Consider the following 144179-nt stretch of genomic DNA (forward strand, 5'->3'; position numbering starts at 1 on the left):
GGAACCTCCCCCTTGGAGGAAGTTCCTTGAATTCTAGAAGATAACCCTGAGAGACTATTCTAGTGTCCAGGGATCCAGAACATCTCTTGCCCAAGCCTGAGCAAAGAGAGAGAGAGTCTGCCCCCTACTAGATCCGGTCCCGGATCGGGGGCTACCCCTTCATGCTGTCTTGGTAGCAGCAGCAGGCTTTTTGGCCTGTTTACCCTTGTTCCAACCTTGCAATGGTTTCCATGCTGGTTTAGGTTGGGAAGTGTTGCCTTCTTGTCTGGAGGCCGCAGAGTTATGATTTGGTCCGTTCCTGAAATTGCGAAAGGAACGAAAATTAGATTTGTTCTTAGCCTTAAAAGGCCTATCTTGTGGGAGGGCATGTCCCTTTCCACCAGTAATGTCTGCAATAATCTCTTTCAATTCCGGCCCAAATAGGGTCTTACCCTTGAAAGGAATATTAAGCAATTATTCTTGGACGACACATCCGCCGACCAGGATTTTAGCCAAAACGCTCTGTGCGCCACTATAGCAAACCCTGAATCTTTCGCCGCTAACTTAGCAATTGAAAAGCGGCATCCAAAATAAATGAATTAGCCAACTTAAGTGCGTGAATTCTGTCCATGACTTCATCATATGGAGTCTCCCTTTGAAGCAAATTTTCCAGTTCCTCGAACCAAAATACGCTGCGGTAGTGACAGGAATAATGCACGAGATTGGTTGAAGAAGGAAACCCTGCTGAATAAATTCTTTTTTAACAGTCCTTCTAATTTTCTATCCATAGGATCTTTGAAAATGCAACTGTCCTCAATAGGAATAGTTGTGCGCTTAGCTAACATTGAAACCGCCCCCTCAACCTTAGGAACCGTTTGCCATGTGTCCTTTCTGGGGTCGACAATGGGGAACATTTTCTTGAATATAGGAGGTGGAACAAAAGGTATACCTGGCTTTTCCCACTCCTTAGTCACTATGTCCGTCACCCGCTTGGGTATCGGAAAGGCATCAGCGTGCACTGGAACCTCTAAGAATTTGTCCATCTTGCACAATTTCTCTGGAATTACCAGAGAATCACAATCATCTAGAGTAGTTAGGACCTCCTTAAGCAGGGCGCGGAGGTGTTCTAACTTAAATTTAAAAGTCACGATATCAGTGTCTGCCTGCTGAGAAACGTTTCCTGAATCAGAAACTTCCCCTTCAGACAGGCCCTCCCTCACTGCTATACTCAGATTGATGTGAGGGAACAACTGATAAATTGTCCTCAGCGCTAACCTGCTCATCTTCTGTATTTAAAACTGAGCAATCACACTTTCTAGAATAGGATGGCAGTTTGGATAATAGATTTGCTATAGAATTATCCATCACTGCAGTTAATTGCTGCATAGTAACCAGCATTGGCGCGCTAGATGTACTAGGTATCGCCTGCGCGGGCAAAACTGGTGTTGACACAGAAGGAGAGGATGATGAACTATCCCCACTACCTTCACATGAAGAATCATCCTGGGCAATCTTATTAAATGTGACAGTACTGTCCTTACTTTGTTTGGACGCTATGACACAATTTGCACAAAACATTAATAGGGGGAACCACCTTGGCTTCCATACATACAGAACATAAGCTATCTGAAGGTACAGACATGTTAGACAGAATATGGCAGGCTAATAATGCAATAAAAACGTTTTTAAAGAAAAGCGTTACTGTCTCTTTAAATAATAAACAAGCACACTTTATTTCTGAAAGTTTGAAAAACTATGAAGGCAATGTCCGATTTTTACAAAATTTGCACCCCAGAGTCCTAATGCCTTGAAAGTATTGCACACCAAGTTTCAAGACTTTAACCCTTAAAATGAGCAAAACGGAGCTATTTGTTCAAATAAACAATTTTATCACACAACAATCACTGCCACAGCCTTGCTGCGGCTTTTTACCTTCCCTTAAAGTAATTCAGCACTGAAATAAACCTTCCTGAGTCCATTTTCTTTACCCACAGGACCCTCAAATGCAGCTGCATGCACTGCCAAGGAAATAAACTGCGCAATTGAGGCGCGAAAACGAAGCCTCCTTCATCTGCATTACCAGAGTGGAGGGGCCTTTCTGACTGAAGTAGTAGTCTAACTAGATGCCAGGCGAAAAAAACGTTCCCAAAAGTGCTTTTATAACACAAAAAACACTCTAAATGTCCAATAAATCTGATATAAACCAATCGATTTTGCCCACAATAGTGTCAACCAGTATAGAGCCCATTTATAAGCCTTAATCTGTTATGAATCTAAGAAAATGGCTTACCGATCCCCTAAGGGAAAAACTGACAGTCTTCTAGCATTAACATGTCTTGTTAGAAGTATGACTGATCGTACCTGAAGCAGATAAGTCTGCAAACTGTTCCCCCCAACTGAAGTTCTCTGGGCTCAACAGTCCTGTGTGGGAACAGCAATTGATTTTAGTTACTGCTGCTAAAATCATACTCCTCTTTTAACAGAAATCTTGTTCATTTTCTGTTGTAGAGTAAAAAGTACAAACCGGCACTATTTTAAAATAACAAACTCTTGATAGAAGAAATAAAAAACTACAACTAACACCACAAAACTCCTCACCATCCCGTGGAGATGCTACTTGTACAGAGCGGCAAGGAGAATGACTGGGGGGCAGAGCCAGAGGGGGGGCTATATGGACAGCTCTTGCTGTGTGCTCTCCTTGCCATTTCTTGTAGGGGAGGAGAATATCCCACAAGTAATGGATGACGCCGTGGACCGGACACACCAATGTTGGAGAAATAAGTTTTTGGGGGTTCATATCCCTTTAAGAATGCCAAAAAATAGCCAGGTGAAAATCAATACTATTGAAATAGAAACACATACAAATTATGGGAAACACGCTACTGCTGAATTCTGAGTTATAGGAGTTTGCACAGTGATGAGTCACATGAACACCAGTGCAACACTTTACAAAATTGCATGTGACAATTGGTGCAAAGAACACAGGAGACTTCTGAAGAGTTTTCAGTTGCAGATTGTCTTATAAACCCTATGAGAAAGTAAAATGAATTAATCATTGACTGCTGCTCTAATGTAAGGCTCAGCTGTGTTAGATCTGCATCTGTGTACAGTATATCTCTCAGTTAAATGAGTCAGCTGAGGTTAGCAAAGACCTTTGTTGAAATCCCTAAGTGTTTTCTATCATTATGAATTTCTGTGCTGACTCTGAAATGATTTAGTATTATTTAATCTACGAAAAATATTTACTTTAAATAATAAAAAGAAGCTTTGACTATGTGAACCATTTGACAGTATCCAATGGGAACTCAAAGACATAACTATGTTAATAGCATTTTAAATATGTATTCATTTTTGACCAATTGATGCTGTAATATATAAACCTAGTAGCAATAATCAAAAGGCTAGAAAAAATATATTTACTTTAAAGAATAAAAAGAAGCTTTGACTATGTGAACCATCTGACAGTATCCAATGGGAACTCAAAGACATAACTATGTTAATAGCATTTTAAATATGTATTCATTTTTGACCAATTGATGCTGTAATATATAAACCTAGTAGCTATAATCAAAAGGTCAGAAAAAATATATTTAAAGAAAGTGCTATTGTTAGAAGATTAATAATTATATTGGTTTAGATTAGCACTGTCAAGGATACCTGTAATTCAACCTATTTTTATATTAATACTGTAATTACCGTAGATTAATAATGTCAAGAAAATCTGAATAAAACCCCCCACAGTATAATAAAAATAAAAGCTGTTCATAAAACATCAAACTATACTGAACACATCTTTATTATCATAAAAATAATTTGTACTATATATCAGACATTGTTTAAGAAAATATGTTTCCCAATTAACCTACATGAAGAATTACTAATCATTTTTATACAGCCCCAAGGCTGGATGTGAATCATTGGTGAAATGAAATTAAGGTTTTTTTGTAAAAGAAAATCTGGTTATAAAGCATGGTAAGGTTTATTTTACCAGTAATACACTTTTATACACCAACAAAAACTTGAAAACTTTACATACTTTGTCATATAATTAACCTGCATTGTAACTCCAATGAGATGCAGTTTTGTACTGGTTAGTTCTTAATTATGTCACAGCTCAGTAGAGAGTAAATATTTACTGCTGCTGAACTACTGTATTTGTGACATTATTTCAATATCTTAATTAGATTACAGTCTTGGTATTTGGTTTAAGATTAAGACTATTTATGTGTGAATATGATAATTAGACCACTGACATAAGATTAGGCCACTGACTCTGTTACACTATTTCAGCCATATAACCACATTACATAAGGTGTGTAATTCATCTGTTAGATACATAAGCACATCAGATTAGACATCTGGCCCAGTAATCTGTCACTTACCTACATCAGATCAGACTAATCCCTCTATCAGCCACATACCCACATCATACCCCTGGCCCTGTAACCCTCTGCCAGCCATATACACTTATCATACCCCTAACCCTGCAACAATCTGCCAGCCATATACACTTATCATACCCCTGAACCTGTAACCCTCTGCCAGCCCTAGAAGTGTCAATTACATTCCAAAATCAACCACTGACCCTCAAGCTATTCTGCAAGCCACATACAAACACCAGACCCCTTTTTTCTGCAACAGTCTTAAAGACATATTCCCTTATCATCATACCCTGTCCCTGTAAACCTCTGCTAGCCATATAACCCTTAGCATGCCCTGTCAATATAACCCTCTGCCATCCATATACTCTCCTTATACCCTGTCCATGTAACCCTCCGCAATCCATATACCCTCATCATACCCAGTTCCTTTAATCTTCTGCTAGCCATATAACCCAAGCATGCTCTGACCTTGTAATCCTTTGCCAACCTTATACACTCACCATACCCTGTTCCTGTAAACTTCTGCCATCAATATACCCTCATTATACCCTGTCCCTGTAACCTTGTGCCTTCCATTAACAATCACCATAACCTGTTAATTTAATCCTCTGCTAACCATATAACCCCAGCATGCCCTGACCCTTTAATCCTTTGCCAGCCTAAACACTCCCCATACCCTTTTCCTGTAACCTTCTGCCACCCATATACCCTCCTCATACCCTGTCCCCTTAACCCTCTGCCAGCCATATAACCTCATCCTATCCTTTCCCTGTATCCCTCTGCCAGCCACATTTCGACTTATGACCTTGCACGGCTCTATTAGTAACATGTCCACATAAGACCCCTGATCCCACAGCTACTCCGTCAGCTACATACCCAGAATAGACCCCATTTTCTACAACCCTCTGCAAGCCATATACACCCCTTATTCACTATTACAGTAACCTTCAGACAACGGATTGCAAGGCCAGGGCCCTGATGTGTGTTGCAGTCACATATTAGACCCTTTCCACATAATCCTCTGCTAGCCATGTAGCCCCACTCTGTCCTGTCCCTATAACCCTTTGTCAGCCCCATACTCACATCATACTCCATGCAGCTCCTTTAACTTGACATTTCTTGCATTCTACTTCACTGCAAGTGGGGACCTTTCAGCAGGGGAAAAAGAGATAGCGGAGACCACTGGGTGTAGCTGCCACACCAAAGTGAACCCAAGCCACCAAGTCACACTCCTCCAAAGACCCGGAAACAGTTCAAACTTAGACTTTGGTTTACTGGAATTTCTTTTATTTGCCTTGCCAAATTATAGCAGAAGAAAGTCATTCAAGATCCTATGCTATTATTATTATTATTATTATTATTAATAACAGGTATTTGTAGAGCACCAACAGATTCTGCAGCGCTATAAACATAGTTGGTATACAGGATAACATTTATAGGGATCAAATGGGTAGAGGACCCTGCTGAGAGTTGCACTTTTGTAGTCGGCTCTCATAAAGGCGATCTACAAACAGCTAGGCTCATAGGTTTACATTCTAAGGGGTTAAAGGGGAAAGCGATGGAGTTAGGAAAGGTTAGTGTTGGTTGTATGCATCCCTGAATAGTAGAGTCTTTAGGTAGAGCTTGAAGCGGTTAAAACTAGGGGAGAGTCTTGTGGAGCGAGGCAGGGAGTTCCACAGGATGGGGGCCAGTCTGGATAAATCCTGTAAACGGGAATGTGAGGAAGTAACAAGAGAGGAGGAGAGTAGGAGATTGTGAGCAGAGCGAAGGGGATGGGAGGGAGAGTATCTGGAGACAAGGTCTGAAATGTAGTGGGGAGCAGTGCAGTTGAGGGCTTTATATGTCAGTGCAGCAGATGAAGAGCGACGTGTAAGGAAGATGAGCCTGGCAGAGGCATTCATTATGGATGGTAAAGGAGTTAGGCGGCAGCTAGATAGACCAGAGAGGACAGAGTTGCAGTAGTCGAGACGGGAAAGGATGAGAGAGTGAATTGAAATCTATGCTAAAAATGTTACTTGTCAGAAACAAGCAATACGAATGTTCCAGTATATATCAATAACTTCTATCTAAAGCTCTGGACTTAATGACTTGAGTAATGGCAGAATTAGAATCGTGGTACTGTATATAGACATGAATTAGGCATTAGCCTTTGGACAAATCTGTATTTATTTATTTGTCAGCATCCCAAATATCTCACTGATAATAATGAAACACATGAACAATTAGTCTTGCTTGTTTTATTCATTCATTAGGCCCCAAAAAGGGCAGGGAAATAAGAAAACGAGGAAGGAGCTGATATAGTTTGGTTAATTAGCTCATTCATTTGCATCAATGTACTGGGAGTCTGACTATTCATATGTCCAACGTCCCCTCTCCAATCCTGCCAGAGTATTGCTAATGATTGATGTTAGGGACAACCAGTCAGGCATGAACCATCCAGTTTTTACCTAGCACAAGCTTGACTTGACCTTTTGGAAAGTACAGATGTGTGCCTCTGTGAGCTATTTATCATTGCCTTAAATAGTATAATACAATCAATGGAAGCTATTGTATTTGTTGTTGCTCTGGTGCCAGTGCTAGCGCTTAAGATAGGAGAAACAGGCCTCTAGTTATCAAGCCATCAACCTCAAATACGCTGGAATTCCGCAGCGTATTTGTGGCGAGGCTGATTCGCCTAAGTTATCAAGCCCTGCTGCCTGGCAAAAGTAGAATATAGTGACGTAAGCTTCGATCCGCCGGACTCAGTCAGACACAGATCGATTCTTACGTCACTCCAGATGTTCCGAACGCAAGTTTGGCACAATCTGACTACTTTTGGGAGTTATCAAATGACTACCAGGTACGCTCGGCACTTTTCCGGCCCAGCGTACCTGGTTTTCAATCCGCCGCGTCCCATAGGAATCAATGGGAGTCTGACCATAGCGAAAGTTCATGTTCGCTGCTGCCCGACATCCCATTGATTTCTATGGGAAATGTCTGCACCTAACACCCTATTATTATTATTATTATTATCGGTTATTTGTAGAGCGCCAACAGATTCCGCAGCGCTAACCCTAACATGTACCCCGAGTCTAAACACCCCTAATCTGCCCTCCTACACCGCCACCACCTATATTAAACATGGTAACCCCTAAACCGCCGCTCCCGGAGCCCATCGCTACTCTAATAAACTTATTAACCCTTAAACCACCGCTCCCAGACCCCGCCACAACTATAATAATTATATTAACCCCTAAACCGCCGCTCCCGGGCCCCGCCGCCACCTACATAATACCTATTAACCCCTAATCTGCCCCCCTATACCGCCGCCACCTATAATAAATTTATTAACCCCTATCCTGCCGATCCCGTACCCCGCCGCAACTAAATAAATTGTTTAACCCCTAAACCGCCGCTCCCGGACCCTGCCGCCACCTATATTAAACTTATTAACCCCTAATCTGCCCCCCCCACACCGTCGCCACATATAATAAATTTATTAACCCCTATCCTGCCCCCCTATACCGCCGCCATCTATATTAAACTAATTAACCCCTAAACCTAAGTCTAACCCTAACACCCCCCTAACTTAAATATTATTTTAATAAATCTAAATAAAATTACTATTATTAACTAAATTAATCCTATTTAAAACTAAATATTTACCTATAAAATAAACCCTAAGATAGCTACAATATAACTAATAATTATATTGTAGCTATTTTAGGATTTATTTTTATTTTACAGGCAAATTTCAATTTATTTTAACTAGGCACAATAGCTATTAAATAGTTATTAGCTATTTAATAGCTACCTAGTTAAAATAAAGACAGATTTACCTGTAAAATAAAAACTAACCTAAGTTACAATTACACCTAACACTACACTATAATTAAATAAATTACTCCTATTTAAAACTAAATTCTTACCTGTAAAATAAACCCTAAGATAGCTACAATGTAATTAATAATTACATTGTAGCTATCTTAGGATTTATATTTATTTTACAGGTAACTTTGTATTTATTTTAACTAGGTAGAATAGTTATTAAATAGTTATTAACTATTTAATAACTACCTAGCTAAAAGAAATACAAAATGACCTGTAAAATAAATCCTAACCTAAGTTACAATTAAACCTAACACTACACTATCATTAAATAAATTAAATTAATTAACTACAAATACCTACAATTAAATACAATTAAATAAACTAACTAAAGTACAAAAAATAAAAAAAGCTGTTACAAAAAATAAAAAAATATTACAATATTTTTAAGCTAATTACACCTATTCTAAGCCCCCTAATAAAATAACAAAGCCCCCCAAAATAAAAAATGCCCTACCCTATTCTAAATTACGAAAGTTAACAGCTCTATTACCTTACCAGCCCTTAAAAGGGCCTTTTGCGGGGCATGCCCCAAAGTATTCAGCTCTTTTGCATGTTAAAAAAATACAACCCCCCAACATTAAAACCCACCACCCACATACCCCTACTCTAACCCACCCAAACCCCCCTTAAAAAAACCTAACACTAACCCCCTGAAGATCATCCTACCTTTAGCCGTCTTCAGCCAGCCGACCACCGATGGAACAGAAGAGGACATCCGCAGCAGCTGAAGTCATCATCCAAGGGGCGCTGAAAAGGTCTTCCATCCGATAGAAGTCTTCATCCATGAGGCGTCTTCAATCTTCATCCATCCGGAGCAGAGCGGAGCCATCTTCAAAGCTTTAAGTGACGCGGAGCCATCTTCCACCGACGCCTACTCGCCGAATGAATATTCCTTTAAGTGACGTCATCCAAGATGGCGTCCCTCGAATTCTGATTGGCTGATAGGATTCTATCAGCCAATCGGAATTAAGGTAGGAAAAATCTGATTGTCTGATCCAATGAGCCAATCAGATTGAGCTCGCATTCTATTGGCTGATCGGAACAGCCAATAGAATGCGAGCTCAGTCTGATTGGCTGATTGGATCAGCCAATCGGATTGAACTTGAATCTGATTGGCTGATTGGATCAGCCAATCAGATTTTTCCTACCTTAATTCCGATTGGCTGATGACGTCACTTAAAGGAACCTTCATTCATCGGGTAGGCGTCGTTGGAAGAGGATGGCTCAGCGTCACTTAAAGCTCGTTTGAAGAAGGCTCCACTCCGGATGGATGAAGATTGAAGACGCCGCATGGATGAAGACTTCTATCGGATGGAAGACCTCTTCAGCGCCCCTTGGATGATGACTTTGGCTGCTGCGGATGTCCTCTTCTGTTCCATCGGTGGTCGGCTGGCTGAAGACGGCTAAAGGTAGGATGATCTTCAGGGGGTTAGTGTTTGGTTTTTTTAAGGGGGATTGGGTGGGTTAGAGTAGGGGTATGTGGGTGGTGGATTTTAATGTTGGGGGGTTGTATTTTTTTTAACATGCAAAAGAGCTGAATACTTTGGGGCATGCCCCGCAAAAGGCCCTTTTAAGGGCTGGTAAGGTAAAAGAGCTGTTAACGTTCATAATTTAGAATAGGGTAGGGCATTTTTTTATTTTGGGGGGCTTTGTTATTTTATTAGGGGCTTAGATTAGATGTAATTAGCTTAAAAATCTTGTAATATTTTTTTATTTTTTGTAACTTAGTTTTTTTAATTTTTTGTACTTTAGTTAGTTTATTTAATTGTAAGTATTTGTAGATAATTAATTTAATTTATTTAATGATAGTGTAGTGTTAGGTTTAATTGTAATTTAGGTTAGAATTTATTTTACAGGTAATTTTGTATTTCTTTTAGCTAGGTAGTTATTAAATAGTTAATAACTATTTAATAACTATTCTACCTAGTTAAAATAAATACAAAGTTACCTGTAAAATAAATATAAATCCTAAAATAGCTACAATGCAATTATTAATTACATTGTAGCTATCTTAGGGTTTATTTTACAGGTAAGTATTTAGTTTTAAATAGGAATAATTTAGTTAATGATAGTTTAGTGTTAGGTGTAATTGAAACTTAGGTTAGTTTTTATTTTACAGGTAAATTTGTCTTTATTTTAACTAGGTAGCTATTAAATAGTTAATAACTATTTAATAGCTATTGTGCCTAGTTAAAATAAATTGAAATTTGCCTGTAAAATAAAAATAAATCCTAAAATAGCTACTATATAATTATTAGTAATATTGTAGCTATATTAGGGTTTATTTTATAGGTAAGTATTTAGTTTTAAATAGGAATAACTAATTTAATAAGAGTAATATTTATTTAGATTTATTTAATTAATATTTAAGTTAGGGGGGTGTTAGGGTTAGACTTAGGTTTAGGGGTTAATAATTTTATTATAGGTTGCGGCGGTATAGGGGGGGCAGGATAGGGGTTAATAAATTTATTATAGGTGGCGACGGTGTAGGGGGGGCAGATTAGGGGTTAATAAGTTTAATATAGGCTGCGGCGGGGTCCGGGAGCGGCGGTTTAGGGGGTTAAACAATTTATTTAGTTGCTGCGGGGTACGGGATTGGCAGGATAGGGGTTAATAAATTTATTATAGGGGGGCAGGATAGGGGTTTAATAGGTATTGTTTAGGTGGCGGCGGGGTCCGGGAGCGGCGGTTTAGGGGTCAATCAGTTTATTAGAGTGGCGGTGGGCTCCGGGAGCGGCGGTTTAGGGGTTAATACATTTATTATAGTTGCGGCGGGGTCTAGGAGCGGCGGTTTAGGGGTTAATAACTTTATTTAGTTGCAGGGGGCTCCGGGGGCGCCGGTATAGGGGGTAGAACAGTGTAGTTTAGTGTGGGTGCTTAGTGACAGGGGTATCAATAAAGCTGGGAAAAAGCCGAAGAGCAGCGAGTTCGGATGAGTGATAACTATCACAGTCCGCTGCTCATAGCCCCGTACTTGGTGCGTGGCTTTTTGACAGCTTTTTTGATAACTTTGGCAAGCGTATTCAGGTCCGCGGCGATGTGAGGCGAGCTTAGGCAAGCGTATTGGGGCTGGCGATGGCAGGTAAGTACAGGCCAATGTGTTTGGTACTTCTGAATCTGATCTGATTCAGCACACACAGAATGCAGCAGACTGCAGAAGAAAAAAAGTTTTTTTTTCCCCAATAAAAAAGCATCAATTTTTCTTGCAGTACACTGCACAGAGGGGGCGTTTACTGTTAAGGCTTTGGACTGAAACTTTTTGCTCTATGTCATTTAGCAGCATACTTTTGAAATATATATTTTTTAAGTATGTATTTTGTTAATGGCTTATTGCACAATTCTTTTAAAGGTTAATATTTTTTTAGTGACTTATTGCACATAGTGCAAAATATTGTTATAATTGAAGTATATTTTTATTGCAGTGGGGCACTTAGTGGGCTCTTGCCTTTGCTCTATAGGCTTAGACTTGGTTATATAATATAGAATAGGCTTTGTCATCTAGCTTAGCAAACCATTACATTTTTTAAAAATAATAATAATTTTTTAGTGGCTTATTACACACAGTCCATAGTACTCATCATAACAGACACTTAGCTAGGAGAGTGATTTCTGTTCCTGCTTCAGTGAGGTAAACTGTACCTTTAAGGAGTCATAGACGATCAATTAGGCCCTGGTTTCAGTAGTCTTTATAATCTCTCTGTGTTCAGCCTGTGGTTGCGTGCATATTAAGTTAATTACTCTTACTATGGCAATTACTCTTTGGAAATATTTGTTTGACTTCTGCCTTCCCTGACTATGCTTCTGTTTAACTCTTTGTTTGGACTGACTTGGTTTATGATTTTAGCTTGTTTGTGAATTCTGCATTTGTTTAAGGATTTGTGCTAGTTTTCCCTGTGAGGCCTTGACCCTGAATTATTCTGCTATCAGGAGATCTGCATTTATGTAACTTATGCATGTTTATATTTGTCTGATAACGAGACAAACCTTTACAAAGGTACATGTTTCTTTGATATTTGAATTTATTTACTTTCTAGTATTTAATTGTTGTTTGTTTTGTAGGAACTGATTAAAGTACAAGAGATAGTTCAGCTACTAAATTTAATCTCATTGCTCTCTTACTCCTGGCATTTGTTTGAACACTGCATATATGTGCAATGCTCTAATAAGGGCTTGTGGTGAGCTGGGCCTCTTAGCCATTGATTCCATCTTGTTTTTTTCTGAAACAACACCACACAAAAGTCTGACACTGAGAAGATGAGTGCTCGGACAGTAAAGTGGTTTGCTGTTTGTTACAATACTGCTATTATTCAAGTAATTTTTTTATTACAGTATTGTACTAGTACTGCAAGTTCCACCACTGTCCTGATAGTGTCCATATTTTATAGTAGCAGATGGATATGGAAGAATCTGAAAGGGTGTCTCAACAGCAGGACAGCCGCTGCAGGATTAGTAGATGATTGCATTGTAGATGATTGCATTGTGCCAAACAGTTAGGGAGAAGAGGGCATTATTGAGCAGGTTTCCCCAGTTTATGGTTTGGCCAATGAAGATAATATTGCCACTCAAAGCATGTCCCCTACAGCCTTTATCTGGATCAGGAGGAACTTGATTACATGCCTGAGGAGCATTAGAGGAGATTTTACATGCATCAGCTCAAGTTGCTCCCCCGTTTTAAGCCTGCAGTCTCCATTTACATTTTCTTCATCATCACTATCATATCCAGTTGTAAAGCAGACAGTTATTACCACAGTGTCACCCACTAGCCATGTTGCCACCTCCACTACTAATGTAATCAATGTTAGTAGTAGCGGCAATAGCAGTTCCACTGCGGCTACCATCACCACTAGCAATTCCCACTGTTGTAGTGGATTTTTTTTCCAGTAAGGGCTGAGACAGATAATGGTGCCACATATAAGACGACTAAAGAGACCTTTGCAGCAGTAGAAGGGCAGGTAGAAGTCGTGACTGTGCTATATTGTGGGACCATTTTGTCAGCATTGGAAATGGATGCTTTGCAAAGTGCAAATTGTGTGGTAAAGAAGTTAGCTGTGGGAGAGTGTTGGGTCATCTCTCCATCTCTGCAAGCACAACAAGGCTGTGTTATTGAGGGAAGAAAGTGGGGCAGTAGTCAGGACAGGGGACACATAGATGATGGCTGTCAGCAGAGGCAGGAACCACCTTCAACCCAGGTTTTCAGTCCACCTTAGAGCATTTGGGGATTTTATATTAGAGGGATGTCAAAGCAGCAGTCAAGGAAAAAAGGGAGCCTTGCTAACAGTTGATGGAGGCCCTTGCTATAAAATACTTCTTTCCTTTGTGCAGGAGTTCATGATGACAATATCAGGCTGGAGGCAAGCCTGGAAGTGAGATAAGATACTCTGCAACTAAGTGAAATACACACAAGAAATAGAAGTGCACAAGACTGTGGTCACTGCAGTACTGATGTACTTTATAGTGATCTACATTATTGTTCATTTTTCAGAAGATGTCTCCCTTCTGTTTAAGTTGGGCTTCTGAGAGATAATGTCCTTGCTCTGTTGAAGGAATTTCACAATGTCTTTCTAAACAGATCTCTAAATGGAGTCTTACGCGTTAAATTCAATTTATTTTATTTTTTATAATTTTTATTGAAACTTTACAATGATTCATTAATAGCACCATACAATGACATGCTGATGAAAAAGAAAAAAAGAAACAAGAAGAAGCTAATTCGGAGAAGAAAAAAAAACAAAACATAAGAAAAATTTTTCATTATAGTCAACTTGTCCATTCCAAACAAGAAAGAAAAAAAAAAAAAAAAGACAAAAGGGAAGAGAAAGAGAGAGACAAAAAACAATAAGATTTACTAATTCCTAAAGAAAAAAAATGCCAGACATAAAATATTAATGAAATAAAAATATGCAACAACATAATACTATAATAAAACAGCAAACCACTTTCCTGTCCGAGCACTCATCTTCTCAGTGTCAGACTGAGTGGTGTTGTTTCAGAAAAAAACAAGATGGAATCAATGGCTAAGAGGCCCAGCTCACCACAAGCCCTTATTAGAGCATTGCACATATATGCAGTGTTCAAACAAATTCCAGGAGTAAGAGAGCAATGAGATTAAATTTAGTTGCTGAACTCTCTCTTGTACTTTAATCAGTTCCTACAAAACAGACAACAATTAAATACTAGAAAGTAAATAAATTCAAATATCAAAGAAACATGTACCTTTGTAAAGGTTTGTCTCGCTATCAGACAAATATAAACTTGCATAAGTTACATAGGTTATCCATTGAAGGGAATTAGTGATGCCAGATCATGAGAGAAAACACAGGTTAATAAATACATTCAGTATAATTTAAGTTATAGGGGTCAAATTATCAAGCTCCAAATGGAGCTTGATGCCCCGTTTCCGCGCGAGCCTTCTGGCTTCATAACTGGTCCCTCTGAGGCTGCAGTCTGCAATCCACCAGATCCTATACAATCGGGCTGACACCCCCTGCTAGCTGCTGATTGGCCGCGGATCTGCAGGGGGCGGCATAGCACAAGCAGTTCTGGTGAACTGCTTGTGCAATGTTAAATGCCGACAGTGTATGCTGTCGGCATTCAGCGATGTCTGTCGGACATGATACGCTACAGCATATCATGTCGGACAGACATTGATAAAATGGCCCCATAGAATTGAGGATAATTTCCTAAAACAAAAAATTAAAACCAATAACATAAAATAGCTTACGTATAATGCCCTACCAAAATATAGGGCAAGATAAAAAAAAAAGCTAGAAGAAAACGGAGATGGCCTCATCTTTTGATACTTAAACACGATAGGTAATATCCTCTAACACAAAATAATACTTAAATTTTGTATATGATAGGCTCTATTAAACTTCTAGAATAAATATGACACAAGAGGCAAAGAGAAGAAATTAACTGAAAGGTCCGTATAGGGGAGTTAATAAGATTCTACATGCGCTGGGCTGGATTATACGGGAGAGGTAGAAGAGGGAGAGAGGAAAAAAGGGGGGTTTAGTTCCCTCTGTGCCAAGCTCCTGGGAAAAAACACTTGGGTTTGAGCCTCTATAGGTAGAGACTGGATCAGTTTCTCCCATTTCTGGAAAAAGCAATATATCTCTTTTCATTATAGATTCACAAACCGAATTGTTCTAAAGTAATTTGGTTCTGCATCATTTATAAAAACTCTGAGAATTTTAGTCCGGTATTTTTCCAATTCTTTAAAATCAGGTTACGTACTATCAAAATGGCTGTATTTGCAAATCTATAAGACGGATAGAGGGGTGAGTATCTGAAAAGGAAAAAAAATGGTATAGGTCATATTTTAATTCCCAGTAACCTATTTAGCCAATAAGTGACTTTGCTCCAGAATTGCCTAATTTTAGGGCATTTCCAAAAACAATGCAAAATGTCTGCATCTTTAGCCTTGCATCTAGAGTAGATCCCTTCATTATCTGACCAGTTTGTGAGTCTCGAAGGCATAATATTCATTAATTTGAAATGAGATTCACATTTTTTCAACTAATTGAATGCTTTGGGGGATGTTTTCTATTAATAATTCCAGGAGGAGTTTATTCCATTTTGAGTACAAAACTTCAAAATGACTCTCACCCAGAATATTGTTTAGGATATCATATACATTGGAAATGAAAAAGTTTCCTGCTAAATATAGTTAAATTATCCTATCTATATCTTCAAGAGACAGATCATCTCCAGTTTCAAGTCTTAGAGGCCTATTTATCAAATGTCTGTCAGACCTGATCCGACAGTGCGGATCAGGTCCAACATACATCGCTGAATGCGGAGAGCAATACGCTCTCTGTATTCAGCATTGCACCAGCAGCTCACAAGAGCTGCTGATGCAATGCCACCCCCTGCAGACTCGTGGCCAATTGGCCGACAGCAGGGAGGTGTCAATCAACCCGATCGTACTCAATCGGGTTGAATTGTGGCGATTCCTGTCCACCTGCTCAGAGCAGCATAACTGCTGTTTCTGAGTCTGAAGACTCACCAGAAACACAGGCCCACAAGCTCCATACAGAGTTTATTCCAAGTATTTAACTTTGTCTCAATGTCATCGAAACATTTAGGAAAGTTCAATTTATACCAGCTAGCAGGGTTGTTACTGAGAATAATACCTAGATATTTGAATTGATTTACCACCTTAAATGGGTGAAGAACATCACAGGCAGGTTTATTGATCCATAATAGTTCAGATTTCCTAAGGATTATTTAATATCCCGAGAATGAGTTATAAAGCTCAATCATTTGTAATAATCGCAGGATGGTTTGTCCTGTATTACTTAAAAAGATTAAAATATCATCTGCATAAAGTGATAGGACTAAATCTTCTCCCCCCAGTCTTATTCCTTTCAGTTCTTCCCTCAGGAGAATCGCAAATGGTTCAAGAGAAAGATTAAATAAAAGAGGGGATAGCGGACACCCTTGTCGTGTACCTCTCTTAAGAGTGATTTTTTTTTAGAAATGTCGCCATTAACAATAATGTAAGAGATTGGGGCTTTATATATAAGTCGTACAAAATGTAAAAATTGACCTAGAAATCCAAACCCTTCAAGGGCTGAAAATAAGTGATCTCATAGAATAGAATCAAATGCTTTTTCTGCGTCGACTGTGATTAATGTCAAATCCATTTTAAAATGGGAATTCTCACTCATGGATTTATTAGGAAAATAATCTAACGCTAGCATAGCTTTTTGAAGATTCTTGACCTGGTCATAAAGCCGTTCTGTTCTAAATGAATGAGTGTAAGCAATTTTTTATGTCTGTTAGAGATAATAGATGTCAAAATTTTATAATCTTGATTTAATAGGGATATATCGATCGGTAAATCGCAGGGCATTCTGGATCTTTCTCTTTTTTCTGAATTAAAATGATGTTAGAAGCAGTAAAGTATGCAGAATTAATCTTGTTTTCAATATAGTATCTATTGAATAAAGATAACAGCGTTGGGGCAACTTGATCTGTTAGTAGTTTATAAAACTCTGCGGGCAGAGCATCAGGGCCTGTGGCTTTGATAGATTTCAGGTTTTTAATGGCTTTCAATATTTCTGCTATTGAAATTGGTTCGTTCAGCTTTCAAAGCTCTAAGTTGGAAATATGGGATAACTCCAGATGATGCAAAAACTCTGATTTACATTTACATTAATTGAACCTGCTGAATAAATTCCCTGAAAATATTCTGTAAAAGCTTGCTTGATATAATTGGTATTTGTCACTTGTGCCTTCTTATACTTAATTGCAGCAATAAAATTCCGCTGGCTTCTGTTCCGCGAGATCTTGGCTAAATATTTTGCCGACTTCCCGAACTGACCGCTAAAAAGCGCCTTTTGTTTTTGCTCATTAATAATCATATTTTGCTTTAGGAATAGATCTCTCTCTAGTCTGGCACTAATATATTTATTACATGTTAATTGAGATGGATTGCTAATATGTTCTCTATATATGTTCTTAACTTGGTTAGAGAGCTGTTCATCCCACATCTTACTCTTCTTTTTTCCATTTGCATAAATAAGCTTTAATTTTCCCTCTTAATACAGTTTTTAATGTTTCCCAAAAGATTTCTGGCCTGTCAGCATAGTCTGAGTTGTGATGATAATATTCTTCCCATTTAGATTTCAGCCAATTTTTAAACTGGATGTTATGTAATAGATAATATAGGGAAAAAAATGAGATCTATTCTGAAACTGAGACTTTTTAGTATTGATTTCTAAGGAAATAATAGCATGGTCTGAAATAGTTATTTCCTTTACATCTGCCCTGCAATCTAGACACCCTAACACATTTAGTTATCCATTTGGGAACTTCTTGTGTTTTAGGGTGGGTCTCGTGGGGGAGTGCTATACCGGGTCTATGTTTCCAAAGTCGGTTTTTGACTAACTTCCTCAATATTCCACAATATAATTTTTAACTTATCCATAATAACTTTAAGTTTTAAAAACAGATAGGAATTCACACAAGGAGAAAAAAAAATCCAGGCCCATCTCTCTCTTCCCTCTTTCCATACAAATGTAGATACTTATAGTCATCTTTAACCCCAATAAAACATGAAAACACAACCCACAATGGATATAGTCCATCCATCTGTACCATTGTGCTTGACTTAAAAAACACATAAAAAGAAAAGGTTTACTCTATTTGATTGCTACAGAAAAAGTCCTGAGCATCTGCAACATTGTTCAGAGTGATAGAGTCACCATTCTTTTCCAGGATAATTTTAGCCGGATTCAACAGTCTTGCATTTAAATTAGCTTTCATTAGTTTGGAACATAAGGGTGGCATTTACCTTCTCTTGCTTAATGTCTCTGCTGAGAAGTCTTGAAATAATAGAACTTTGACTTGATCAATCCTAATATGTTCGATTTGTCCTGAAAATGTAAAAATTTAATAAGAACTGATCTTGCTTTGAATGTGCCATCTGCATTCCTACGTGGTGGGTCAACCCTGTGTGCCTGTTCTATAGCTAATGGAATATTCTCTGTCTGGATCCCAACAAGTTGGGGAAATTTGGAGGAAGCAAATGTCAGAAGAGCTTGATAGTATAATGTTTTGGGTAAACCGATAATCCTAAGATTATTACAATGCATTCTATCTTCTAATTCTTCTATATTAGATTGAAGTGTATTTATTTGGTTGTCTTGTATTGTGATGGAATGGTCCTGAATATTAACTCGGTCCTCAACATCTTACACCCTAGCTTCTACCTCAGCCATCCTGGCAGAGAATTCCATCACAATATTTGTTATTTCCTGTTTAATTGAGTCAAATTGTGGTGTAAATAAGTCAGAAAATTGGTGTAAGAGTAGTGTAGAATTTAAATTAGTTGGAGTAGATTTGGTACAAGTCACTGAGCTAGTGTCAGTCAATTTAGTTCTCCTATCTTTCTGTTTAGGCGGCATAGCGGGTGAATTACTTTTAGTTTGTGATATAAATTTTTCCATGTGAGGTAGAGAACCTCACATAAAGTGAGCAAGTGTAAATATATAGACTAAAGTACAGTTATGTGAATACAACCTTACTTCTTATCCTGTGATCGGTAATAACATTTTCGAAAACTTTGCACTCTGTATGTTAGCAGTAAAAATCTAACATGGTTCTAAAAGTAGCATGAGTGACAGAGCAAAGCAAGGTGCAGTGGCTGCAAATCTGCAGGGGGCGGCATTGCACAAGCAGTTCACCAAAACTGCTTGGGCAATGATAAATGCAGACAGTGGGGCCAAATTATCAAGCTCCTTCAGGCTCGCCGGGAACAGTAGTTATGAAGCAGGAGTCTAAAGACTACATTACTTGTCCGCCTGCTCTGAGGCTGCGGACATCAATCCACCCAATCCTATATGATCAGGCTGATTGACACCCCCTGCTAATGGCCACAAATCTGCAGGGGGCGGCATTGCACTAGCAGTTCACAAGAACTGCTTGTGCAATGATAAATGTCAACAGTGTATGCTGTCGACATTTATCAATGTGCGGCGGACATGATACACTACATCGTATCATGTCCGCACGCACTTTGGTAAATTGGTCCAGTGTGTGTATATATATATATATATATATATATATATATATATATATATATATATATATATATATATATGTGTGTGTGTGTACATATGTATTTATATGTGTATATATGTATTTAGAGACATGTATACACATATAAACACATAAAAACATATGTACACACATTATATATATATATATATATATATATATATATATATATATATATATATATACATAGAAATGATTGCATAGGCAATTAGCACATCTGCTTGCCTTCACCAAAAAAAACTCCATATACTGCTGTGCTTCAAATACTGTGTAATTCCCCTAATGGGGTAAGTGCAGCAAATACATAAACAATACTGGACAGACGTTTCGTTCTTATTTGAACTCATCAGCAGTAGATAGATTTTTATTTGCTGCTAGGTAAAGCTCATTCCAGGGCAAAATCTTCACAGATGTTTCGTTCTTATTTGAACTCATCTAGGCAAGTATCCCCACTTGCCTTCACCCATAACTCAATATCCTTCCAAAATACAGATGTTAGCAATGATAGTAATTAGGGTTCTATTCCATTCAGGTTTACGAGAGCCAGGTACCTGCTATTGCTCACGTGTAAGGGGAGGTCACACTAAGATGTTTTTTCTGATTTTTCTTCAGTTTTTTAATACTGCATACAAATATCCTGTATTTTCTGATTGTATTCTAATAAAGAGACTGATAAATAATTATATATGTTACGTCTTTTGTACAGTACTGTATACTGTATGAAAAAATCAAATATATATATATATATATATATCCTATATAATAAATGGCCAAGTATGTTTGTCAGATGCAGTCATGCGCAGTAGAGACTGCACGTGACAAACATACCTGGCCGTTTGGATCCTGACACTCAGCACTCAGCACAGAGCGTTGTGATGGGGGCGTGACCGGGCACCGCGAGGGGCGTGGCCGGGCGGCACAAGGGGTGTGGTGGGGTGCGACGAGGGGCATGGTCGGGCGGGTGTCGCCACAATGGGCGTGACCGGACGGGGTGTCACGATGGGGGCGTGGCCAGAGAAGCAAAAGCTTTCACTTAAGACAGAGCCAGAGAGGGAGGGGGGGGGGGAGAAGGGCCAAAGGGGGGGGGGGGGAGAGAGCCAAAGGGGGAGGGGAGAGAGCCAAAGGGGGGGAGAGAGCCAAAGAGGGGGGGAGAGAGCCAAAGGGGGGGGGGGGGAGAGCCAAAGAGGGGGGAGAGAGAGAGCCAAAGAGGAAAGAGAGCCAAAGAGGAGAGAGAGACAAAGAGGAGAGAGAGAGCACAAGAGGAGAGAGAGGGCACAAGAGGGGATAGAGAGGGGGGAGAGAGAGCCAAAGAGGGGGGAGAGAGAGCCAAAGAGGGGGGGGGGGAGAGAGCAAAGAGGGGGAGAGAGAGCCAAAGGGGAGGAGAGCCAAAGAGGGGGGAGAGAGAGAGAGCCAAAGAGGAAAAAGAGCCAAAGAGGAGAGAGAGCCAAAGAGGAGAGAGAGCCAAAGAGGGGAGAGAGAGAGCCAAAGAGGGGGGGAGAGAGCCAAAGAGGGGAGGGAGAGAGCCAAAGAGGGGGGGGAGAGAGCCAAAGAGGGGGGGGGGAGAGCCAAAGAGGGGGGAGAGAACAAAAGAGGGGGGAGAGAGAGCAAAAGAAAGGGGGGAGAGAGCCAAAGAGGGGAGAGAGAGAGCAAAAGAGGGGAGAAGAAACACAAAGGAGAGGGGGGAGAGAAAGCAAAAGAGAGGGGGGAGAGAAAGCAAAAGAGAGGGGGGGAAGAGAGAGCAAAAGAGAGGGGGAAGAGAGCAAGGGGTTGGACCACTGTACTGCAAAAAATGGCCCGTGTACATGGGCTTTAGTACTAGTATATATATATATATATATATATATATATATATATATATATATATATATATATATATATATATATATATATAATGTAAGCAGATGAGATCCAGCACTCACTTTATGCATTGCAGCTGCTGGGTGCACTTCAAAACATAACATACAGTCAAATAAGACCCGGAAGTCACTCACAAACACTTTAATCAAAATGGTGAGTGCCTTCCGGATCTTATTTGACTATATATATATATAAATATATATATATATATATATATATATATATATACACACAGGTATATAGTCCAAAAAAGAGCACTCTCACCTTGCAATCAGTTGCCAACGGTTAGATGCATAGGATATAAGGAGGCACTCTCTGGTCTTTTAACAAGTGAAATTTATTGGAACAAGCGTGACATTTCGGGGACACACTCCCCTTCCGAAACGTCACACTTGTCCCATTATATATATATATATTTATGAATAAATAGAACATAATCCTATGGGGGATATTTATTAAAGGTCTGTCGGACCTGATCTGACAGTGCGGATCAGGTCCGACATATCTCGCTGATTGCGGAGAGCAATACGCTCTCCGTATTCAGCATTGCCCCCTGCAAACTCACAGCCAATCGGCCACCAGCAGGGGGGTGTCAATCAACCCAATCGTACTCAATCGGGTTGAATTCCGGCGATCTCTGAATTCCGTCAATCTCTCCCCAGAAACACGGGCCCTCAAGTTCCATCCGGAGCTTAATAAATGGGCCTCTATATGTGAAGAACATTGGAATGGGAAATATTCATATTTTTAAGTTGGGTTTGCGCACATGAGACTATGGGATCCAGTTTGTGCGCAAGACGGGTGTTAGTTCACCCCCTCTTTTTTTGCTTCATTGGCTTCTATAGAAGAATATGTATGTGCACATGAAGTTCTGAGTTCGACTTTTTGCACTTGTCGTGTTAGTTAACACCAGTGCAACCCGACAAGCGCAACAAGTCAAACTTCTAGCACAGTTAACGCTTGAAGAGGAACGTTAATAAGCACTCCACTTGTACTCTGGCCCTATTTCTTTAAAATATTTTTGTTTCAACAAGCAGTAAGTGTAATCTTGGCACTAGGAGTTTTGTATTTACATGACACTGTACCTTTCTTAAAACAGGTCAATGTTTATTTCACACCATGTATGATAGAGAAACAAGATAATGTTTGTAATAAAACATTTCAGAGCATAAGGCTATGTGCTGCACCAAGATTAATGAGTGAACTACTCTATACCCTGCTTTACAGCTTTATTGTGTTGAAATATAAAATTGTTTTGAAGAAGCTCTGTTTAAATCAGATTATGATTTTTTTTTCTGTTTCTTTTTTTTTAGTTTAATTTTGTTGTCTATCTTTATTATTTTGTTTATATAAGATATAAAAATGAGGAGCTAGGTTAACTTTATAAGTGGAAGTTGTACCCTTATCAGCTTTTCGTGGTACATTGAGAGCTGAATGCTTTCCCTTCAGCAAGTTCACTTGGATATCCTGCTTTATGTCCAACCACAACGAACATGTATTCGTTTTATATGTGACTGAAATCTTATAGACAGTTAAAGTTGTATGATTGAAGCTTTCTTTTTCATCTCTTTACTGGGAAAAAAACAGAATTGATACTTACTGATAAATGTCTTTTTTCGGGTTGATGAGAATCCATAAGTGTCCATAACATGTGGGATATATTTCCCACCACCAGACGGAGGTCCAGAACCTAAAGCTCTTGATTTGGGGATGGCTGCTAAAATGTCTGTTATAGTGCCTTAAAGATGTGTTTTAAACTCTGGAGAAAAATCAGTGGAATTCCCTTGATCCACATAAATTGGCATAGGCACTAAATGTCTGACAGGTGCCATACTGACAGGATTATGGGCTGTGAACTGGAGATGTAGGACACAGTTAGTATACATTTGGTTTAATTTGGTCCACTGGATCAGTTTTGCAGAGTAAACAGGGATAATGTACTGCAGTATGTTTCTGGGCTGCAGTATGTTCCCTAGTGGTCACTTACAATAGGTCAGTAATATTAGATGTACAGACATGACTCCAAAATATTAAGCAAATTTGAGGGTAGGTGGAATAAAGATGTATTCCAGAAAACTTAAATAGCATGTGTATTCAACTATAACACACCAAACAACCTATATATACATCTCAGAGCCCAAGAGGAAAATTGCAGGTCAGAAAAACCCAAATGTTTCACCCTCAGGCACAAGGCAGTTAGTGGTTTTCTTAAAAAGACAGTGTTGCATTTGGTTTCCTAAGTAAAATAAAGAATCCCAAGCAAAAAAAGTAAAGTGAGCTGAATTCCTGAAATTCTGATGTTAAACACATAGGTCGAGCATTATGTATAAAGGTTGCGAATCCCCAACTAGGGATAGTTCCTGGGCTGTGTAGTGTCTGATTCACTTGCCTGGACTGCAGAACCCCTCCACTGTGTCTTGCCAGCTTGCTGAGGCCTTTCTCCCTCACAGAAGTCTGATCCAGTAAACAGCCAATCCAGTGCAAGTAAATATACTGCAGAGGATACTTGCAGATATACCTGCTACCCCTAAGGTGGAGGACGGGGTCCCCGCAAAATGCCTGAAATCAATTATGACAGAGAGATCTACTTGTGAGGGTACTGACATGCCTTAACTGAGGTATTCCTTTAATCCTGCTTCACTCAGAATCTTGGAGAAATTATCCTGAAGTCTTCCGTGAGTTAAGATGCAAGAGGGGTACTGGGTCTCAAGTCAGGTCTTAGCTCCCAATAAGTGATTGGATAGAAAATAATAAAATGTTGCTTGCAGGGCACTTCTCTCAATCTCTCCTCGGAGGCCAAGAACAAACTGAGTGGGGAGAGGAGGTGGGAGGGATTAAACATTCTTGTGAAGGTTCTCGTCCTGTTGGCGCGGAAGTATATCCCACATGTTATGGACTCCTATAGACTCTCTTATGAAGGAAATACTAGAAAATAGTGTCAATATATCTGTTGCATACTTCATCCTGTATGTTGTATACTTATTGTATGCCTCCTCAATAAAAATAAATCCTTATTCATGTAACTTTACTTCAAAAAAATGTATAGAAAATAAATTAACACTGAGTTGCTTCCTGTTGGTTCTGTGTGTAATTTTATGGTCAGAGTTTTCCTGATGCTACATATATAAGCTGACCATGGTTCCAAACAGCCAACAATTTTATCTGAAGTAAACTTTAAACATCTGGAGTTTTATCACTGCCAGCATCTAAACCCTTTTATTAGCCTAAAAGTTGACCTTCATAATATCTTATGCAAAATTGTCAGTGGTTAGAAAAGCATTTGCAACATAACAATGATACATTCACAAGGCTAAATCAGTTCTTGATTGCATCTTTGTTTTCATCTGTCTTGATGGTTTCAGTGAGTGGTGCACAGAGTTCAGCAGCTGTTGGTTTGCTTAGTGGATATATATTAAAATGAGCAAATCAGCTTACTTTTACATAAAGTAAAAAACACAGAAATCATCAGAAATACTTCATTCTTATTAAAAATCTGAAACACTAAAAACCTTTTTTTCATAACATATTTCTATTTTTTTATTATTTGCATTAATTTACCAAGAAAATACAACTTTAACAATAAGTTAACACATAGGGCTAGATTTCAAGGGGAGCAGTATTTAAAGGTCCTGCTTGAGCGCTAACTCTGCTAGCAGTACATTTTTTGCACGTATTACAAGTCCAGAATAAAAAAACTAAGTCAATGCGCGTAAATAACTGTATTTTGAATATTAATTATTGGATACTTGTATAGCGCACAACCTCAAAATCGACTCATGGCACTTATAACAGATATTATTATTACCCAACTTAATGGTACTCATTTTATCGACATCGGAAGGATGAAAGGCTGAGTGGACATTGCCGGGATCAAAGCTGCAACCCTTGGGTTATCACAAATCTCTGAAACAATGCATTAGCATGATGATCTATATGCCCAGCTTAATATTGTGTGCTCTATAATGTATCCCCCCATAGCAGTCAATGGAGCAAAAAAAAAAGTGATAAAAACCAAACACCCTACTCGTGAGCAAACCTGATCACATATTATATAAACCAATATTAAAATATTAATATTTTGCATTCTAATGTTCTTTATATGTTCTAATGTTCTATTTATTCATAAATACATATTTCTACATATATCGGATGGTATTTTGGTACCATATATATATATATATAATAAGGAACAAAAAAAATAAAAATAAAGTTTTATATATATATATATATATATATATATATATATATATATATATATATATATATATATATATATATATATATATATATATATACACACACACATACACATACACACATACACACATATACAGGGCCGCCACTGAGCAATCTTAGCTTGAGAGTATAACATTTTTTGCAGATGTAAAAATATTAGATAAAATGCCTCCTGGCATATGGAAATACTTGCATAAAGGGGCAGTAAACTGGAATGTAATTAAAAAATATATATAAATTTTAAAAAAATCATATCTGCCAAAGGGCACCTATCATTTGTGTATTGAGGAGGAAACATTTCTGCATGGTTTCAAATATAGAATTTCTACAGCATTGTCAAATAATCATAAATACACTGCTGCATATTGCTATAAAATGTCTTTTTATGGACCCCTGGCCCCACCATACAACTACCACACTGAAATTACAATCCGAAATTGCACAAAGGAATAAAAAACATTTACTAAGCCCTACTTCCTCTATAAATGAAAGTGATCTGCAGTCTAACTCAGGCACACACTCTACAAACTGAAGAGCCAAGTCTGTCTCACACTGTACATAGTGGTTAAGTGCACACTCAGAAATCCTCTCAAATGCTAATGCTTTACTCCTTGTAATGACATTTCCCTTGTTCAATAGCACTCTGCAATCAGCCAATAGAATGCGAGCTCAATCTGATTGGCTGATTGGATCAGCCAATCGGATTGAACTTGAATCTGATTGGCTGATTCCATCAGCCAATCAGATTTTTCCTACCTTAATTCTGATTGGCTGATAGAATCCTATCAGCCAATTGGAATTGAAGGGACGCCATCTTGGATGACGTCCCTTAAAGGAGCCTTCATTCGTCGGTAGTTCGTCGGGAAAGGAGGATGTTCCGCGTCGGCGGGATGAAGATTCAAGACCCGGCTTCGACGATGACCTCGCCCGGATAGAAGACTTCTTCAGCGCCTCTTGGAAGATGACCTCGCCCGGATGGAAGATTTCTTCAGCGCCGCTTGGAGGATCACTTCATCGGATGGAAGATTTCTTCAACGCCCCTTGGAGGATAACTTCTGCCGGTCCGGATGTCCTCTTCAGTTCCATCGGTGGCTCGGCTGAGTGAAGACAACTAAAGGTAGGATGATCTTCAGGGGATTAGTGTTAGGTTTTTAAGGGGGGTTTGGGTTAGATTAGGGGTATGTGGGTGGTGGGTTTTAATGTTGGGGGGTTGTATTTTTCTTTTACAGGCAAAAGAGCTGAACTTTGGGGCATTTTTTTATTTTGGGGGGTTTGTTATTTTATTAGGGGGCTTATATTAGGTGTAAGTAGCTTAAAATTGTTGTAATATGTTTTTAAATGTTTGTAACTTTTTTTTTTTTTTGTAACAGCTTTTTTTATTTTTGTACTTTAGTTAGTTTATGTAATAATATTTAATTATAGTTATTTGTAGGTAGTTTAATTAATTAATTTAATGATAGTGTAGTGTTAGGTTTAATTGTAACTTAGGTTAGGATTTATTTTACAGGTAATTTTGTATTTCTTTTAGCTAGGTAGTTATTAAATAGTTAATAACTATTTAATAACTATTCTAACTAGCTAAAATAAATACAAAGTTACCTGTAAAATAAATATAAATCCTAAAATAGCTACAATGTAATTATGAATTACATTGTAGCTATCTTAGGGTTTATTTTACAGGTAAGTATTTAGTTTTAAATAGGAATAATTTATTAAAGTATAGTGTAGTGTTAGGTGTAATTGTAACTTAGGTTAGTTTTTATTTTACAGGTAAATTTCTCTTTTTTTTTAGCTAGGTAAGCTATTAAATACAGGGAGTGCAGAATTATTAGGCAAATGAGTATTTTGACCACATCATCTTTTTTATGCATGTTGTCTTACTCCAAGCTGTATAGGCTCGAAAGCCTACTACCAATTAAGCATATTAGGTGATGTGTATCTCTGTAATGAGAAAGGGTGTGGTCTAATGACATCAACACCCTATATCAGGTGTGCATAATTATTAGGCAACTTCCTTTCCTTTGGCAAAATGGGTCAAAAGAAGGACTTGACAGGCTCAGAAAAGTCAAAAATAGTGAGATATCTTGCAGAGGGATGCAGCACTCTTAAAATTGCAAAGCTTCTGAAGCGTGATCATCGAACAATCAAGCGTTTCATTCAAAATAGTCAACAGGGTCGCAAGAAGCATGTGGAAAAACCAAGGCGCAAAATAACTGCCCATGAACTGAGAAAAGTCAAGCTTGCAGCTGCCAAGATGCCACTTGCCACCAGTTTGGCCATATTTCAGAGCTGCAACATCACTGGAGTGCCCAAAAGCACAAGGTGTGCAATACTCAGAGACATGGCCAAGGTAAGAAAGGCTGAAAGACGACCACCACTGAACAAGACACACAAGCTGAAACGTCAAGACTGGGCCAAAAAATATCTCAAGACTGATTTTTCTAAGGTTTTATGGACTGATGAAATGAGAGTGAGTCTTGATGGGCCAGATGGATGGGCCCGTGGCTAGATTGGTAAAGGGCAGAGAGCTCCAGTCCGACTCAGACGCCAGCAAGGTGGAGGTGGAGTACTGGTTTGGCCTGGTATCATCAAAGATGAGCTTGTGGGGCCTTTTCGGGTTGAGGATGGAGTCAAGCTCAACTCCCAGTCCTACTGCCAGTTTCTGGAAGACACCTTCTTCAAGCAGTGGTACAGGAAGAAGTCTGCATCCTTCAAGAAAAACATGATTTTCATGCAGGACAATGCTCCATCGCACGCGTCCAAGTACTCCACAGCGTGGCTGGCAAGAAAGGATATAAAAGAAGAAAATCTAATGACATGGCCTCCTTGTTCACCTGATCTGAACCCTATTGAGAACCTGTGGTCCATCATCAAATGTGAGATTTACAAGGAGGGAAAACAGTACACCTCTCTGAACAGTGTCTGGGAGGCTGTGGTTGCTGCTGCACGCAATGTTGATGGTGAACAGATCAAAACACTGACAGAATCCATGGATGGCAGGCTTTTGAGTGTCCTTGCAAAGAAAGGTGGCTATATTGGTCACTGATTTGTTTTTGTTTTGTTTTTGAATGTCAGAAATGTATATTTGTGAATGTTGAGATGTTATATTGGTTTCACTGGTAAAAATAAATAATTGAAATGGGTATATATTTGTTTTTTGTTAAGTTGCCTAATAATTATGCACAGTAATAGTCACCTGCACACACAGATATCCCCCTAAAATAGCTATAACTAAAAACAAACTAAAAACTACTTCCAAAACTATTCAGCTTTGATATTAATGAGTTTTTTGGGTTCATTGAGAACATGGTTGTTGTTCAATAATAAAATTAATCCTCAAAAATACAACTTGCCTAATAATTCTGCACTCCCTGTAGTTAATAACTATTTAATAGCTATTGTACCTAGTTAAAATAAATTGAAAGGTACCTGTAAAATAAAAATAAATCCTAAGATAGCTACAATATAATTATTATTTATATTGTAGCTATATTAGGGTTTATTTTATAGGTAAGTATTTAGTTTTAAATATGATTAACTTAGTTAATAATATAAATATGATTTAGATTTATTTAATTAATATTTAAGTTAGGGGGTTTTAGGGTTAGTGTTAGACTTAGGTTTATGGGTTAATAAATTTATTACAGTGGCGGCGGTGTAGTGGGGGGCAGGATAGGGGTTAATAAATTTATTATTGGTGGCGAGGGTGTAGGGGGGCAGGATAGGGGTTAATAAATTTAAGATGGTTGCGGCAGGTTCAGGGAGCGGCGGTTTAGGGGTTAAACTATTTATTTGCGGCGAGGTGCGGGATCGGCAGGATAGGGGTTAATAACTTTATTACAGAGGGCGGCGGTATAGGGGGGGCAGGATAGGGGTTACTAGGTATAATGTAGGTGGCGGTGGGCTCTGGGAGCGGCGGTTTAGGGGTTAAGACATTTATTATAGTTGCGGTGGGCTCCAGGAGCGGCGGTTTAGGGGTTAATAGGGATAGAGTAGCTTGTGGTGGGCTCCGGGAGCGGCGGTTTAGGAGGTAATAACTTTATTTAGTTGCGGCGGTGTAGGGGGGCAGATTAGTGGTGTTTAGACTCGGGGTACGTGTTAGGGTGTTAGGTGTAGACAGCTCCCATAGAAATCAATGGGATGTCTGTCAGCAGCGAACTTGTACTTTCGCTATGGTCAGACTCCCATTGATTCCTATGGGATCCGCCGCCTCCAGGCTGGCGGTTTGAAAACCAGGTACGCTGGGCCGGAAAAGTGCAGAGCGTACCTGCTAGTTTTTTGATAACTAGCAAAAGTAGTCAGATTGTGCCGCACTTGTGTACGGAACATCTGGAGTGACGTAAGAATCGATCTGTGTCGGACGGAGTCCGGCGGATCGAAGTTTACTTCACAAAATTCTACTTTTGCCGGTCTGAAGCCTTTGATAACTAAGGCGAATCAGCCTCGCCACAAATACGCTGCGGAATTCCAGCGTATTTGAGGTTGACGGCTTGATAACTAGGCCCCTATATGTGTGTGCATGGCCATGTGTAAATGTATGGTAGTATGCTTTATATAGGCTTTTTTTTATAGATGTACAATTAAATGGATATGAAACCCCAAATTTTTCTTTCATGATTTAGATTTGCTTCTATTATCTACTTTGCTTTGTTTTCTTGTTATCCTTTGTTGTAAAGATTAGTTAGGCAGGTTCAGGAGCAGCAAAGTACTACTGGAAGATAGCTGCTGATTGGTCGCTGCCCATATATATTGGCCTCTTGTCATTGGTTTACATGATGGGGCCGATTTACCAACCCCCGTATCGGCCCCAATGTAACTGTTTACTGTTTAAGACCACAGCTCCTTAACTCGTCCGCTGCCTCTGAGGCTGCAGACATCAATCCACCCAATCGAATACGTATTCTGTTGGCATTTAGCGATGCAGAGCGGACATGATTTGTTATAGCGAATCTTGTCCGCCCGGGGTATGATAAATCTACCCTGAGGTGTTTAAGTAGCTCCCAGTAGTGCATTGCTGCTTCTTCAAAAAAGAATGCCAAGAGAAAGAAGCAAATTTGATAATAAAAATACATTGTATAGTTTTTTTAAATGTTATTCTCTATCTGATTCATAAAAGAAACATGTTGGGTTTCATGTCCCTTCAACATCAGTTCAGCTTTTCTTTCTTTTTTGCTTTAACATCCACACAAATGTTTTGTGGATTTTCACCACAAGAGAGCATTAAAGTTATACTGAACTTTTTGGGATGAAGCTGAACCCACACTTACTTAAAGGGCCACTGTAAGTAAATATTTTCTATGCCTGTTACTAACTAACTACCCCAAATACGCTTTTTATCAATAGCATTTCATTAACATATCTCTACCGTATATCAGAAATCTTGTCTGCAAATTTAATTGTTTTCCAAACCCACTCCGTGGGTATCCTTTGCTCTGTACCAATCCGTTTACAATACCTAGGTTTCAAAATGGCGCTTTAAACACAAAGTTATTGGTTTAAGTATTTTGAACACTCAGTGCTGAAAATAGTGGGCAGGATAACGTGACATCATCGGCAAATAAAAGATATAACTTTTAGAACGTTATGAAACTTCGTTTTGGAGAAAATATAGGTCAGTAGGTTTTAATTAATGTTTATTAACTTTAATATGTTAGTTGTTTAGCTTAAAAATTATAACAGAAAGTAATCCTTTAATGATACAAAAACTGCTTATCTAATGATTTTACTCTAAATCTTTTCTACACAAATCTTTTGTTGGTAGAGATCGCTTGAAATTGTAATTAGAAAAATGTGTGAAAAATGCTATTGGCTTTGAATATAATGTAGGCAAAAATTATTATTAGATATGAGCAATAAAGATCATTTTGCATCTTGTATTAAAAAACAAAGCAATATTATAAACAAACTAAATACCTCTCTATTAGAAAAATGAATATCCAAAAGAATGCACAAATGAAATTTAAAGAAAACTAAAAAAAACCGTAATTAATGCTTACCTAATAAATTAATTTCTGTTATGGTGGTGAGAGTCCACAATCCATTACTCCTGGGAATTTCTCTTCCCTGCCACTAGGAGGAGGCAAATATTTCTAAACCCCAAGAACTCTATAAAACCCCTCCCATATAACTGGTAAATCAGTCTGACCTATAGCCAAGCAAAAAGAGGTAGGGAAAAGTAATTAGATAGGAAAAAAGATGTAACCAAAATATATTAAGACCAAAAAACAGGGTGGGGTCTCTTGGACTTTTACCAACATGAAAGAAATTAATTTATCCTCTAAGAATAAATTATGTTTACTTTCATACAGGTGGTGAGAGTCCACAACCCATTACTCCTGGGAACTAATGCCCAAGCTGTGGAATCCACAAGTAATGAGGGCGGGATAAAAAGAACATCTTTTTCATAGTGTAACAACATCCACAACCCAAATAAACAGGGAAATATGCAATTAAAATGACTAACAAGCGAAATAAAAAATGATCCTGAGGCAACAGTCTGAAAAACTTCCTACCATAAGCTACCTAGAAGAAGCAAAAAAAATCAACATTTTAGAATTTAGAAAAAGTGTACAAAAAAGACCAAGAAGCTACACTGCAAGACTGGCCAACAGATGCCTCATTCTAAAATAACCAATAAGTGGAAACTAATCTAGAAGAAAGAGCAGTAAATCATCTAGGTGGAGGCTGACCCACCTCCAAGCCTTATTGAACAAAAGTTTCAAACAAGAAGCTTTCTGCCCCTTCTTGGAAATAGAAAAGAAAATAGACAAACTAGACAAACTGAAAGACTTATAATACTTCAAGGCCCTTTCAACATCCAAGTTATGAAGAAGCCTCTCTGAAGAATTCTAGGATTAAGTCATAAAGAAGGGACAACAATTTCCCGATTTACATATCCAAAGACAAAACCTTAGGAAAAAGACAAAAATGACTAATTTTGAAGATAAGGAGAATCACATGAAAAAGCAAACAACTCAAAGACTCTTCAAGTGGAATAGATAGCCAATAGCAAACAAAATTCAGATAGAGCATGTAATTTTAAGCAACTTTCTAATTTACTCCTATTATCAATTTTTCTTAGTTCTCTTGATATCTTTATTTTAAAAATAAGGTACTGTATCTAAACTTTGTTTGGTTCAGAACTCTGGACAGCACCTTTTTATTGGTGGATGAATTTATCCACCAATCAGGAAGAACAACCGAGGTTGTTCAACAAAAATGGGCCGACATCTAAACTTACATTCTTGCATTTCAAATAAAGATACCAAGAGAATGAAGAAAATTTGATAATAGGAGTAAATTAGAAAGTTGCTTAAAATTTGATGCTCTATCTGAATCACAAAAGAAAAAATTTGGGTTCAGTGTCCCTTTAAATAGGGAATGTAATTTTAAACAACTTTCCAATTTACTTTTATCACCAATTCTGCTTTGTTCACTTCATATTCTTAGTTGAAAGCTAATTTCTTTCATGTAATTGGCAAGAGTCCATGAGCTAGTGACATAGGGGATATACAATCCTACCAGGAGGGGCAAAGTTTCCCAAACCTCAAAATGCCTATAAATACACCCCTCACCACACTCACAATTCAGTTTTACAAACTTTGGCCTAGATTTGGAGTTCGGCGGTAGCCGTCAAAACCAGCGTTAGAGGCTCCTAATGCTGGTTTTGGCCGCCCGCTGGTATTTGGAGTCAGTGATTAAAGGGTCTAACGCTCACTTTTCAGCCGCGACTTTTCCATACCGCAGATCCCCCTACGCCATTTGCGTAGCCTATCTTTTCAATGGGATCTTTCTAACGCTGGTATTTAGAGTCGTTTCTGAAGTGAGCGTTAGAGATCTAACGACAAGATTCCAGCCGCCTGAAAATAGCAGGAGTTAAGAGCTTTCTGGCTAACGCCGGTTCATAAAGCTCTTAACTACTGTACCCTAAAGTACACTAACACCCATAAACTACCTATGTACCCCTAAACCGAGGCCCCCCCACATCGCCGACACTCGATTAAAATTTTTAACCCCTAATCTGCCGACCGCCACCTACGTTATATTTATGTACCCCTAATCTGCTGCCCCTAACACCGCCGACCCCTGTATTATATTTATTAACCCCTAACCTGCCCCCCACAACGTCGCCGCCAGCTACCTACAATAATTAACCCCTAATCTTCCGACCGCAAAGCGCCGCCACCTACGTTATCCCTATGTACCCCTAATCTGCTACCCCTAACACCGCCGACCCCTATATTATATTTATTAACCCCTAATCTGCCCCCCACAACGTCGCCGACACCTGCCTACACTTATTAACTCCTAATCTGCCGAGCGGACCTGAGCGCTACTATAATAAAGTTATTAACCCCTAATCCGCCTCACTAACCCTATCATAAATAGTATTAACCCCTAATCTGCCCTCCCTAACATCGCCGACACCTAACTTCAATTATTAACCCCTAATCTTCCGATCGGAGCTCACCGCTATTCTAACAAATGGATTAACCCCTAAAGCTAAGTCTAACCCTAACACTAAAACCCCCCTAAGTTAAATATAATTTACATCTAACGAAATAAATTAACTCTTATTAAATAAATGATTCCTATTTAAAGCTAAATACTTACCTGTAAAATAAATCCTAATATAGCTACAATATAAATTATAATTATATTATAGCTATTTTAGGATTAATATTTATTTTACAGGCAACTTTGTAATTATTTTAACCAGGTACAATAGCTATTAAATAGTTAAGAACTATTTAATAGTTACCTAGTTAAAATAATAACAAATTTACCTGTAAAATAAATCCTAACCTAAGATATAATTAAACCTAACACTACCCTATCAATAAAATAATTAAATAAACTACCTACAATTACCTACAATTAACCTAACACTACACTATCAATAAATAAATTAAACACAATTCCTACAAATAAATACAATTAAATAAACTAGCTAAAGTACAAAAAATAAAAAAGAACTAAGTTACAGAAAATAAAAAAATATTTACAAACATAAGAAAAATATTACAACAATTTTAAACTAATTACACCTACTCTAAGCCCCCAAATAAAATAACAAAGCCCCCCAAAATAAAAAATTCCCTACCCTATTCTAAATTAAAAAAGTTACAAGCTCTTTTACCTTACCAGCCCTGAACAGGGCCCTTTGCGGGGCATGCCCCAAGAAGTTCAGCTCTTTTGCCTGTAAAAAAAAAACATACAATACCCCCCCCCCAACATTACAACCCACCACCCACATACCCCTAATCTAACCCAAACCCCCCTTAAATAAACCTAACACTAATCCCCTGAAGATCTTCCTACCTTGTCTTCACCATCCAGGTATCACCGATCCGTCCTGGCTCCAAGATCTTCATCCAACCCAAGCGGGGGTTGGCGATCCATAATCCGGTGCTGAAGAGGTCCAGAAGAGGCTCCAAAGTCTTCCTCCTATCCGGCAAGAAGAGGACATCCGGACCGGCAAACATCTTCTCCAAGCGGCATCTTCGATCTTCTTCCATCCGGAGCGAAGCGGCAGGATCCTGAAGACCTCCAGTGCGGAACATCCATCCGGACCGACGACTGAACGACGAATGACTGTTCCTTTAAGGGACGTCATCCAAGATGGCGTCCCTCGAATTCCGATTGGCTGATAGGATTCTATCAGCCAATCGGAATTAAGGTAGGAATTTTCTGATTGGCTGATGGAATCAGCCAATCAGAATCTAGTTCAATCCGATTGGCCGATCCAATCAGCCAATCAGATTGAGCTCGCATTCTATTGGCTGATCGGAACAGCCAATAGAATGCGAGCTCAATCTGATTGGCTGATTGGATCAGCCAATCGGATTGAACTTGATTCTGATTGGCTGATTCCATCAGCCAATCAGAAAATTCCTACCTTAATTCCGATTGGCTGATAGAATCCTATCAGCCAATCGGAATTCGAGGGACGCCATCTTGGATGACGTCCCTTAAAGGAACAGTCATTCGTCGTTCAGTCGTCGGTCCGGATGGATGTTCCGCGCTGGAGGTCTTCAGGATCCTGCCGCTTCGCTCCGGATGGAAGAAGATCGAAGATGCCGCTTGGAGAAGATGTTTGCCGGTCCGGATGTCCTCTTCTTGCCGGATAGGAGGAAGACTTTGGAGCCTCTTCTGGACCTCTTCAGCACCGGATTATGGATCGCCAACCCCCGCTTGGGTTGGATGAAGATGTTGGAGCCAGGACGGATCGGTGATACCTGGATGGTGAAGACAAGGTAGGAAGATCTTCAGGGGCTTAGTGTTAGGTTTATTTAAGGGGGGTTTGGGTTAGATTAGGGGTATGTGGGTGGTGGGTTGTAATGTTGGGGGGGGGGTATTGTATGTTTTTTTTTTACAGGCAAAAGAGCTGAACTTCTTGGGGCATGCCCCGCAAAGGGCCCTGTTCAGGGCTGGTAAGGTAAAAGAGCTTGTAACTTTTTTAATTTAGAATAGGGTAGGGAATTTTTTATTTTGGGGGGCTTTGTTATTTTATTTGGGGGCTTAGAGTAGGTGTAATTAGTTTAAAATTGTTGTAATATTTTTCTTATGTTTGTAAATATTTTTTTATTTTCTGTAACTTAGTTCTTTTTTATTTTTTGTACTTTAGCTAGTTTATTTAATTGTATTTATTTGTAGGAATTGTGTTTAATTTATTTATTGATAGTGTAGTGTTAGGTTAATTGTAGGTAATTGTAGGTAGTTTATTTAATTTATTTATTGATAGTGTAGTGTTAGGTTTAATTATATCTTAGGTTAGGATTTATTTTACAGGTAAATTTGTTATTATTTTAACTAGGTAACTATTAAATAGTTCTTAACTATTTAATAGCTATTGTACCTGGTTAAAATAATTACCAAGTTGCCTGTAAAATAAATATTAATCCTAAAATAGCTATAATATAATTATAATTTATATTGTAGCTATATTAGGGTTTATTTTACAGGTAAGTATTTAGCTTTAAATAGGAATCATTTATTTAATAAGAGTTAATTTATTTCGTTAGATAAAAATTATATTTAACTTAGGGGGGTGTTAGTGTTAGGGTTTGACTTAGCTTTAGGGGTTAATCCATTTATTAGAATAGCGGTGAGCTCCGATCGGAAGATTAGGGGTTAATAATTGAAGGTAGGTGTCGGCGATGTTAGGGAGGGCAGATTAGGGGTTAATACTATTTATGATAGGGTTAGTGAGGCGGATTAGGGGTTAATAACTTTATTATAGTAGCGCTCAGGTCCGCTCGGCAGATTAGGGGTTAATAAGTGTAGGCAGGTGTCGGCGACGTTGAGGGGGGCAGATTAGGGGTTAATAAATATAATATAGGGGTCGGCGATGTTAGGGCAGCAGATTAGGGGTACATAGGGATAACGTAGGTTGCGGCGGTTTACGGAGCGGCAGATTAGGGGTTAAAAAAAATATGCAGGGGTCAGCGATAGCGGGGGCGGCAGATTAGGGGTTAATAAGTGTAAGGTTAGGGGTGTTTAGACTCGGGGTACATGTTAGGGTGTTAGGTGCAGACGTAGGAAGTGTTTCCCCATAGGAAACAATGGGGCTGCGTTAGGAGCTGAACGCTGCTTTTTTGCAGGTGTTAGGTTTTTTTTCAGCTCAAACAGCCCCATTGTTTCCTATGGGAGAATCGTGCACGAGCACGTTTTTGAGGCCGGCCGCGTCCGTAAGCAACTCTGGTATCGAGAGTTGCATTTGCGGTAAAAACGCTCTACGCTCCTTTTTTGGAGCCTAACGCAGCATTTGATTAAACTCTCGATACCAGAGTTAAATTTATGGTGCGGCCAGAAAAAAGCCCGCGGAGCGTTAACAGCCCTTTTACCGCCGAACTCCAAATCTAGGCCTTTGCCTCCTATGGAGGTGGTGAAGTAAGTTTGTGCTAAGATTTCTACGTTGATATGCGCTTCTCAGCATTGTTGAAGCCTGATTCCTCTCAGAGTACAGCGAATGTCAGAGGGACGTGAAGGGAGTATCACTTATTTGAATACAATGATTTCCCTAACGGGGGTCTATTTCATAGGTTCTCTGTTATCGGTCGTAGAGATTCATCTCCTACCTCCCTTTTCAGATCGACGATATACTCTCAATATACCATTACCTCTACTAATAACTGTTTTAGTACTGGTTTGGCTATCTGCTATATGTGGATGGGTGTCTTTTGGTAAGTATGTTTTCATTACTTAAGACACTCTCAGCTATGGTTTGGCACTTTATGCATTTATATAAAGTTCAAAATATATGTTTTTGTACTTATATTTGCCATGAGTCAGGTTCATGTATTTCCTTCTGCAGACTGTCAGTTTCATATTTGGGAATGTAAACATTTTTAAGAAATGTATTTCTTACCTGGGGTTTTAGTCTTTTTTCAATTGATTACTTCTTTTAATTGCGGGTTTTTGCCGCGAAAAGATACGTTTATGACGCAACTTCGTCATTTCCGGCGTCATACGTGACGCCGAGAACTTTCACACGGCGGCGTCATTAGTGACGCAAGTGTGTCATTTCCGGTCATTTTTGGCGCCAAAAAAAACTTTACGTTACATTGTACGTCATACTTGGCGCCAAATTTTTTTCATTATTTCAATACCCCTTGTTTGTTTGTCTCTTGCTTTTTGCTTTCAGAGGCCTATGCTATTGCATTTTTTCCCATTCCTGAAACTGTCATATAAGGAAATAGATAATTTTGCTTTATATGTTGTTATTTCTCTTACATTGTGCAAGATGTCTGATCCTGCCTCAGAAGTTTCTGCTGGAACATTGCTGCCTGACATCGGTTCTACCAAAGCTAAGTGCGTTTGTTGTAAAGTTGTAGATATTATTCCACCGAATGTCATTTGTAATAGTTGTCATGATAAACTTTTACATGCAGATAGTGTTTCCATCAGTAATAGTACATTGCCAGTTGCAGTTCCTTCAACTTCTAATGTGCATGATATACCTGTAAATTTTAAAGAATTTGTTTCTGATTCTATTATGAAGGCTTTGTCTGCATTTCCACCTTCTAATAAACGTAAAAGGTCTTTTAAAACTTCTCATTTAGCTGATGAAATTTCAAATGACCAACAACATAATAATTCATCCTCTTCTGATGAGGATCTATCTGAAACAGAAGATCCTTCCTCAGACATTGACACTGACAAATCTACTTATTTATTTAAAATAGAGTATATGCGTTCTTTATTAAAAGAAGTGTTAATTACTTCGGATATTGAGGTAACCAGTCCTATTGACATTCAGTCTAATAAAAGTTTAAATGCTTTTTTTAAACCTCCTGTGGTTTCCCCAGGGGTCTTTCCCATTCCTGAGGTTATTTCTGATATGATTTCTAGGGAATGGAATAAGCCAGGTACTTCTTTTATTCCTTCTTCAAGGTTTAAAAAATTGTATCCTTTACCAGCAAAATCTATAGAGTTTTGGGAAAAAATCCCCAAAGTTGATGGGGCTATTTCTACTCTTGCTAAATGTACCACTATTCCTATGGAAGATAGCACTTCCTTTAAGGATCCTTTAGATAGGAAGCTTGAATCTTATCTAAGGAAGGCCTATTTATATTCAGGTCATCTTCTCAGACCTGCTATTTCTTTGGCTGATGTTGCGGCTGCATCAACTTTCTGCTTGGAAAATTTAGCGCAACACAAATTGGATTCTGACATATCTAGCGTTGTTCGCTTACTGCAACATGCTAATCATTTTATTTGTGAGTAGTAGTATCTGTAGCGAAGGAAAGAAGGCGCCAAATAGGGTGATATCGCTACAAACAAATATAATGGCAAAGTGATAAAGAATATTACTCACAAGCCAAGCGGCACTATATTGTGCCTACACAAGCGGAACGGGACCTCAGCGTCGCCCGGAAGACCAACCAAGGCAAAATCCAATCGATGGTCAGGAACACGCTACCGACAACCAATCAGGGCCCGAAGCGGCAACACACCTTCCTTTCAAAACCTACGGGTCTCTACACTCCCAGCTGGGAATAGATGATACACAACAGGTGCCGGGAAATTACTCCAATTCCTCGGTAGTGGTAAAGGAAATAGAATAGTGGATAAAGGGGAGAACAAACTCCAGCAGGATATATAAAAACAAGTTTATTAAAATGTTTTTAAAAAGCAACGCGTTTCTCGGCTACACAGAGCCGTTTCATCAGGCTATAATACATTTTCTAAACAGCCTGCTGCTTATAAACCTCCTCTATCCAATTGAAACAGTCCTGGTACACACACCCAATTAATGGATTCTCTGTAACTTAATACTGTTGTTAACCCTTGAGTGCTTAGAAATAATAAAGTGCTATTGTATTTAAAAACAAAACATATATAAACAAATGCATTTCATACAAATAAAATGTAACAATCAATTTCGCCTAATATACAAAAATTCTACTAAATGTTATGAAATGGATAAAAAATAAAAAATAATTACTTACACACTAGTATATAAAGTTATTAAAATTACCTTAAAGTACAGACTTCCACCCATATCAATTCATATACCATCTATTTATATGTCATTTACAGCACTTGGTGGATCTGACCAATACTTACATTATCATTATATTATACAGTGAAACTGGCACCTTATATACCCATGTGCTAATGTAACCTAAAACTGATAAACAAAATACCGTTTATATATAAGATTCTTGTTTTTTAGTTGATTATAATATTTTAATTTAAACATTTTAACAACTCGATATATGATGGTTATTTTGGACTCCCTAAAACCGACCCATATACATACAGTTGTTTAATGTGCCAACCATTCCCATATCAATACAAGGTATAATCTATTCTATTTTCCTTATTGCTACAAATTATATACTTGTGTATTTGTGTATAATAAGTAAAAGTATTACTTGACAAATGGGGGCAATTAGGTATCTAGGTCGATATTCCCTAGAACTTTAGCTCTATATACAGAGGTCATTATAGACCAGTGTTATTAAATAAACCCCACTGTTATTAGAATGTGCTTAAGGGCTACCAAATTTTAGTCTTGAAATGCAGCAAGATCAATATTCATGTTTAGGCCTGAGGGGTACAACGTTTGAAGTCTATAGATCCAAAACGTCTCCCTCTGTCTTAGCCTAAAAAAGCGATTGTAAAAATCAGATCTAGGGATATGTTCTATAGGTGTAATTTTCATACAATGCAAATTCCCACTGTGTTTTAGATTACAATGTCTGGACATACTATGTTGCTTAAAATTAGCCTTAATGTTTCTAAAATGTTCAGACCATCTCAAACTCAGACGCCTGCAGGTGCGCCCCACATACTGGCACCCACAAATACAAGACAAAAGATAGACTACGTAATTAGATGCACAAGTCATCCGGCTCCTCATTATATATGTTCTGGATGTTACAGTGGAATGAAAAGTGTTCACATTATGTGTTATATACTTGCACATTTTACATTTCTTATTTTGGCATTTATAACTACCCTTTCTTTGTATCCCGCAAGTTGTATTATTTCCTCTAACGTTTACTACATTAGATAAGTTATCTCTATCTGTATTTTTATTTTTCACTATTTTACTAGGTGCCAGAATTCTTTTTAAATTGGGTGCTCTTTTGTAGACAATCGTAGGTGTAGGGTCTAACATTGGCCCCAATATAGGGTCTTTTAATAGAATTTTCCAGTGCTTGTTAATACTCTTCTTGATCACATCATAGTTACTATTATATTCTGTGATAAAGAGTGGCTGGTTCCTATTCTTATCCTGATACTGTATATTCACTTGCTTTTTTTCGAAGTATTTATTTCTATCATCCTTCTTTGCTCTTTCATAGGCACTATTAACAATTCCTTCTGGGTAACTTTTTTCTTTAAATCTATCCTTTAAGATTTTACTCTGTATTTCATAATCTTGTGGACTACTACAATTTCTCCGAACCCGTTTGAACTGACCATATGGTACGTTCCTTTTCCAGGGGAGATAATGGTTGCTTCTATAATCTAAGTAGCTATTACAATCTACTTGTTTAAAATGGGTCCTAGTAATAATCTTATCCTCAAAGGATAGATTGAGATCCAGAAAAACAACCATTTTTGTGTCAATTGTACAAGTGAATTTAAGACCCTTATTGTTGTTATTGAGATGTCTCACAAACTCCTCAGCTGATGACCTATCGCCCCTCCATACTACTACCAAATCATCTATATACCGGCCATAGTATACCAGGCTCGCCCCAAATCTGGAGTCATATATATATTCCTGTTCGAATGACCCCATAAAAAGATTAGCATAACTTGGGGCGAACCTGGTACCCATGGCCGTCCCCTTAACCTGGAGAAAATACTCATCCTGGAAAATAAAATAATTATGAGGTAAAATGAATGATATTAATGAAATAATAAATTGTTTCTGGGAGTCTGGCAGGTATAGATCTGTTTCAAGAAATCCATATACGGCCTTTATTCCTAAGTCATGTATAATGTTGGAGTATAAAGCTTGGACATCACACGTGATCCAAATCAGGTCACGTGTGATGTGAATCTGTTCAAGTTTGCTGATCAGATCTGATGAATCTCGTATATACGAGTTAAGGCCAACAACATATTTCTGTAAAAAGAAATCAACATAAATTAAACTACCAATTCCCGATATTATCGGGCAGCCAGGGGGACATCTAGGGTCCTTGTGCAATTTTGGCAAGTGATAGTAGAATGCACGATTAGGTTCTGTGGGAACAAGGTATTCTTTTTCTTTCTTATTCACAATACCTTCCTTAAAAGCGCATTCGACTATATCTCGCAAAGCTGCCAAATATTTCAAGGTGGGGTCAGATTTTAATTTGATGTAGTAGGTTTTGTCATTCAGGATCTTCCCGGCCTCTGCTAAGTAGTCAGTCAGATCCTGAATGACAACTCCTCTGCCTTTATCGGCCTGTCTGATGACAATAGATTTGTCATTCCTTAAGGTTTCCAATGCTTGTTTCTCATTCTTATACAGGTTACCCCTTTTGTTCTTATCTATACCTTTGGGGATCCGGTCTAATTCGTCACTCACAAGTTGTCTAAATATTTCTATATGGGAATTGTTCACTGGTTTTGGAGCATAGTTAGATTTGTTCCTGAATGATGTGTGAATAAAACCTTCACATAATTGGTCCACTAAAGATTCAGGTTCAAAAACAGGGAGAATTTGATTATTGAGCCTAGGGTCCATATTATCTGTTAGAATTGGTATACTAGATTCCTCTTTTAATCTTTTCTCTGCAAAATATTTTTGCATAGAAAGCTTCTGGGTGAACCTGTTCAAATCCACAAAAAGGGAAAATACATTGTGCGAATTAGACGGGCTAAAAGACAATCCCTTCCCTAAAACCCTCACCTCATCATTGGTTAGGTGATGGGAAGACAAATTAAAGATTCCACTGCTCAGAGCCCGTAATCGTGCCTTTTTGAGGGCTGTATTTTGTCCTCTACATCCTCGTTTATGTGAGGCCTTTTTCCTTTTAGTGTAGATGTAAGGTTGACGACAGGCTCTAAGTAGCTGGCAATCTTTTTTTGTTTCCATATTGGCTCTCTGGGGCGCTGATCTAAAAAATGATGTGAAGTTGTTACTTGTTGGTCATTCCTAATCCCCGTGCAATCAGATGGTCTACCATCATATTCTTGTGAGTCAATATTGTTCAAAACATTGAACCTATTTGATGTGCTCATCTCAGGAAAAAAGAGCTCTCTTCTATCTTGTGGGGAATCCAGATTACTGGCCCCTATAGGCGTTCTTAAATGAGAAGATTGATCCCTAGGAACTGATTTAGTATTGTGCCATTGTTCATTCACATGGGGTCTACGATAGTTGTATTGCTCATGGGAATTCCTTCCTCTATAATTCTGGTCATAATGACTCCTTACACGGTTTTGGTGATAATACTCTCTTTCATTTCTACCCTGCCCATAATTATTATGGGCAGAAGGTCCATTAAATGACTCACTTCGATTAATCACCTGATGCTGATTATCAAAGAATCTTTGTTGGCTATATTGATTTTGCCTATAGTCCCTATCTTGATATCTAAAATTGCTATTCCCGGTCCAATGATTATTTTTGTTTTTGCTTTTATTCTTATTTTTATTTTTGTGATGGTTGACTACCAACCATCTACCCTCATCCTGGTTGGGATATGTAGGTGTATCTAATGTCATCCTCTGTTCCTCATCTATGTGGTCCTTATTATTTGTATTTTCAATCTGTGTTTTCTTTTTGTTATAAGTATACACTTCACCCTTCAGATAATCTTCATTATCCCTAGCTAATTTACGATTTTTTGTTTCCATCAATTCTTTCTGATAAATATCAGTTTTCTGTAAGACCAACTCGTTTAGTTCCCCATATTGTTTAGTGTTTTTAAATTTATCAAGACCCAGTTGAACAATTTCTATTTCTTTTGATATTTGATCAACTAGTGTCTTGCGATACGCAATCAAAATTTTCATTAAGGTTACTGAACAAGTGGTAAGAGTTTCTTCCCATTTAACATTCAAAGACTGGTCATCTTTAAATGAACAGCTTTTGAAAATCCTAAGTCCTCTAGGAACTTGGTTGGCATCAACATATTTTTGGAGCATCTCAGCATCCAACCAGTGCCTGCATTCGTCATTAATTAAATTCTCTAATTTAGAGAATAACGTATGAATGGACATGTTGTCAATGGGACCATCCTCACCAGGGGCCACCTGTGCCAATCCTACATGGGATACTAATAATAACCTCTTATTTTGTCTTTCATTAACAGATAACATAGTTAATTTCTTATAAAGTATTGAATTATTAAACTCTATATATTTAATAGAAGATGTAATCCCAATAATTACTATTGTTCTATCTTTACTTATCTAACACTTACTAATATATAAAGTGCAATTGGTTATCCTTATCAATATTAAAACTATTCTAATAACGTGATCCTAAAAAAGTTATCTATTGGATTATACCAAATTATTCTATATACCCAAAATAGTGATTAATAGTATTTGTCACTTACTGCAAATTCAGTGTATAATTGTGATATGCGCCAAACATTCATAGGCTATTACATTTTTCCAAAATGGTAGTGTCTAAAATGATAATAATTCTTTAAATCTTATGTGATAAAAAATCTATAAATTCTAACTAAAATTGCAAAAACTAATGCCTATTGATATTCAAATCCTACCAACCAGGCCTTAAAATGGAATCTTAGCTAAATTCAGACAACCATACGTGTATATTATAATACAAATAATATCCCAATCTGCCTCACCAGTGATTGATATTACTGTGAGTACCTAAGTGTAATATATAACATATATCAAATACGTATTCGTGATAAAAATATTAAAACTAAAAAATCTCCGAGGGGCGGAGCCGGCCAGCGTCTATGATGGCCCCATAATTTTTTGCTCCGTGTGAAGGAGCACTTTCCATGGCAGTTATCTAAGGACGATTAAGCCGCAGTTAGACAGAACATATGTCGGATCGTCTCTAACCAACTGGGAGCATAGTTTGAATGCCAATGCAAGTCACGGGAAGAATATTCTCCATACTACACCAGCGGATCAACAGGCCGCAAGCCTCAGCACGCATCGCATGAAATACTGACAACGCAGCACAAGCGACACAGATATGAAGCTGGGAGCGTGACATACTGAGATAACACTCAGACCGGGTAGGCATGTAAAAGACCTAGCATGAACATTACCCCTGTTATTGCTCAGATAGACCCCTAGACCGGAACGTAATCTGGCCCATGTGGACCTAGCAGCCATAGATCCTGAGCAGCAATCAGCTTATAATGGTCACTCACATTAATAAAGACACAGGCTGCACACTTTAAAGCAACGGTATAGGGGTCTCATGTAATTACACAGCAGGCACTCTTTAAGCTAAATGAAGACCACGCGGTTGTGAAAGAGACTGCAGCCCACATAGCTTAAAAGATACGATCACTTCAAGCTCACAACAATGTTAAACTTGCCTACTGATAAATGATAAATGGACATTTAAGGAAAACCTTTACAGCACAAAATAACTAGCAAGATAGTGTTGAATTGAAGCACCACCAGCAATATAACGCTTAAAGCCTTTTACTATCTTTATAACACTTGTGAGTGCACCAGTCCATTAAAAGATCTATACGGCTAACTGAGAAACCCTCGCCAATCTACTACACAGAGGCGCCAAAATGGCGTCGAGACGCACTCCTAGGCCTGATAAAGCCAACAAAAGCCTAGTACCTACCACCTCAAAAATGGACAATTTTTTTAAAGTGTTGGAAACTTCTATGTCAAGCACAAATGAGATAGCGGAAACTGAAAAAGATACACCTAGCACAGATACATCTGCCAGCCTCACAGATACACCTGCCCTCCTCACAAAAGCTGATATCCAAAATTTGCCTACCAAAGCAGATTTCGCCTCTTTCTTTACTCAAGTGGGCAAACTTATTAAAGAGGGACTGACTGAAGTTAAAAGAGATCTCTCTGACTTGGGCGATAGGGTATTACAGATAGAAGAAGATATGGAGCAATGCAGCAATGATACAGATATTCAAAACCGTACCCTGCAGGTACACGATGATATGCTACATCAACTACAGAACCAAGTTGAGGACTTAGATAACAGAGGGAGGCGGCAGAACCTCAGGGTCAGAGGTATCTCCGAAAAAGTAGTGCCTGCTCAACTCCAGCAACACCTCCAACTTTTATTTAAACACCTCTTGCAAGAAGAAACGCCAGCCATCCCGCTAGACAGAGCTCACCGAGCCCTACGCCCAAAACCAACGGAAGACAAGCCACCCAGAGACATAATTATCCGATTCCAAAGTTTCAGAGATAAGGAGAGAATTATGCTGGCCTCACGGAAAACACGCCAAATCCTGTTTGAGGGAGATACAGTTCAGATTTTTGCTGACCTAAGCACCATCACGTTGTCCAAACGGCGAGAGGCAAGGTACCTTACCACTCACCTACAAGATCTGAAGATACCCTACAGATGGGGTTTCCCATTCTGTCTTAAGGTACTACACAACTCTCAAGTAATCACATACAGCACGACAGATGACCTTGAACAATTCTGCAAAAGCTTAAATATTCCAGCTCCATCTGCACTCCTAACAAGGCCTTCTTCGCCATCCAGTGCCAATATAACAGCACAGACTCCAAGACAGCAAAGACCTCCCTGGATGAAAGTGTCTAGGAAACCAAGCACACAACACCAAAAAGCAGCCTCTCCAAGAGATGAACTAACCTGACTTCTTCACCTCTGATGTTTGGGTTTCTGAGTATTTGTTACTTGGTGCAGTGCACCACCTTAATTATATTTAAGTACCCGTAAAGTCAGGAAAAATGTATTATGCCCCTAGTACTATATAGTCCCCTAGCAGTATCTAGCAAAATCCGCACTTCTCTCCTAGTCCTAAACTCATATTAATATATAAACCCACCCACAGTGGGAATTTGCTCCACCATAGTAACCTTCTCTAGTTACTATGACTCCCCCCAATAGATTGAATAACTTGTTGTATTCCTGTTTGATCTTGTTTTACTTGTTGTTCTGTTATGGTTGTTGTTTATTTGTTATTTACCTTTACTCTTCCTTTTTGATACTACAGAGCCTATCTCCAGGAGACTCTACTCCTCCTACTACCTCTCCTCTACCCCCCCCCCCTCTCATATTGATGCTAGAGGCAAAGCTGGAATTCCTCACGGATGTGCCCTGGATCTCAGGTATGGTCATACACAAACAAAGTTCTCTAAGGCCTACACCCTAATATCAAAGCGTACATCGATAGAAATAGTTGACACTGCGCTAAAGCCCCTAACGGCAGACCACATATATCGCATTCAGGTTGGCCTAAATACCTTATCCCACACTACACATGGCAGTACCTGAACTATTACTCATTTCCCAGAATGTTAAGGGCCTTAATTCCCCAACAAAAAGGTCAATTGCACTAAATTGGTTCCATAAACACAAAGGAGAAATCATTTTCTTGCAAGAGACCCATTTTTGCGCACAGGCGGAACCAAAATGCTCCTCCAAACACTTCCCAGTGGGATTCTTTAATTCAGCCCCCAATAAACGAAATGGCGTAGGCATACTGTTCAGAAATAACATCCCTTTCCAACTCACCAGCAAATATACAGATAATGAGGGACGATATCTAATACTAATAGGCACCCTGTATAATCACCAGGTCACGCTAGTAAACATCTATGCCCCAAACACTGGCCAGGCCCGATTCTTCAAAAAAGTAATTGGAGTCCTTTTGGGGGTAGTACAGGGATCAGTGATACTCGCAGGCGATAGTAATGTAGCTTTGGAACCAGTCTTAGACTGTTCTACCAAAAAGAGCTCGATACCCAGAAGCTCTCTGGGAGCAATTATAAGAGTATTACGTGAGGCTACACTGCTTGATACTTGGAGAATCCAACACCCGTCACAAAAAACATACACGTTTTACTCCAACCCCCAAAGGTCCTACTCGAGAATAGACCACATATTTATTGACCAGAGGAGTATGATGAGGTCCTCGGATATTCTTCCGACCCCATGGTCAGACCACTCGATGATGACACTATCCCTGGCTTTACCAGACAAACCCTTAACTGACCCACATTGGCGTCTTGATGAAACCCTCCTTTTACAGCCCCTAATAAGGGACAAAATCACACGTACACTTAAAGACTATTTCCTTCACAACGCAACCCCCAACACATCCCCCACCCTGATATGGGAAGCACATAAAGTGGTAATACGAGGCGAATTTATGAAGCAGAAAGCGATACTCTTAAAAAATTATAATGCAAAATACAAGCAACTGCTCCAACAACTTCGACAGATAGAAACATTACACATGCAAGCACCAAACAATTTACAGTATATAGCACAACTATATAAAACAAGACAGGAGTTGAATGCCCTGCTTAACAAAGAGGCGCAAAGGAAGGCAATCTATTTAAAAAAACTCTACTTCACAGAAGGCAATAAGGCAGGCCCCCTACTGGCAAGAGCCCTCAAGGCTCGATCGAATAATAATTTCATCCATAAACTAGCGCTTCCTAACACACCAGGAGACTACACCCATGACAGTAAGTCGATAGCAAACATCTTCAGCGATTACTACAAAAACCTATATAACATCCCAATAACACCCCACTCCTCAGACCATGAGGCAATAGACTCCTACATCCAAGACTCAAATATTCCAACATTACCCGACCAAATAGCCAAGCAGATGGAGGACCCCATAACTTTGCAGGAAGTTATTACAGCCATAAACAGTTCACCCCTTCGTAAAAGCCCTGGTCCAGACGGGTTCACAGCGTCATACTACAAGCAATTCCAAGCACTACTAGCTCCACATTTAACCAATCTTTTCACCTCCTTAGACAAAGATGGAATGCTCTCCCCCAACCTCTTAGAAGCACATATCTCAGTCATCCCTAAGCCTAATAAAGCCCCCACAGAACCAGGTAATTACCGCCCTATCTCCCTATTAAATGGGGACATCAAAATTTATGCTAAGATCCTTGCAAGCCGCATTAGTAAGGTACTTTCAACGCTTATACACGTAGACCAAGCTGGCTTCGTTCCGCTCAGGGAGGCCAGGGACAATACGATCCGGGTTCTCCACTTGTTGGAATTCGCCAAAACGCAGCAAACCCCGGCTGTCCTGGTCTCCACTGATGCGGGGAAAGCCTTTGACAGGTTAAATTGGCCCTTCCTACGCAGCACACTAAAACATTTTGGCTTCAGGGAACTAATGATCAAGCGCATTTTCCAATTATATAATGGCCCCTCTGCTAAAGTCCGCACTAATGGAGTCCTCTCACAAAGCTTTAACATACACAACGGGACAAGGCAGGGCTGCCCTCTCTCCCCCATCTTATTCGTCCTCACAATGGAGGTCCTGGCTTGCCATGTCAGGCAAAACCCAAACATTCATGGGATTACCATTGGTCCAGATACTCACAAACTAGCCATGTTTGCCGATGATGTCCTACTCACCCTCACTTCCCCAGCACTCTCCCTACCCAGTCTAACCACAGAATTTGACAAATTCAGTAGTTACTCACATTTCCTCATCAACTACACTAAATCAGAGCTTTTAAACATTACCATGACCCCCAAGAACTTTGCAAATTTCATTAAAACTTGCCCATTTAAAATTCAAAACTCACACTTGAAGTACTTAGGCATAGTATTAACCTCTAACCCATCCAGCTGGTTTGCCCTCAACTACCAACTGCTCCTACACTCTATCCAGCACTCATTATCTACCTGGAAAGACAAATCACTATCGTGGTGGGGTAGAATACAATCAATTAAAATGACTATACTCCCCAAAATCCTATATATACTACAAGCTATGCCCATCACAGTCCCGAAAGCTTTTATACAACAATTGCAAAAAGCCATTAACAGCTTTGTGTGGGGAAGACTCTGCCCGAGAATACCGAGAGGAACTATGTATAGATCCCTACAGAGTGGGGGGCTGGGTCTTCCAGACCTACGTCTATACTACCAAGCGGTTACCCTACAAAGAATTCTTGACTGGCATTGTAGAAGAGACTCTAAGGCCTGGGTGGCAGTTGACTCACAGCTGCTTAAATCACCTAACCCCGGCCCCTTGTGCTGGCTCCCTAGGTCCAGACGCACCCCCCTATGCGCGACGTCCCCACTCTACAGGCACATCTTTAACACATGGGACCAATTACTTAAGACAACCCCAGCTCTGTCCACCCCAACATCTCCACTTACCCCGATCTTTCCCAACATAGAACTAATGGGAGGGTACGAACCTAGGAAAAAAGACACTATAGTCCACGAACTGTTAGATTCCATCCCCATCACCCGACTACTCACTCAAGGTAAACTTAAGACTAGAGAAGAGCTTACACAAATATTCCGGGGATTCTTTGCTCCATGGCTTAAATTTGCACAATTACAACATTTTATTCAGACAACTCACAATAAGCAAGACCTCCTCAGAACCCCAACCCCATTTGAACAAATCTGCCTAACTGAGAAAATTGCTAAGGGCTCACTGTCACTAGCCAAAGTACTACTACAAAAAGCACAGACCCCTCCACTACCTCCATATACAGCCCGATGGCAGCAGGAACTGGGCACGACCCTAGATACCACACAATGGTTACAAATCTTCCAGAATACGCGCACCTCCTCCACATCCCCCAAAATCATAGAGCTTAACTATAAAGTATTACTACGATGGTACTTAACGCCATCCAGGCTGAATAACATTTATCCTACCGCTACGTCATTCTGTTGGAGGGGATGTGGTGGACAGGGCACCATGTTGCACATGTGGTGGTCTTGTCCAAGATTGGGCCCCCTTTGGCATGGTGTAGAGTATACCTTTAAAAAATTAGTTGAGACAGACTTTTCCCTAAGCCCTAGGCTAGTCCTCTTAAATGAAACCCCGCCAATCAAATGCACAATTAGACAGACACTGATACGCATAGGCCTTAACTGTGCGAAATCCCTCATTGCCCTACACTGGTCACCCTCAATTCCAACACCAGAACAGTGGATTAAAAAAACAGACGAGATGCTCTCATGCGAGGAATATGGCTACTACAAAAGAAACAAGTCTGCATTCTATGCAGATCTCAGGTTTTACTGGGACTCCATCACCCCTAAATAGAATCCCCCCCCACCTATATTGCAAGACCCAATTGTTATACTGGAGGGCAAAGCTACCCAGTAGATCTACAGCTGCCCAAAACTTAATAGATGCAGACGTAGAAGTAGAGGTCAACTAGCCAATACCATACACCAACTCCAGGGTTGTCTCTGCATCAATCCCCTTCCCTATCCCCTTCCCTCTTCTTTTCCCCTTTTCCATTCTTTTGTCTCTCTTCTCCTCTCCTTCTTCTCTGTTTATTACTTTCTGTTATATTACATTCTGGTTCCACAATGTTAGAAGGTTTTTATTTGTGAAATTGCAGTGCGCAGAGACTGTACACCAGATATTGTGAAAATGGACATTTTTTTTTTTCCTTCCTTGGAGACACTCCAGCGGAGGTATAGTTCTCTGTCAAGGGGCTCAGTGACCTCCGGAAGGTGAGAATTCTTGAACTGACCCATAACCAGATCCGCCTACGGAGGTCCACCCACTCAGTCACACAAATTGTTGGTCCTATCCTAGTTTATATGTTGATTGGGAAGATCCCTTATCTCTTTGTTAATTTACGTACTGATCGTGAAATTTCACCTATGTAATAATTTACTGTATTTTTTTCTATTGCAAAACCAATAAAAACTATTGTTAAAAAAAAAAAAAAAAAGAAAAAAAATCTCCATCAATATAAATAAACAATAGTAATCACATTCAATCATCAGATCATCTATCTATCAAACGTGTATACTTAGCACAAAAAGTCCTTAGAGGTAGTGAAAGTCCGGCAGCAACCTTAGGCCGAAAAAATCGGCAAATGATACAAACGGTTCAGGATGTCGTCCTCCTATGTAGGTGCGCTCAGGGAACAAACAAAGATGGTAGTCGACGGCTTCCAAAATCGTAGAAACCAGGCTGCTCTTCCGATATAGACAGGGTAAGTAGTAGTATCTGTAGCGAAGGAAAGAAGGCGCCAAATAGGGTGATATCGCTACAAACAAATATAATGGCAAAGTGATAAAGAATATTACTCACAAGCCAAGCGGCACTGGATTGTGCCTACACAAGCGGACCGGGACCTCAGCGTCGCCCGGAAGACCAACCAAGGCAAAATCCAATCGATGGTCAGGAACACGCTACCGACAGCCAATCAGGGCCCGAAGCGGCAACACACCTTCCTTTCAAAACATACGGGTCTCTACACTCCCAGCTGGGAATAGATGATACACCACAGGTGCCGGGAAATTACTCCAATTCCTCGGTAGTGGTAAAGGAAATAGAATAGTGGATAAAGGGGAGAACAAACTCCAGCAGGATATATAAAAACAAGTTTATTAAAATGTTTTTAAAAAGCAACGCGTTTCTCGGCTACACAGAGCCGTTTCATCAGGCTATAATACATCTTCTAAACAGCCTGCTGCTTATAAACCTCCTCTATCCAATTGAAACAGTCCTGGTACACACACCCAATTAATGGATTCTCTGTAACTTAATACTGTTGTTAACCCTTGAGTGCTTAGAAATAATAAAGTGCTATTGTATTTAAAAACAAAACATATATAAACAAATGCATTTCATACAAATAAAATGTAACAATCAATTTCGCCTAATATACAAAAATTCTACTAAATGTTATGAAATGGATAAAAAATAAAAAATAATTACTTACACACTAGTATATAAAGTTATTAAAATTACCTTAAAGCACAGACTTCCACCCATATCAATTCATATACCATCTATTTATATGTCATTTACAGCACTTGGTGGATCTGACCAATACTTACATTATCATTATATTATACAGTGAAACTGGCACCTTATATACCCATGTGCTAATGTAACCTAAAACTGATAAACAAAATACCGTTTATATATAAGATTCTTGTTTTTTAGTTGATTATAATATTTTAATTTAAACATTTTAACAACTCGATATATGATGGTTATTTTGGACTCCCTAAAACCGACCCATATACATACAGTTGTTTAATGTGCCAACCATTCCCATATCAATACAAGGTATAATCTATTCTATTTTCCTTATTGCTACAAATTATATACTTGTGTATTTGTGTATAATAAGTAAAAGTATTACTTGACAAATGGGGGCAATTAGGTATCTCACCTGATAGGTGCTGGTCGATATTCCCTAGAACTTTAGCTCTATATACAGAGGTCATTATAGACCAGTGTTATTAAATAAACCCCACTGTTATTAGAATGTGCTTAAGGGCTACCAAATTTTAGTCTTTAAATGCAGCAAGATCAATATTCATGTTTAGGCCTGAGGGGTACAACGTTTGAAGTCTATAGATCCAAAACGTCTCCCTCTATCTTAGCCTAAAAAAGCGATTGTAAAAAATCAGATCTAGGGATATATTCTATAGGTGTAATTTTCATACAATGCAAATTCCCACTGTGTTTTAGATTACAATGTCTGGACACACTATGTAGCTTAAAATTAGCCTTAATGTTTCTAAAATGTTCAGACCATCTCAAACTCAGACGCCTGCAGGTGCGCCCCACATACTGGCACCCACAAATACAAGACAAAAGATAGACTACGTAATTAGATGCACAAGTCATCCGGCTCCTCATTTTATATGTTCTGGATGTTACAGTGGACTGAAAAGTGTTCACATTATGTGTTATATATTTGCACATTTTACATTTCTTATTTTGGCATTTATAACTACCCTTTCTTTGTATCCCGCAAGTTGTATTATTTCCTCTAACGTTTACTACATTAGATAAGTTATTTCTATCTGTATTTTTATTTTTCACTATTTTACTAGGTGCCAGAATTCTTTTTAAATTGGGTGCTCTTTTGTAGACAATCGTAGGTGTAGGGTCTAATATTGGGCCCAATATAGGGTCTTTTAATAGAATTTTCCAGTGCTTGTTAATACTCTTCTTGGTCACATCATAGTTACTATTATATTCTGTAATAAAGAGTGGCTGGTTCCTATTCTTATCCTGATACTGTATATTCACTTGCTTTTTTTCGAAGTATTTATTTCTATAATCCTTCTTTGCTCTTTCATAGGCACTATTAACAATTCCTTCTGGGTAACTTTTTTCTTTAAATCTATCCTTTAAGATTTTACTCTGTATTTCATAATCTTGTGGACTACTACAATTTCTCCGAACCCGTTTGAACTGACCATATGGTACGTTCCTTTTCCAGGGGAGATAATGGTTGCTTCTATAATCTAAGTAGCTATTACAATCTACTTGTTTAAAATGGGTCCTAGTAATAATCTTATCCTCATCAAAGGATAGATTGAGATCCAGAAAAACAACCATTTTTGTGTCAATTGTACAAGTGAATTTAAGACCCTTATTGTTGTTATTGAGATGTCTCACAAACTCCTCAGCTGATGACCTATCGCCCCTCCATACTACTACCAAATCATCTATATACCGGCCATAGTATACCAGGCTCGCCCCAAATCTGGAGTCATATATATATTGCTGTTCGAATGACCCCATAAAAAGATTAGCATAACTTGGGGCGAACCTGGTACCCATGGCCGTCCCCTTAACCTGGAGAAAAAACTCATCCTGGAAAATAAAATAATTATGATGTAAAATGAATGATATTAATGAAATAATAAAATGTTTCTGGGAGTCTGGCAGGTATAGATCTGTTTCAAGAAATCCATATACGGCCTTTATTCCTAAGTCATGTATAATGTTGGAGTATAAAGCTTGGACATCACACGTGATCCAAATCAGGTCACGTGTGATGTGAATCTGTTCAAGTTTGCTGATCAGATCTGATGAATCTTGTATATACGAGTCAAGGCCAACAACATATTTCTGTAAAAAGAAATCAACGTATGAGGAAGCATTGTCTGTTAAACTGCCAATTCACGATATTATCGGGCGGCCAGGGGGACATCTAGGGTCCTTGTGCAATTTTGGCAAGTGATAGTAGAATGCACGATTAGGTTCTGTGGGAACAAGGTATTCTTTTTCTTTCTTATTCACAATACCTTCCTTAAAAGCGCATTCGACTATATCTCGCAAAGCTGCCAAATATTTCAAGGTGGGGTCAGATTTTAATTTGATGTAGTAGGTTTTGTCATTCAGGATCTTCCCGGCCTCCGCTAAGTAGTCAGTCAGATCCTGAATGACAACTCCTCCGCCTTTATCGGCCTGTCTGATGACAATAGATTTGTCATTCCTTAAGGTTTCCAATGCTTGTTTCTCATTCTTATACAGGTTACCCCTTTTGTTCTTATCTATACCTTTGGGGATCCGGTCTAATTCGTCACTCACAAGTTGTCTAAATATTTCTATATGGGAATTGTTCACTGGTTTTGGAGCATAGTTAGATTTGTTCCTGAATGATGTGTGAATAAAACCTTCACATAATTGGTCCACTAAAGATTCAGGTTCAAAAACAGGGAGAATTTGATTATTGAGCCTAGGGTCCATATTATCTGTTAGAATTGGTATACTAGATTCCTCTTTTAATCTTTTCTCTGCAAAATATTTTTGCATAGAAAGCTTCTGGGTGAACCTGTTCAAATCCACAAAAAGGGAAAATACATTGTGCGAATTAGACGGGCTAAAAGACAATCCCTTCCCTAAAACCCTCACCTCATCATTGGTTAGGTGATGGGAAGACAAATTAAAGATTCCACTGCTCAGAGCCCGTAATCGCGCCTTTTTGAGGGCTGTATTTTGTCCTCTACATCCTCGTTTATGTGAGGCCTTTTTCCTTTTAGTGTAGATGTAAGGCTGACGACAGGCTCTAAGTAGCTGGCAATCTTTTTTTGTTTCCATATTGGCTGTCTGGGGCGCTGATCTAAAAAATGATGTGAAGTTGTTACTTGTTGGTCATTCCTAATCCCCGTGCAATCAGATGGTCTACCATCATATTCTTGTGAGTCAATATTGTTCAAAACATTGAACCTATTTGATGTGCTCATCTCAGGAAAAAAGAGCTCTCTTCTATCTTGTGGGGAATCCAGATTACTGGCCCCTATAGGCGTTCTTAAATGAGAAGATTGATCCCTAGGAACTGATTTAGTATTGTGCCATTGTTCATTCACATGGGGTCTACGATAGTTGTATTGCTCATGGGAATTCCTTCCTCTATAATTCTGGTCATAATGACTCCTTTCACGGTTTTGGTGATAATACTCTCTTTCATTTCTACCCTGCCCATAATTATTATGGGCAGAAGGTCCATTAAATTACTCACTTCGATTAATCACCTGATGCTGATTATCAAAGAATCTTTGTTGGCTATATTGATTTTGCCTATAGTCCCTATCTTGATATCTAAAATTGCTATTCCCAGTCCAATTATTATTTTTGTTTTTGCTTTTATTCTTATTTTTATTTTTGTGATGGTTGACTACCAACCATCTACCCTCATCCTGGTTGGGATATGTAGGTGTATCTAATGTCATCCTCTGTTCTTCATCTATGTGGTCCTTATTATTTGTATTTTCAATCTGTGTTTTCTTTTTGTTATAAGTATACACTTCAACCTTCAGATAATCTTCATTATCCCTAGCTAATTTACGATTTTTTGTTTCCATCAATTCTTTCTCATAAATATCAGTTTTCTGTAAGACCAACTCGTTTAGTTCCCCATATTGTTTAGTGTTTTTAAATTTATCAAGACCCAGTTGAACAATTTCTATTTCTTTTGATATTTGATCAACAAGTGTCTTGCGATACGCAATCAAAATTTTCATTAAGGTTACTGAACAAGTGGTAAGAGTTTCTTCCTATTTAACATTCAAAGATTGGTCATCTTTAAATGAACAGCTTTTGAAAATCCTATGTCCTCTAGGAACTTGGTTGGCATCAACATATTTTTGGAGCATCTCAGCATCCAACCAGTGCCTGCATTTGTCATTAATTAAATTCTCTAATTTAGAGAATAACGTATGAATGGACATGTTGTCAATGGGACCATCCTCACCAGGGGCCACCTGTGCCAATCCTACATGGGATACTAATAATAACCTCTTATTTTGTCTTTCATTAACAGATAAAATAGTTAATTTCTTATAAAGTATTGAATTATTAAAATCTATAAATTTAATAGAAGATGTAATCCCAATAATTACTATTGTTCTACCTTTACTTATCTAACACTTACTAATATATAAAGTACAATTGGTTATCCTTATCAATATTAAAACAATTCTAATAATGTGATCATAAAAAAGTTATCTATTGGATTATAACAAATTATTCTATATACCCAAAATAGTGATTAATAGTATTTGTCACTTACTGCAAATTCAGTGTATAATTGTGATATGCGCCAAACATTCGTAGGCTATTAAATTTTTCCAAAATGGTAGTGTCTAAAATGATAATAATTCTTTAAATCTTATGTGATAAAAAATCTATAAATTCTAACTAAAATTGCAAAAACGAATGCCTATTGATATTCAAATCCTACCAACCAGGCCTTAAAATGGAATCTTAGCTAAATTCAGACAACCATACGTGTATATTATAATACAAATAATATCCCAATCTGCCTCACCAGTGATTGATATTACTGTGAGTACCTAAGTGTAATATATAACATATATCAAATATGTATTCGTGATAAAAATATTAAAACTAAAAAATCTCCATCAATATAAATAAACAATAGTAATCACATTCAATCATCAGATCATCTATCTATCAAACGTGTATACTTAGCACAAAAAGTCCTTAGAGGTAATGAATGTCCGGCAGCAACCTTAGGCCGAAAAAATCGGCAAATGATACAAACAGTTCAGGGTGTCGTCCTCCTATGTAGGAGCGCTCAGGGAACAAACAAAGATGGTAGTCGACGGCTTCCAAAATTGTAGAAACCAGGCTGCTCTTCCGATATAGACAGGGTAAGTAGTAGTATCTGTAGTGAAGGAAAGAAGGCGCCAAATAGGGTGATATCGCTACAAAAAATATAATGGCAAAGTGATAAAGAATATTACTCACAAGCCAAGCGGCACTGGATTGTGCCTACACAAGCGGACCGGGACCTCAGCGTCGCCCGGAAGACCAACCAAGGCAAAATCCAATCGATGGTCAGGAACACGCTACCGACAGCCAATCAGGGCCCGAAGCTGCAACACACCTTCCTTTCAAAACCTACGGGTCTCTACACTCCCAGCTGGGAATAGATGATACACCACAGGTGCCGGGAAATTACTCCAATTACTCGGTAGTGGTAAAGGAAATAGAATAGTGAATAAAGGGGAGAACAAACTCCAGCAGGATATATAAAAACAAGTTTATTAAAATGTTTTTAAAAAGCAATGCGTTTCTCGGCTACACAGAGCCGTTTCATCAGGCTATAATACATCTTCTAAACAGCCTGCTGCTTATAAACCTCCTCTATCCAATTGAAACAGTCCTGGTACACACACCCAATTAATGGATTCTCTGTAACTTAATACTGTTGTTAACCCTTGAGTGCTTAGAAATAATAAAGTGCTACTGTATTTAAAAACAAAACATATATAAACAAATGCATTTCATACAAATAAAATGTAACAATCAATTTCGCCTAATATACAAAAATTCTACTAAATGTTATGAAATGGATAAAAAATAAAAAATAATTACTTACACACTAGTATATAAAGTTATTAAAATTACCTTAAAGCACAGACTTCCACCATATCAATTCATATACCATCTATTTATATGTCATTTACAGCACTTGGTGGATCTGACCTATACTTACATTATCATTATATTATACAGTGAAACGGGCACCTTATATACCCATGTGCTAATGTAACCTAAAACTGATAAACAAAATACCGTTTATATATAAGATTCTTGTTTTTTAGTTGATTATAATATTTTAATTTAAACATTTTAACAACTCGATATATGATGGTTATTTTGGACTCCCTAAAACCGACCCATATACATACAGTTGTTTAATGTGCCAACCATTCCCATATCAATACAAGGTATAATCTATTCTATTTTCCTTATTGCTACAAATTATATACTTGTGTATTTGTGTATAATAAGTAAAAGTATTACTTGACAAATGGGGGCAATTAGGTATCTCACCTGATAGGTGCTGGTCGATATTCCCTAGAACTTTAGCTCTATATACAGAGGTCATTATAGACCAGTGTTATTAAATAAACCCCACTGTTATTAGAATGTGCTTAAGGGCTACCAAATTTTAGTCTTGAAATGCAGCAAGATCAATATTCATGTTTAGGCCTGAGGGGTACAACGTTTGAAGTCTATAGATCCAAAACGTCTCCCTCTGTCTTAGCCTGAAAAAGAAATTGTAAAAATCAGATCTAGGGATATGTTCTATAGGTGTAATTTTCATACAATGCAAATTCCCACTGTGTTTTAGATTACAATGTCTGGACACACTATGTAGCTTAAAATTAGCCTTAATGTTTCTAAAATGTTCCGACCATCTCAAACTCAGACGCATGCCCCACATAATTTTAAGCTACATAGTGTGTCCAGACATTGTAATCTAAAACACAGTGGGAATTTGCATTGTATGAAAATTACACCTATAGAACATATCCCTGGATCTGATTTTTACAATCGCTTTTTTAGGCTAAGACAGAGGGAGACGTTTTGGATCTATAGACTTCAAACGTTGTACCCCTCAGGCCTAAACATGAATATTGATCTTGCTGCATTTCAAGACTAAAATTTGGTAGCCCTTAAGCACATTCTAATAACAGTGGGGTTTATTTAATAACACTGGTCTATAATGACCTCTGTATATAGAGCTAAAGTTCTAGGGAATATCGACCTAGATACCTAATTGCCCCCATTTGTCAAGTAATACTTTTACTTATTATACACAAATACACAAGTATATAATTTGTAGCAATAAGGAAAATAGAATAGATTATACCTTGTATTGATATGGGAATGGTTGGCACATTAAACAACTGTATGTATATGGGTCGGTTTTAGGGAGTCCAAAATAACCATCATATATCGAGTTGTTAAAATGTTTAAATTAAAATATTATAATCAACTAAAAAACAAGAATCTTATATATAAACGGTATTTTGTTTATCAGTTTTAGGTTACATTAGCACATGGGTATATAAGGTGCCAGTTTCACTGTATAATATAATGATAATGTAAGTATTGGTCAGATCCACCAAGTGCTGTAAATGACATATAAATAGATGGTATATGAATTGATATGGGTGGAAGTCTGTACTTTAAGGTAATTTTAATAACTTTATATACTAGTGTGTAAGTAATTATTTTTTATTTTTTATCCATTTCATAACATTTAGTAGAATTTTTGTATATTAGGCGTAATTGATTGTTACATTTTATTTGTATGAAATGCATTTGTTTATATATGTTTTGTTTTTAAATACAATAGCACTTTATTATTTCTAAGCACTCAAGGGTTAACAACAGTATTAAGTTACAGAGAATCCATTAATTGGGTGTGTGTACCAGGACTGTTTCAATTGGATAGAGGAGGTTTATAAGCAGCAGGCTGTTTAGAAGATGTATTATAGCCTGATGAAACGACTCTGTGTTTCATCAGGCTATAATACGCGTTGCTTTTTAAAAACATTTTAATAAACTTGTTTTTATATATCCTGCTGGAGTTTGTTCTCCCCTTTATCCACTATTCTATTTCCTTTACCACTACCGAGGAATTGGAGTAATTTCCCGGCACCTGTGGTGTATCATCTATTCCCAGCTGGGAGTGTAGAGACCCGTAGGTTTTGAAAGGAAGGTGTGTTACCGCTTCGGGCCCTGATTGGCTGTGGGTAGCGTGTTCCTGACCATCGATTGGATTTTTCCTTGGTTGGTCTTCCGGGCGACGCTGAGGTCCTGGTCCGCTTGTGTAGGCACAATCCAGTGCCGCTTAGCTTGTGAGTAATATTCTTTATCACTTTGCCATTATATTTGTTTGTAGCGATATCACCCTATTTGGCGCCTTCTTTCCTTCGCTACAGATACTACTACTTACCCTGTCTATATCGGAAGAGCAGCCTGGTTTCTACGATTTTGGAAGCCGTCGACTACCATCTTTGTTTGTTCCCTGAGCGCACCTACATAGGAGGACAACACCCTGAACCGTTTTATTTGTGATGCCATTTTTGATATTATCAAAACTGATGTTAGATCCATGTCTTTAGCTGTTTTAGCTAGAAGATCTTTGTGGCTTAAATCTTGGACTGCTGATATGACATCTAAATCTAGATTACTATCTCTTTCTTTCCAAGGTAATAATTTATTTGGTTCTCAGTTGGATTCTATTATTTCAACTATCACTGGGGGAAAAGGAGTTTTTTTGCCTCAGGATAAAAAAACCTAAGGCTAAATCTAAGGCTGCTAACCGTTTTCGTTCCTTTCATCAGAATAAAGAACAAAAACTCAATCCTTCCCCCAAGGAATCTGCTTCCAATTGGAAGCCTTCCTCAAATTGGAATAAATCCAAGCCATTTAGGAAACAAAAGTCAGCCCCTAAATCCGCATGAAGGTGCGGCCCTCATGCCAGCTCAGCTGGTCGGGGGCAGATTAAGTTTTTTTCAAGGATTTTTGGATTCAGAGCATTGTCTCTCAAGGGTATCGAATAGAATTCAAAGTAAGACCTCCTGTGAGAAGATTTTTTCTCACGCATCCCTGTAAATCCAGTAAAAGCTCAGGCTTTTCTGAAGTGTGTTTCAGATCTGGAGTCTTCAGGGGTAATCGTGCCAGTTCCGCCTCAGGAACAAGGTTTGTGGTTTTATTCAAACCTATTCATTGTACAGAAGAAAGAAAATTTATTCAGACCAGTTCTGGATCTAAAAATTTTGAAAAGTTATGTAAGAGTACCAACTTTCAAGATGGTGACTATAAGGACTATTCTGCCTTTTGTTCAGCGAGGACATTATATGTCCACAATAGACTTGCAGGATGCATACCTTCATATTTCGATTCATCCAGAACATTTTCAGTTTCTGAGATTCTGTTTTCTAGACAAGCATTACCAATTTGTTGCTCTTCCATTTGCCCTAGCAACAGCTCCAAGAATCTTTTCAAAGGTTCTGGGTGCCCTACTATCTGTAATCAGAGAACAGGGTATTGCAGTGTTTCCTTATTTGGACAATATATTGGTACTAGCTCAGTCTTTACATACTGCAGAATCTCACATGAATCAACTAGAGTTGTTTCTTCGGAAACATGGTTGGAGGATCAATTTACCAAAAAGTTTCTTGATTCCTCAGACAAGGGTCACCTTTTTAGGCTTCCAGATATATTCAGTGTCCATGACTCTGTCTCTAACAGACAAGAGATGTTTAAAATTGATCGCAGCATGCCGGCTCCTTCAGTCTCAGTCATTCCCTTCAGTGGCTCTGTGCATGGAAGTTTTAGGTCTCATGACTGCAGCATCGGACGCAATCCCCTTTGCTCATTTCCACATGAGACCTCTACAGCTTTGTATGCTGAATCAATGGTGCAGGGATTATACAAAGATATCACAATTAATATCCTTGAATCCCAATGTACGACACTCTCTGACATGGTGGATAGATCACCATGGTTTGGTTCAAGGGGCTTCTTTTGTTCGCCCAACCTGGACTGTGATCACAACAGATGCAAGTCTTTCAGGTTGGGGAGCTGTTTGGGGATCTCTGACAGCACAAGGGGCGAGATTACCAATAAATATTTTAGAACTCCGTGCAATTCTAAGGGCTCTTCAGTTCTGGCCTCTGCTAAAGAGAGAACCGTTCATTTGTTTTCAGACAGAAAATATCACAACTGTGGCTTATGTCAATCATCAGGGTGGGACTCACAGTCCCCAAGCTATGAAAGAAGTATCTTGGATACTTGCCTGGGTGGAATCCAGCTCCTGTCTAATCTCTGCGGTGCATATCCCAGGCGTAGACAATTGGGAGGCGGAATATCTCAGCCTCCAGACTTTACATCCAGGGGAGTGGTCTCTACATCCAGATGTGTTTTCTCAGATTGTTTAGATGTGGGGGCTTCCAGAGATAGATCTCATGGCCTCTCATCTAAACAAGAAACTTCCCAGATACCTGTCCAGGTCCATGGATGTTCAGGCGGAAGCAGTGGATGCGCTGACACTTCCTTGGTGTTATCAACCTGCTTACATCTTCCCACCTCTAGTTCTCCTTCCAAGAGTGATCTCCAAAATCATCATGGAACAGTCTTTTGTGTTGCTGGTGGCTCCAGCATGGCCACACAGGTTTTGGTATGCGGATCTGGTTCGGATGTCCAGTTGCCCGCCTTGGCCACTTCCATTACGGCCGGACCTACTATCTCAAGGTCCGTTTTTCCATCAGGATCTCAAATCATTAAATTTGAAGCTATGGAAATTGAACACTTAGTTCTAAGTCATAGAGGTTTCTCTGACTCAGTGATTAATACTATGTTACAAGCTCGTAAATCTGTCTCTAGGAAGATTTATTATATAGTTTGGAAGACTTACATTTCATGGTGTTCTTCTCATAAATTCTCCTGGCATTCTTTTAGAATTCCTCGAATTTTACAGTTCCTTCAGGATGGTTTGGATAAGGGTTTGTCTGCAAGTTCCTTGAAAGGTCAAATCTCCACTCTTTCTGTTTTATTTCACAGAAAGATTGCTATACCTCCTGATATTCACTGTTTTGTACAGGCTTTAGTTCGTATTAAGCCTGTCATTAAATCAATTTCTCCTCCTTGGAGTCTTAATTTGGTTCTGAAGGCCTTAAAGGCTCCTCCATTTGAGCCTATGCATTCTTTGGACATTAAACTACTTTCCTGGAAAGTGTTGTTCCTTTTGGCTATTTTTCCTGCTAGAAGAGCTTCTGAGCTATCTGCTCTTTCTTGTGAGTCTCCTTTTCTGATTTTTCATCAGGATAAGGCAGTTTTGCGGACTTCTTTTCAATTTTTACCTAAGGTTGTGAATTCTAACAACATTAGTAGAGAAATTGTTTTCCCTTCCTTGTGTCCTAATCCTAAGAATTCTTTGGAGAGATCCTTACATTCTTTGGATGTGATAAGAGCTTTGAAATATTATGTGCAAGCTACTAAAGATTTCAGGAAGACTTCCAGTCTATTTGTTTTATTTTCTGGTCCTATGAAAGGTCAGAAGGCTTCTGCTATTTCCTTGGCTTCTTGGTTGAAATTTTTGATTCATCAAGCTTATTTGGAGTCGGGTCAGGCCCCGCCTCAGAGAATTACAGCTCATTCTACTAGATCAGTCTCCACTTTGTGGGCTTTTAAGAATGAAGCTTCAGTTGATCAGATTTGCAAAGCGGCGACTTGGTCCTCTTTGCATACATTTACTAAATTCTACCGTTTTGATGTATTTGCTTCTTTGGAAGCAGTTTTTGGTAGAAAAGTTCTTCAGGCAGCTGTTTCAGTTTGATTCTTCTGCTTTTTGATTTAAGTTTTTTTCTTTCAAAAATGAAAATAAACTTATTTTTTGGGTTGTGGATTAATTTTTTCAGCGAAATATGGCTGTTTTTATTTTTATTCCCTCCCTCTCTAGTGACTCTTGAGTGGAAGACTCCACATCTTGGGTATTGATATCCCATATGTCACTAGCTCATGGACTCTTGCCAATTACATGAAAGAAAACATAATTTATGTTAGAACTTACCTGATAAATTCATTTCTTTCATATTGGCAAGAGTCCATGAGGCCCACCCTTTTTTATGGTGGTTATGATTTTTTGTATAAAGCACAATTATTCCCAAATTTCCTTTGTTGATGCTTTCTACTCTTTTCTTTATCACCCCACTGCTTGGCTATTCGTTAAACTGAATTGTGGGTGTGGTGAGGGGTGTATTAATAGGCATTTTGAGGTTTGGGAAACTTTGCCCCTCCTGGTAGGATTGTATATCCCCTATGTCACTAGCTCATGGACTCTTGCCAATATGAAAGAAATTAATTTATCAGGTAAGTTCTTACATAAATTATGTTTTTAGGAGGTTCATATGCAAATTTCATAGACTTTGAAGACTGTCTCTAATCTGAATGCATTTTGACCACTAGAGGGCATTAGTTCATGTGTTTCATATAGATAACATTGAGCTCATGCACTTGAAGTTACCCTGGAGTGAGCACTGATTGGCTAAAATGCAAGTCTGTCAAAATAACTGAAATAAGGGGGCAGTTTGCAGAGGCTTAGATACAAGGCAATCACAGAGGTAAAAAGAGTATTTCTATAACAGTGTTGGTTATGCAAAACTGGGGAAAGGGTAATAAAGGCATTATCTTTCTTTTTAAATAACAAAAATTCTGAGGGTGACTTGTCCCTTTAAGAACAGGTAACATTCTAACCAAAGCTAGAACAAAACTATGAATAACAGAAGGTATAACAGTTTTCTAATGGGACAAAAGTAAAAAAGAGCAGAAATCTGACCATTGAAAAGCAGGCAGATAGACCATAAACCAACCAGATAATAAAAGGCCTTCCAGGCCCAATGACAAATAATCTTAATCATAGGTTTGTTGACCTGTATCCAGATCTCCACAACAGAATCACAAAAGCCTCTCTTCCTGAGAACTAACCATACAATCGCCATACCATTAAAGGGACACTGAACCCAGAATTTTTCTTTTGTGATTTAGATAGAGCATGAAATTTTAAGCAACTTTCTAATTTACGCCTATTATCAAATTTTCTTCATTCTCTTGGTATCTTTATTTGAAATGCAAGAATGTAAGTTTAGATGCCGGCCCATTTTTGCTGAACAACCTGGGTTGTTCTTGCTGATTGGTGGATACATTTATCCACCAATTAAAAAGCGCTGTCCAGAGTTCTGAACCAAATAAAAAGCTTAGATGCCTTCTTTTTCAAATAAAGATAGCAAGAGAACAAAGAAAAAGTGATAATAGGAGTAAATTAGAAAGTTGCTTAAAATTACATGCTCTATTTGAATCACAAAAGAAAAAAATTGGGTTCAGTGTCCCTTTAAGCTTAGAGAATCAAGATTCTGATGGAAAAAACATACCTTGAGACAAAAGTTCCAAACGCAAAGGAAAAAACCTAGGAGGACAACTCGATATCTGAAACAGATCTGAATACCAGTCTGATCTAATTAATCCCTCTGGACAGTATTAGAGGAGGAAAAACACAAGCCAGACAAAACCACCATGAAGATACCAAAGTTACCACAAACTCCTCTGAGGGTCCCTAGACCTCACATCAATTCTGATAGTTTTATTCTTCAGTCAAAAAACACATCAGATCTATCTCTGGGAGATCCCAAAGATCCAATATCTGATAGAAAACATCTAGATAAAGAGACCACTCCCCTGGATGCAGTGACTGACATGAAAAAAACTGCTTCCCAGTTGTTCACCCATGGAACATGAACTGCAGAAATCAGGCAACAGTTAGCTTCTGCCCAGGAAATAATTTGAGACACGTCATTCATAGTTAGGGAACCATGAATCCCCCCCTGAAGATTAATATAGGACACTGCTGTGACATTGTCTGACTCCCTTTTGAACTGAGGCCAGGTCTGAAGGACAGAACGCTACAAAAACATTAATTGGCAACCTTGTCTCCCAAGGAAACCAAACCCCTTGTAACCTCAGAGACCCCCAGATGGCCCAACCAATGTGAAAGAATTGCATCAGAAGAGCTCACAAAACAAAAAGGATTAGCAATAAAATCCCCCTGCATAATAAATTGATAATATAGCCACCCAGACAGGGACTACCTTGTCCTGTAATCTAGATAAATCTTTAAAAACATATGAGTATGATCTCTACACCATTGCTGAAGCATACAAAGCTTTAAAAGGCCTAAAATAAAACGGAACAAACAGAAAAGCATCTAATGCCTCCATACAAAAACAGCAACTGTCAGAAAAGAAAGACTGAAGTTTTAGACAAGCTAACACCAACACTAACTTTTTTAAAAATTAATTTCCCAACCAAATTGTTAATGAAACAGCAACAGTCTGAAAGTGAGAGAAATACAGCAGAACCAAAATATTGGCCAGGTAAGAAAACACTGCAATACCTTGAATTCTGATTACAGACAAAAGGGTTCCCAGACATTTAATAAATATTCTGGTAAAGTAACAAACTGAAAGTGCTTGTCTAGAAAGGCAAACCTTCAAACATAATGAAATATGTTTAAAGTTTAAAATTAGTTTAAAAACTAATATGGACAGAAACTGACCTAAACTGAAAGCAGAATGGTCCAAATTACACATGTGCACAGTGGAAAAATTAGTTTTCGTTCATTTAGGACCGATTAAGATTTTTTCGAATTTAGTTTCGGATTGATTCAAATTCGTATACATTCAAATGTATTTGTTTCGGATTCAAATAAATTCGGATGTATTCGTTTCGGATTTAATTTGTAAATTCGGAAGTTTGGTATGTGTTATGTTGATTCAGATGGTTCCAAGTTACACAAACGGCATAATTTCACTGTTCTATCTCACTAAATCTCACTAAATTTAATTTTTATATTGTGATTAGTCCATGGCCATTCGAATGTAACAAATAAATCCGAACTAATTCGGATTTATTTGTTACAAATGCATTCGGATTAGTTTAGTTTCTTAGGGTAATTCGGAAATTCGAATCTCCAAATTTGGCAAATTCGCCCGAAATTTGATTCGGAACAAAACGAAACGCACATGTTTAGTCAAAATAGTTTCCATTTTAAAGAACCAAAAAACTGGTCTGAAAGTGTCTTCCCTCTTAGGAAGAATAAAGAGATTTGAATAAAATACCATACTTCTATGCTAACAAAGGAGCAGGAACAATCACTCACATTCTAGATCCAAAGAAAACTGCGCATTCACAGGGTTTATGAACATAGGTAAGAATATCCTTCATATGAGAGGCCTAATTCTAACCCTAGCTAATAACCCTGAGAAACAATACTACAAACCCAGGGATCCTGAACAGACTGAAAACTAAGCCTCCAGAAAAAGTCGCAACTTGCCACCTACCAAAACTTCTGGATAAGGGGCCATACCTTTATGCAGAGTTGGAAAAGGGAGTATATTTTTTGAAATGCTTAAACTTGATCCAGATCGAACTAACTTCCAGGCAGAGCCAAGGAAACCTTATTTTTAAGAGGATAAAACAGACTTCTGTTGTTTGTTCTGACAACAAAGGGTGAAAACAAAAGCTACAGACTAGCCTTTGGACTCCCGAGGAAACAAAACTTTCTAGCCTCCAGTAGAGATAATAAAATTCAAACAACATCTTTACCTGAAAAGAGAGAGATAAACCTGGATTTAAAAACCATATCAGCAGACTAAGGGGCCGATTTAACAATCTGTCAATCAGCACCAATGCAGCTGTTTCTGTGCGAGCCTTCAGACCACTGCTCCTTAACTCGTACGTCTCCTCTGAGGCTGTGGACATCAATCTGCCCGATCGTATACGATCGGGTTGATTGGCACCACCTGCTAGCGGCCGTTTGGCTGCGAATCTGCAGGGGGCGGCATTGCACAAGCAGTTCACCTCCCTTAGGAATGATGTCTGAGATATTGACAACAAGTGCCTTATCTCCCCAGATCTCTAACATTAAATGACTAGTTCACTCAAGGGTGTAAGTTATGTAGCACCAGTAGCACAGTGTAACCAAGTAAAATGGGAAAATAAACATAAATATTCTAATAATAAAACTTTTATTTTTTTTACCTAATTTCTTTTATTCCTAACTGTTGAGAGCGATGATCTTGGAACACCCAGAAAAAAGTGCTTGGTTAACCAGCTCTATTATCCCGCTCCACATCCAGTTAGCATTCACAGTTTGATTATATGCAAACATCCCACCTATTTGCAATGCGCATGCGCAATAGGTCTTAAGCATGTGTGTTACCCATCATTAGTGTGCACGTGATCTTGTGGAGGTGAGTTTATGTAGTGCTAGCGTTTGTATGAGAATTCTGTGGAGCATCTTAGCATCAACGAATCGGGCCCAAGGTACAACTAGTGTTGTACCTTGGGCCCGATTCGTTGATGCTCCAAAATGAGTGTCTTTATTACTCACAATCAAATATAATATTACTTCAAGTTAACACCACATCAATAAAGAGTGTTTGCAAAAGTAAATAAGTTCCGAGGGAGATTTTCCAGCTCCCCTCTTTTCTGCGAAGGCAGCATCCTCTACCCCTTTCATGACTGAAGTGCCCGGTGGTTCTCCCTTCCCCTCCACCCTACCTGACAGGGGCCTGGCTGAAGTGGCTGGGCTCCTTCATCTGCGAGGGCTAATGTCACTCCTAGTAGCAACCCGTCAGGTACTCCCAATTTATTGTCTCTTGCAGGAGGCACTGGCGGGAACGCAGGCTCTTCCAGGAGGTGAATTTGTGTCGGGGATGTTGTATGTTGGTGGCCCAGTGGACAGTTTGCAGGGAGGAATAGGGCCTGCAAGTGGTGGTTCTTCTCAGCAAGCAGTGGCTGAGAGAAGCAGGGTGGTTAATAAAGGCATCTTAATTTGGGTGAAACTTTTTTAGTACGCCCTATACTTTCAATGGATTGCACCGGTAACGCTACTAGCTTGTTCATTGCACTCTTATTAAGTGAGTTAGGTATTGTGCTTCAGCACAATCCAAAATACAGTTATAAATAGCATAGCACAGAACTACACAAAGAACTCCAATGCTTGCGCACCTTCTGTTTACCGCACCCTAGGCTGAGTACTTGAGTGATATCCGACATGAATTTTACTGTGTGCATCCATAGAAGTCTACTGTGAAGGATTTAGCACACTAGCACTATTTGAGATGCAATGTTAGCAAGCCCTAGACCAGGGGTCATCAATTGTGGCCCTCCAGAAGTTTTGCAACTACATTTCCCATAATGCTTAGCATTTCAACTGGTTGAGCATCATGGGAAATGTATTTCCAAAACCTCTGGAGGGCTACAATTGATGTCCCCTGCCTAGACTATCCATCAAGCGATAAAAAATACAGTAAGTTTGGATATCCCTCAAGCGATAAAGAATAACAGACTTTTGCCTGTATTTAAATGATATAATGTGTCAAAAAACATGATGGTGGAAAACATATTAATATTCCCAATTCACATCTTACATATTCAAGTTAACTATTGTCTGTTCTTCCTTAAAAGTTGTGATATCTCTTGTTACATTTTGTTAAATCTTTTTATCTTAATAAATGTTCTTGTTTATTAAATTCTATAATTCTTTAATTGCCTTTCAATCACAGTACTGCAATTTCGTTAGCAATTACTTAAGATTAAAACAAAAATACCAGGGAAATAAAATCAAATTAGTAATTTCAGATCATTGTGTTAATGTTCTTTACTTTGAGCTGCATTACATGATTCCTGGTTTGTTCATCCAGAGTTTTCTTTGTCTCTCAATTGACTTATTCAGAGGGAATGATTACTATACAGTTCAGTAAAATACTCATATAATTTCACATTCATCCACAATAGATTATGAAAAACATATTCTTAGTTGTGCCATTCTAATGTTATAATAAATGCTCTAATTTCTATAAACAGTAAGTTCTATTTAAGACCACCTTAGGAGTATGCATTGTGCACATTATCTATTTATCTATCTATCTACCTATCACACATAATGCAACACATGTTGGACCCCCAACTAAACACCCTCAAGATATTCAAAGTCCCTTCGAACCCCAACCTAATTTTACAGGATAAATAAATATAACCTTGTCAAGAATTGTGTGGCAATTAAGTGCAAGATTGCGAGTGTCACGCAAGCACTAAGTGATTTATATCGACTTTTTGTGCGCGTCGGACATAGCATGCGTATTACAAGTTGAAAGTAAATATGTTTGCTTGAGTGCAATAAAAAACACATAAAAAGGACATTTATAAAGTACAATTGCAACACATAAAAAGGACATTTAAAAGTACAATTGCAACACATAAAAAGGACATTTATAAAGTACAATTGCAACACATAAAAAGGACATTTAAAAGTACAATTGCAACACATAAAAAGGACATTTAAAAGTACAGTTATGCTCATAATAACAGTTTAATAAAAATCATTAAAAAGAAATTGCATTAAAAAGTTATAAGGTCTCTCTCCATATTTTATCGAAGAGCTAGATTACAAGTGGAGTGGTAGTTTGCGATTGTGCGTTATCTCCACTAGACTTCGGCTTTTTGTGTACGTCTTGTAGCAAGCATATTACAAGTTGAAACTAAAAAGTTTTCACTCATGCTCTAATCCGACGCACGCAAAAAGCCAATTTTAGAATATTACAACCGTGTTAGTGTATTCCCCCATAGACTTCAATGGATCGCAAAAAGTGAAGAAAAAAATAACACGCTTATTCATGCGCCAACCTGATAGCATTTTCTCAAGTGCAATAACCAGACATGAAATATGAATATTTCACATTCCAATGTTATTCATGTAGCAGAAAATGTTCTATTTATTCTTAAATACATTCTTCTTTATATTTTTTTGAAGATTATATATACCAATATATATATATATATATATATATATATATATATATATATATATATATATATATATATATATATATATATATATATATATATATATATATATATATATATATATACATACATATACATATATCTATTTAAAAATACTTAAAATATATTCCTCTATGTTTAGAACACTGGAATGTGAAATATTTACAGTACATACACTGTTTAACACTTTATTAAATAGGAATATTACATAAATATGATTTTTCATGTCTTCAGCTACTTGACTGCAAAGGGCTCTAATGTACTTATATATATGTATTTATGTTTTTATATGTGTATATACGTCTGTAGATACATTTACACACATAAACACATATGTATTACACATAGAAACACATATATAAATATTTAGACATGTATATGTATGTATCTTTATTTGAAAGTCCTTAGCATGCCTTTTTTTCTAACACCTGAGACCTTATTTCTTTGAGCCCTATAACTTTTTTTATGCAATTTTTTAAACATATTTTTATTAGACAGTGTTATCTGAGAGTAAGAGAAGGAACAAGCAGGCACTACAAAAAGGTGCTGTAAAAATGACCAAATGTATTGCTTGAAAAATTGATAGAGACAAACGTCCAGGAGAGCAAACAGATAAGAAGGCTGACGCGTTTTGCACCTCCTACAGGCGCTTACTCATAGTCATACCCTATACACAGACAGTGTCCTATGTATACCCACACCAAGACACAGTTAACTTCATAGTGACCACATAATATTACGATAAAATAAACCTTATTGTGTTTAATGGCAATAGAGCTACAGAGACACAAGTATAGATTAACAGATACATAGATAATACAATATCCAGACAGACAAACTATGTATAAAAAAACAAAAACAATTCAACATATGAAAATACAAGTCATGATAGATAATTAGAAAAGCAAAAATGCACAGAAAAATTCTAAAAAAAAATAATGAAAATAAAGACACCATACCATCATTTGAATTTAAATTAAAGAAATATTTTTGTTATAACAGAACCAAAAAATGAAGATATATATCTATTATACATGAAGGATTTTAGTAGGGCTTAGTAAATAGAAAACAATCTAAAAGCCCACCTTATTCATATAGGAAGATATACTATGACATTATTAGTCGATAAAATAATTTATGTCACATTCTCTGTTCATACCCAGGGGACTACGAGTTTTTAATTTTAGAATCCAGTAAAATTCTTTCCTTTCTAAAATTTTATATCTGTTTCCCCCTCTATGTCTATGACCTGTATGGACATATTACTTACATTAGTAAAGTGTTCATTAAAGTGATTAACTACAGCTGATTCCTTGACATAATTTTTAACGTCTCTGGTGTGTTCACCAACATTTGTTCTTATCTCTCTCGAAGTTTGACCTATATACTGACATAGATTGCAAGTGAGCAAATAAATTACAAGGGTCGTGCTACAGTTAGCATAAAAGTAAAAAAATTGCTGATGTTTAGCACTACTCAGAAAGCTAGATCCTATACGGACATGGTGTCAGGGTGCCAGGAATTAGACTGAGACGAGAAGTGCAAAAATAATCACACCTTTATTAATAGCAAAAAATAATAAAAAGTCCACAAGTCAAATAACAAGCCAAGAATCAAAACCAGAGCTGGTAGTCAGACGAGCCGAGTCAGGAGCCAAAGCGAATAGTCAGACGAGCCGAGTCAGGAGCAAGGCGAACAGCAGAGTAAGGAACAAGCCAGGGATCAGGAACCAGGAGGGACGTCAGACACCCAGGTAATACACAGGAGCTCTCACAAACAGGTCTGAGACAACGCAAGGGCAAAGCATACTGAACAGAGGCCCTTTAAATAATAAGTGATGACATCACAATTCTTAGACTGCATCCTGTCTCACACGGATGATGTACACCAGTCTGGTCATAAAAGCTGCAGGAAATGAGCTGCATCACACAGTATGCACCAGAGTCAGCAAGAGAGGTAAGTAAAATGGCTGCCAGCAGCACATGGCAAATAAGGCAGGGAAAAAAACCCTGACAGTACCCTCCCCTCAACGACCCCTCCCCCACGGGGAGGACAAAAGGCTTATTGGGGAAACAGGCATGGAAGGCACGGAGGAGGGCAGGAGCATGAACATCAGAGGAGGGAACCCATGAACACTCCTCCAGACCGTAGCCCCTCCAGTGAACCAAACTGTACACGGCCCCTGGACATACGAGAGTCAATAATGCTGCTGACCTCATACTCCTCATGGTTGTCAACAAAGATAGGACGGGGACAAGGCAACACAGTGGTAAACTGATTACAAACCAATGGTTTCAGGAGGGAGACATGAAAAACATTGGAGATGTGCATTGCAGGAGGAAGGTCAAGAGCGTAGGCCACAGGATTGACCTATCGGAGTATTCGAAAAGGACCAACCTAACAGGGAGCCAGTTTATTGGAACGCAGACGAAGGTTCGAGTTGCGGGAGGACAGCCAAACTCTCTCACCAACCTGGTAAGATGGAGCGGGCAGACGCCTACAATCAGCCTGGAAATTTTGGCGCTGCATAGAACGATGAAGGCAATCCTGAATCTGCACCCATGTGGAACGGAGTTGCTGGAGATGCTCCTCCAAAGCTGAAATACCCTGAGACATGAATGAATCGGGACACAAGGATGGTTGAAACCCATAATTCCAAAACCAAAATTGTTCCAGCACTCAATCTTAAGCGTTGCAGGTCACCTGTGGGCCACTGTCTCAAGCCCAAAATATAATGCAAAGAAACAAAACTCAGGTGACAGCAAATCTATATCTTATTTATTCACACAGGGAGACAAACAGGCCTGGGATAACTTGGGATAACGGGGATAACTTGGAGGAAGCATTAATAGCACTATTACGAGCAAACTCATGTAAACGGAAGACCTCCCGGGTAAAAATTGAAGCAAGCTCCTGAGCGGTAGGCAACTTTTTCAAGGGAATGCAATGGGACATTTTAGAAAAACGGTCAACCACCATAAGGATAACAGTATTGCCATTGGAAACAGGGAGTTCGAAAATGAAGTCCATGGAAAGATGTGTCCAAGGACGCTCACCATTAGCAATAGGTTGAAGAAGACCCACAAGAAGACGTCGAGGAGTCTTATTCCGTGCACAAACTGAGCAGGAGGCATCATACGCAGCAACATCAGAACGAAGACCTGGCCACCAGAATTGTCGATTGACAGACCAAATCATTTGGTTCTTGCCTGAGTGACCTGCGGCTTTAGGATAGTGGTAAGTGTGCAAAAGTTTAATTTGAAGATTCTCTGGAACAAAACACTTACCACTAGGTTTTTCAGGAGGTGCATTGGTTTGTGCACCCAGGATCTCCTCCCCCAAGGGAGAAGTCAAATTAGTACGTATGGTAGCCAAACTATGGTCAGGAGGTATAACTAGAGTAGGTACAGACTCCTCCTTGGACAGAGGCGAAAATTGTCGAGAGAGGGCATCAGCCCTAACATTCTTACTACCAGGCAGGTAGGAGACCACATAATTAAACCGAGACAAAAATAGCGCCCATCTGGCCTGTCGGGCGACAAACGTTTTGTTTCAGATAGATAAGTTAAATTCTTGTGGTCAGTAAGAATGAGCACTGGCACGCTAGTACCCTCGAGAAGATGCCTCCATTCCTTGAGTGAAAATTGTCGAGAGAGGGCATCAGCCCTAACATTCTTACTACCAGGCAGGTAGGAGACCACATAATTAAACTGAGACAAAAATAGCGCCCATCTGGCCTGTCGGGCGACAAACGTTTTGTTTCAGATAGATAAGTTAAATTCTTGTGGTCAGTAAGAATGAGCACTGGCACGCTAGTACCCTCGAGAAGATGCCTCCATTCCTTGAGTGCCAAAATTATGGCCAGTAATTCCCTGTCGCCAATTTAATAATTGCACTCCACACGGATGCAAGGCACCGTCAGGCATAGGACGTTGAGACAAGAGGGAACCTACTCCAGTCTCAGACGCATCAACCTCAAGAACAAAAGGCAGGACAGGGTTAGGATGAGCCAGAACTGGAGTGGCAGCAAAGGCAGTTTTTAGACTATCAAAGGCCTTAATGGCAGTAGGTGACCAATGGAGTGGATCATTCTCTTTACGGGTCATTTCTGTGATAGGTTTGACCAAGGAAGAAAAGTTTTTAATAAACTTTCTATAGTAATTGGCGAACCCCAAAAAACATTGAATAGACCGAGGACCAACTGGGCGAGGCCACTGCAGAACTGCAGATAACTTGTCAGGATCCATGGAGAACCCTGCAACGGAGATAACATAACCTAGGAAGGTTACTTGAGTCTGATGGAACTCACATTTCTCGAGTTTACAAAACAGGCCGTTCTCACATAGTCTCTGAAGAACCCGTGTAAAATCAGAACAATGAGCCTCAAGTGTGGGTGAGTGTATGAGGATGTCGTCTAAGTACACCACAACACACTGTTGCAACATATTTCATAGGACATCATTAATAAATTCCTGGAAAACAGCAGGAACATTACATAGGCCAAAGGGCATTACAAGATACTCATAATGCCCGCTCCTGGTGTTAAATGCTGTTTTCCATTTGTGGCCCTCCTTGATCCTAACGAGATTGTACGCTCCTCTCAAATCAAGTTTAGTAAAGTTCCCTTGAGGCAGTCAAAGAGTTCCATAATGAGCGGAATAGGGTAAGCATTCTTAATGAAAAAAGGAGGGCGCTAGGAGCCAAAGATATCAACACTAAAAATTGAAGTATAAAATATTTATTTAAAACATGTATGAAACTTTCAAATATATAAAAGGGACGTCTCCCTGTATTATTAATAGATTTACAAACACAGATTATATAAATATTGCTAAAATGCTGTTAGATCAACCTTGGATCAAATTAATTTAATACATATACAACTATCCTTAAACAAAACACCTTAATGTGAGTAACCAAAGAACTGTAGTAAAGTTGCTAAATAGCGTTATTCTACTACTTTGCAACTAAATATGCCAGAAGGAAACAATGTTACTGGATATGGAATATTATTATGACTTAGAGAAAAAAATATATATAAAGTCTTAGGAGTAATAGTCCATTATAAGTGATGTGGTTTTCGTGGAAAAAATGGTTTATAACCACCAAAAAGCCAGTATCAAGTGTGTTGAGTTATTTGAAAGAATATCCATATACCTCTTGTATTCCAAATAACAAAGAATGGCGTTTTTTAAATAGTTGTTAATTTGCACAGATAATCTCTCTAATTAGCATGAGAAGTGGTGTACTCCTTATAGGTATACAGTATGTTACCCTTTTTCTTATCAATGGGGTGAAGTTCACTTGTCGCTCAGTATTTTTCCTCAAGCGGGTCAGACTGAAGATTTTCAGCGTCTGACGTCACCAAAAGATGTTCCGGTTAGGGGAAAGGCCGATTCCTCTGCTATTTCCAGCCGTTGTAATAGAAGTCCTCATGGATGAGCCCTGCACTTAGTGCTTTGCACGCAGGGGAAGGGGAGAACTGTAGTGGGTATACAATATTTCTTCCAGCCACAGATCCCAAGGATTTATTGCATCAGTGATACAAAAAAGTTCCAATACATTCAATAACCCGGGTTATGTATTAAAACAGATGATAAAAGGTTGAGATAAAAACAATGTGTGCCAAAGTTACACTGCCAACACAACGACGCGTTTCGCCCTCCTATGGGCTTTTTCAAGATAGTGGTGGCAGGTGTAAGCGTCCCCTTTTTTTAAAGGGGTATCCTTCATTTTGATTGGTAGAGGTCTTAATTGATACCTATTCTTAAGGTGGTATTATGCTCATATTTCCTTCAAACTTTTTTAAGGAGGTACAAGTAGATACATACATAATTATTGTCTATGGCTATAGAGAGATATCTTTAGATGTGCATAATAAAAGTTCAAGATGACTGGCTGTTTACAAAATTCCTGCTTTAGCAACAGCGCAAAACATACATATATTATAAGCCAATATATATAGTAGTATTTATAATATTTGTCTAATGGCAGCTTAAATTACCACATCCTTATGATCAGAATACTAGATGTTTTATTTGATATATACATCCTACCAAATGCAATAGTAGAGTAGGAACAGAAAGGTGATCTAAAATAAAGTGCATAGTGAATTTAATTTTTTCTTACATATTCCACATTAAAACATTATTATTGTTGTTACTCAAATAAAAAAGGGGAGAGGTCCAATTCCGAATTTAGACCTTTCGGATATAAGGTGACAAACTTATAAATTAATTCCGCTTCCTTTATAAGGAGATTTTTCTCAATATCGTCACCTCTCCAATGACCTTTAATTTTGTGAATACCCCAATACTTTAAGTCCCTTGTGTTACCCCGGTGAATGTCTTTAAAATGATTATATAGATAGGTGTACTCTTTTTCTTTTTCTATACATAGTAAGTGTTCTCTTATTCTATCCCGGAGACATCTTTTAGTCTCACCAAAATAGAATAAGTTACAAGTGCATTTTAATACATATATGATATTCTTGTGAGTACATCTAATTATTCCTTTTATAGTGATATCTTCACCTATTTCATTAATTTTCAGATTCTTTATTTTAGAACTATGTGTGCATGCTTTACATGTGTAGCATGGAAAAAACCTGCTATATTCTTTCCTTCCAGGTCTACTTGTCTTTTATTTGCTCTCTGTTGGTGTCGTTCACTAGGGGCCAATGTCATTTTGAAATTCTTTGCTCTTTTAAAGATAAATGTTGGTTTATCTGCCAGATGATCTCCTATAATGTTATCCTCTTTTAACAAATGCCAGTTTCTTTTAATATTTTTTTTAATCAGATAATGGTCTGCATTATAATCTGTTATGAAAGGGACTCTGATTTTATCTTCTTTAATAATTTCTTTTGCCTTATATCTCAAAATATTATCTCTGTCTGTTAATTTCGCTTTCACAATCGCTTGTGTGATATTTGTCTCATTATAACCTCTTATATTGAATTTTTCTGCTAGAGTTACTACCTGCCGCTCAAAATCTTCAATCTGGGAACAATTTTTTCTTATGCGCAAGCTTTGACTATATGGGATATTTTCTTTCCATAACTTCAGGTGGCAACTTTCCGCATGTACCAGGTTGTTGATGTCTACCTTTTTAAAATGTGTTTGTGTTTCCAATTTTTCATCAATTACCATGATCTCTAAATCGAGGAAAACCACTTTCTCTCTACTATGGTGACATACAAATTTGAGACCATTATCATTAATATTAATTTCCTCAAATAGTTTAACTAGCTCTTGCTCAGGGCCCTTCCAAACCAATAGCAGGTCATCTATGTAGCGCTTATAGAGTACGAGGTTTGCACCGAGATCTCTACTATTAAAGAAACTTTCTTCCCAAACTCCCATAAAGAGATTTGCGTAACTCGGTGCAAACCTCGTACCCATAGCGGTCCCTTCTATTTGGAGGAAAAATTTGTTGTCAAAAGAAAAATAGTTATGTTCTAGTATGTACTTAATATTGTTGAGAATAAATTTTCTTTGTTCTTCCTTCATATTCGTATCCTTTTCTAAATAAAATCTCACAGCATTTATTCCTTGCTCATGTTTGATTATGGTATACAACGACGACACGTCACATGTCGCCAATATCATATCATTACTCCATTCGATAGAGTTTAGAGCATTCAAAACTTGAGTGGAGTCTTTAAGGTGTGATTCTAAACTGGAAACATATGGTTGCAGAAATGTATCTATATATTGGGACAAATTAGCTGAGATTGAATTAATCCCAGAGACTATTGGCCCCCAGGGGGTTTTTTTTTAAACACTTATGAACCTTTGGTAAACAATAAAAAATAGGGATCCTCAGATGATCAGATGTTAAATACACAAATTCTTTTTCATTTAAAATTCCCTGTGTCAAGATTTTATCCAAAATGATTTTTGTTGGATCACTATTTTATATGTTTTCTCATCATTTAGGAGTCTATAAGCCTCTGTCATATACTTTGCTGTGTCCATTATCACTATCCCTCCACCCTTGTCCGCCGGCTTTATAGTTATTTGGCAGTTAGTTTGTAATTCACTAAGAGTTTCCCTTTCTTTTTTATTAATATTCTGTTTCCTTAGTTTGGGGAGATTACATTTTCTTATTTCATTTGTCACTATTTTTTCAAAGGTTTCCAGATAATTGCCTTTGGCAAAGGTGGGGCTAAATTTTGATTTTGGTTTCAAGCTAGTATGTTGAAACTTGTCTGTTTTTTCAGGGTTAGATGTTACTTGTCTTTCCAGAGGATTTTTCATAAAAAATCTCTTAAGAGTTAAATTTCTGATTAATTTTTTTATGTGAATATGAGTATTGCAGGAATTTTGTAAACAGCCAGTCATCTTGAACTTTTATTATGCACATCTAAAGATATCTCTCTATAGCCTTAGACAATAATTATGTATGTATCTACTTGTACCTCCATAAAAAAGTTTGAAGGAAATGTGAGCATAATACCACCTTAAAAATAGGTATCAATTAAGACCTCTACCAATCAAAATGAAGGATACCGCTTTAAAAAAAGGGGACGCTTATACCTGCCACCACTATCTTGAAAAAGCCCATAGGAGGGTGAAACGCGTCGTTGTGTTGGCAGTGTAACTTTGGTACACATTGTTTTTATCTCAACCTTTTATCATCTGTTTTAATACATAACCCGGGTTATTGAATGTATTGGAACTTTTTTGTGTCACTGATGCAATAAATCCTTGGGATCTGTGTCTGGAAGAAATATTGTATACCCACTACAGTTCTCCCCTTCCCCTGCGTGCAAAGCACTAAGTGCAGGGTTCATCCGTGATAACTTCTATTACAATGGCTGGAAATAGCGGAGGAATCAGCCTTTCCCCTAACCGGAACATCTTTTGGTGACGTCAGATGCCGAAAAACTTCAGTCTGACCCGCTCGAGGAAAAATACAGAGTGACAAGTGAACTTCACCCCATTGATAAGAAAAAGGGTAAAGTACTGTATACCTATAAGGAGTACACCACTTCTCATGCTAATTAGAGAGATTATCTGTGCAAATTAACAACTTTTTAAAAAACGCCATTCTTTGTTATTTGGAATACAAGAGGTATATGGATATTCTTTCAAATAACTCAACACACTTGATACTGGCTGTTTGGTGGTTATAAACCATTTTTTTCCACGAAAACCACATCACTTATAAGGGACTATTATTCCTAAGACTTTATATATTTTTTTTTCTCTAAGTCATAATAATATTCCATATCCAGTAACATTGTTTCCTTCTGGCATATTTAGTTGCAAAGTAGTAGAATAACGCTATTTAGCAACTTTACTACAGTTCTTTGGTTACTCACATTAAGGTGTTTTGTTTAAGGATAGTTGTATATGTATATATTATAATTATTATAATTTGATCCAAGGTTGATCTAACAGCATTTTAGCAATATTTATATAATCTGTGTTTGTAAATCCATTAATAATACAGGGAGACGTCCCTTTTATATATTTGAAAGTTTCATACATGTTTTAAATAAATATTTTATACTTCAATTTTTAGTGTTGATATCTTTGGCTCCTAGCACCCTCCTTTAACCCCCCTTTTTTCTTTAACTTGTCCATTAGACAATCATTATGGATATTGTCTATAAAGGAGGTGTCTGATATCTTCTGTCCTAGCACACCTTAAACCTAATATATTTTTTCAAGCATTCTTAATGGTAAGACGATTAAGACCTCTATAATCGATGCATGGTCTTAACTCGCCAGCCTTTTTCTTCACAAAGAAGAAGCCAGCCCCTGCAGGAGAGCAGGATTTGCGGATGATACCCCGCGACAGAGCATCAGAAACATACTCCTCCATAGCACAATTCTCCGCAATAGACAGAGGGTAAACCCAGCCCCGAGGAGGAATGGCTCCGGGTTGCAGGTCTATGGCACAATCGTAAGACTGGTGAGGAGGCAATGTACCGGCACGCACCTTGTCAAAAACATCTAGGAACTCTCAGTACTCCTCTGGCAATTGAGATACAAAAGAAGTGCACAAGACTTTAACTGGTTTCCGAAGACAAGTGGAAATACATTGCAGAGACCACGACAAAATTTCGGACCTGCGCCAGTCGAGACTGGGATTGTGCTTTTGGAGACAGGGATAACCTAGAACAACCCGAAAATACGGAGAGTTATCACCTGGAACTGGAGGGTTTCAAAATGGAGAGCCCCAACAGTCATGGATAACAGAGCAGTTTCGTGAGTAACAAGTGCGGGCTGATGGGGCCTGCCATCAATGGCCTCAGAAGCAAGCGGAACGGACCGAGGCAAAACAGGAATGGAGTGCTTTGATACAAAAGAACTGTCAATGAAATAGCCTGCAGCACCGTAGTCAACAAGAGCCTGGGTGACTATGGAGGAGTCCACCCAGGATTAGACAACCGTGACCAAAGGTTTCTCCTTTAGTAGTTCCGGGGACGAGGATAAACCACCTAAGGTCTGCCCCCGACAGGACCTTAGGTGTGAGCGTTTCCCTGCCATGTAGGACAAGACTTCAAAAGGTGGCCCTGTAACCCACAATAGAGGCAGAGCCCCTCCCTCCTCCTAAAGGCACCCTCCAACGTGGAGAGACGCGTGAATCCCAACTGCATCGGCTCAGCAGTACCTGGTGACTCAGGACCAGGAGGCATGGGAGGAGAGGAAGGCATGGGTGGGAACCAACACGTAGGAGACAACGGAACAGGAGGCTTCTGCAAGCGCTCCCTGAAAGAGGGCCTCTCACTTAGTCCGATGTAATTTATAATAAAAAAAGACAACAATGCCTCAAGATCTACTGGTAAATCTCTGGCAGCAACTTCGTCTTTAATCTCATCAGAGAGCCCATGAAAGAAGGCGGCAACAAGGGCTTCATTGTTCCAACCTACCTCTGCAGCAAGTGTACGGAACTCAATGGCATACTGAGCAACAGATCTTGTACCTTGCTGAATGGACATGAGTCGTTTAGCAGCAGAGGAGGAGCGAGCCGGAACATCAAATACCCTTCGAAAGGAGGCCACAAATTCAGGGTAATTTGAAATCACAGGTTTATTAGTCTCCCACAAGGGATTAGCCCAGGCAAGAGCTGTGTCAGAGAGTAACGAGATGAGAAATCCCACCTTAGATCTGTCAGAGTGAAACGCCTGAAGTAACATCTCAAAGTAAATGCCCACCTGGTTCAAAAACCTTCTGCACTGATTAGGATCGCCTCCATATCACTGAGGTAGAGGTGCAGAACCGGACATGCTCCTGGTAGGACTAGGTGCATTAGCAGAAACAGGAGCAGCCATAATTTGCGGGACACTTTGGTCCAAATGTGCAGTGCGAGTCAACAGGTTTTGCAGGGCTAGTGCAAATTGATCCAAGCGGTGATCCCGTTCATCCATCCTGGAAATTATGGCAGGTAAAGGTGGATTATTAGCACCATCAGGATTCATGGCCCTTGCGTAATGTCAGGGTGCCAGGAATCAGACTGAGACAAGAAGTGCAAAAATAATCACACCTTTATTAATAGCAAAAAATAATAAAAAGTCCACAAGTCAAATAACAAGCCAGGAATCAAAACCAGAGCTGGTAGTCAGACGAGCCAAGTCAGGAGCCAAAGGCAATAGTCAGATAAGCCGAGTCAGGAGCAAGGGGAACAGCAGAGTTAGGAACAAGCCAGGGATCAGGAACCAGGAGGGACATCAGTTAGCCAGGTAATACACAGGAGCGCTCACAAATAGTTCTGAGACAACACAAGGGCAAAACATACTAAACAGAGGCCCTTTAAATAATAAGTGATGACATCACAATTATGAGACTGCATCCTGTCTCACACAGATAATGTACACCAGTCTGGCCATAAAAGGAAGTGCACGAAATGAGCAGCATCACACAGTATTCACCAGAGTCAGCAAGAGAGGTAAGTAAAATGGCTGCCAGCAGCACATGGCAAACAAGGCAGGGATAAATCACTGACACATGGGCACACATGTGACAATTTCTGCTATTACATTTAAATTGCCCTTTTTGTCTAACCAAAGTGACCTAGATGTCTAATTATTTTTGATGACACTGGGAGATAGCCTTTGGACCAATGTTCTAGTTTTTTTGGGAACAAACCTACATGTATTTATATAAGGTCTCAATATTTAATCCCCTGAAAGTAAGTGTAGATGTTTATTTAAGATTTTTACTATTTCAAGATATTGCTGAGAGTACTCAGTTGTGAACACTATATCATCTTTGAAGTCACTTTCTTTTTGACCCCTAACTTTATGTTGTTGAAAATTGTAAGCTTTGATTTCATCGCACCATTTTCTAACTTAGCCTCATTGTATCCCCTACTAACCAGTCTTTTCTTTAAATCTATAGATTGTTGTTCATAGATTTCATCTGATTTTGTATTTTATTTAAGTCTAATATACTGTCCTTTGGGGATTGCTTTAATGAGGTGTTTGGGGTGTTGAGGGGTAGCATGTAGGATGGTGTTCCTGCAGTGGGTTTCCTGCATTTTTTTAGTCACAATGCTGTTGTTTATAATTTGTAAAGAAAGATCTAGGTAATTTACCTCACGTTGGCTATACACACCAGGGAACTTTAAGTTCATAAAGTTTTGATTGAAGTAATGTAAAAAATGAGAAAATTCTTCATCATTTATATTTACAATAACTAGTAGGTCATCTATATATTGTACAAATAGATAGATTTCTTCAAGCCATGGATTAAGGGTACTATAAATGTAGGTAAGTTCCCACCAAGATACATACAAATTGGGGAAGGCAGGGGCAAACTTTGCCCCCATGGCCGTACCACAAATTTGCGGGTAGAAACTGCCATCAAACATAAAGAAATTATGAGAAAGCAAAAATCTTAGAACATCTCCTATATAGTGTTGTGTAGTTTGATCTAGTACCATTTCTCTTTCTAGAAAAAAATCCACAGCTTGCATACCAAGATGTTGGGGTATACAGGTGAATAAAGATGTAATATCCTCTACTGTAATATCCTCTACTTACCATGTGCAATTTGATTCCCAAGCAATGGGCTCTAGTGACTGAAGTAAATGTGTACTGTTCTTTAAATAGGAAAGTTGTCTCATAGCCAGAGGTTGAAGAATACCATCTAACTATGCCCCCAAAGGTTCAAAGTAGGACGCCACACCTGACACAATAGATCTGCCTGGAGGGCAGTGGTAGTCCTTGTGCACATTGGGGACATTGTAAAAGATGGGAAATAAAGAGTTATCAGGGAGTAGAGTAACAACATCAGATTCTCTAAAAATACCCAGACTGCCCCCTTCTAATATAAGCTAATATATTTTGTTGTAGAATTAGAGGGAAGTTTTTGATAAACCCTTTCATCTGATAATCGCCTTAGGGCTTCCTGAAAGTAGTACTCTTTGTCGTGGATAACGATACTGCCAACCTTATCCGAATTCCTAATTACAATATTATTATTATCTTGTAAAGATTTGACAGCAAGTAACTCCTTATAATTCAGATTAATGGGGGCAGTACCGGATCCAAGATTATCCTCCAATTTCAAAATGTCATCCTGTACCATTTTCTGATAGGTATTAATAAGAGGCCCTCTGAAATTGACAGGATAGAAATCAGATTTGTTTTTTTTTGGGCTTAAGTAATTCCTGGGGAGAAAACTGCTTAAACTCACCACTATACATATCAGTTAGGTTAACTACTGTACAGGCTTCACTAAATGTTAAATGAACTGTATTATAATAATTTATAACAGATGATGTTTGTTCTTCAGAAATAACAGATATATCCTTGTTATTGTTAGTGAGAGTGAAAAAGCGCTTAAGGGACAGCTTACGTATACAAATGATGTCAAGAAGTGTGTTAGAAACTTGAAAAATTATTTGTGCGAGCAAACCCCAACCTTTTGGATAAAACCCTATTTCCATCATCAGTAAGGGAATATTTTGATAAATTATCTGAACTAAAGCCATCTATATTATCAACATCTGTATAATCCAAATAAGTAGTTCAATTACCATCTCCCTTCTTCTTTTGTTTTCCTTTTCCTTTTTCTTCTCTGAGAGTAACTGTACTTTTAAATGTATTTTAATGTGTTTTGTGCAACTTTTTTGTCTAGCATAACTGTTAACCAGAGCTCTGAGTCTCCCTATAACTATTAACCAGAGCTCTGAAGTCGCCCTATCCCGATGAGCGTTAAATTCAATTGCACTTGAGAGAACGCTTTGTTTATTGCAAACAGCTGAAAGTCTGTAAATTTTGACAATAAATCTGATTTGCAATGGGGGTTGAATAATTTTGTTTACAACTGTATAAGCAAGCAAATAGTCTTTAAACATATGCTAGACAACACTAAGGGCCTGATATAAACCTCTCTGTTAAGGTGAGATGATCTAAAATGATCCTCCAGCACTGCGAGATCCTTAGTGAAATTTTCAAAAGGCAGATTTTACTGTACTTCTCCAAGGGATGTTCTATGCATCTCTGTATTTGAAGGAGAGACAAGCCCAGTGTAATATAGCACTGCATAATATGACAGTTCTGCTCATTTTACAAGTTATGTTTTGTATTTTATAGTACTATACACTTCAGATTACGTATTATTACATTAAAACTTTGGACTTTCTATTTTGTATTTTATTATGTATACAAATTCTGTGTAACTAACAAATCAGGATCATAATTTGTATATTTATGTGCATCTTTTACATATTATATTGCACTTTTTATTTCTTTTTTTTTTTAAATTAAACGAAAAAACTGACAGCTTCAGTTTCCCAGAGAGCTTCATTACTTTCTATGGGCCCAATAAGCAAAGATTCTTTCGTTTGGAAAGAAATTATAGTGCAGACTTCACAGGGGGTAAACTTACTGAATTCTATAAGAAAGAAGGAGGAATGTGGAAGTTCCAGAGAGATGAGAGATGCCTTTCATAGAAAGTAATAAAGCTCTCTGGGATACAGAATTTCACAGGGGAGAGAGAAGGTGACTGGAAAATACCTGGGGCTGCTATAAACGCACAGTTTTCCTAACTTATAAATTAAACTGAAATGTTTTCACTACAATTTAACTTGCCTATGTCTCTAGCTTAGTATATATTACTTTTCTGAAAGTTAAATAAGTGTATTGTGAATGTTTAACGTCACCTGCATACAGCTGGCGAGAAAAAAATTGTGAGACTCGCTTGTTTAAAATGCTTACAACATTTCACAAGATTTTTGAGAGAGCTTCAGACATATACTGGGAACTCCCATGTTCAGCCCAGGGAACACCCCTGTCCCTCCCACTTTCTAAAACTATGTTTTATTTTTACATTAGAGAAAATACAAAGTGCAGTGTAAGTTGTAAAAGATACAAAGAAATATACAAAGCATGATCCTAATTTGTTAAAGTAACACAGAAACTTTCAAAACATAATCAGAATTTGTAAAATCACTCTAAATCTAAATGTACAGTCCTGGCCAAAAGTATTGAGAATGACACAAATATTAATTTTCACTCAGTCTGCTGTTGGCAATTTGCATATACTCCAGAATGTTATGAAGAGTGATCAGATCAATTGCAATTAATTGCAAAGTCTCTCTTTGCCATGAAAAAGAACTTAATCCCCCCAAAAAAAACATTTCCACTACATTTCACATCATGTAAGTGATACTCTCGTTAACACAGGTGTCAATGTTGATGAGGACAAGGCTGGAGACCACTCTGTCATGCTGATTGAGTTAGAATAACAGACTGCAAGCTTTAAAAGGAGGGTGGTGAAATCATTGTTCTTCCTCTGTTAACCATGTTTACCTGCAAAGAAACATGTGCAGTCATCATTGCTTTGCACAAAAAGGGATTCACAGGTAAGGATATTGCTGCTACTAAGATTGCACCTAAATCAACCATTTATCGGATAATCAAGAACTTCAAGGAGAGAGGTTCAATTGTTGTGAAGAAGGCTTCAGGGTGCCCAAGAAAGTCCAGCAAGCGCTGAGGACGTCTCCTAAAGGGCACCCTGAAGCCTTCTTCACAACAATTGAACCTCTCTCCTTGAAGTTCTTGATTATCCGATAAATGGTTGATTTAGGCAAAAGTTGATTCAGCTGCTGAGCGGAGGACCACCAGTGCAGAGCTTGCTCAGGAATGGCTGCAGGCAGGTGTGAGTGCAGCAAAGAAGCCAGTTCTCTCCAGGAAAAACATCAGGGGCAGACTGATATTCTGCAAAAGGTACAGGGATTGGACTGCTAAAGACTGGGTTAAAGTAATTTTCTATGATGATTCCCCTTTCCGATTGTTTGGGGCATCCGTAAAAAACCTTGTCTGGAGAAGAAAAGGTGAGCGCTACCATCAGTCCTGTGTCATGCCAAAAGTAAAGCATCCTGAGAATATTCATGTGTGGGGTTGCTTTTCAGCCAAGGGAGTGGGTTCACTCACAATTTTTACTAAGAACAAAGCCATGAATAATGAACTGTACAAAAACATCCTCCAAGAGTAACTTCTCCTAACCATCCAAAAACAGTTTGGTGATGAACAATGCCTTTTCCAGCATGATGGAGCACCTTGCCATCTGGCAAAAGTGATAACTAAGTGGCTTTTGGGTACAAAACATTGAAATTTTGGGTACATGGCCAGGAAACTCCCCAGACCTTAATCCCATTGAGAACCTGTGATCAAATCTCAAGAGGTGGTTGAAGAACAACCCCCCCCCCCCACACACACACATATATATTCTGACTAGTGATGTCCCGAACTGTTCGCCCGCGAACGGTTCCCAGCGAACATAGCTTGTTCGCGTTCGCGTCTGCGGGCGAACACATGGCGATGTTCGATCCGCCCCTATGTGTCATCATTGAGGAAACTTTGACCCTGTATGTCACAGCTGTCTGACACATTAGAGCCAATCAACATCAGACACTCTCTCACAGACCCTCCCAGCTACTCGGAATGCGCCATTTTAGACTCATAACGACCTTGCTTTCTTAATGAGAGGACGTGTTGTGTTTTTGCTCCTGACATTAATAGGAAAAACATAGCTAGGCTAGTGCATTTAGTGTCCACTACAGTCCAGAAGGACTCCACTCATCTCTGCTGCAAGGACAGCACCCCAAAAAGCCCTTTTTAGGGCTATATTTCGTGCCATTTTTTTATTAGCATTTGCCTGGCTTTCAGCCTGTGTGTTTAAGGCTCACAGCATATGCTGTGATTACTGCCACCACTGATATCTCCCTAACAACATTAGTTTAAATTTAACTAACCAAAAATTTTAATTATTTTGCTAGTGTAATTTTTTTTCATTTTATATCAGGCCTGTATCATGCAGCATATACTCTTTTTCATTGCTCTGTGCCAGCCACCAGTGTTAATATCCGTTTATAACATTATTTTAAATTTAAAAAAAAATAAAAAAAATATTTTGCTAGTGTAATCTAATTACATTTTCTATCAGGCCTGTGTCTGTCAGGCTCAACAGCATTAATATACCTCATTTTTTTCAGTCTTTTGGTTAATTGGTCTGTGCCAGGCAGCCACCACTCATATCTTCTTCACCTTAATTTAACTATAAAAAAAAAAAAGTTTAAATTTTTTTGATAGTGTAATCTAATATAATTTCCTATCAGGCCTGTGTGTTTTGCTGACATACAGAGCCTACTGTGTTTACTTGCTGCCCTCCCTAGTCTATGAGCCACGACTCATATGTGTTTAACCTTTTTTTTAATTTCCCCCCCATAAAAATAATTTAAATCATTTTTCTAGTGTAATCTAATAGTATTTTCTATCAGGCATGTGTGTTTATCTGACTTACAGATCCTACTGTTTTTAATAGCTGCCCTTCCAAGGCTATCAGCCACGACTCATATATATGTGCTTAACCTTTTTCTTTAAATTGCCAAAAAAAGTATAAATTAAATCATTATGCTAGTGTAATCTATTTTTATTTTCTATCAGGCCTGTGTCTATCTGTCTGACTTACACAGCATACTGTTGTTAATTGCTGCCCTACGTAGCAGCCAGCCAGTGCGACCACTCATATATGCATTGCACTTCTTAACATTATTTTAATATTAAAATCTAACATTTTTAAAAATGTTGCTAGTGTAATCCAACTTAATTTTCTATCAGGCCTGTGTTTTTGTCACTTACACAGCATACTGTGTTAAATTGCTGCCCTACCTACCATCCACGACTCATATCTGCCAGCCTGTGTGCCCGGCCCAACTAGCCAATTAGTGGCACCAATCCTAATTCTTGTAACAGTATCAAAAAAATTAAAATTCATAATTGTTTGGAGTGCAAATATTCAGTCTACTAGTGCCATTGAATTGCAGTTTCCTCCTGCCTGCCAGCCTGTGTGCCAGTCACAAACTAGCCACCAATTCTAGTTGTTGTAAAAGTATTGTTAATCTTTAAAATTCCAAATTGATCGCTTGTGATTCATCAGTTTGCTCGTGCCATTGAATTGCACTTTCCTCCTGCCTGCCAGCGTGTTTTCCAGGCCCAACTAGCCAATTAGTGGCACCAATCATAATTCTTGTAACAGTATCTAAAAATTTAAAAATCTCCTAGTGCCATTGAATTGTATTTTCCTCCTGCCTGCCAGCCTGTGTGCCAGGCCGACTTTCAAAATATTTACACCAATCATATTTGTTGTCACAGTATTTTTAATAATTAAAAATTAAAATTTTTTGGTAATTGTTGTTCTGAATCCTCAGTTTGCTCGTGCCATTGAATTGCACTTTCCTCCTGCCTTGCAGCCTGTGTGCCAGGCCCACCTAGCCAATTATTGCCAGCCATCATATTTCTTTTATCAGTATTGCAAAAATTCTCAATCATCACTGTTTTGACTGTCAGTATTCAGTCTCCTAGTGTCCTTGAATTGCATTTACCGCCTGCCTGCCTGTGTGCCAGGCCGTCTTGCCAACTATTTACACCAATCATAATTGTTGTCACAGTATTGTTACTAATTAAACATAAAATTATTTTGATTTTTCTTAATCCTCAGTTTGCTTGTGCCATTGAATTGCACTTTCCTCCTGCCTGCCAGCCTTTTTTCCAGACCCAACTAGCCAAATAGTGGCACCAATCATAATTCTTGTAACAGTATTGCAAAAATTGTCAATCATCACTGTTTTGACTGTCAGTATTCAGTATCCTAGTGTCCTTGAATTGCATTTACCTCCTGCCTGCCAGCCTGTGTGCCAGGCCGTCTTGCCAACTATTTACACCAATCATAATAGTTGTCACAGTATTGTTACTAATAAAATTAAAAAAAATTTGGATTGTTGTTCTTAATCCTCCTATTGCTCGTGCCACTGGATTGCACTTTTCTCCTGCCTGCCAGCCTGTGTGCCAGGCTGACTTTCAAAATATTTACACCAATCATATTTGTTGTCACAGTATTCTTAATAATTAAAAATTTAAATTTTTGGTAATTGTTGTTCTGAATCCTCAGTTTGCTCGTGCCATAGAATTGCACTTTCCTCCTACCTGCCAGCCTTTTTTCCAGGCCCAACTAGCCAATTAGTGGCACCAATCATAATTCTTGTAACAGTATATAAAAAATTAAAAATTATAATTATAATTTTTTGGACTGTCAGTACTCAGTCTCCTAGTATTGCAATTTTTTTTTGACTGTCAGTACTCAGTCTCCTAGTGTCCTTGAATTGCATTTACCTCCTGGCTGCCAGCCTGTGTGCCAGGCCGTCTTGCCAACTATTTACACCAATCATAATTGTTGTCACAGTATTGTTACTAATTAAACATAAAATTATTTTGATTTTTCTTAATCCTCAGTTTGCTTGTGCCATTGAATTGCACTTTCCTCCTGCCTGCCAGCCTTTTTTCCAGACCCAACTAGCCAAATAGTGGCACCAATCATAATTCTTGTAACAGTATTGCAAAAATTGTCAATCATCACTGTTTTGACTGTCAGTATTCAGTATCCTAGTGTCCTTGAATTGCATTTACCTCCTGCCTGCCAGCCTGTGTGCCAGGCCGTCTTGCCAACTATTTACACCAATCATAATTGTTGTCACAGTATTGTTACTAATAAAAATTAAAAAATTTTGGATTGTTGTTCTTAATCCTCCTATTGCTCGTGCCACTGAATTGCACTTTTCTCCTGCCTGCCAGCCTGTGTGCCAGGCTGACTTTCAAAATATTTACACCAATCATATTTGTTGTCACAGTATTCTTAATAATTAAAAATTTAAATTTTTGGTAATTGTTGTTCTGAATCCTCAGTTTGCTCGTGCCATAGAATTGCACTTTCCTCCTGCCTGCCAGCATTTTTTCCAGGCCCAACTAGCCAATTAGTGGCACCAATCATAATTCTTGTAACAGTATATAAAAAATTAAAAATTATAATTTTTTGGACTGCAACTATTCAGTCTCCTAGTGCCCTTGAATTGCATTTTCTACCTGCCTGCCAGCCTGTGTGCCAGGCCTACTTTCAAAATATTTACAGCAATCATACTTGTTGTCACAGTATTCTTCAGAATTAAAATTTTTGGTAATTGTTTATCTGAATTCTCAGTTTGCTCGTGCCATTGAATTGCACTTTCCACCTGCCTTGCAGCCTGTGTGCAAGGCCCACCTTGCCAATTATTCCCAGCAATCATATTTCTTTGAACAGTATTGCAAAAATTGTCAATCATCACTATTTTGACTGTCAGTACTCAGTCTCCTAGTGTCCTTGAATTGCATTTACCTCCTGGCTGCCAGCCTGTGTGCCAGGCCGTCTTGCCAACTATTTACACCAATCATAATTGTTGTCACAGTATTGTTACTAATTAAACATAATTTTTTTTGGATTTTTGTGCTTAATCCTCAGTTTGCTCGTGACATTGAATTGCACTTTTCTCCTGCCTGCCAGCCTGTGTGCCAGGCCGACTTTCAAAATATTTACACCAATCATATTTGTTGTCACAATATTCTAAATAATTAAAAAAAATTGTAATTGTTGTTCTGAATCCTCAGTTTGCTTGTGCCATTCAATTGCACTTTCCTCCTGCCTGCCAGCCTGTGTGCCAGGCCCAAATAGCCAATTAGTGCCAGCAATCATATTTATTTTAACAGTATTGCAAAAATTGTCAATCATCACTGTTTTGAGTGTCAATCTGCATTCTACTAGTGCCCTTGAATTGCATTTACCTACTGCCTGCCTGCCTGTGTGCCAGTGCCACCAATCATATTTCTTTTAACAGGATTGGAATTATTGATAATCATAACTGTTTTGACTGTGATTCTTCAGTTTCCTAGTGCCATTGAATTGCAGTTTCCTTTCTCCCAGCGTGTGTGCCAGACAAGCCCATTTTCCAACTAGTGCCAACAATCATATATGTTGTCACAGTACTTTTAATATTTTAAAAAATTAACAATTTTTGATTTTTAAAACATCTGTCTTTTTGGTTGTTGTCAGTCTCACAGCGTATACTGTGCCCACTTGCACAGTGCCACCACTCCTATAATTGGTGTTATAGTATTGTCAGTGTCCATTTAAAAAAAAATGACAGGCAGAGGCAGGCCACCCCGCAAGTTCCGTGGTCGTGGTCGTGGTGCTGTGATTCCTTTAGACCCTACAAATATGCACATTGTTCAGGCGCCGGGTGCCAGGGGGGACGCGAATAGTTCTGAGGAGGACCTAGTAGAATGGCTAACACAGGACACCCAATCTTCTTCAGCTTCCGCTGCTAGTCCTCCTAACCTTGACGCACCATCTACGTCCAGCTGTGCTTTGGGCAGGTCTCAAGTGACCAGTGCCACTCGCCCGCCTGTCGCCACCACCAACACTAGCACCACAGCCGCTTCACTTGATCTGTCACAGGAGTTATTGACACATCAGTTGGAAGAAATGATTGATGTGCAACCATCATTGACAGAGGATGTAGATAACAGTGATCAGTCTCAGTCAGGCAGCATTACCGACATGGATTTACAGTGTGATGATGATGATGTTGTACCCGCTGCTGCTTCCTTTCTTGATGTGTCAGATACAAGTGAAGCAGTTGATGATGATGTGTCGGTGGATGTCACGTGGGTGCCTGCTAGAAGAGAAGAAGAAGAGGGGGAAAGTTCAGATGGGGAGACAGAGAGGAGGAGGAGACGATTTGGAAGCATGGGGAGGTCGTCTCAAGGAGCTAGTGGCACAGTCAGACAGCATGCATGGGCACCCGGGGTCAGCCAGACAGCACGCCGACGCCCATCAACACATGCAGTTGCCACCACCAGAATGCCGTCATCGCAGAGCTTAGCAGTGTGGCATTTTTTGTGTGTGTCTGCCTCTGACAACAGCGATGCCATTTGCAACCTGTGCCAAAAGAAACTGAGTCATGGGAAGTCCAACAACCACCTAGGTACAACTGCTTTGCGAAGGCACATGGTCTCCCATCACAAAGGCCGATGGGAAGAACACATGAGTAGAAGCAGCACACAAAGTGAAAGCCGCCTTCCTCCTCCTGCTCCATCATCTTCAGCCACATCAACCAGTGCTGTCCTCCTTGCCCCCTCTCAACCATCCTCCACTCAGTCTCTCTTACGTAGCAGTTCCTGGTCATCTGCCCACAGTCAGCTGTCTGTCAAGGACATGTTTGAGCGTAAGAAGCCAATTTCTCAAAGTCACCCCCTTGCCCGGCATCTGACAGCTGGCTTGTCTGAACTCTTAGCCCGCCAGCTTTTACCATACAAGCTGGTGGAGTCTGATGCATTTAAAAATTTGTATCTATTGGGACACCGCAGTGGAAGGTACATGGCAGAAATTTCTTTTCACAAAAGGCAATCCCAAACCTGTACTCTGTTGTGAGAAAGGAAGTTATGGCATGTCTGGCACACAGTGTTGGGGCAAGGGTCCATATGACCACGGATAGCTGGTCTGCAAAGCATGGTCAGGGCAGGTATATCACCTACACTGCACATTGGGTAAACCTGCTGACTTCTGACAAGCATGGAATGCGTGGCTCTGCAGAAGAGTTGGTGACACCGCCACGACTTGCAGGCAGGCCTGCTGCTACCTCCTCTACTCCTCCTACTCCATCCTCTTCCCTAACCTCTTCCTCGGCTGAGTCCTCTTCAACTTCTGCTTCTTGCTCCACATCTATGGCACCCCCCCCAGCTCCCCAGGTACTATGCTACATCCCGTGTACGGCAGTGTCACGCCGTCTTGGGGTTGACTTGCATGAAAGCGGAGAGTCACACCGCACCAGCACTCCTGACCGCCCTGAACGCACAGGTGGATCAGTGGCTGACTCCGCACCAACTGGAGATTGGCAAGGTTGTTTCTGACAATAATATACAAAGAGAACAATTTCAACATGTGGTGGAGGCGCTCAGCTATACTGTAAACAATAAGTAAGTCCAAAAATATATATTGAAAATTTGGAAATAGTCTTAGAAGTTGAATTTCATCACAATTGTGGATTCAATAGAGAAATTTCTGCTCACCAGCTATGTCCTCAATCATATGAGGTAAGCGATGTGCCCAGGTTTAAAGATGATTCACTAGGATCGTTCTCCTGTGTCCTGGTGTTGTTTCTTGGATGCCTGTTATTCGAATGGGTCCTTCTTGTTCCAGTTCTTTACAAGAATGAAAATCCTGGACTCTCTTTGGGTAGACTTTAATCCGTCTGTAGTATCTTTCTTGCAATGGTGGTAGGAATGTTTGATTCTTATCCTTTAGGAGGCGGTAATGCCTCTAGGTGATGAGAATCTCCTTCCCCTCAGAGTGCAGTCAAGATGTGGTTCATGGAAAGAAAACAAAAGCACATAGCATAATATTGTTTTGACACAAAAGATATATTTATTTCAAAATTTTATGCGCTTACATTAAAAACCCTCAATCGACATGAGGTAAGTGACAAACATATATGCAACTTTTATAGCTGTATCCTTAGGTATTGGTGATGGTATAGTAGTCCAGGTGTTGGATGATAGAACACTTGTCCTTAGTACAAAGTCACTAGGTAAAGTTCACTATACATATGTGCTAAGAATGGTTTGAATATATTATGTGCCCTTAGGCATGTAGTACAGCACTGATGTATAGGACTGTAGGGGCTGAAATAACTATGCCCACTAATTACAAAAACAATATTGTGTGTAAGCTGCTGAGTATTCCAAGATTTGGGGATTTTAGTTTTACCCACTGTATATTAATGGGACTGGTAAATTCTCCCAATGAAAAATAAAAGATAAAGAAACAAAGTGGAATAGAAAAGAAGTAAACCTCTTTGTTTCCGGATGTCTGTTATCTTTCAGACTTGCAGCGTTACCAATATCGTTATGTGATAATACTGGATGTGGTATGCTGTGCAAGATACAGAAAAGCTTGCTAGTCAGCTAAAAATGCTCAGCTATAGCTTGGATTTCTGTGTGTTTTCTGCTATAGCGGAGGTTAAAATAAGCGATATAAGCAATAAATAAAAAGTGCATTAATTAAAATCCCAAGTTGACATCTATTAAAAGATATAAAAGTGGTATTCAGGTCGTATAGGTAGAACGTCAGGCCCTGTCCGCCCACTATAAAGAACCTTACGCGTTTCGAAGTATTTGTAACTTCTTCTTCAGAGGTAGTGTGAGTGGACAGGTAGATGGAGCTCCTTTTCTAGGGTCCGTAATGTGGGCGTCGTTTGTTTGAGGCCTGCGTGTACTTGCGTGACGTTACTGACGTGTCCGCGTCATGTGGTTTTGGGCGCGCATTACGTCTAGTGTCTCCTACCTAATTTGGGTTGCTATGGTTACAATGCTATATCAGAAACCATAGTGAGACCGCTACTTATCCCTATATGATGGGTTGTATTAGTGTGAGTGCATACGATCCATAATAACAGTCAGAATTGATTAGAGGACTCCTAAGTGATAGATTTCAGTGCTATTTGAACATGATGTCAATCACAACACAAGATTGTAACGTCCTATAAGTAAATACATATATATATTTTATAAAATGTATGTGCCTTCAAAAAAAAAAAAAAAAAGGGGGAAAAAGAAAAACAAAAAATTGCGAGTGTATACTTAGACAAAGTTATAAATATTCGACTAAATTAAATGAAATGAGCTATTTTTGAACTATTGTCCTACTTAACTATAGAGTATTGTTCTTTAAACATAATTGTAACTGTGATTCTATATCCTATAGATTTAGGAATGAACCTCTAATAGTTTTTGAAAAAATTCAATGTATTAGGAATTTAACGCTAAGGGCCAACCTTTTGTTAGTTTTGCTGAAGTTTATTAATTCAGTAGTTTACTAGACTTGTATGTAGATAATTTAGTCGTATATCTTCTATTGTATAAAATCGATTAGGGAGAAGAAAGGGGGGGAGAGAGAGAGAGATGGGGGAAGGAATGTCAAATAGAGACTGTTGTATCACTGTCTATTTTTGTATCCTCACCCAAGTATTAACTATACTCATAAACTGCATTATTCTTAGTTTATTTACTTTTTTAATTATTTATGTGTGTGTATGTCAGACTATAAGAAGGCTGCTAGGTCAATGTCCGCATTGAGACCCTCTGGACTCATAGTTCCCATGTAATGGATCCAGTAGGTCTCTCTTTGTCTCAATAATTGAAACCTATCACCCCCTCTTTTGGGGATGTGAACTTGTTCTAGAATTGTGCCCTTAATAGATTGTGGATCCATATTGTGAACTTTTCTATAATGATTAGATAAATTATGTCCCTTATATCCTGATTCTATATTTTTCAGGTGTTCTAAAAGTCTAATCTTATATGGTCTTTTTGTGCGGCCTATGTATTGAAGGTGGCATGGGCATTCCAACAAGTAGACAACAAAGGTGCTTTTACAGTTGGTTAGGGCATTTATAGTGCACTTTTTTGTGGGAAATTGCTGGAATGTATTTCTTTACTTGGCTTATTTTTGTTATAGGCATGTTCGCACCCTTTACAATTTGCCCTATTACACTTAAAAAATCCTTTTGTTTTTGAGGTTAGCCAATTAGATTTAGAGGTTGTCTCCTTTAGTCTTGTTGGAGCCAAAATTTGTTTTAGACAGGTATTTTTCCTAAAAGTGATCTTGGGGTTTGGTCCTATACTATTTTTAAGTAGTTTATCCTGTTCTAATATGGGCCAATACTTTCTAAGGATTTTTTTAATTTCTGGTGCTGCCTCATTATAGGTGGTTACCATGCCTATTGTATTTTTTCTTATATTTGATGTCGAGCTGTTTTTTTCCTTGTTGGGAATTAGAAGTTGTTTTCTCTCTATGTTTTGTACTTTATTGTAAGAATCATTTATGAATTTTTTAGAATACTTTTTTTGTATGAATTTTTGTTTGAGTACGGCTGCTTCTTTGTTAAAATCGCTGTACTTAGAGCAATTTCTTTTTACCCGTTGGAACTGTCCATAGGGTATATTTTTAAACCATGGTTTGTAATGTCCACTGTCTGCATGTAAGTAGCCATTGCAGTCAGTGGGTTTACAAAATAATTTTGTGCAAATTTTAGAGTCCTCCCTGAACAGGATTAAATCAAGGAATTCTAAACTCTTTGGAGCATTTTGAGGTGAATTTAAGATTAAAGCTATTTTCGTTCAAATATTCTATAAATTTTGTGGAGGCAGATACATCACCATTCCATATAAGTACGATATCGTCGATGTATCTGCCCCACCAGACTATGTTGTCTTTAAATGGATTATTATTATAGATGTAAGTATCCTCCCATACGCCCATATATAAATTGGCGTAACTGGGTGCCATGGTGGTGCCCATTGCAGTCCCACTTATTTGTAAGTAGAATTGATTGGAGAAATTAAAATAATTTTTCTCCAATACAAATCTAATGCATTCTACCAGGAATTCTTGGTGTTCATTTGAAAGGTCTGTAGTGCTAAGTACCTGTTTCATGGCCATAACTCCTAGGTCATGAGGAATATTCGTATATAGAGATGACACGTCTAGTGTCATCCAGAGATAGCTGTCTTGCCATGTAATTTTTTATAATTTACAGATTGTGTCTGTTGAATCTCTAAGGTATGATTTTAAATTGGGTACCAAGGGTTTAAGAAAGAAATCTGCGTATTCTGAGATTCTAGCTGTTAATGAATCAATCCCTGATACTATGGGACGGCCTGGGGGATTTATTGGGTCCTTGTGAATTTTGGGAAGGTGGTAAAATGTTGCCATTTTAGGGTATGGATGTAATAAATATTTGTGTTCATTGGTAGACAAAATATTCAAATGCTGGGCTGTGTCTATAAGCGAGTCTTAGAGCTTTTAGAAGGTGCTAGTAGGGTCTCCCTTCAATTTTTTATATGTCTTAGTATCATCCAGAAGTTTATTTGCTTCTGAGATGTAGTCAGTTCTATTCTGAATGACTAGACCTCCTCCTTTATCTGCTTCACGCAATACTATATCTTTTAGATTTTTTATATTATCTAACGCTATTTTTTCCTCTCTTTTAAGGTTATCTTTTTTAATAGTATAATTTTCACATAGACTTTGTAGGTCCCTCTGTACCAAGTCGTGAAAAGTTGGTATAGCATTGCCCTTTGACTTTGTGGGGAAAAAAATAGATGAGGGTTTTAAATTAGAGTGTTTTCTACTTGTACTCTGAGTTTGTATTTGATCATTATTTTCATGATCAATATACAGTTCTTCTAGGGTATTGAGTAGTTCTAAGTCAGTGTCTGAAATATCTTTGAGAAATTTGACATTATCCTTAGCATTTAATTTCTCAAAGTGTCTGCATAGTGTCAACTTACGAATAAATTTGTTGAAATCTATGAAAAGGTTAAACGGATTGGGACCTCTAGTTGGAGCAAAGTTTAAACCCTTGGACAGAACTTCTAGTTCTACATTTGTGAATGAATGTGAGGATAAGTTAAATATTTTTAATAATTGTTTCCCTGTCTCCCCCTCTTTGGGCTCATTCTTTCTTCCATTCCCCCTTCTTGATCCCAAAATTCTTCCTCCTCTAGTCCCTCTTCTGGTCTTTGGTTGTTTCTGACAATGGAAGTAATTTGGTGGCGGCATTGAAATTGGGCAAGTTGACACATGTGCCTGCATGGCACATGTGTGTAATCTAATTGTACAACGATTTGTCCATAAGTACCCAGGCTTACAGGATGTCCTGAAGCAGGCCAGGAAGGTGTGTGGCCATTTCAGGCATTCCTACACGGCCATGGCGCACTTGTCCGATATCCAGCGTCGAAACAACCTGCCAGTGAGGCGCTTGATTTGCGACAGCCCGACACAGTGGAATTCAACACTCCTAATGTTTGACCGCCTGCTCCAACAAGAAAAAGCTGTTAATGAGTATTTGTATGACCGGGGTGCTAGGACAGCCTCTGGGGAGCTGGGGATATTTTTTCCAAATTACTGGACGCTCATGCGCAATGCCTGTAGGCTCATGCGTCCTTTTAAGGAGGTGACAAACCTTGTCAGTCGCACCGAAGGCACCATCAGCGACATCATACCATTTGTTTTCTTCCTGGAGCATGCCCTGCGAAGAGTGCTGGATCAGGCCGTAGATGAGCGTGAAGAGGAAGAGTTGTGGTGTCCATCACCCCCACAAACAGCCTTATCAGCATCGCTTGCTGGACCTGCGGCAACGCAGGAAGAGGATTGTGAGGAAGAGGAGTCAGAGGAGGAATGTGGCTTTGAGGAGGAGGAAGAGAGAGCACAACAGGCATCCCAAGGTGCTCGTTGTTGTCACCTCTCTGGTACCCGTGGTGTTGTACGTGGCTGGGGGGAAGAAGATACCCTCAGTGAGATCAGTGAGGAGGAGGAACGGGACATGATTAGCTCGGCATCCAACCTTGTTCAAATGGGTTCTTTCATGCTGTCGTGCCTGTTGAGGGACCCTCGTATAAAAAAGCTGAAGGAGAACGACCTGTACTGGGTGTCCACGCTCCTCGACCCCCGGTATAAGCATAAAGTGCCTGAAATTTTACCAAATTCCCGGAAAGTCAGAAAGGATGGAGCATTTCAAGAATAAATTAAAAACTATGCTTTACACAGCGTATAAGGGTGATGTCACAGCACCACGGGAATACAACTGGTACACAGGCTGGCCTTTTTTTCTTCTTATAAAGCCGAATGACTTGATTGACTTATCTGCCAACAACTAGTGTTCAAGCCACAAGCTTAGAGGGCACTTTATAAATGTTTTACAAACATCAATTTTTCTGGCCGCTGCTACAGCATTTGCTACAACATTACCCAAATTTTTCAGTCATTTGTACATTCCAAATTTTCTGGCCTCTGCTGCTGCTCTGTGGGTACAAAACTCAAATAAAAAAAATAAGGCACATAACAGTGATTAAACTGTTACGAATAGTACAACTTAACAGTGCACACCACTTACATCTGTCTGGTGGACCATTAAATTGCATGCGCAGTGCCTCAAATGTGAAGTAGGAGGACCGACCAAGAATTTTTATCCGTCTCTTGGTTGCTCTAAATTATCTCCGTGTTCCATCTATGCCATACCTGTACTCTATTGTGCAAAAGGGTGGCATATGTGGTGTTTCATGCTGTTGTGCCTGTTGCGGGTCGTGGCCCATGGTATAAAAAGGCTGAAGGAGAATGACCTGTAATGGGTGCCCGCAGCAAATTTTTAGAAAAATTTTCCCGGTTCCTCTCAATTATCTCCGGGTTTCTAAAATGGATGCGATACCTGTACTCACTTGTGCAAAAGGATGGCATATGTGGTGTTTCCTGCAGTTGTTTCTGTTGAGGGTGCTGGACCCTTTTATAAAAATGCTGAAGGAGAACGACCTGGAGTGGGTGTCCAAGCATGGTTTTTTGGGCAATTTCACGTTTCCAAACAATTATCTCTGGGTAAAATCAATGCTGTAACAGTACTCTATTGTTCAAAAGGATGCCATATGTCCTCTTTACTGCTGTTGTTTCATATGCGGGTCCTGGACTCTCTTATAAAAAGGCTGAAGTAGAAAGAAGTGTCCTGGGTGTCCAATCATTTTTTTGGTTCAATTTCCCGGTTGCAACAAATTATCTCCGGGTTTCTAAAATCAATGCTTTACCTGTACTCTGTTGTTCAAAAGGATGGCATATGTGGTGTTTCATTCTGTTGTGGTTGTTGAGGGTAGTGGCCGTGGGACAGTGTATAAAATGGCTGAAGGAGAACAACCTGTACAGCCTTGCTCCTCTTTTTAGGCAGGCCAGCTCTTTGCATACATGCCCACAGACTCTGTAACGCATGCCTCTTTTAGGGAGAGGTGTAGCCATAATGCAGGGTCAGAACCTCTGCCTGCAACTGTTATACTCGATTTTGCAAAAGGAAGTAACCTTACCATGGTTCCCTGCACGCACGTATTGTTGTTATATTTTGGTGAGGGTAATCATGATGGCCATGTAGACCACCACCGAGAGTCCTGGAAGTAACAGGGATGAGATGAAAGTGCTAAGAATAGTACTACTTAAAACAACCGAGTTAGCCATGGGTGTTAATCCAAGACCGCTTGGCTTTATTTTTGTTTTGGGTGCGGCTAATCATGCAGGCCATATAGAGCTGCCACCATTCAGTGTTGTATCAGCTATTAAACTAATAAGAACAGAACTACCAAAATACAGCCAATGAAGGGCCTTATGAAGACTGAGCCAAGGTTGGATTGTAGTATTTGGTTAGGCTAATCATGATGGCCATGTAGACCACCACCGAGAGTCCTGGAAGTAAAAGGGATGAGATGAAAGTGCTAAGAATAGTACTACTAGAAACAACCGAGTTAGCCATGGGTGTTAATCCAAGACCGCTTGGCTTTATTTTTGTTTTGGGTGCGGCTAATCACGCAGGCCATATAGAGCTGCCACCATTCGGTGTTGTATCAGCTATTTAACTAATAAGAACAGAACTACAAAAATACAACCAATGAAGGGCCTTATGAAGACTGAGCCAAGGTTGGATTGTAGTATTTGGTTAGGCTAATCATGATGGCCATGTAGACCACCACCGAGAGTCCTGGAAGTAACAGGGATGAGATGAAAGTGCTAAGAATAGTACTACTTGAAACAACCGAGTTAGCCATGGGTGTTAATCCAAGACCGCTTGGATTTATTTTTGATTTGGGTGCGGCTAATCATGCAGGCCATATAAGCTGCCACCATTCGGTGTTGTATCAGCTATTAAAATAATAAGAACTGTACTATCAAAATACAGCCAATGAAGGGCCTATGAAGACTGAGCAAAGGTTGGATTGTAGTATTTTGTTCGGCTAATCATGATGGCCATGTAGACCACCCGTAACAGGGATGAAAGTGCTAAGAATAGTACTAATTGAAACAACCGAGTTAGCCATGGGTGTTACTCTAAGACCACTCAGCTTTTTTTTGGGTTTGGGTGCAGCTAATCATGAAGGCCAGATAGACCTGCCACCATTTGGTGTTGTAACTGGTATTAAACTGCTAAGAACAGTACTACTTAACACAACCTACTTACCATGGGTCCCAGAGCATATGTTTGGTTATTATATTTTGTAAGGGTAATCATGCAGGCCATATAGACCTCCACCGATAGGGTGAGTATGAGTAACAGCTATTAAAATGCTAAGGACATTACTAATTAACACAACATAGTTACCATGGGTTGCAGACCAAGAGCAGATGTCTTATTATTATATTTTGTATGGGTAATCATCCAGGCCGTATAGACCTCACCAAATAGGGGGAGTTACAGAGATTAAAGTGCTAAGAATGGTAGTACTTAAAACACAACCTAGTTAAAATGGGTACCAGACCGCATGTCTTATTATTATATTTTTTCAGGGTAATCAGGCAGGCCATATAGACCACCCCCGATAGGGGGGGTAACAGGGATTAAAGTGCTAAGAAAAGTACTAATTAACACAAGCTAGTTATCATGGGTCCAACACCGTGTGTCTTGATGTTATACTTTGTCAGGGTAATCATGCAGGCCATATAGACCTCCCTTGATAGGGGGAGTAACAGGGATTACAGTTATAAGAATAGTACTACTTAAACACAACCTAATTACCATGGGTCCAAGAGCAGATGTTTTCTTATTATACTTTGTCAGGCTAATCATGCAGGCCATATAGAGCTCCAACAAAAGGGGGGGTAAGAGGGATTCAAGTGATAAGAAAAGTTTTCCTTAACACAACAAAATTACCATGGGTCCCAGACCGCGTGTCTTGTTGTTATACTTTGTCAGGGTAATCATAACCGCCATATAGACCTCCACCAATAGGTGGAGTTACAGGGCTGAAAGTGCGAAGAATAGTACTACTTAACACAACCTAGTTGGGTCCAAGACCGCATGTTTAATTATTAGACTTTATCAGGGTAATTATATACCTAACAAATCTATCTATTTCTCTTCTATCGATTCTATCTAACTACAGGTATACCCCGCTCATACAGCGGGTTAGGGACCGGAGCCCCGCTGTAAAGTGAAAACCGCCTTAAAGTGAAACAAGGCAGTTTTAGCTATCTTTTCACTTGCCAGTGTGTTTAAAAACTTAAAAACATGTTTAAACTAACATATATTAGAGGTGCAATATTGCTATGTTTAGTTTAACACTAGCTCAGCACAGTATTCAATAAATACTGTACCTGTAAAGTAGTGACAATTACTGTAGTAAAATTTGCCAAACTATAACACTGTGACACAGATTGCACTGTAATGCTGTAAACAAAGTGAACTGCACATAACAAAATGGTGTCAGTCACTTTTCTCGCAATCTCACAAAGATTACAGCACTGTTTCAAATATTTGGAGGTTGAACTTCAGCTCCACAAAGCGCTGTATAAGCGAAGCGCTGTAAAGTGAGGTATACCTGTATCAATCTATGTATATCTATCTGTCCTATCTATCGATCTATCTTCTCTCCGGGATGTTTTGAGACAGCCACTTGTGTTTCTGACAAATTTGAAGTAGGAGGACAGAACAATCATCTTCTTCCATCTCCCGGTTCCAAAAATGAAGGCCATATAGACCTCATCTGATAGGGGGTGTAACAGGTTGTAGTAAAATGTTAAGATTATTACTACTTAACACACCATGGGTCACAGACCACATGTCTTATTGTTATACTCTGTCAGGGAAATTATATATATTTCAAATCAATTTATTTATATATCAAATCGATCGAACTATCAAACGTATCGATCAAATGTAGATTGCATCTATTGATCGATGTAATTTGTATCTATAAAATGTATATTCCATATTTCGGGTGATGTCATTCGTATCTATATAATGTATATTGCATCTTTGATTCGATAACATTCGTATCTATCAAATGTATATTGCATCTATTGATCGATGTAATTCGTATCTATCGAATGTATATTGCATCTATTGAGCTATGTACAGTATATCGATCATATGTATATTGCATCGATTGAGCTATCGAATGTATATTGCATCTATTGAGCTATGTACAGTATATCGATCATATGTATATTGCATCGATTGAGCTATGTAATCTATGTATCTATCTATCAAATCTATCTATCTTGTGGTTGTGCAAGTGGACTGTTTGCGGTTGATTGCGGTGCGTAACAGTTGGAGTTTTCTCTGTCACTGTGATGCGGCCGTAACCCTTATACTACCTGATAGATACGACATCATAACTGATGTTTTAAAGCACGTTATTGCAAACAATTTGGGAATGTTAGTTGATTTAGGCCCTTTATGGGTTAAAAGCAGACTCTGCATAAACTATGTAATTTTCCATGGGAGTTTTGCCATGGATCCCCCTCCAGCATGCCACAGTTCAGGTGTTAGTACCCATGAAACATCTTTTCCATCACTATTGTGGCCAGAAAGAGTCCTTGTAGGTTTTAAAGTTCGCCTGCCTATTGAAGTCAATGGCGGTTCGCGGGTTCGCGAACAATACCGAAATTCTGACAAACTCCAAGCATTGATTATGCAAGAATGGGCTGCAATCCGTCACGATGCGGCCCAGAAGTTGATTGACAGCATGCCAGGGCAAATTGCAGAGGTTTTGAAAAAGAAAGGTCAACACTACAAATATTGGCCTAGATTTGGAGTTCGGCGGTAGCCGTCAAAACCAGCGTTAGAGGCTCCTAACGCTGGTTTTGGCCCCCCGCTGGTATTTGGAGTCAGTGATTAAAGGGTCTAACGCTCACTTTCAGCCGCGACTTTTCCATACCGCAGATCCCCCTACGCCATTTGCGTAGCCTATCTTTTCAATGGGATCTTTCTAACGCTGGTATTTAGAGTCGTTTCTGAAGTGAGCGTTAGAGCTCTAACGACAAGATTCCAGCCGCCTGAAAATAGCAGGAGTTAAGAGCTTTCTGGCTAACGCCGGTTCATAAAGCTCTTAACTACTGTACCCTAAAGTACACTAACACCCATAAACTACCTATGTACCCCTAAACCGAGCTCCCCCCACATCGCCGCCACTCGATTAAAATTTTTAACCCCTAATCTGCCGACCGCCACCTACGTTATACTTATGTACCCCTAATCTGCTGCCCCTAACCCCGCCGACCCCTGTATTACATTTATAAACCCCTAACCTGCCCCCCACAACGTCGCCGCCAGCTACTTAAAATAATTAACCCCTAATCTTCCGACCGCAAAGCGCCGCCACCTACGTTATCCCTATGTACCCCTAATCTGCTACCCCTAACACCGCCGACCCCTATATTATATTTATTAACCCCTAATCTGTCCCCCTCAACGTCGCCGACACCTGCCTACACTTATTAACCCCTAATCTGCCGAGCGGACCTGAGCGCTACTATAATAAAGTTATTAACCCCTAATCCGCATCACTAACCCTATCATAAATAGTATTAACCCCTAATCTGCCCTCCCTAACATCGCCGACAGCTACCTTCAATTATTAACCCCTAATCTGCCGAGCGGACCTCACCGCTATTCTAATAAATGGATTAACCCCTAAAGCTAAGTCTAACCCTAACACTAACACCCCCCTAAGTTAAATATAATTTACATCTAACGAAATAAATTAACTCTTATTAAATAAATTATTCCTATTTAAAGCTAAATACTTACCTGTAAAATAAATCCTAATATAGCTACAATATAAATTATAATTATATTATAGCTATTTTAGGATTAATATTTATTTTACAGGCAACTTTGTAATTATTTTAACCAGGTACAATAGCTATTAAATAGTTAAGGACTATTTAATAGTTACCTAGTTAAAATAATAACAAATTTACCTGTAAAATAAATCCTAACCTAAGTTATAATTAAACCTAACACTACCCTATCAATAAAATAATTAAATAAACTACCTACAATTACCTACAATTAACCTAACACTACACTATCAATAAATTAATTAAACACAATTCCTACAAATAAATACAATTAAATAAACTAGCTAAAGTACAAAAAATAAAAAAGAACTAAGTTACAGAAAATAAAAAAATATTTACAAACATAAGAAAAATATTACAACAATTTTAAACTAATTACACCTACTCTAAGCCCCCTAATAAAATAACAAAGCCCCCCAAAATAAAAAATTCCCTACCCTATTCTAAATTAAAAAAGTTACAAGCTCTTTTACCTTACCAGCCCTGAACAGGGCCCTTTGCGGGGCATGCCCCAAGAATTTCAGCTCTTTTGCCTGTAAAAAAAAACATACAATACACCCCCCCCAACATTACAACCCACCACCCACATACCCCTAATCTAACCCAAACCCCCCTTAAATAAACCTAACACTAAGCCCCTGAAGATCTTCCTACCTTGTCTTCACCATCCAGGTATCACCGATCCGTCCTGGCTCCAAGATCTTCATCCAACCCAAGCGGGGGTTGGCGATCCATAATCCGGTCCAGAAGAGGCTCCAAAGTCTTCCTCCTATCCGGCAAGAAGAGGACATCCGGACCGGCAAACATCTTCTCCAAGCGGCATCTTCGATCTTCTTCCATCCGGAGCGAAGCGGCAGGATCCTGAAGACATCCAGCGCGGAACATCCATCCGGACCGACGACTGAACGAAGAATGACTGTTCCTTTAAGGGACGTCATCCAAGATGGCGTCCCTCGAATTCCGATTGGCTGATAGGATTCTATCAGCCAATCGGAATTAAGGTAGGAATTTTCTGATTGGCTGATGGAATCAGCCAATCAGAATCTAGTTCAATCCGATTGGCCGATCCAATCAGCCAATCAGATTGAGCTCGCATTCTATTGGCTGATCGGAACAGCCAATAGAATGCGAGCTCAATCTGATTGGCTGATTGGATCAGCCAATCGGATTGAACTTGATTCTGATTGGCTGATTCCATCAGCCAATCAGAAAATTTCTACCTTAATTCCGATTGGCTGATAGAATCCTATCAGCCAATCGGAATTCGAGGGACGCCATCTTGGATGACGTCCCTTAAAGGAACAGTCATTCGTCGTTCAGTCGTCGGTCCGGATGGATGTTCCGCGCTGGATGTCTTCAGGATCCTGCCGCTTCGCTCCGGATGGAAGAAGATCGAAGATGCCGCTTGGAGAAGATGTTTGCCGGTCCGGATGTCCTCTTCTTGCCGGATAGGAGGAAGACTTTGGAGCCTCTTCTGGACCGGATTATGGATCGCCAACCCCCGCTTGGGTTGGATGAAGATCTTGGAGCCAGGACGGATCGGTGATACCTGGATGGTGAAGACAAGGTAGGAAGATCTTCAGGGGCTTAGTGTTAGGTTTATTTAAGGGGGGTTTGGGTTAGATTAGGGGTATGTGGGTGGTGGGTTGTAATGTTGGGGGGGGTGTATTGTATGTTTTTTTTTTACAGGCAAAAGAGCTGAAATTCTTGGGGCATGCCCCGCAAAGGGCCCTGTTCAGGGCTGGTAAGGTAAAAGAGCTTGTAACTTTTTTAATTTAGAATAGGGTAGGGAATTTTTTATTTTGGGGGGCTTTGTTATTTTATTAGGGGGCTTAGAGTAGGTGTAATTAGTTTAAAATTGTTGTAATATTTTTCTTATGTTTGTAAATATTTTTTTATTTTCTGTAACTTAGTTCTTTTTTATTTTTTGTACTTTAGCTAGTTTATTTAATTGTATTTATTTGTAGGAATTGTGTTTAATTAATTTATTGATAGTGTAGTGTTAGGTTAATTGTAGGTAGTTTATTTAATTATTTTATTGATAGGGTAGTGTTAGGTTTAATTATAACTTAGGTTAGGATTTATTTTACAGGTAAATTTGTTATTATTTTAACTAGGCAACTATTAAATAGTTCTTAACTATTTAATAGCTATTGTACCTGGTTAAAATAATTACAAAGTTGCCTGTAAAATAAATATTAATCCTAAAATAGCTATAATATAATTATAATTTATATTGTAGCTATATTAGGATTTATTTTACAGGTAAGTATTTAGCTTTAAATAGGAATAATTTATTTAATAAGAGTTAATTTATTTCGTTAGATGTAAATTATATTTAACTTAGGGGGGTGTTAGTGTTAAGGTTAGACTTAGCTTTAGGGGTTAATCCATTTATTAGAATAGCGGTGAGGTCCGCTCGGCAGATTAGGGGTTAATAATTGAAGGTAGCTGTCGGCGATGTTAGGGAGGGCAGATTAGGGGTTAATACTATTTATGATAGGGTTAGTGATGCGGATTAGGGGTTAATAACTTTATTATAGTAGCGCTCAGGTCCGCTCGGCAGATTAGGGGTTAATAAGTGTAGGCAGGTGTCGGCGACGTTGAGGGGGGCAGGTTAGGGGTTAATAAATATAATATAGGGGTCGGCGGTGTTAGGGGTAGCAGATTAGGGGTACATAGGGAGAACGTAGGTTGCGGCGGTTTACGGAGCGGCAGATTAGGGGTTAAAAAAAATATGCAGGGGTCAGCGATAGCGGCAGATTAGGGGTTAATAAGTGTAAGGGTAGGGGTGTTTAGACTCGGGGTACATGTTAGGGTGTTAGGTGCAGACGTAGGAAGTGTTTCCCCATAGGAAACAATGGGGCTGCGTTAGGAGCTGAACGCTGCTTTTTTGCAGGTGTTAGGTTTTTTTTCAGCTCAAACAGCCCCATTGTTTCCTATGGGAGAATCGTGCACGAGCACGTTTTTGAGGCCGGCCGCGTCCGTAAGCAACTCTGGTATCGAGAGTTGCATTTGCGGTAAAAATGCTCTACGCTCCTTTTTTGGAGCCTAACGCAGCATTTGTTTGAACTCTCGATACCAGAGTTAAATTTATGGTGCGGCCAGAAAAAAGCCCGCGGAGCGTTAACAGCCCTTTTACCGCCGAACTCCAAATCTAGGCCATTGACTCTTTGCATAAACTTAATGCAATTGTCAATAAAAGCATTATGAAATGCTTGTAATTATAATTCAGAATACCATAGTAACATCTGAAAAAAAGATCTAAAAACACTGAAGCAGCAGACTTTGTGAAAATTAATATTTGTGTCATTCTCAAAACTTTTGGCCAGGACTGTATTAAAATATAAAATAAAGGTGCAAAGCTAGAATGTAATAAAACTGAAAGGACCCAATCTGAAGTTTAATGTAATATAAAATACAAAGCACAAAGTATAAGTGTAATAAAGCTCTCATATCATGCAGTGCTCTACAGGGAGTGCAGAATTATTAGGCAAATGAGTATTTTGACCACATCATCCTCTTTATGCATGTTGTCTTACTCCAAGCTGTATAGGCTCGAAAGCCTACTACCAATTAAGCATATTAGGTGATGTGCATCTCTGTAATGAGAAGGGGTGTGGTCTAATGACATCAACACCCTATATCAGGTGTGCATAATTATTAGGCAACTTCCTTTCCTTTGGCAAAATGGGTCAAAAGAAGGACTTGACAGGCTCAGAAAAGTCAAAAATAGTGAGATATCTTGCAGAGGGATGCAGCACTCTTAAAATTGCAAAGCTTCTGAAGCGTGATCATCGAACAATCAAGCGTTTCATTCAAAATAGTCAACAGGGTCGCAAGAAGTGTGTGGAAAAACCAAGGCGCAAAATAACTGCCCATGAACTGAGAAAAGTCAAGCGTGCAGCTGCCAAGATGCCACTTGCCACCAGTTTGGCCATATTTCAGAGCTGCAACATCACTGGAGTGCCCAAAAGCACAAGGTGTGCAATACTCATTGAGAACCTGTGGTCCATCATCAAATGTGAGATTTACAAGGAGGGAAAACAGTACACCTCTCTGAACAGTGTCTGGGAGGCTGTGGTTGCTGCTGCACGCAATGTTGATGGTGAACAGATCAAAACACTGACAGAATCCATGGATGGCAGGCTTTTGAGTGTCCTTGCAAAGAAAGGTGGCTATATTGGTCACTGATTTGTTTTTGTTTTGTTTTTGAATGTCAGAAATGTATATTTGTGAATGTTGAGATGTTATATTGGTTTCACTGGTAAAAATAAATAGTTGAAATGGGTATATATTTGTTTTTTGTTAAGTTGCCTAATAATTATGCACAGTAATAGTCACCTGCACACACAGATATCCCCCTAAAATAGCTATAACTAAAAACAAACTAAAAACTACTTCCAAAACTATTCAGCTTTGATATTAATGAGTTTTTTGGGTTCATTGAGAACATGGTTGTTGTTCAATAATAAAATTAATCCTCAAAAATACAACTTGCCTAATAATTCTGCACTCCCTGTATTTCACTGGGCTTGTCTTTGCTTCACATACAGAAATGAGAGTCCTGGAGAGTTCCAGCCCTTTTTCTTTGAATTCAGCCCCTGTGATGTCTGCACTACAATTTTTCTCCAAGTTGGGGAATTTTTGATTATCAGGCCTTAGTATATCAGTATAGTACAAATACATTTATAAAGAATAATTTCACTGTTCCTTGGAGGGATATAACTTCATCTCCAGTGACAAGGCCCATATAGGCTGAAATATACATGTGGGACTAACATATGCATATGTTTGATTTTGATTTATTGAGGTCTGACTGATACATTACAGGAAAGTTCTCTCTTGTGGACGGCACAAGTGATCAAAAAATAGTTGAACCATCCCAATGGACACATTATCATAGCTATGTTCATTCTCGGTTCAGTGCTTCATTCTTCAACTTTTAAAAAAAGCTGCATTATAAGTTCATTACCTTTTTCTAGCAGGTAAAGTAGATAAAGTTAGAAGGAGAGATGCGTGTGTCCAGGGAGAGAGTGATTCCACTGGGCTTCAAAATAATACCTAACGGTGCTGTCCCAATAGAGGTTTGGTACTCTAGCATTCATTTTCAATTTTCCCAATATATATATATATATATATATATATATATATATATATATATATATATATATATATATATATATATATATATATAAAATGATTTTTTTTAAAAAACATGCACAAATCTTTAATTAGATAAAGAATTAGAAAACTAGATTAAGATATAAATCGGTTAAAAGCCACTTAACTGTGTGGTTCCTTGTAGTTATTGTAGCTGCATGAAGAAAGTTACTTACTACTACAGAAAATCTCCCTCACACTAAGTATGCTGTATGTATGAAATATGTAATTTACTGTGCCTTTGAGAAGATGCTGTTATAATCAAAGAAACAGTGTATTTTCTTATTGAACAACTTAAGAATACCAAATAAAAGAATGAATGAGAAGATGAGAAGCTAACTGGCAACTTGAAGCAAAATCTGCTTGAAAAATTCGAGATGTTATTCAAAATCAAAAGGTTCAGGCTATGGGGCTGATTTATTAAAGTGCAGACGGACATGATACGATGTAGCGTATCATGCCCGCCGCACATTAATATATGCTGTTGGCATTTATCATTGCACAAGCAGTTCACCAGAACTGCTTGTGCAATGCCGCCCCTTGCAGATTCGCGGCCGCTAGCAGGGGGTGTCAATCAGCCCGATCATATAGGATCGGGCAGATTGATGTCTGCAGCCTCAGAGCAGGCGGACAAGTTATGGAGTAGTCATAACTACTGTTTCTGGTGAGCCTGAAGGCTCACGCAGACACAGGGGCATCAGGCTCCATTCGGAGCTTGATAATTCGGCCCCAATGACTTAAGCTGATGCTTAAAGTGCTGCAGGAAAATATAAGTTCTTGCAATATTTCTCACTTTGGGAAATCATATTGGCTTGAATTACCTTTCCAAAAACAAGGAAACAGAGCCAGACAATACTTTCATTTGCATAATTTATTTTTGGCCCAGTTTTAAAGATTTAAATTCTTATGTGTCAAGGCACACACACGACCTCTTAAGCTACATTTCAGAAAAAAATGACAATTAAAAAAAAAGCCTTCAAATAAAAACCAATGAAAGAACAACCCAATTTCTCTTGAAAATGCATTGCCATTTGTATGACTATCAGGCCTTATTCCATGCACTTTTAAAAATATATGTGAAAATGCTTTAAAATTCTCAGCATGTCTTTTGAAAAAAGCCTATACCATTAGTGCAATTTTGTAGTTAAGACTCAAAGATTTGAATAAGGGGGAAAAAATGTTTTTTTTTTATAGAAATGCATGTAAGGAAATAGCCTATGCGTAGCTTCAGCCTTTTGTTACAGTAGAGTGCAGATAGTTGTTGATGACATAGTACCACTAGGTTGTTTACCTGACATGTTTAAAGCTTCGGCTTGAATGGTAATGAGATGGCTTATGTCTCTAACCACATACACATTTTGGTATCTAAAATATGACTGTATTGCATCTATGCAGTAGAAGACACTTTTTAAATTCATTTTGAGGTTAGCACCTCAGCATAAGGTTGTATGTGACTGTGGAATAAAAATTAGAAAACATTTGGTGAAATTTGCGTCAGGTATTAGCCAAGTTTTTGCTAGCGGTTTATTTGTATAAACTGCCCCATGTTCAAGTGTGAGATACCTTGCAGTATCCTGGAATCTTTTCATATCATTGATATTCAAGTTGATTGATATAGTGGCCACTAGGCTGATCTACTTTGGATCTGGAACAATCACCTATAAGAAGCAACAGGAGACTTTGTATTGGTAAACTTACATCAATGTGTTAAATTCACTATAGACACCAATGTTTATTACTTGTCGGAGCATGTGTGTTAGGTCTTTTGTTTGCATTGACAGTTTTTAACTTAATATATTTTATTTTGTGTGATGTACAAAGTATCAAAAACAAATAAAAGACAAGCACTATTCCATGCAAAACATGCATGATCAATCATATCATTTAGCAGAAACATTTATAAAGCTATGAAAACAGGATTTTTTACATAATAAAATTACATTAAGTCAGGCCATGAATCATATGAATATAAAGCAAACCCATTAGTAGAGAAACCTGTCAACAAATAAAATGTTCAATATTAATCTCAAATTTGATGTTTTACTTATAATGCAGCCTATGAAATGTAGATTTCTTTCAGTAGCTACTAGACATGTGCAGCAATGAAAATTTTATTTGGGACAAAATTTTCATTCCGAATATTAAGAAAAATTTGTTTCCCTGAATATTTGGTGAATGCACTATTCGGTATTTGTTTTGTTTAAAAGAAAACGAAAACTGAATTAAACATTTATATTTGTAGCCACATTACTTACCTAAATGTGCTCTCCAGTATTAAGCTATAAAAAAATTTAAGTAAACAAATCAGTATTTTTTTCGTTTTCTTTCATTTTTGTTGGTGCATTCTTCGGATATTCGTTACGTTAAAATGCAATCAAAATCACATTTTCGTGATAAACAGGCATGGAGAGCACGCTACGGTAAGTATTAAACCAATAAAATAAAAAATAATAAAGTGTACAAATTAATATTATCGATATTTTTCAGTATTTTTTCATTTATTTTCGTTTTCGCATGAAACGTGTAAGTCTTTCACTTCAAGCAAGAAAAGGAACTGCTTGCAGTTGCAATAAAAATGCATGGCATTGATAAACCTAATAAAAAACACAGTATTTTTCAAACTAGTTGAGAATACCAATACAAATTAAGGGAAGAAATGGTATCCTTTATTGAAATGCATACAGAAGTGTCATAAACAAGCTTAAAGGGACAGTAAAGTCATAATTAGAGATTTATGATTTTGACAGAACATATCATTTTAAACAACTTTCCAATGTACTTTCATTTGCTTTCTTCTCTTGTTATACTTTGCGGAAAGGTTTATCTAGGTAAGCTTAGGAGCAGCAAAGAACCTAGATTCTAGATGCTGATTGGTGGCTGCCTATTTTTACCGATTGTCATTGGCTCACCCATGTATTCAGTTAGCAATCAGAAGTGCATTGCTGCTCCTTCAACAAATGATGCCAAGAGAATGAAACAAATTTGATGATAGAAGTAAACTGGAAAGTTGTTTAAAATTTTATGTTAGCGCTGCGTAATCTGTTGTCGCTCTACAAATAACCGATAATAATTATAATAATGTATGCTTGTGTTTAATAGGTAGACTTTCAAATGTATTACTGCCAGTTTCCCATGGCAGACTTTTTATTATAAAACTAAGATCAAAAGGGTTAAACACAACTTTCAGTCTTGTATTTTTTTTTTACTATGTATACTTTTCCCCCATTGTAAAAAAAACACACATTTTTTTTTTTAGATAATGTAATCGAAATATAAAAGAAATGACCTCAATCAAACAAAAAAGGCTCATATGATATGTAAAAAAAATGTTTAAATTATCTTTTTTTTTTTTTTTTTTTTTTAAAGTACGGATTCATTTATAAAGATAAAGGGATAATAGAGCAGGATAAAAGATACCATTATTAGAAACCATTTATCATAGATTTAATTTATATGCCCTGAATAATATAACAACTATTACATCAGTTACATGCAAATAAAGGTATGTACATTAGTTTTTGTTTGTTTTAATACATCTATGTCCATACATTCCACCACGTGCAGCAAAAATGTAACACTTGAAAGGTGTGATTTAAACTGTATGTAAATTAAAAGGTTGCCTCTCCTGGCAGTGTCTCTCACTGTGGCCTTGATATTCAAAAGGTTCTCCATCTTGGAGAGAAATTGCAGTTTAGATTTCACAGGGGCTGAACTCACTTAAGGGGTTAAAGGTTTACCATGTCGATCCCAGGAAAGGAGGGGAGGAAAACACATAACTCTTAACACTCTAATATAGTTTAAGCGACCCACAGGGCCAACCTTTAATAACGACAGACACATAGTTTTGGGTAAATTTGGACCATCACTGGTCCCCTTTATTAACCTATTAATTTAGGAATAAATATTAAAATTAACCGACAGACTAAACAGATGGCGGCAAATGAAAGGCTAAGACTAAACCCCGGACTGAAGAGGAGAGCGACCTGATCTAGGCAACAGCAGAAAAATCTGCTTGGGGATGGAAATGATACTAGGGGTGTTCCGAGTTCTCCTGGCCTACCTACTCGGAGGGAGGGGCACTCCAGTTAACTGAAGCAATCGGCCCCACCCTCATCAGCCTGGCACCTTCAGCTGCCATGACCGGTGATGGGGTGGCAGTCACCAAAGGTGGGATGACCGGGGAGATCTGCTTTCCAGGTAAAACCTCCTGCAAAACAGAAAGAAAGTCGCGAGCATTTTGCCCTGAAGCCAGAGGAAACCCAGGTGTGTCCTGGGGGGCCCTACCCGCTCCCCACTCACAAACATTTGCCACCCTTAATGGAGAATTAATTGCATGGTCCTGGAACCCCAAACCTGAAGCTCCTAAAGCCTGCACATTCGGACCCATTCGCACATCCATACTTCCCACATTGACAGTGTGAGGGGGTACATCCACATTATTGTCAATAACAGGTGGCTTATAAACATTCTGCCTTTTCACATTGCTAGCATTGTCATTTATAAATTAAGCATTCTGTCTAAGCACATCAGTCTGCATGTTAGCAACATCAACATAAACATTTGCATTAGTAGCATTGGTGGTGCACATATTGCTAGTATCAACTGCCTGTCTAAGTACATTCTGACCAGTATTAACATTCTGCACAGTCCCAACATAAGTCTGAACATTTGGATTATTGACAATCTGAGCCCAAGCGTTAGTATGCATTTCCACATTCTGCAGTGTAACATTGATATCATCCGCTGCTTGCCCCTGCACATTATGCCCAGTCATAACACAAGCATTCCCATAATTTTCATGCGGATAAATATTAACCCCATTGCTGCCTGAAACCACACTCGCATGTCCCTCATTTGCTACCGCCACACCGCCCCCTACTTGTCCCTCATTTATTACCACTGGTGCTAAGGATCTGGTGTTTCTAATTTGGGCAAGGTTTTGCCTACACCCCCTCTGGACCCCTCCGGTGACCGACTAGGCGGCCCCTGGCCAGAGAGCGCTTGCGGTGCTCACCTGCCTGGGGTCCGCTTCTAGTCACCGTCTGACCCCGATTGTTGTGCAGAGTAGGGCTGACGTCACCGGAAGCACGATTACGCCCAACCGGAAGTGACGTCAGCTGGATGCAGGGCCGAAAGACTGGTAGATGGCGTAACCAGATCCGGAGCATGCTGCGCCAGCTGAGTATCACCAACGGGGTGTAGTTTAGGGGCAGGGGGCACCCTTTGGAAAATATTGCGGGACACTTGGGGCCCTACTGAGGTGGGAGGAGGTAGCCAGACAGGTGTACCTATGACCGGGGTGACTGTGGGAGGGGCCAAAGGCCCCATGATGGAAGGCCTCGTGAGTGATGATAAAGATGGTGGTTCTGGCACCAAGAAAGGCTGTGATACTTGCTGGGCAGCAGTTTGGGGTTGAGATATTTGCTGTGCAGCAGGTAGCAAATTTGAAATGGGTTGGCCAGAGGAGATAGCAGCCGCTAAGGAGGAAAGCAGGGATGCAACAGCACCTGCCACAGGTTGAGGAAGGGCTGCAAACAGACCCATAATAGATAGATCTGGATTATTACTATCAGGAAGGTTAACTGCAGATGACAAATTAGCATCCACATCCTGGGCTAAAGTAGAACTTGCTTGGGATTCTGGAATCACAACTGGTGGGCTTGGGAGCAGGGAAGGTGGAGGGGGGTGTATATCCACCCTAGTAAGTGATGAATGTTTGGTTGTGGGAACAGGGGTTTGAACAGGGGCGTGTATAGGGGGGAGGGAGGTTGGAGAGGGTGGAATTTCATCAATTGTTTGGGAAGAAGGAATAAATTCCTCAGCTTCAATAATACTTAGCTGCTGTTCTTGCAATCCACACTGTGTAACCGGTATATTGCCTTCTCTTAACCTCAGGGGTTGAGCTGAAGAGCGTCTGGAGCATCTCATGATGAACAGAAGGGTTGAAAATGGAGAGAAGAATGATCAACTTGTCAGTTTCTTGGCCAGGATCAAAGAGGCACAGGAACTGAAGGCACCAGCATAAGAAAGGTAAGCCACTCCCTCCCCTGCAACATTGTTGCAACTTGCACAAAAACTCCCCTCTATCTTCACTCTCCCTGACAGCCTTAACTCTTATGCTGCTGCAAGCCTATTTGGCTCTACACTTACTAAATATTCAAAAGAAAAAGGGAGGAACTCTCCAGCACTGTGAGATCTCTCTCATTTCTTTATATGAAGGAGAGACAAGCACAGTGCAATACATCACTGCTTTATATGAGAGTTTTGTTACACTTGTGTTACTTTAACAAATTAAAATGTAGTGAAACAATTTCAGCTTAATTTGGAATTGATGCAAATGGAGCCTCTAGGGGGGGGTTCTAGATACCTTCTTTCTCCCATGTGAAATTTTGTATTCCAGAGAGCCTCATTACTTTCTATGGAAGGCATCTCCCATCTCTCTGGGATTTCCAGGTTCCCCCCCCTTTTCTTAGAAAATGCAGTGAGTTCTGCCTCTGTGAACTGCTTGTGCAATACCACCCCCTGCCGCTAGCAGGAGGTGTCAATCAACCCAATCGTATCTGATCGGGTTGATTTCTGTCTGCGGCCTCAGAGCAGGCAGACAGGTTATGGAGCAGCGGTCTTTAGACTGCTGCTTCATAACTTCTGTTTCCGGCAAGCCTGAAGGCTCGCTGGAAACACGGGGCATCAAGCTCCGTACGGAGCTTGATAAATTGGCCCCTATGCCTCAAGTGAGACTTGAACCCGTGACTCCCACCATATTCCTCTGATTTTTAAATCCATGATCTCTTAAACAATTAAGATTAATTAAAAATAATAATAATAATAATAATTTAAGACTAGGCAGAAACAATGGCAAGGAAAAGGCCTGCAAAAACTCAGTTTCCTATTGTTGGAAGATTACTCTGGAACATTGACTAAGATAAGGAAATACTATTTATTGAGTATAGTGGGGATACATCAAGGAGTTGGAAGGGGCACTGAGAATTCCTCAGTTGTTATAATTTGGTGACATTTAGGAGAGTTGCTTAATTATTAGAAGTATTTTTCTTTGAATGGTCAGCATAGGAAGGCCAGGGGTAGCATATTATGATTATGGTTAATTAAGGTGTAGGTAAGTTATAGTTAAGATTTACTGGATAGTAACAATAAAAGGCAAGAACCAGTACTTATTGTGTCTGGTGTCAGAATACAGTTATTGAGAAGGTCTTTGCAAGCAGTAGTAAAAACTATTATTTAATGACACAAATATAGTAATAATATAGTCAATAATATTATAGTAGAGTCTACTTAACTCAGTAGGCACAATCCAGTACTACCAGTAGTCTAAGTAAAAGGGATACAAACAAATACACAAGGAGGCTAGAATCACATGATACAAAGTATGTTGTCTTATTACATCACTGTGTCATATATCGTCATTTAATATAATTTTCAAAACTGAGCTACTTAGGATATGGTGCATGTAGGAGATATTGTTGTTTGGGCTTTTGCTTAATTCAACATATTTCCTCACTTTTGGGGTTATTAGGTTTTAGTTAAGTAAACACAGCTATACTCCATATTGTATGTGAATTATTGTATATAATTTTTTTACAACATATTTTCATTCCAGAGTGGGACAAAAGCCATCAGATGTTTATATTGCAGAAAAACAATATGGAGGGCACAATTTAAAATTACAAAATGACTACTGCAATTACCTATTTGGCCCACTGGATATGGAAGTACGTTTGTGCAAGAATTTAAGATTTTGTTGACAATAATCTGTGAATAATAATCTCTCACAATGTGTTTAAATTCTCCTCTGCATAAATGATATGTTGAGACTGTTATTTGCTAAGATTATTTATCTGGGTTGTAAATAGTTACCCTTGCTAATAACGATATCACCCTTTAAGACGTCTTCCTTGCCAGGCTTATAATAGCAAAACTTGATTTCTCTGATGCAAAAAAAGTATCTGCATGACCCTTATATACTTGTCAACTGCTATTTCAAAGGGCTTACAGCTGTGAGCCAGATTTAACAAGCCGCGAGTGCTGCTGTGTCCACCCAAGGTTTCAGGTCCGCCTGAAACCTAAGTTAGGAAGCAGCAGTCATAAGACTGCTACTCCTTAACTTGTCCGCTACCTTTTAGATGGTGGACTGCAATCATCTTGATCCGATACGATCCTGACCTGATTGTCCACAAATGTGCAGGGGGCAGCATTGCCCAAGCATTTCACAAGAAATGTTTGTGCAATAATAAATGCTGACAGCGTATGCTGTCGGCCTTTAGTGATGTCGTATGGACATGATTTGCTACATTGAATCATGTCTGCCCGCCATTTGACAAATTTACCCCTATGGCCTCTAGTTATCAAGCAGTCAACCGCAAATACACTGGAATTCCGCAGTGTATTTATGGCGAGGCTGATTCGCCATAGTTATCAAGCCCTACTGCCCGGCAAAAGTAGAATATAGTGATGTAACCTACGATCCGCCGGACTCAGTCCGACACAGATCGATGGTTACGTCACTACAGATGTTCCGAACGCAAGTTCAGCACAATCTGACTACTTTTGGTAGTTATCAAACTACTACCAGGTACGCTCGCCACTATTCCGGCCCAGCGTACCTGGATTTCAATCAATGGGAGTCTGACCATAGCGAAAGCTTACGTTCGCTGCTGCCCGATATCTCATTAATTCCTATGGGAGATGTCTGCACCTAACACCCTAACATGTACCCCGAGTCTAAACACCCCTAATCTGTCCCCACCCTACACCGCCGCCACTAAATAAACTTATTAACCCCTAAACCGCCGCTCCCGGACCCAGCCGCAACTATAATAAACATGTTAACCCCTAAACCGCCGCTCCCAGACCCCGCCGCCACCTACATTATACATATTAACCCCTAATCTGCCGCCCCCTATACCGCCGCCACCTACATAAACTTATTAACCCCTATCCTGCGGATCCCGGACCCCGCCGCAACTAAATAAATTGTTTAACCCCTAAACAGCCGCTCCCGGACCCCGCCGCCACATATATTAAAGTTATTAACCCCTATCCTGCCCCCCTATACAGCCGCCACATATATTAAAATTATTAACCCTTAAACCTAAGTCTAACACTAACCCTAACCCCCCACTAACTTAAATATTATTTTAATAAATCTAAATAAAACTTACTATTATTAACTAAATTATTCCTATTTAAAACTAAATACTTACCTGTAAAATAAACCCTAAGATAGCTACAATATAACTTATAATTATATTGTAGCTATTTTAGGATTTATTTTTATTTTACAGCAACTTTGTATTTATTTTAACTAGGCACACTACACTATCATTAAATAAATTAAATAAATTACCTACAATTACCTAAAATTAAATAAAATATAGTACAACCCCCCCCCCCCACTAAATTACAGAAAATAAAAAAGAATTACAAGAAGTTTAAACTAATTACACCTAATCTAAGCCCCCTAATAAAATAATAAAGCCCCCCAAAATAAAAAAATGCCCTACTCTAGTCTAAATGACAAAGTAATCAGCTCTTTTACCAGCCCTTAAAAGTGCTTTTTGCGGGGCATTGCCCCAAAGTAATAAGCTCTTTTACCTGTAAAAGAAAATACAACCCCCCCAACATTAAAACCCACCACCCACATACCCCTACTCTAACCCACCCAAACCCCCCTTAAAAAAACCTAACACTAACCCCCTCAAGATCCCCCTACCTGGAGCCGTCTTCAAGGTGCGCAGAGGAGGTCCTTCATCCGGTAGAAGTATTCATCCAGGCGGCGTCTTCAATCTTCATCCATCCGGAGCAGAGCGGAGCCATCTTCAAAGGAGCCGACACAGAGCCATCCTCTTCATCCGATGACTAAACGACGAATGAAGGTTCCTTTAAGAGACGTCATCCAAGATGGCGTCCCTTCGAATTCTGATTGGCTGATAGGATTCTATCAGCCAATCAGAATTAAGGTAGGAAAAATCCGATTGGCTGATGTAATCAGCCAATTGGATTGAAGTTCAATCCGATTGGCTCATTGGATCAGCCAATAGAATGGACCTCACATTCTATTGGCTGATCCAATGAGCCAATCTGATTGAACTTCAATCTGATTGACTGATTCAATCAGCCAATCAGATTTTTCCTAATTAACTCCGATTGGCTGATAGAATCCTATCAGCCAATCGGAATTCGAGGGACGCCATCTTGGATGACGTCCCTTAAAGGAACCTTCATTCGTCGTTCAGTCGTCGGTTGAAGAGGATGGCTCCGCGTCGGCTCCTTTGAAGATGGCTCCGCTCTGGATGGATGAAGATTGAAGACGTCGCCTGGATGAAGACTTCTACTGGATGAAGGACCTCCTCTGCGCACCTTGGATGAAGACGGCTCCAGGTAGGGTGATCTTCAGGGGGTTAGTGTTAGGTTTTTTTAAACAATTTATTTAGTTGCGGCGGGGTCCAGGATCCACAGTATAGGGGTTAATAACTTGAATATGGGTGGCGGCGGTGTAGTGAGGGGGCAGGAAAGGGGTTAATAGGTATAATGTAGGTGGCGGCAGGGTCCGGGAGCGGCGGTTTAGGGGTTAATACATTTATTATAGTTGCGGAAGGGTCCAGGATCGGCAGTTTAGGGGGTAATAACTTTATTTAGTTGTGGGGGGCTCCGGGAGCGGCGGTTTAGGGGGTAAAACATTGTAGTTTAGTGTGGGTGCTTAGTGACAGGCTATCAAAAAAGCTGCAAAGAAGCCGATGAGCAGCGAGATCGAGATGCCGGAAATGACGAAATTACGTCAACAAACGTAATTCTCGCACCAAAAAAGTCTTGCACCAAGGATGACGCAATAAATTATAGCATTTTGCGCTTCCACGAGCCTAACAGCCCGCAATTTAAGAAAGAGTCAATTTGAAAATTTCAGGTAAGAATTTTTTTTTTTTTTTATATGCATTTCCCAAAATGAAACTTACAGTCTGCAAAAAGGAAATATACTGATAAACCTGAATCATGGCAAATATAAGTACAAACATATATTTAGAACTTTAGATATAAAGTGCCAAACCATAGCTGAGAGTGTCTTAAATAAAGGAAAACATACTTACCAAAAGACACTCATCTACATAAAGTAGATAGCCAAACCAGTACTGAAACGAGAATCAGCAGAGGTAATGGTATTTAAGAGTATATCGTCGATCTGAAAAGGGAGGTAGGAGATGAATCTCTACGACCGATAACAGAGAACTAGCGATGTCGCGAATTGTTCACCAGCGAATAGTTCCCGGCGAACATAGCATGTTCGTGTTCGCCATGGCGGGCGAACATATGCGATGTTCGATCTGCCCCCTATTTGTCATCATTGAGTAATACTTTGACCCTGTACCTCACAGTCAGCAGGCACATTCCAGCCAATCAGCAGCAGACCCTCCCTCCCAGACCCTCCTACCTCCTGGACAGCATCCATTTTAGATTCATTCGGATGCTGCATTGTTAGTGAGAGGAGGGACAGTGTAGCTGCTGCTGATTTAGTAGGGAAATCTATAGCTAGGCTAGTGTATTCAGTGTCCACTACAGTCCTGAAGGACTCATCTGATCTCTGCTGTAAGGACAGCACCCCAAAAAGCCCTTTTTAGGGCTGCTTTTTTTTTTTCCCTGTGTAATCTAATTGCAGTTGCCTGCCTGCCAGCGTGTGTGTCAGGCTCACAGCGTATACTGTGCCCACTTGCGCAGTGCCACCACTCATATCTGGTGTAACAGTAGTGTAGATTTAAAAAAAAACAACACTTTTTTGACTATGTTAAATAATAGCAGTCAGTTTCCTTCACACGTGTGCGTTTAAGTGCCTGCCTGCCTGCCTGCCTGCCAGGGCACAGTGTCACCCCAGTGCAACTCATATGTGGTGTAACAGTAGTGTAGATTTAAAAAAAAAAACACTTTTTTGACTGTGTTAAATAATAGCAGTCAGTTTCCTTCACACGTGTGCGTTTAGGTGCCTGCCTGCCAGGGCACAGTGTCACCGCAGTGCAACTCATATCTGATGTTTTTTTAAATATCTTTATTTAGTGGGGGACCCAAACGGGCATACCACTGCAAGGAATAAGACAATATACATGAAGTAACAAGAAAATAACATAACTTACATAAAGTGATATCCTGACAGGAAACTCGCATCATGCGGCTAATGTAATTAGTGAGAATTTAATGCATTCCCAGAGTGGTTAACACCCGTCCAGGTAACTTTTTTAATTTTCTAGGTGATCCGAAAGGGGAAAGAGGGGTTGGGAGAAGAGAAGGGTTTGGGGGGAAACGGGTGGTACTGATGGGGGGGGGGAGGGGGGTGAGGGGGAGAGTGGGGTGGGAAGGTGGGGGGGGGGAAAGGAGCGAGGGGGGAAGTAAGGGTGTCTTAGTAGGGTGGTGGAGGAGGGTAGGCAGAGGGGGTGGGAGGTAAAGGGGGTAAGGACAGGGGGTGGGGGGGGGGGGTGGGGGGGGGAGGGAAACATATTAGATTCAAACAATCAGGTCCGAACCATATATCTAGTCAGCAGATGTCAGCTCATTTTATCTCAAAAAACAGCAAAAATGCCAAAACAGGCACGAAAGGCATAAATCACTGAAAAGGAGAAGGAAGAGGAAGAGGCACCTGGTCCGCCCACTGTAGCTCTCAACATGTTCTTTCGTATGTCCGTGTGGAAGAAGAATAAGGGAAGGGGGGGATTAGAATAAGGAGTACCGTCAGTGGTCACTAAGGTGTCACACCGCTTGGTTGCCTCTTAGTTTTTCTGTCAGAATAAACGTGCTCTCAGCAAAAGGTAACATTAACTGTGTGTAGCTGCTTACGGGTAGAGACAACAGGTATGGTTCCCATTTTGTGAAAAAGGCTTTGATTCTTCTCTCTAGGTCTCCCTTGACATCTGCCTGTTCTATCAGTAGTTGTGTATGTAGAAGCTTTGTAAATTGTGTGATGTGCGGTGGTTTACTGGAGGCCCAGTGTGTTAGAATAAGTTTTCTAGCAATGAGGATGGCGGTATTCAGAAAGCGGTCTTGTGGGGTACTCTGTGTGTGCCCCCTAAGAAAGAAAGTGTCCCAAGCTGAAAGGACAGACATTTCGCCGCATTTTTTCCTCAACCAGAACTGGATCTTACTCCAGTATTGAGCTATTTTAGGGCAGCTCCAGAACAAGTGTGTAATGTCAGGTTTGGATGAGGAGCATTTGGGACAGGTGTCTGGTGCACCCTGGACCCATTTGGCTCTCAGCTGTGGGGTGATATAGCTCAGATGAATGAATTTGAGGTGCATTTCTCTGAAGTGCATTGCTAGTGTGCTCCTAGCTACTAGTTGGAAGCTATCTGAGATAGTGTCCTCACTAACATCAAGATCAGTGCAGCTTTTCCACTTGGCACTTAATTGTTGTAATATTTCAGCGGATTTAGTTTCCAGGATTAAGCTGTAAATGTATGAGATGGAATGTGATCCTTGCCTAGTTAGGGCACAGATATTGTCTATTGGTGAGTGGCTTCTGCCACTGAGTCCTTCAGACATCAGTTTATGAATATAATGTTTGGATTGGAGGTATGCGAATGTGCTATGTCTGGGTAGGTCAAATCTGTCCTGCAAGTGTGCCAGTGAGAATGGTTTGTCCGTAAGTGGGTCTATTAGCTGTGCGACTGTATGTAAACCCTTCTCCTCCCATAGAGCAAAAATTTTTGTGGTCATGCCTGGGAGGAAAGCCGGGTTGCCCTGTAATGGGAGATGTTTGGTAACTTTGTTAGGGAGCTTCCACCACCTGCACAGCTTTGCCCATGCTCTGAGTGGATCTTTAAATAGGATGTTGTCTTTAATTCGAGCAGGAAGGGTATGGAGGGGAGCGTGGGGTAAGAAAGCTAGGTGAAGTGGGTGGGCCAGGGATTTCTCAAGCTTTTCATCATTAAAAGTCGATGTACGCGCCAGCCAGTCAAAGACCAGCTTGGTTAGTGTGGCCCAGTTGTACCACTCCACATTTGGGAGTCTCAATCCCCCTTTATTAGTTGGTAGGGCTAGCTTTGTTCTGCTGATTCTGTGTTTTCTCGTGTTCCATACGAAATCGCTGAAAGCACTGGTGATAGTCCTCAGGTCCTGCTTCGTGAGTAGCAGAGGGAGCAACTGCAGGGGGTATAGCAGTTTGGGCATTGCCATCATTTTGACAAGACTTGCCCGACCTGATAAGGAGATTGGCAATTTGGCCCAGCTCTTCAGTAATGTGCGTATCTGCGCTATCACTGGAGGGATGTTCAATTTGTAAATTAAGTGTGGGTTAACGTGGAGATGTATGCCCAGATATTTAAAAGAGCCATCAGTAATTTTAAGTGCGGTGTGTGGAAGTGAGGAGGGGTGTGGATTAGTGAGGTATGTCAGCTCCGATTTGTCTAAGTTTACCTTGTATCCTGAGATAACTCCGAATTGTTTGAAAATGGAGACCAGCCTGGGTATGGTGGTGCTTGGATTAATGACGTATAGGAGCAAGTCATCAGCATACAGGGACAAGTGCATAGAGTGAGTTCCTACCTTGACTGCTGGAAGTTTACTTCTTATGTATATAGCTAGGGGCTCTATAGCTAGGTTAAACAGGAGGGGGCGACAGTGGGCATCCCTGTCGGGTACCTCTTCCGAGGGAGAAAGGCTGTGACACTTCACCGTTTACTATTATAGAGGTGCGCGGGTTGTGATATAATGTTTGTATGAGGTTATGAAAGTCACCCTTAATGCCAAATTTGTCTAAAGTAGTCAATAGATGGTCCCATTCAACCCTGTCGAACGCTTTTTCCGCGTCGACAGAGAGGAGGCACGCTTCTGGGAGTGCTTCAGTTTTGTTCTGGTCACGGTGTCTTCCCTGCCAGTAAAAGTCAATGAGTGCTAGTGTCTTGCGTATGTTGGTGACTGAGGAGCGATGCTTCATGAAGCCCGTCTGGTCTGCGTGGATAACTGTGCCTAATACACCAGCTAATCTGGTCGCTAGTATGGCTGTGAAGAGCTTATACTCATTGTTCAAGAGTGCTATTGGCCTATAAGAGGCAGGGAACGTCGGGTCTCTGTCTGGTTTTGGAATTAAGCACATCAGGGCGTCTGCGAAATCGGTTGGGGGAGTTGCTGTGCCTTTTAGGTATGCTGTAAATGTTTGGGCCAGCAGGGGGCTTAACTCTGCTTGCAGGAGCTTGTAATATTCAATTGGTATCTTATCGGGGCCTGGTGTTTTGCCTAGTTTAGCTGCTTTAATGGCTTTCAGGACCTCTGACGTCTGAATAGGGGCATTGAGTTGTTCTAAGTTTTCTGGACTCAGAGAGGGAGGGTTAAGTTGATCCCAGAAACAGTCTCTGTCATTCTGTGTGCATGGTTGTGCAGAGTAGAGCGCGGAGTAGAAGTTAAGAAATTCTGATGTGATTGATTTGGTGTCTGAGTGGAGTATCCCCTGTTTATGGATGGCAGGGATGACAGATTTAGGGTTAGCCAGTTTAACTACATTGGCCAACAGTCTTCCGGTTTTATCACCAAATCTATAAAAACGGCCCTTCCTATGTGTCTGGAAAAAGTGATTTTGTTGGGATAGGGCATCCTCTCTTAATTTCTTTTTCTCATAGAATTTGTTTCTGTTTTGGAGGGAGGGGTGAGCTAAGTATTGGTTGTATGCAGCTGTTACTGCCGTGGTGGTTGTGGTTTCTACCTTTTTCCTTTTAGCGTTATAGTGGGCAGTGAAGCTAGTGATTTGTCCCCTCATGACTGCCTTGGATGCTCCCCAAAAGATACCCGGGTCATTGAGATGTTGGGCGTTAAATCTGTGATGTTCCTCCCACTGAGATTTTAAGTGTTTTCTAAACTCGATGTTATGGTAAAGGTAGGTAGGGAATCTCCAGTTCCCCTGTGTGGGGTTGTGAGTCCGAGGTCCAAGTTGTAGCCATATGGGTGCGTGGTCAGAGATTATGATGTCTGAAATGTCAGTTTGCGGAATCTGTGTGTGTAGTTGTTTGGAGCATAAAAAATAGTCAATGCGTGAGAGCGTCCCATGTGTTTTAGAGGCACATGTAAAGTCTCTCCTGGTCGGGTGGCGTGTACGCCACAAATCAATGAGATTCAGGGATGTCTTGAAGTTAGCCATGACTGCTGTTTCACTCTTCCGTTTCCTAGCATGTGTTTTTCCTTTTCCCTGAGGGTGTGTGTCAGCTCTACGGTCTAATGGCAGGTCCTGGGCCAGATTGAAGTCTCCCCCCAGAATTAATGGCTTATCTGCATGCAGAGCTAGAGAGGATTGTAAGGAGTGCCAAAATTGTGGTCTAAATTGATTGGGTCCGTAGATGTTACATATGATGTATGATTGGTTGTCTAGTTGTAGGTCAGCTACGATATATCTACCTTTTGGGTCTATTGTAATAGGGTTAATGCGGACCGACAGGCCTTTGCGGACTAAAATGGCTACTCCTCTCTTGCGCCCTTCGGTAGGGGTGTAGTATACCTGGTCTACCCATCTGCACCTTAACTTCTCATGCTCTGTTTCTGTGAGGTGTGTCTCTTGCAAGAGGGCAAGATCTGTGCGAAGACGTTTAAGGTGTTGCAATATGATACTGCGTTTGGCCGGAGAGGTTATGCCTCCCACATTCCAGGACACTACTCTAAGGGGGCATGCCATAGTGCTGGGTAAAAAGGAATGTATTTGGTATATAGTTTGTAGTGGATGTGGAGTCCGTGGGTCTATAGCGTGTCTGGGCAGTTGGATAGAAGTCAGCATTGGTTTTGCTGAGGTCACCCAGGAATGTGTAGGTGGGTGCAAGTAGTTCGAGGTTAGGTGTCTGGGATATCAGTGACTTACGGGCCAGTGTGTCTGGAGTCAGGCAACGGGGCGGAATCCAGGTGCTCCTCCATGAACCTATTGAGGCAAAATTGAACAAGCATAAGAAAACGACAACATGATATTCAGTAAAGTGAGAGGGGAAATGGAAGAGAAGTAGGAGGGACAGGCGTAGAGCGAGATGGCTGGAGTAGGACACCTTGGAGGGGAAGGGTCCAACCAGTGAGACCCTGAAGGATTGAAGTAGCAGTGTAAGAATGATAACAATAACAGAAACTGGAACACAGACTAAAACATAAGAGAGCAGGTACTTAGTCCTTAATGTGAACAGTTGTGACAGTCTCTGAGACCTAGCTCTCATTGTAACAAGTAAATGGGATAGAAAATTGCTTGTGCTCTGAGTTCATCTCTCAACCCTCGCCATTGTGAGGTTCAGCGTCCAGGAATTCTTGAAGCTTTTGCGGGTTCAGGAAAAACTTGGGGCCTGTCGGCGTCATCAGTCTCAGCTTGGCGGGGTAGAGAAGTGAAGCCTGTCGGCCCAAAGCATGCAGCTTAGAACAGAGGGGAGCAAATTCTTTTCTGCGCCTCGCCACTTCTGCAGAAAAGTCCTGGAAAATCAGAAGTTTATGTCCTTCGTAGGCCAGGTCTGGTTGGGATCTGTAAGCTTTTAAAAGCGCCAGCTTCTCCTGGTATCTGAGTAACTTGAAGATAACTTGTCTCGGTCTCTGATTGGGCTTAGTCGGTGACTGATCTGGGCCTATTCTGTGTGCCCTCTCGACGTCTAGCGGCATTGTCTCTTGGTCCATCTTGAGCAGTTTGGGGAGGGTGTATGCGGTAAATTCTATGAGCTCTTTATTTTTAACTGACTCCGGGACCCCCACAATCCTTAGATTGTTGCGGCGGGACCGGTTTTCGAGGTCATCTAGTTTGTCCTGCAGAATTGAATTGTGGCGTTCCATGCGTTGCAGGGCAATTGTAGATGTATGCTGTGAGTCCTCTACGTCAGAGATCCTTTGCTCTGCTTGTTGCAGTCTTGTAGAATATTGGCGGATTTCAGTAGTAAGGGTGTCCATTCCTGCTTGTAATGTCTCCATTTTGGGGAGAAAGAAGGCCTTTAGGTCTCGGAGTAAGTCAGGAGCTGGTTCAACATTAATGTCCCTCTGATTAGGAGAGCTAGGTTCTGGATGAATTTCTGCGGCCTGTTTCCTGCCCCTTTCTGACGTCTTTTGCTTTCCGGCCATTATGGGTATGGCCAGTGATGTTGATGCCTTAAAATACTTATCGACTTTTATAAGTGGTGCTGCTTTCCCTGTGTTAAATTGCAACTTTTCCACTGCAGGAAGCTGAGCAAGAATAAAGGTCTTGAGTATCAGGCTCCTGTAAGTCTCTGCCTACCCTGCACTACAGGTGAAGGGTTGGTACTGGTAACAGCGGTATGGAAGACGCTTACTGTTTCTATCTCTTTAGGGACAGCTTACACAAGTTGCAGCAAGGTCTGCCTTAAAAGGGTAAAGGAAGCGTCCTCAGTTGTACTGTTGCAAGGCTTAATGTCAGTGTTAGGAAGTTCTCAGTTCCTTCAATTTCTGCCCTGGGTATGAGATGCAGGTTCTAGACCGCACAGCAGGGAAGAGCCATATCTGATGTTTTAAAGCACGTTATTCCAAACAATTTAGGAATGTTAGGTGATTTATGCCCTTTATGGATTAAAACCAGACTCTGCATCAACTATGTAATTTTCCATGGGAGTTTTGCCATGGATCCCCCTCCGGCATGCCACAGTCCAGGTGTTAGTACCCTTGAAACAACTTTTCCATCACTATTGTGGCCAGAAAGAGTCCCTGTGGGTTTTAAAATTCGCCTGCCTATTGAATTTTATGGCGGTTCGCCCGTTCGCGAACAGTTGTGGAAGTTCACGTTCGCCAATGCAAAATTTTAGGTTCGCGACATCACTACAGAGAACCTATCCCGTTAGGATGACCATTTGTATTCAATAGGTAATACTCTCTTCACATCCCTCTGTCATTCACTGCACTCTGAGAGGAACCGGGCTTCAGAATGCTGAGAAGCGCATCTCAACGAAGAAATCTAGCACAAACTTACTTCACCACCTCCATAGGAGGCAAAGTTTGTAAAACTGAATTGTGGGTGTGGTGGAGGGTGTATTTATAGGCATTTTGAGGTTTGGGAAACTTTGCCCCTCCTGGTAGGAATGTATATCCCATATGTCACTAGCTCATGGACTCTTGCCAATTACATGAAAGAAAAGTATATTAATATAATGTAACCGTGTTGGTTATGCAAAACTGGGGAAAGGGTAATAAAGGAATACCTATCTTTTTAAACAATAAAAATTCTGGAGTAGACTGCCCCTTTAATTAAAAAAAAAAGCTTTTTGTCTAACTATCAGAAACAAATCTAAATTGGTACTGTTTAATAACAATTTGATTTTGAATAGTCCTAGTTTTTGTTTTTTTACTTATTTAATAACAGTTTTTGCCCAATTAATATAGATGTAATAAGTCTTAAATTAAGCCCAATTTGGGACTCCTTTATAGAAAAAAGATATGGCTAGGTTGCAACGATATTTCCTAGACAAATGTATTTAAACCAATAATTAATCTTATACCAAACATAAAATCTTTGGACAGCTCCAAAAATGGTGCAACAAATCTGAAGAGTGGGCTTTACATCTGGAGCAGAATTTATTAATCAGTTTAAAATGAGACTCCCTCCATGAAGTTGAAACCACTGCCTTCTATACTGAAATAAAACTATTTTTAATTTCTTGACTAGAGATATCCAGAAAATATCTATATCATTTAAGGACCAACTCATTTGTATGGAGCAGATGTTTAGTGGACAAAAATGTATTATATAGATTAGTTATACCAAAATTTCCTATTTGATCAAATTTAATTACATTCTCAAATTTGTTTAAATACCAAGTTGGAGAATATTTTGTCTGAATTTTATAATAAAAATGCCTGATCTGTAAATAAGAAAAAAAATATATAATTGTGCTAAGTAAAGCAGGCTGGAAGTTTGCAGTGTCCCAGCTCACTGGCTCAGCAAGAGTACCGGTATCCCAGGGGTGTCCTCAATGGGTAAAACAAGCTTAGACTCAAGTATAGTGAAGGTGTAAAATTTAATAAAAACATAAAAACAGAGTTCAAAACATATAACTCTGATAATAAAACAGAAAGCAACGAGTTTCTCAGACCTCTGTCTGTTTCATCAGGCTTCAGTTAACTAAAAGAGAGTTCTGGCTTAAAGGGACATAATACTCATATGCTAAATCACTTGAAACTGATGCAGTATAACTGTAAAAAGCTGACAGGAAGATATCACCTGAGCATCACTATGTAAAAAAGGAAGATATTTTACCTCACAATCTCCTCAGCTCAGCAGAGTAAGTTCTGTGTAAAAAGTTATTCTTCACCTGCTCCCAGCTGCAGGTAAAAATAAAAAAAAAAAAATGAAGAAATGAACAGCAGCCAATCAGCATCAGCAGTGCTGAGGTCATGAACTCTTACTGTGATCTTATGAGATTTGACTTAACTCTCATGAGATTTCATAGTAAGCTTCCTTTACCTGATTGGTGAAATAATTTGAGAGTTCACGAGGCTCATCCTTTCAGCTGTCCCAGGACAGACACACTAAAATGCTGCTTAGAAATCCTTTACAATGGAAGGTGGCTACTGAGGAACTTTTGAGGTAAAATATCTTTCTTTTTTAGATAGAGATGTTCAGGAGATATTTTCTAGTCAGCTTTTTACAGCTATGCTGCATCGCTTTCAAGTGTTTAAACATTTGGGTATTATGGCCCTTTAAATACAAAAACAGACCAATCCCCAAACACCTGGGAAAAACACACACCTCCTCAGGTGTGTATACATAATGAATCTAATTGGAGCCCATAGAGAGCCTACTCACACATATGAGCCTGAACTACATTTCACAGCAAAAAATACAAATCATTACATTGTTACATAGTAAGCATAAATACCTTGATGTAAAAATCATGAATCCATAATTGTGTGCCATTTAATTGTAATGTTATTCTCAACTCCTGATTTTTTTAAAATATATATATATATATATATATATATATATATATATATATATATATATATATATATATATTAATAAAACAAATCACAAAGTTCATTGAATAAATCCTGTGGGATATAAAAGGATATATACCTGTCTCTCCTATTTATATAAACCTATATGTACATTATCATATATACATACATATATAAACACACACATAAACATGTATATGTATATATATATATATATATATATATATATATATATATATATATATATATATATATATATATATATATATATATATATATATATATATATATATATATATATATATATATATATATATATGTATATATATATGTATATATATATATATATATATATATATATATATATATATATATATATATATATATATATATATATATGCACAAGTATACAACTCTCTCCTATTTATATAGAGGCATAAATGTATATCTACATCGGAGATGATTGCTTTATATATTGCCTAAAAATCCCTTTAACGGATTCCAAATACCCCATATATCCATATATTGTGTGTATCTGAAACGGGAAATCTATTCATCCTAAAGATTAATAACCTACATATCTCGACCAATTACTTCTATATATTGTGTTGCCTAAAAACATTTTGTTCTATATTAAATGCGCTTAAAGGTAATGAGGTGTTTATTTTCTTTTACATGGGGGCAGTTACTTCCGCATACATCTCCAAACATGTCAATTGTCTCATCAAATGTGTTACCCTATGTTCATTCAACTACAAAACCGGGTGTAACATCAAATTCATGCCAGTGTTAAATTATATCCCTATGGTTAATCTAACTCATTGGGGACCAAGTGCTGATTAGGGGCGGACGGCTTACTCCACCTGTGTGTGCCGATATTACTTACGCTTTCAAATGATGCTCTGTATATCTATTTGCAATAGTTGGTTGCTTCCGCATACATGATACAAAGAGTCATTTGACTCATATACCCATCTTGTCCTATCACCACTGAAATCAATGGTGTGGGCGTGCTGATTTCCCCTATTCTAACCCATATTAAAATCCTTCTTGCTCTACCGAGATATGGAGAGCCTATGTCTAATATTAAGTGACTATCATAATAGATAGTGTAAATAAATTTACTTAACTGTTAATAAAAATAATGTGATCTCCTTACTTAAACTATAAATGAATACTAATTCTAAGGGGGTACTATATATTATCATTGTGTACTCCAGTGATGATTGCTAATATCACTAAGTGTTGAAGGTAGGGTAGTGTGAGATTTCTCTCCAAATCAAAGGGATATAGTGTGACTGTGTTGCAAAGGTGTGGAATGTATTACTGGCGTGAAGGTAGTGGGGGAGTTAAACTATAGATCAATAAATAATCGTAGGATCTAATGAACTTAGGTAGAAATGCTAGTGATGCTGTCTAATGTAATGACAAGTGATTGTGCTATAGTTTAAGGGTACTAGCTACCCAATCCTATATCTATACAATTATAAATGATAAGTGTGGTGCGAGTGAAGGGGCTGGGGTAATAAAATCTTATTATATTATATGTGTGAAAGAAAGGACCAACTGGGACCCCATCTTATTAACGCCAAAAGAGATATATACTAAATAAAAATAATATAAGGATCTATCTATAACTATACTAAAAATGGAAGATTGACTACAACTCATAAGTGGTGCATGTGTTCTGGTCGGATATATGATAAATACATACCAAGGTGTACATCATATATATGGGTTACCAATAACCAACAGTCTTAAAATGCAGCCATATCTAGGTTTTCATTTAACCCTGCTGGAAACAAGATGTTGAATTTATAAATCCAGTAGGTTTCCCGTAGGCATAAACTTTTCAACCTATTCGCACCTTGTTTAATGGGGGTTTTTTCCAAGGGGGTTATACGGAACTGACAATTAGAGCCTTGATGACAGTGTACGTTATGTCTAGAAACACTGTGTTTGAGACTACCCTTATTAACATTCCTGTAGTGTTCACCCCATCTGCTCCTCACTTTTCTAATAGTTCTACCTAAATACTGGGCTTCACAAGAACAGGTTAATAGGTATATTACAAAATTAGAACTACAGTCTAATCTATCTTTAAGATGGTATGTAAATCCGGAAGTATTTGATGTAACACTGGTTACCCCATGGGTGATGTACTTGCACATATTACATCTTTTTATTCTACATCTATAGGCACATTTAAGTTAGTGGTTTTTATTATTACTGATAGAAGATCCTGTTTTAATACTTTTTTTGGTCATCACAATCTTGCTGGGGGCCAGTTTCTTCTTAATCGTAGGGGCTCTCCTATAGGTGATATAAGGTCTATGTTCTAGTATTTCTTTAAGAATCGGGTCCTTTTTTAAAAGATACCAGTATTTATTAAATATTTTACTTATAGCTCTATGATTGGAGTTATAGTTTGTGATGAATGACATGGTGGTCTTTTTAATGTTGTTCTTCAAAGTATTTGTCGGTTGAGAATTGTCTCTTTCTAATTTTCTAGCTCTCAGGTAGCTATCTTCTATGAGATCTATGGGGTAACTTTTTTCTAAAAATCTTTTTTTCAATATAATAGACTGGTCATCATATGTTTTTAATAAAGTCCAATAACATTTTATCCGCCTAAACTGGCTGTAGGGAATATTTTTCTTCCAACTACCCAAATGATTACTTTGGTAGTCTAGGAAGTTATTACTGTCTACTAATTTAAAAAACGTTTTCGTTTGGACTGAATTTGGGGCATCCCATGTCAAAACTATATCCAGAAAGTCTATTTTGTCTAGATGAATTTTATGGGTAAAGGATAAACCAAAGATATTATCGTTAAGTTTGGTAGAAAAATCTACAGCTGTATTGATGGACACATTTCAAATGATGATCAAGTCATCTATGTATCTGCCATAGAAGACCAGGTTCTCCCTCCAGCTCTAGCCATAGACATATATGTCTTTGAATCTTCCCATGACCAAATTAGTGAAACTGAGGGCAAACCTGGTCCCCATGGCAGTACCTTTTGTTTGGATATAATAATTATCGAGATATTTAAAATAGTTATGCTTGAGAATGAAGTTAATTAGTTCAAGAAGATATTCTTTCTGAACGCTTGGCATATATATATCATCATACATATAATCCGACATCATAGCGTAAACCTATTTCATGGGAGATATTAGAGTTTAATGCATTAACATCACATGTCATCCATAGATAATGGTCTCTTTAATATTTAATAATTTTTGTAATAAATCTGCTGTATCCCTAATGAATGAGGGAAGTTGTCTAACATATTTCTGCAAGTAGTAACATAAGCTGATAAATGATCCATGATGCTGTCAATTCCGGCTATTATAGGCCTACCTGTTTTTTTTTTTTTTTTTAAATCCTTATGGATTTTGGGGAGGTGGTAAAAATAAGGTGTATTTGGTTTTTTTAGAATGAGATATTGTTTCTCCTTCAGTGTAAGAATTTATTCTTCAAAACCATAATAAATAAGTAAAATTAACTTTTTCATAATTGTCAACGTGGGATCCTGATCTAATGACTTAAAGTAATTAATATCTTTCAAAATTCTATCTGCCTCTTTTATGTAATCTTTATAATCCTGTAGTTCTATCACCCCCCCCCCCCTTATCCGCCTGACGTATGACTATTGATTTGTTTCTGGATAAACTTATAAGGGCTTGTCTTTCATTTGGCCACAAATTTGATTTCCCCAAAATATGTTTTGGGATCTGGGCTAGATCTTCCAATACTAAATTCTGAAAAAGATCTATAAAAGATCCTTCTTCTCTCGGAGGCATAAATGAGGATGGAGGGCAAAAATCTGAATGAATATAGCCCTCATATAAATTATTCACTACATGATCAATCTCATTATATTTAGCTAAGTTGGGGTCTCTTTCATTCATTTGGTCTGTAAGAATAGGCATACCATCAATCCCTTTATTTTTAAATGCCTATTTTGCTAAATATTTTTGTAATGAAAGTTTACGGGTAAACCTATTTAAATCTACAAAGTTTATGGGTAAACCTATTTAAATCTACAAACAGATTAAATGTGTTGTGGGTATTGAACGTCTTATTGTCCATCCAATACCCACAACACATTTAATCTGTAGATTTAAATAGGTTTACCCGTGATGACCAAAAAAAGTATTAAAACAGGATCTTCTATCAGTAATAATAAAAACCACCAACTTAAAGGTGCCTATAGATGTTGAATAAAAAGATGTGATATGTGCAAGTACATCACCCATGGGGTAACCAGTGTTACATCAAATACTTCAGGATTTACATACCATCTTAAAGTGAAGGTAAACTTTGATGAATGAAAGTCCGTTTTTTAAAACTACTATTAAAAACAGGGGCACTTTCATTCATCAAAGTTTACAAATCAGCCGTTTTGATTAAAAACTTACCTTTGTTTTTTTCCCAGCCAGAGCAGCTGCCCCCTCCTGGAAATCCTCTCTTCACAAGTCAGCAATGACTAATCCGGCTTCCTCCAATCACAGCATGGCCTCAGGCAATAACCACCCTGGGGGGAAAGCCATGATTGGAGGAAGCCGGATTAGTCATTGCTGACGTGTGAAGAGAGGATTTCCAGGAGGGGAAAGCTGCTGTAGCTGTGAAAAGAAACAAAGGTAAGTTTTTAATCAAAATGGCTGATTTGTAAACTTGGGTGCTTAGTGACAGGCTATCAAAAAAGCTGCGAAGAAGCCGATGAGCAGCGAGATCGAGATGCCGGAAATGACGAAATTACGTCAACAAACGTAATTCTCGCACCAAAAAAGTCTTGCACCAAGGATGACGCAATAAATTATAGCATTTTGCGCTTCCACGAGCCTAACAGCCCGCAATTTAAGAAAGAGTCAATTTGAAAATTTCAGGTAAGAATTTTTTTTTTTTTTATATGCATTTCCCAAAATGAAACTTACAGTCTGCAAAAAGGAAATATACTGATAAACCTGAATCATGGCAAATATAAGTACAAACATATATTTAGAACTTTAGATATAAAGTGCCAAACCATAGCTGAGAGTGTCTTAAATAAAGGAAAACATACTTACCAAAAGACACTCATCTACATAAAGTAGATAGCCAAACCAGTACTGAAACGAGAATCAGCAGAGGTAATGGTATTTAAGAGTATATCGTCGATCTGAAAAGGGAGGTAGGAGATGAATCTCTACGACCGATAACAGAGAACTAGCGATGTCGCGAATTGTTCACCAGCGAATAGTTCCCGGCGAACATAGCATGTTCGTGTTCGTCATGGCGGGCGAACATATGCGATGTTCGATCTGCCCCCTATTTGTCATCATTGAGTAATACTTTGACCCTGTACCTCACAGTCAGCAGGCACATTCCAGCCAATCAGCAGCAGACCCTCCCTCCCAGACCCTCCTACCTCCTGGACAGCATCCATTTTAGATTCATTCGGATGCTGCATTGTTAGTGAGAGGAGGGACAGTGTAGCTGCTGCTGATTTAGTAGGGAAATCTATAGCTAGGCTAGTGTATTCAGTGTCCACTACAGTCCTGAAGGACTCATCTGATCTCTGCTGTAAGGACAGCACCCCAAAAAGCCCTTTTTAGGGCTGCTTTTTTTTTTTCCCTGTGTAATCTAATTGCAGTTGCCTGCCTGCCAGCGTGTGTGTCAGGCTCACAGCGTATACTGTGCCCACTTGCGCAGTGCCACCACTCATATCTGGTGTAACAGTAGTGTAGATTTAAAAAAAAACAACACTTTTTTGACTATGTTAAATAATAGCAGTCAGTTTCCTTCACACGTGTGCGTTTAAGTGCCTGCCTGCCTGCCTGCCTGCCAGGGCACAGTGTCACCCCAGTGCAACTCATATGTGGTGTAACAGTAGTGTAGATTTAAAAAAAAAAACACTTTTTTGACTGTGTTAAATAATAGCAGTCAGTTTCCTTCACACGTGTGCGTTTAGGTGCCTGCCTGCCAGGGCACAGTGTCACCGCAGTGCAACTCATATCTGATGTTTTAAAGCACGTTATTCCAAACAATTTAGGAATGTTAGGTGATTTATGCCCTTTATGGATTAAAACCAGACTCTGCATCAACTATGTAATTTTCCATGGGAGTTTTGCCATGGATCCCCCTCCGGCATGCCACAGTCCAGGTGTTAGTACCCTTGAAACAACTTTTCCATCACTATTGTGGCCAGAAAGAGTCCCTGTGGGTTTTAAAATTCGCCTGCCTATTGAATTTTATGGCGGTTCGCCCGTTCGCGAACAGTTGTGGAAGTTCGCGTTCGCCAATGCAAAATTTTAGGTTCGCGACATCACTACAGAGAACCTATCCCGTTAGGATGACCATTTGTATTCAATAGGTAATACTCTCTTCACATCCCTCTGTCATTCACTGCACTCTGAGAGGAACCGGGCTTCAGAATGCTGAGAAGCGCATCTCAACGAAGAAATCTAGCACAAACTTACTTCACCACCTCCATAGGAGGCAAAGTTTGTAAAACTGAATTGTGGGTGTGGTGGAGGGTGTATTTATAGGCATTTTGAGGTTTGGGAAACTTTGCCCCTCCTGGTAGGAATGTATATCCCATATGTCACTAGCTCATGGACTCTTGCCAATTACATGAAAGAAAAGTATATTAATATAATGTAACCGTGTTGGTTATGCAAAACTGGGGAAAGGGTAATAAAGGAATACCTATCTTTTTAAACAATAAAAATTCTGGAGTAGACTGCCCCTTTAATTAAAAAAAAAAGCTTTTTGTCTAACTATCAGAAACAAATCTAAATTGGTACTGTTTAATAACAATTTGATTTTGAATAGTCCTAGTTTTTGTTTTTTTACTTATTTAATAACAGTTTTTGCCCAATTAATATAGATGTAATAAGTCTTAAATTAAGCCCAATTTGGGACTCCTTTATAGAAAAAAGATATGGCTAGGTTGCAACGATATTTCCTAGACAAATGTATTTAAACCAATAATTAATCTTATACCAAACATAAAATCTTTGGACAGCTCCAAAAATGGTGCAACAAATCTGAAGAGTGGGCTTTACATCTGGAGCAGAATTTATTAATCAGTTTAAAATGAGACTCCCTCCATGAAGTTGAAACCACTGCCTTCTATACTGAAATAAAACTATTTTTAATTTCTTGACTAGAGATATCCAGAAAATATCTATATCATTTAAGGACCAACTCATTTGTATGGAGCAGATGTTTAGTGGACAAAAATGTATTATATAGATTAGTTATACCAAAATTTCCTATTTGATCAAATTTAATTACATTCTCAAATTTGTTTAAATACCAAGTTGGAGAATATTTTGTCTGAATTTTATAATAAAAATGCCTGATCTGTAAATAAGAAAAAAAATATATAATTGTGCTAAGTAAAGCAGGCTGGAAGTTTGCAGTGTCCCAGCTCACTGGCTCAGCAAGAGTACCGGTATCCCAGGGGTGTCCTCAATGGGTAAAACAAGCTTAGACTCAAGTATAGTGAAGGTGTAAAATTTAATAAAAACATAAAAACAGAGTTCAAAACATATAACTCTGATAATAAAACAGAAAGCAACGAGTTTCTCAGACCTCTGTCTGTTTCATCAGGCTTCAGTTAACTAAAAGAGAGTTCTGGCTTAAAGGGACATAATACTCATATGCTAAATCACTTGAAACTGATGCAGTATAACTGTAAAAAGCTGACAGGAAAATATCACCTGAGCATCACTATGTAAAAAAGGAAGATATTTTACCTCACAATCTCCTCAGCTCAGCAGAGTAAGTTCTGTGTAAAAAGTTATTCTTCACCTGCTCCCAGCTGCAGGTAAAAATAAAAAAAAAAAAAATGAAGAAATGAACAGCAGCCAATCAGCATCAGCAGTGCTGAGGTCATGAACTCTTACTGTGATCTTATGAGATTTGACTTAACTCTCATGAGATTTCATAGTAAGCTTCCTTTACCTGATTGGTGAAATAATTTGAGAGTTCACGAGGCTCATCCTTTCAGCTGTCCCAGGACAGACACACTAAAATGCTGCTTAGAAATCCTTTACAATGGAAGGTGGCTACTGAGGAACTTTTGAGGTAAAATATCTTTCTTTTTTAGATAGAGATGTTCAGGAGATATTTTCTAGTCAGCTTTTTACAGCTATGCTGCATCGCTTTCAAGTGTTTAAACATTTGGGTATTATGGCCCTTTAAATACAAAAACAGACCAATCCCCAAACACCTGGGAAAAACACACACCTCCTCAGGTGTGTATACATAATGAATCTAATTGGAGCCCATAGAGAGCCTACTCACACATATGAGCCTGAACTACATTTCACAGCAAAAAATACAAATCATTACATTGTTACATAGTAAGCATAAATACCTTGATGTAAAAATCATGAATCCATAATTGTGTGCCATTTAATTGTAATGTTATTCTCAACTCCTGATTTTTTTAAAATATATATATATATATATATATATATATATATATATATATATATATATATATATATATATATATATATATATATATTAATAAAACAAATCACAAAGTTCATTGAATAAATCCTGTGGGATATAAAAGGATATATACCTGTCTCTCCTATTTATATAAACCTATATGTACATTATCATATATACATACATATATAAACACACACATAAACATGTATATGTATATGTATATATATATATATATATATATGTATGTATATGTATATATATATATATATATATATATATATATATATATATATATATATATATATATATATATATATATATACACAAGTATACAACTCTCTCCTATTTATATAGAGGCATAAATGTATATCTACATCGAAGATGATTGCTTTATATATTGCCTAAAAATCCCTTTAACGGATTCCAAATACCCCATATATCCATATATTGTGTGTATCTGAAACGGGAAATCTATTCATCCTAAAGATTAATAACCTACATATCTCGACCAATTACTTCTATATATTGTGTTGCCTAAAAACATTTTGTTCTATATTAAATGCGCTTAAAGGTAATGAGGTGTTTATTTTCTTTTACATGGGGGCAGTTACTTCCGCATATATCTCCAAACATGTCAATTGTCTCATCAAATGTGTTACCCTATGTTCATTCAACTACAAAACCGGGTGTAACATCAAATTCATGCCAGTGTTAAATTATATCCCTATGGTTAATCTAACTCATTGGGGACCAAGTGCTGATTAGGGGCGGACGGCTTACTCCACCTGTGTGTGCCGATATTACTTACGCTTTCAAATGATGCTCTGTATATCTATTTGCAATAGTTGGTTGCTTCCGCATACATGATACAAAGAGTCATTTGACTCATATACCCATCTTGTCCTATCACCACTGAAATCAATGGTGTGGGCGTGCTGATTTCCCCTATTCTAACCCATATTAAAATCCTTCTTGCTCTACCGAGATATGGAGAGCCTATGTCTAATATTAAGTGACTATCATAATAGATAGTGTAAATAAATTTACTTAACTGTTAATAAAAATAATGTGATCTCCTTACTTAAACTATAAATGAATACTAATTCTAAGGGGGTACTATATATTATCATTGTGTACTCCAGTGATGATTGCTAATATCACTAAGTGTTGAAGGTAGGGTAGTGTGAGATTTCTCTCCAAATCAAAGGGATATAGTGTGACTGTGTTGCAAAGGTGTGGAATGTATTAATGGCGTGAAGGTAGTGGGGGAGTTAAACTATAGATCAATAAATAATCGTAGGATCTAATGAACTTAGGTAGAAATGCTAGTGATGCTGTCTAATGTAATGACAAGTGATTGTGCTATAGTTTAAGGGTACTAGCTACCCAATCCTATATCTATACAATTATAAATGATAAGTGTGGTGCGAGTGAAGGGGCTGGGGTAATAAAATCTTATTATATTATATGTGTGAAAGAAAGGACCAACTGGGACCCCATCTTATTAACGCCAAAAGAGATATATACTAAATAAAAATAATATAAGGATCTATCTATAACTATACTAAAAATGGAAGATTGACTACAACTCATAAGTGGTGCATGTGTTCTGGTCGGATATATGATAAATACATACCAAGGTGTACATCATATATATGGGTTACCAATAACCAACAGTCTTAAAATGCAGCCATATCTAGGTTTTCATTTAACCCTGCTGGAAACAAGATGTTGAATTTATAAATCCAGTAGGTTTCCCGTAGGCATAAACTTTTCAACCTATTCGCACCTTGTTTAATGGGGTTTTTTTCCAAGGGGGTTATACGGAACTGACAATTAGAGCCTTGATGACAGTGTACGTTATGTCTAGAAACACTGTGTTTGAGACTACCCTTATTAACATTCCTGTAGTGTTCACCCCATCTGCTCCTCACTTTTCTAATAGTTCTACCTAAATACTGGGCTTCACAAGAACAGGTTAATAGGTATATTACAAAATTAGAACTACAGTCTAATCTATCTTTAAGATGGTATGTAAATCCGGAAGTATTTGATGTAACACTGGTTACCCCATGGGTGATGTACTTGCACATATTACATCTTTTTATTCTACATCTATAGGCACATTTAAGTTAGTGGTTTTTATTATTACTGATAGAAGATCCTGTTTTAATACTTTTTTTGGTCATCACAATCTTGCTGGGGGCCAGTTTCTTCTTAATCGTAGGGGCTCTCCTATAGGTGATATAAGGTCTATGTTCTAGTATTTCTTTAAGAATCGGGTCCTTTTTTAAAAGATACCAGTATTTATTAAATATTTTACTTATAGCTCTATGATTGGAGTTATAGTTTGTGATGAATGACATGGTGGTCTTTTTAATGTTGTTCTTCAAAGTATTTGTCGGTTGAGGGTTGAGAATTGTCTCTTTCTAATTTTCTAGCTCTCAGGTAGCTATCTTCTATGAGATCTATGGGGTAACTTTTTTCTAAAAATCTTTTTTTCAATATAATAGACTGGTCATCATATGTTTTTAATAAAGTCCAATAACATTTTATCCGCCTAAACTGGCTGTAGGGAATATTTTTCTTCCAACTACCCAAATGATTACTTTGGTAGTCTAGGAAGTTATTACTGTCTACTAATTTAAAAAACGTTTTCGTTTGGACTGAATTTGGGGCATCCCATGTCAAAACTA

The sequence above is a fragment of the Bombina bombina genome, chromosome 5 (genome assembly GCF_027579735.1).
Source record: "Bombina bombina isolate aBomBom1 chromosome 5, aBomBom1.pri, whole genome shotgun sequence".
NCBI lineage: Eukaryota > Metazoa > Chordata > Amphibia > Anura > Bombinatoridae > Bombina > Bombina bombina.